Below are 144179 nucleotides of genomic sequence, written 5' to 3' on the forward strand. Positions count from 1 at the left end.
CAACAGACCTCCATCCTATGCTAGCTTGCTACCGATGCCCTGGCTAGCTGTCTAAATCACCAACCAACCTCTCCACTCACCGGACCCTTTTGATCACTCGACTAAGCATGCCTCTCCTTAATGTCAATATGTCTTGTCCATTTCTGTTCTGGTTAGTGTTTATTGGCTTATTTCACTGTAGAGCCTCTAGTCCTGCTCACTATACCTTATCCAACCTATTAGTTCCACCACCCACACATGCAATGACATCTCCTGGTTTCAACGATGTTTCTAGAGACAATATCTCTCTCTTCATCACTCAATACCTAGGTTTACCTCCACTGTATTCACATCCTACCATACATTTGTCTGTACATTATACCTTGATGCTATTTTATCGCCCACAGAAACCTCCTTTTACTCTATGTTCCAGACGTTCTAGACGACCAATTCTCATAGCTTTTAGCCGTACCCTTATTCTACTCCTCCTATGTTCCTCTGGCGATGTAGAGGTGAATCCAGGCCCTGCAGTGCCTAGCTCCACTCCTATTCCCCAGGCGCTCTCTTTTGACGACTTCTGTAACCGTAATAGCCTTGGTTTCATGCATGTTAACATTAGAAGCCTCCTCCCTAAGTTTGTTCTATTCACTGCTTTAGCACACTCTGCCAACCCGGATGTTCTAGCTGTGTCTGAATCCTGGCTTAGGAAGACCACCAAAAACTCAGACATTTTAATTCCAAACTACAACATTTTCAGACAAGATAGAACTGCCAAAGGGGGCGGTGTTGCAATCTACTGCAAAGATAGCCTGCAGAGTTCTGTCCTACTATCCAGGTCTGTACCCAAACAATTTGAACTTCTACTTTTAAAAATCCACCTCTCTAAAAACAAGTCTCTCACCGTTGCCGCCTGCTATAGACCACCCTCTGCCCCCAGCTGTGCTCTGGACACCATATGTGAACTGATTGCCCCCCATCTATCTTCAGAGTTCGTGCTGCTAGGCAACCTAAACTGGAACATGCTTAACACCCCAGCCATCCTACAATCTAAACTTGATGCCCTCAATCTCACACAAATAATCAATGAACCTACCAGGTACCTCCCCAAAACCTTAAACACGGGCACCCTCATAGATATCATCCTAACCAACTTCCCCTCTAAATACACCTCTGCTGTCTTCAACCAAGATCTCAGCGATCACTGCCTCATTGCCTGCATCCGTAATGGGTCAGCGGTCAAACGACCTCCACTCATCACTGTAAAACGCTCCCTGAAACACTTCTGCGAGCAGGCCTTTCTAATCGACCTGGCCGGGGTATCCTGGAAGGATATTGATCTCATCCCGTCAGTAGAGGATGCCTGGATATTTTTTTTAAATGCCTTCCTAACCATCTTAAATAAACATGCCCCATTTAAGAAATTTAGAACCAGGAACAGATATAGCCCTTGGTTCTCCCCAGACCTGACTGCCCTTAACCAACACAAAAACATCCTATGGCGTTCTGCATTAGCATCGAACAGCCCCCGTGATATGCAGCTGTTCAGGGAAGCTAGAAATCATTATACACAGGCAGTTAGAAAAGCCAAGGCTAGCTTTTTCAAGCAGAAATTTGCTTCCTGCAACACTAACTCAAAAAAGTTCTGGGACACTGTAAAGTCCATGGAGAATAAGAACACCTCCTCCCAGCTGCCCACTGCACTGAAGATAGGAAACACTGTCACCACTGATAAATCCACCATAATTGAGAATTTCAATAAGCATTTTTCTACGGCTGGCCATGCTTTCCACCTGGCTACTCCTACCCCGGACAACAGCACTGCACCCCCAACAGCAACTCGCCCAAGCCTTCCCCATTTCTCCTTCTCCCAAATCCATTCAGCTGATGTTCTGAAAGAGCTGCAAAATCTGGACCCCTACAAATCAGCCGGGCTAGACAATCTGGACCCTTTCTTTCTAAAATTATCTGCCGAAATTGTTGCCACCCCTATTACTAGCCTGTTCAACCTCTCTTTCGTGTCGTCTGAGATTTCCAAAGATTGGAAAGCAGCTGCGGTCATCCCCCTCTTCAAAGGGGGGGACACTCTTGACCCAAACTGCTACAGACCTATATCTATCCTACCGTGCCTTTCTAAGGTCTTCGAAAGCCAAGTCAACAAACAGATTACCGACCATTTCGAATCTCACAATACCTTCTCTGCTATGCAATCCGGTTTCAGAGCTGGTCATGGGTGCACCTCAGCCACGCTCAAGGTCCTAAACGATATCTTAACCGCCATCGATAAGAAACATTACTGTGCAGCCGTATTCATTGATCTGGCCAAGGCTTTCGACTCTGTCAATCACCATATCCTCATCGGCAGACTCGACAGCCTTGGTTTCTCAAATGATTGCCTCGCCTGGTTCACCAACTACTTCTCTGATAGAGTTCAGTGTGTCAAATCGGAGGGTCTGCTGTCCGGACCTCTGGCAGTCTCTATGGGGGTGCCACAGGGTTCAATTCTTGGACCGACTCTCTTCTCTGTATACATCAATGAGGTCGCTCTTGCTGCTGGTGAGTCCCTGATCCACCTCTACGCAGACGACACCATTCTGTATACTTCCGGCCCTTCTTTGGACACTGTGTTAACAACCCTCCAGGCAAGCTTCAATGCCATACAACTCTCCTTCCGTGGCCTCCAATTGCTCTTAAATACAAGTAAAACTAAATGCTTGCTCTTCAACCGATCGCTACCTGCACCTACCCGCCTGTCCAACATCACTACTCTGGACGGCTCTGACTTAGAATACGTGGACAACTACAAATACTTAGGTGTCTGGTTAGACTGTAAACTCTCCTTTCAGACCCATATCAAACATCTCCAATCCAAAGTTAAATCTAGAATTGGCTTCCTATTTCGCAACAAAGCATCCTTCACTCATGCTGCCAAACATACCCTTGTAAAACTGACCATCCTACCAATCCTCGACTTTGGCGATGTCATTTACAAAATAGCCTCCAATACCCTACTCAACAAATTGGATGCAGTCTATCACAGTGCAATCCGTTTTATCACCAAAGCCCCATATACTACCCACCATTGCGACCTGTACGCTCTCGTTGGCTGGCCCTCGCTTCATACTCGTCGCCAAACCCACTGGCTCCATGTCATCTACAAGACCCTGCTAGGTAAAGTCCCCCCTTATCTCAGCTCGCTGGTCACCATAGCATCTCCCACCTGTAGCACACGCTCCAGCAGGTATATCTCTCTAGTCACCCCCAAAACCAATTCTTTCTTTGGCCGCCTCTCCTTCCAGTTCTCTGCTGCCAATGACTGGAACGAACTACAAAAAATCTCTGAAACTGGAAACACTTATCTCCCTCACTAGCTTTAAGCACCAACTGTCAGAGCAGCTCACAGATTACTGCACCTGTACATAGCCCACCTATAATTTAGCCCAAACAACTACCTCTTTCCCAACTGTATTTAATTTTTATTTATTTATTTATTTTGCTCCTTTGCACCCCATTATTTTTTTATTTCTACTTTGCACATTCTTCCATTGCAAAACTACCATTCCAGTATTTTACTTGCTATATTGTATTTACTTTGCCATCATGGCCTTTTTTGCCTTTACCTCCCTTCTCACCTCATTTGCTCACATTGTATATAGACTTGTTTATACTGCATTATTGACTGTATGTTTGTTTTTACTCCATGTGTAACTCTGTGTCGTTTTATCTGTCGAACTGCTTTGCTTTATCTTGGCCAGGTCGCAATTGTAAATGAGAACTTGTTCTCAACTTGCCTACCTGGTTAAATAAAGGTAAAATAAAATAAAAATAAAATAAATATTGCTACTGCTGTATCATCCAAATAATTATCTTAGTGAGTCTCAGAAATGGCTGATACAGTTTGTTACATTTTGTTACATTACAGGCTTATTCTGAAATTTCCATCATTCTTAAATGGAAGAAGTTTGGAACCACTAAGACTCTGCCTAGAGCTGGCCGCCCGGCCAAACTGAGCAATCGGGGGAGAAGGGCCTTGGTCAGGGAGGTGACCACTCTCTGACAGTGCTCTAGAGTTCCTCTGTGGGGATGGGAAAAGCTTCCAGAAGGACCACCATCTCTGCAGCACACCGATCAGGCATTTATGGTAGAGTGACCAGACGGAAGCCACTCCTCAGTAAAAGGCACATGACAGCCCACTTGGAGTTTGCCAAAAGGCACCTAAAGGACTCAGACCATGGTAAACAAGATTCTCTGGTCTGATGAAACCAAGATTGAACTATTTGGCCTGAATGCCAAGCGTCATGTCTGGAGGAAACCTGGCACCATCCCTACGATGAAGCATGGTGGTGGCAGTATCATGGTGTGGGGATGTTTTTCAGCGGCAGGGACTGAGGAACTTGTCAGGATTGAGGGAGAGATGAACGGAACAAAGTACAGAAAACCTGCTCCAGAGCGCTCAGGACCTCAGACTGAGGCAGAGGTTCGCCTTCCAACAGGACCCTAAGCACACAGCCAAGACAATGCAGGAGTGGCTTCGAGACAAGTCTATGAATGTCCTTGAGTGGCCTAGCCAGAACCCAGACTTGAACCCGAACAAACATCTCTGGAGACACCTGAAAACAGCTGTGCAGCAATGCTCCCCATCCAACTTGACAGAGCTTGAGAGGAGAAGAATGGGAGAAACTCCCCAAATACAGGTGTGCCAAGCTTGTAGCATCATTCCCATAAAGACTTGAGGCTGTAATCGCTGCCAAAGGTGCTTCAACAAAATACTGAGTAAAGGGTCTGAATGCTTATGTAAATGTGATATTTCAGTTATTTTTTTATTTTTGCAAAAATATCTAAAAACCTGTTTTTGCTTTGTCATTATGGGGTATTGTGTGTAGATTGATGAGAGAGAAAAAAACTCTTGTAATCAATTTTAGAATGAGGCTGTAACTTAACAAAAAGGTGGAAAAAGTCAAGGGGTCTGAATACTTTCCTACGGCATGCTATCTGATGTAAGCAAGTTATTGATTTCATAAACCTTATTTCTAAAGCTACATACAGTATATTAATATAGGCTATTTTCAGCCCTTTCCTGGTAGCTTCTCAGAGAAAGACATAATATGTAAAAGAACAAATAAAGCAAGAGAAAAAGAAAAATAATCAGTTGGTGTGTGTTAGTGTGTGTGTGTGCTGCAGGGTTAAAGCTACAAATCCATGGGCTTGGCTCTCTCATCCCTTCCAGGCTTTTGTGAGGGAGGGTGGACAATGAGCCTGTCAAATCGGATGTAAGCAATGTCCACATGCGCTCTGGCAGCTTTCTTGGCCAGGATAAGTTATTTTCCCTTCTGGCTCACAGATTCAGGATAGTCCTTGTTTAATAAGATGTATGTTCCCCTCAAGTTCTTGGCTCTTTCCAGAACTGCTACCTTGTAGTTGAACCTCAGGAACTATCGGCCTGGGCCTGTCACCGGGGCCGGTGGTGGGCTTTTCAGTCCTGTGGGTCAGCTCCAACTAAATCCTCCTGTGGTCCATCTTCAGTTTCCCTCACTTTGTCCTCAGACTCCATCCAGGTCTCATGTGGAGATTCTGCAATTTCGTCTGCCACAACGTTGTTCCACCTTGATTGTACCGCGACATAATTATATTTCTTTGTCATCATTGATTCACATACAGAACTAATGTCCTCTCAATGACTTTCAGATTGTTGTCATCTTGCCATTGTCCTGTTTAAACTCATCGAGATGACCCTAGGAGAACTGTAAATTGTTCTGCAGATCCTGGACCTCTCTGTTCAGGTTGTCCATTCTTCTATTAGTTGACTCCAACAGTATTTGGACGCAACAGTTGAAGCTATTTTCTTGTTGTCGTAACAACTGCTTGTAGGACCATTTTTGTTTGTTTAAAAGATCCTTCACCTGTGATAGAGAGACACCACTGTTTTTAACTGTACTCCCACCAGCTTTGGCCTTTGTCATGCTAGCAACATAGGCTATACTGTTAATCCCGGCAATTACAGACAGCGCAGGGTGTAGGGAAGATGGAAATAGCAACAAACAGTAGGGATCTAGACAGCCACAAAACCAGGACAATCCGCGGACCCATCCACATGGGCTAACCACGTTGCGGGCTGCGTTCAAGCCGTCAAGGAAATCGCGCTAACAGTGGCAGCTAGGCTAGCTGCTATGCCAAGCAGCTCATCATCAGACCTTTGGTCGGCAGGAACCCTGGACAGATAGCAGCGATTCCAGCAACTGATGCCAACCCCGTTGATCCAAAATCAAAAAGTAGCTAGCTAGTAACCAAACTTTTCCAATAGAACACTCTTTCAGACACTTTCAAAAGCTTTCAAACCAACAAACCGAGCGCTGCCTCATTCCACATTCAGGAAGAAGGGACTGGATCAAAGTCAGGTTCTCGGCCACTGATGAGCATTGCGATTCTACAAGTAGAAAAGGCTGGTTCACCGGTAACCGGTCATTACACAGCAGAGACGTCTTTTGTTCTAGTAAGAGAAGGAATGGCCCCTTCTACTGTGCTAAGTACCTATCGGCAGTCAGATTTCTCGGTGTGTCTGTACCTTTAGAAGGGCTATTATGGGGCTATTCAACTATATTCTCATGTAGGCCAAATTGCGGTTTTTGTGACTCTCCCTTCTAACGTTTCCTACGTGGCCTGTGATCATCATAGAGGGGAACAAACAGCACATTCGTGTTCCAGAGAGTCTTAGCTTTCAGGAATAGCTTATAGCCAAAATGGTTTAAATGCTGGAGCCAAATTCATAGAGAAGAGAAAATATATTCAACATGCCACATTGGCTTCAGAAACTGCCAGAAGCTTCTGTTTTCCACAGAGAGCATTTGATTCTGTTCTCCACTACCTTTCCTGACTGGCAAAGTACCCGGATGTTGTCTCTGGTTTTGAATGCAGCGATTTAGAGCGATGGGACTGTAACTACAAATTGGGGAGAAAAAGGGGTAAAAAATAAAAATAGATCCCAGACATTTTCCATATGCACAAAAACTTTATTTCTCTCAAATGTTGTGCACACATTTGTTTACATCCCTGTTATGAAACAATTCTCGGGATCTCCTACAATTTTGCATACAACAAGATCTCCGACTTAACGGAGTTAAGTTGCCAAATTAAATTGGTAAAGTGTGTTTGTGAGGCAGAGGAACCTGGTTCGAGCTGTTGTACAGACTGTGTACCCTGGGTAGTACACAGAGAGGGAGGAAGCTATGCTGGCACAGTGCGGTCCATCACAGTTGTGCACTCGAGCCGAATATGTAGTTGCGCTCAGCTCAACAGCTGGAGTCGCTGTGGTGTGAGTTTAGAGATGAGTGAAACAGAATTAAGATCTTATCCTAAAGTTCACTCCACAGCTAGAAGTGTCTCCACTCGCATCAGCTAGCTTTTCGGTGAAGTAACTGGCTAATACTTTATCAAGCAGGCGATCACAAGTGTTCGATCTGTTGTACAGACAGTATACCGTGGTCCGTATGCAGAGAGGGAGTGAGCTATTCTGCTAAGCTGGCACACAGTGGTCCGTCAAAGTGTTAGGACTAACCCTAACCTCTCCTGAAGTACTCATCCTATGGAGCATCGTTGAATCCTCTGGTCTCTGTAACTCAATCAATACTATCTGGAGGGATCTGATTGGCAGCTACTAGATGGGAGGTTCTCCAGAGGAGAGCATCAGGGAGCAGATGGCCAGTGATGAGGTTTGTAAGAAAAACATCAAGTGCAGCAGACTCTGACACATTAGATATCGGCCTGTGGTCACACATTATCCGGATGGTCCATCTGTAGATGGTCAGACTATCAACAAACAACCTGTCGATAAGCAACTGACTATCTGTCGATAAGCAACTGCTTGCTAAGGTTACGGTTAGGGTAAGAATTAGAGTAAGGGTTATGGGTTAGCGATAGGGCTAGGGTTACGTTTGGGGTTAGGATAAGTGTTAGGGTTAGGGCTAGTATATAGTTTAGTTGCAATGTTACTGATTGTCTGTAGAGCATCTACAGATGTTTTATCCAAATAAAGTGTTTCCCGGACTGTTTTCATCAAACTCCAGTGGCAGTTGGCCCTCATCCAGGCCGTCGAGGATGGAAAAAAAAAAACATTGGTTATTTTAATCTTGTTTCTGATGAGAAGGATATCTTTAAAAAAGAGCAACAAAAAAGTACAACGGCAAATGTGTTAATTTGGGTGAAATTATGGTCTCTTTTCCACTAGGATAACAAATTAATTTGACTTTCTCCTTGCTCCACTGCGCCTGTTTCTTCCACTCAGAAAGAGATTTTTTACTTTTAGGCCTGTTACTTTAGGTTAGATACACACAGAACGCATAGACCACACGAGAGAGGAAAATACACAACACAAAGAAAAGAGAGAGGGATAGAGACAGTTCATGAAAGTATGCCTTATCTACTTTGTAAAACTAGTCATGCTTAGTCAGCCTAACCGAGCTAAATAGGATGACTAAAGACAGTACAGTATGGGGAGCAGAGAGAACATTGTCTGGCTGTTTGGCTACTACAGCCTGATGAGATGAGGACTTGAAAAAACGTTTTTTATTTATTTTTTATTTTACCCCAATTTCGTGGTATCCAATTGTTTTTTAGTAGCTACTATCTTGTCTCATCGCTACAACTCCCGTACGGGCTCGGGAGAGACGAAGGTTGAAAGTCATGCGTCCTCCGATACACAACCCAACCAAGCCGCTTCTTAACACAGCGCGCATCCAATCCGGAAGCCAGCCGCACCAATGTGTCGGAGGAAACACCGTGCACCTGGCAACCTTGGTTAGCGCGCACTGCACCCGGCCCGCCACAGAAGTCGCTGGTGCGTGGTGAGACAAGGATATCCCTACCGGCCAAGCCCTCCCTAACCCTGGCGACGCTAGGCCAATTGTGCATTGCCCCACGGACCTCCCGGTTACGACAGAGCCTGGACGCGAACCCAGAGTCTCTGATGGCACAGCTGGCGCTGCAGTACAGCCCTTAACCACTGCGCCACCCGGGAGGCCCGATTGTATTAGTTTATATTCATTTCGTATTTTTCTATTGATGTCTAGCCAATGTGGATATTTTCAAGGTTTGCCTGTTCATTATTTTTGGCTTTGGAATTTCCAATAAAAAGCTCTGAAATCATTTGAATGTCATTATTTCATGAAGCATTTAGTAATTAAGAAAATAATCTAAACTGAAATTGAAAACCGTGATTATTAAAAAAAATAATCTAAACAAAATCGTACCGACCTCAAAAAAATAAGAATTGCTCAACACTAGATCCTGACAAACTCCCCAGTCCCTGCCGGTGACAAGCATACCCATAACATGAGGCTGCCACCACAATACTTTAAAATACAGAAGGGCCATACTTGCGAAAGTTCGAAAAAGTTACAGTTTTAGTTTAAGCATCAGGCAATTCAAATCGTTGACGTAGTTGCACGTAGTCAAAGGCTACATATTAGCTGTTCCCATTACATAACTTGGCCCATTTAGCCATTTGGATTCCTGGTAAGATTAACATTCAGTAACAAGGATCAGCCTCAATCCTCCAGCCTGAGGAACCAAGTTGCTACTGACACAACTGGGACCTGAACACACAAAACAATGAATATACACAAATACACACTATGGTACACACAGATATGCACGCACAGACTGTTCTTTTGGACTGTACACACAGATTCCCACACACAGGCAAATACAGACAAACATGGATACACATACTGTACTTACAGACAGATAAACATGCATAATCCCACACAGATATATACATATATCGTACTTGTTAAGGCACACTCCACGCGCACGCAGACACATATGCATGTACACATTTACAGTGCTCTTGATCCAAAGCTGTTTTGATTTTCCCCTTGTTCTCTCAGCCACAGCGACAGCAGCGCATGTTAGTGTACGGTCCCCACTTCACGTCAACTGCAGGTGACTACCTAAGCCCTTTACACCGACAGACAGACCATTTCATAACAGTCTGTGCGTTATGAAAGATTCTTAAGTGATAATGCCTGAGAAGTCGGTGTTTGGAGGATATATTGGCACGGGTGTTGTTAGGCCCGGCCAATATATCCTCCAAACACCGGCTTCGAGGGCTTACCAACATATTTGGGTTACCAACAATACGGGTTACCAACATATTTGGGTTACCAACATATTTGGGTTACCAACATTACGGGTTACCAACATATTTGGGTTACCAACATTACGGGTCACCAACATATTCAAATAATGATTTACATCTTTTCATTAAAAACGTATTCATACTATTTCATCCTCTCTACCCTAGCCGGCTGGTCGTTCGTTCTATCGGTTCGGTTGCCATTTGACCCAGTTGTTCAGTCTTTTTGTTCTGTATCTATGGACTTGACCCAGTCGTTCGTTCTAAATGTTCCATTGCCGTACTGGCTGGCAACGTTCTTATCTCTTGCTTGCTAGCTAGACAACTATGGCTAACTTACACATCCGCGTCAAACGGTGCAGCCAGGGGGCCTCCCGGGTGGTGCAGCGGTCTAAGGCACTGCATTGCAATGCTAGAGGCGTCACTACAGACCTGGATTCGATGTGTCGCAGACGGCCACAACCAGGAGACCCATGAGGTGGCGCACAATTGGCCCAGCGTCATCCGTGTTAGGGGGGGGATTTGGTGAAAGTTCTGCCACTGAGTTCATTACCATGGAACAGCTGGAGATCGAATATGAATATTGAAACCCTGTTGCAAATGTCGTAGAGACAGACAGCAACGTTTATGCAAATCTCTGCTGTTGAAAACTAAATGCTAGTCTAAAATAATGTGAGATAATGTCTAGCTGCTTTTTATAGTGGTGATCAAGTCCATACATTGCATTGCTGGGCTGATGAGACAGTGGATTGTCCAGTCCGATGGAACAGAGTAAATAGGCATTTTAACGTCGTAGATTTAGCCGGTGGAACTTGTGGAATGGACATCAGCTGGAACGCGGTTTTCACCAATCAGCATTCAGGATTAGACCCACCTGTTGTATAAAGTATAACAACAACAACAAAAGACAGCAGTTTATGTATGTTGCAATTGCATATACCAATAGCAGTGGAAATTCACAGAGATTTAAACGCTCAATGTTGTAATAATGGCTTGACAATAATGCAATGTGAAGCTGTACGGTACACTCAAAACAACACACTGCTTACTTGAGGTTGTTGGCCTGGACATGATAATAAAGCACCGACTTCCCATTTATTTTGGTCAGAGACACATTTGCTAAATAGACGATCTACTATAAACCATTAGTATTTACTGTAAACTTCCTGTGACCGAGCTCTTTACGGATTGCCTTCCTGTCACAATCAACCTGTGTATCATCAACACTGTCTGCTGATCCGAGAGCAACCCAGTTGCATCCACCCTGCAGGGAGGAGCGCGAGTAAGGAATGCAGCCTCCAGACGTCACACAGAGACACAGTATTCAGCGACTGCGTGGAGGCCTAAGCCCCGTCTGTCTGTTACATGATGACAGGGAGATAGAGGAGCACATACACACACACACACACACACACGCACACACAACGCCCAACATTTGGGTCGGTTACAGAAGTGACAGCGATGTCAAGAAGAGGAAGAAGTTGTAGCCTAATATATTCTCATTCTTTGACGTCTCTCCTCCCTCCACACACAAAGACACACACATAGATACAGCTTCTATCAGTAGCTTTGGAGTCTCTCAGCTGATTCCTATTCTTTAATAAAAACCCTGTTCTCTCCACTTCCACTCTTTGCCACCGTTTAAATTGAGCACGACTACGTCAGAGTCTTTAGCTCACTGATTGGTTAGGAGGGAGGGAAGGGAGGGAATAGTAAGACATACTGACAATACTGACACACACACACAGCCTTTTAGTTGCACTGCTATATTTGTATACACTGCAGTTACTATCTATAGTCTTTTTCACTTTTTTATCTATCTATCTCTGTTCTCAGTAATAGAAGCCCCTCTGTGGTTCTACAGACAAAGGCTTGTTCACAGCAGCCAGGATTGTGTGTGTGTGTGTGTGTGTGTGTGTGTGTGTGTGTGTGTGTGTGTGTGTGTGTGTGTGTGTGTGTGTGTGTGTGTGTGTGTGTGTGTGAGTGTGTGTGTGTGTGTGTGTGTGTGTGTGTGTGTGTGTGTGTGTGTGTATATCCACGTGGGTTTGTGTCTGTCATAACGAGGAGGGTAGACAGTCTCAACCCATCCACTGAACATAGAGAGAGAGGAAGAGAGGAGGTGAAAGAATAATGGGACATAGATATACTGTACACTGGGAGCCAATTATTGTTTTGCAGTGTGTTGGTTTGGCAACAGTGAATCACTCCTGTCATGCCAATAAACCTAGCCTTAATTTGAAGTTAGCAGAGAGAGGGACTGAGATAAAGAAAGAGAATAATAGAGAGTGAGAGAGGATCAGAAAGAGAAGGAAGAGAGAGCAACCAAGCAGAGAGTCAGCTGGTTGTGACTTCATCTAAGTCAGACTGTGTGTTCGTGTGTATACCCTTGGGCCATGCAGACACAGACAAACCACTCCCAGTCTCCATCCTACTCCTCCCTTCTCTTCCCTTCTCTTCATCCACCGAGAGAGAGAGAGAGAGAGAGAGAGAATTAGCAGGATCGGTCTCTCTTTGTTTGCTTTTTGTTTACAGAACAGTGACACAAAGTACACTACAGACCCTCACACACACACAAATCATCACAACAAACAGTTATTAGAGTTATCATTATAGACAACATCACATTGCCTACTGTAGTAACTGTATGAGTGATTACGGGGTGGACTGTGACTGCACTGCAAGGTCAAGTAAGAACAGTAGTAGTGACACACAGTAGAATACAATTACATCCCTCTCTGCCCCCGGGCTCCTGGTGACCCAAACACACTCTGACTCTGTCCCTGCCACAGCTGTGGGTTGCGTGCCCAGACTCCCTGCCTCCCTCTACCCAGGTCTGCGTGCTTCACACTGGGCTGGGAGTGGGGAGAGGGTGTAGGGGCGCTAGTCTAGCCTCTGGCTGTCAGGGAGAGGGAGAAGGCTGGCTGGCCAACTGACACTGGCAAGGGGGCTACGGGAGGACAGGAGGACGGGAGGGTGGAGTGGGAAGGGAAAGGCGGGGGTGTATGGTTGTGTGAGTGGCAGGGTAGGGGATGGTAACAGCTATAGGTCAAATAAGAACACTAAAATTGCATTTTGACTCCCCTCCCCCATCTCTGACACACACACACACACACACACCAGAGAGCCCCGTCCATCAAAGAGCTATAAGTGAAGCCACATGTAGTAGCTGAACGGAGAGAGGAGACAGACAACATAGCGACAGGAGGGTTAGGATCATCCCCCCCCAGTTCTATGTGTTGTGATAATTGCGTTGTTTGCTCTATAACTTTTTCATTCATATTCCTTGCGACCGTGATATATAGGCCTAAAGGCCGAGACAATAAAAAGACACAGTGGCAGAATAAATTCAACCAAACCTTTGTTTTATCACAAAACCGGATACTAACCTCTGTCCAGTGAAGTCCCAAAAAGCATATTGCCTGTAACAGACAGTAACATGACCTACAGCATGGTCAAGCAAGTTCATGTTTCCCACATTTTCAGCTCCCCTAAACTATTGATATAGAACCCTAGAGAGTTACCGCAAGTCGCAAAGAAAACAGGAGCTGCCTTCATCATTCCAGCACCATTTCAACTTCAACATTTCAACATCATCAAGCTTAGTCTAATACAGTAGATACCAAAAACAATTTAGTCCAATCAACGTAAGCTAAATATGATGTGGCTGTCCATGGTTCTGATGTCTGTGTGCGTGTGTGTGCACATTCGTGCAAGTAGAAAAACATGTTGACTCACCCTACTTGTAGAGAAACGCCAATGCCATCCTCCTCTCTTTCATGTTGACGAAACGGTCTATCACTCTGTCATACCGTACACACTTTTATTTTTTGATTTCCTGGCTACCTGGCTAAAATGCTTGCTCGCTAGCCTAACTTCCATTCATAGGCAACGTTAGCTAGTTAACATTAGCCTTCTATGTCTAGTTACATATTGAACTTCCATCCTCTCAGGCCAGGAGCACAATAATGTATGAATTAATGGTTGGATCAGATTTGCTGTTATAATCATTGGCCAGTATGGAGAATTAAGTAAAACCACAAGTCCAAATCCCTATCTCCATCAATGGATAATTTAGGAAAGGGCCCATTTTAGCTAGCTAGCTAACACAACGAGATGCAACAATTCAAGTTTTTCTGTCAATGACGTATACTCTCAATGGCATTTGATAGGACGCCAAAATCCAAGCTGGCTACCCTTGACACTTTTTTTTGGTGCGCCAGGACCATTCACAGATGAGCTCACTCAGTTTAGCTCAATGCTGGCAAATGTTTTATACTTTTTTTTATCAAGGGAGGCCAAATGCTCGCTGGCTTCCCTTGCCCTCAATGCTACGGGCGGCAACAATGCTATACTTGTTTGGACCAGACAGCATCATATAGATGGCCTACATGTAGGAGAGACAGAGGGGCGCTGTTTAGTTCGCTCAGATGCTTTCTCCTGTGAGACACATTTAGCCTCTTGCGAATTGAAGGAAAATGACGAAACACGAAAGACAAATTATTTCATGTTTATTTTTTTATTTTTTTTAAATCTGTCAATTTTATGGGGAAGCCTGGCTTTCCTTGGCATCCATTAATACATGCCACTGGTAGGATACATCCAGGGGTCTGATCTGATCACCAACAGATACACCAGTCAGTCATACATCCCACTGGGCAATTCTAGCTACACCTTGGGGTTGTTAGCTGTGCCTGTCATCATCGTCTTTGTTACCGCTGTACATTCATCCAGGACAAGTTTTCATTTTCAATGGTGACAACAACACATTGACATATTAGTTCAATATTGCATAATTAACAATAGGATGAGAACAGTTTTTGGGTGATAGTCGAGTCACATGGTGAAAATAGACAGTTTATGTGTTTCGATTTGGGCGTGGACGTCTCTCTCTGCTTTTCTTAAGGGCATCCTGCACCTCGTTTCTATGGAAACACACTAGAAAAAGGGCTAAGAGAGACAGAGCGAGAGAGAGAGAGAGAGAGAGAGAGAGAGAGAGAGAGAGAGAGAGACGGGAAAAGATTGAGGGGGTGCATCTTAGGACAGGGTGAACACTAACCAGCACCCACCCACACCCAGATACACACCCACACACGTGCACACACCCCCACCCCCAGATACACACACACACACACACACACACACACACACAACAATGCTGGAAGAGAGCAGCATCACCGGATCATAGGACCCTGGTCTGCCTATCTCTACACCCCAGAGCCCAGGACACCAGCAGACCTAGAGCCTTTAGAAATGGCTGCAGAGTTGGCTCCGCACAGGGGGCTGATCCTTGCCAATAAGCCATAAGACCTGAGAGACAAGAATAACTCTCACTAACTCATCACAGTACACCAGTAATTTAAGTAAGTAAGGTTATGGTAGAGAGCCCAGGGTTCAGACCAGGGTTTAGACAGTCGATGCAGAGATTGCAGAGGGCTCTGTGACTGTGGTGGCAGGGTGTATTGGCCTGCACAGCACACACACACACACACATACACAGTCACACTCATGAATACACTCACAAGACACACACACACACCTACTCTCTCTCTCCATTATGTGGATGAAAATTGGATTGCTGCTGCTGGATTTGAAATAACTTGATTATAAACAGCCTAACTGTAGTGCTGGGATAAAAAATCACTTAATAAAGCTGAGTGCATTGACATGAGAACAAACAGTATACACACACACAAATACGTAGCTACCATTATACACCGAGTATACAAAACATTAAGAACACCTGCTCTTTCCATGACATAGACTGACCAGGTGAATCCAGGTGAAAGCTATGATCCCTTATTGATGTCACTTGTTAAATCCACTTCTATCAGTGTAGATGAAGGGGAAGAAACTGATTGAAGAAGGATTTTTAAGCCTTGAGACATGGATTGTGTATGTGCCATTCAGAGGGTTAATGGACAAGACAAAAAATGTAAGTGCCTTTTGAATGGGGTACGGTAGTAGCTGCCAGGCACCCCGGTTTGTGTTAAGAACTGTAACGCTGCTGGGTTTTTCACACTCAACAGTTTCCTGTGTGTATCAAGAATGGTCCACCACCCAAAGGACATCCTTGCCAACTTGACACAACTGTAGGAAGCATAGGAGTTAACATGGGCCACCATCCCTGTGGAACACTTGAAACCTTGTAGAGTCCATGCCCCTACGAATTGAGGCTGTTCTGAGGGCAAAAAGGGGGAGTGTTCTTAATGTGTGGTTTGCTCAGTGCAAGGATGCACAATGTCCTGCTGTTTTTTACTATCAATGTATGTCATTGATTAGCCCAGAGAGTGAGCACACCTGCTTTCCCTGGTTGAAAATCAAATGAATCACTGACTATGACGTACATGAATGAATGGAACCCACAAGGCAGCAAATAAAAGATCAGGCAAGAACCACTTGGAAAGAACTTAAGAAAATTGCCCAGAACAGGGTCCACTGGAGATGCACTGTTGAGGCCCACTAGAAGGTACAAGTCAGTCAACACATACAGGAAATACAAGAAAGACAGGACTTTAAGGGGAAGTTCTGCCCACATACACACACCAACCAGGGAAAGCTGAATGGTTGGGTTAACAATCAGCCAAGGTTCTAAAGTAAAACAATCTAAATACTTAAATGGACCCAAGTCAAAGTACCCTTTCGTCCACACAGCTACAGTGTGTCGTGTTTCTCCATAACTATGTTGCCTTAAGATATGGGGGTTAAGATTGAGGGTAATTAAGTTACCAGGGGTCAGGAAGGTCACCATTCATTCATGTTTTCTCTGCTGTGTAGGCCTTCTGTATGCCTTTCCGTTGTTTACGTATACAGAGTCTCTGTACAGATGAACAATTGAAAAGGCACACAGAAGGTCGACGCAGCACAGAAAACACTGCGCGTTTGGATTTTACGACCTGGCTCATAGTTCGTAACAACAAATAGAGCCCACGCATAACTTACACGGAAAAAAAAAAGGAATAGGTTTAATACAAACATGTAAAATAAGCTGTTGATGTCTGCAGGATCAGTAGTGTATGGTGTGTTGTATGGTGAAAACAAACCAAAAAACTAAAGGTGGTGGAAGCCAGCCAGCCTGCCAGTTAGGTGGGAGAGAGAGAGAGTGTGTTGGCTCGTGTGGCCACTCTTTATAGCCTGCAGGCCAAGCCTGCCCAGGTGCGTCAAATCAGCTGACCATCGTCCCAGCAATGCCTCCTGCAACAAGCAGACTACCAAACAGAAGATCCCAGCAGACAGAGCGGGAGGGACGTCACAGTAGGGAAATCATTATAGACTCTCGACAGCAGGGCTGCCCAAGCCTCTTCCTGGAGATCTACTGTCCTGTAGGTTTTCAGTCCAGCCCAATTTAGCGTATCTGATTCAGCTTGTTAAAGTCTTGTTGAGCAGCTAATTAGTAGAATCAGGTGCGTTAAATTAGGGTTGGACTGAAAACCCACAGGACTGTAGATCTCCAGGAAGAGGGTTGGGCAGCCCTTCTCTGCAGTATATAATATAACTGTTGACTTTGTCATGAGAGATGATGTAGGCTAAGCATAATTACGCTAAAAAGTGTAATTATATAAGATAGGCATATTACAGTCCTATTTCCGATCATTTTTTTAAATATAAGTTCAACTCTCAGGGAAAACCTTTCAAATGTGAAACAGTATCCTGTATCAAATAGGTCCACTGAGACTGTTCACTAACTGCAGGTCAGCTTTGTTTGTGACCTCACAATCATGAAGGGGTTATCTGATACACTGAATCTCACAGGGTAAATAGGCTACTTATCCAAAAACACAGGGCCTCCCTTGTCCTTAGTTGCCAAAACACAACTTTCCCCTGAAGGAGAGAAGGACAGTTGCAGACGACAGCTGCTGATGGCTATCATCGTTGATGTTGATCTCTCCTCCTCCTGCTCTCTTTCTCTGAGTGCCTCTTACACTGTCCCTCTCTCTCCCTTTTTTTTTAAATAACCATTTTTGGTGCAATTTTCACAAGTATGTGATCGATTTTCACAACTCTAAGCACAAAAATCGAAACAGATCATGAAAATGACTCATGTTTCAAAACTCGAAGGACATTTTCAATTGACTGAGTACAACAACTTCACAAAGTCAGTTGTTCAATATATCAAATTAGATACAGAGATTTAGTATGTATCTGCTTTTCAAAATGCAATATTAATTTTACTTTGATATGATTTTCTTGTCAATGGTTAACAATACAATTACCTATCACTTAATCAAACTTCTCAAAAATGATAACTAATATGAACAAAAGTATCTAGTGTCTAGTTGACGTATATAGTTTGATAACTGCTGAACACTGTACATTTCTATATTTTTACCTCACAAATGTATCAATTTCATATCAATTTATGTTGGAAGGTAAAAACAAATCATATATGGATGTGGCTGTAAACACTACATAATCATTCTCCATCAACCGGTGTGCTTCAGTAGGACAGAGTCTAAGTAGTCATGTGGTACCATTTGAAATTATATTGTACAATGCACTGATGAAATACCTGGGTTGTATATAACAATATATTCCACTCATTATCTGAATTTCATTGATACACTGTACGCTGAAGAATTTCCAGCAGAGAGTCTCAGGGGAGTAGCTGAGGGGTAGCTTAGGGGCTAAGGGGTAGCTAAGGGGTAGCTTGGTCCTTGCATAGGGGTGCTTGTAATATGCGGTGTACATCTGTGCATATAATAACACATTCTTTCTTGGGGATGTTAGGACTATTCTAGAGGGGGCTTCAGCACTGTGTTGCCCCTCCCTGGAGCCTCCCATGTCTATATCTATGTACTGTATCAGGATAATGAAACTGTAAGACTGACATTTTTCTCAATATGCTCACAACCTGCCATTGGATACAAATTAATGGAAAAAATGGTGCATGTCAAGTTATAGTCAAATACTATATGGAAAATTATATTTACCATCTACTCCTATTTATATACAGTACATTGAAAATAACAGTTTTGACATTTGTATGTTTTGCTATTGGATTAAATGGTCGTTAATGATAGACTCACCATTTAGTCATTTTATCTAATATATTGGTGACTAATCAAAATATTCCCCTGAAAACTTTGATTTGGTTTGAATGACTCAGAGGTGAAAGATGCGTGAAACCCCCATGAGTGCTTAATCAAAGGTTCTGAACATTAGAAGCGTTATCAGTTTAGTTCTGTATTTAAGAGTTTTGAAAATATCTTACATCTGGAAAAAAACGGTACCATGACAGTTGTTATCGTTCCCGTAGCCTTCTAGTAGGTCTATAAATGTATGCTTCATGGAAAGGATTCGTCTGGTTGTTGTGGTAGAAATAGCCGTGTTCCAATAGAGTTATCATCATCACATTTAATAATATCTTCGCATTTATATTAGTCAGCCCATTTCCTTAACATTAAAATGAATTGACATTTAATGTTTGGCTACCTGCTATTCCAAAAAAACAAATATATATATATATATCTCACTAGGTTGAAAATAGCAATGTATCTTCAACCTCCCCCTATCAACGGAAGCAGATGGTCGTTTCCGTTCATCTGGAGATGCGTGTCGGGTGGTCTATTCATGAGACTTGGCTCCGGCGGGATGAACCGCGGAGCAGATGAGCGGGAGCATTTTATTTAATTGATTGATTGATTTACCGGCCCGCCCCTCCCACGAGACCGGCATTGTTCGATTGTCTCGCGCACCGTTAATTTGTTTCAGCACAATAGTCATCAGATTATATCGTGAAATTATGCAACGAGACAGGTGGCAGTTACTATTCTTTACCTATTATCCTTCAATGTCATGATCATTTAGGCGTTGTCTAGTTTTCATGAGAGCATCATCTGGACGTGTCATTCTGAGAGTTGACAGTGATAATGGAAAACCAAAACAATATCCAAATTAGGTTTGTAAATACAATTGACATTGCAATTGGGGTAATTGCATTGGGTAGGCAGGCCTAATAAAACATTGGGGGCAGAAAGATGGATCGCTCCATAAAAAAAAAAATAGTTAAAATAAAATAACAATCCATCTGTTTCTGTTTTTATGATGGTTAACATTTTAAGAAAAAAAGATGGAGGAAAGCTTTGCTATTGTTTACCTTATTACTCACATAGCTGACATCTGTCAACTTCTCGATAAATTGTCAGAAAATTGGGCACAGTGAAGCATTTTAGTGCTGAACCCTTATCCTAGCCTACACATATCAGTGGTAGAATATGCTTTAAAATTACCCAAAGCCTCTGATAAAATTCAGGAATAAATCCTTATTTTAGTCCGACTCTTTTCACTTGTGTCGTGATGACCTTGTAAAAACTAATGCTATTTCAATTCTAACATTATAGTGACACCTACTGGTGAGCCTCTGTAGCCTATGGCCCTGAGCTAAACTTCAAACATCAAATAACATTACAAACATTAGACATTGTCATGCAGTGTACATTTCGTCCGTGTACGTTTCGTTATTTTGTCAAAATGGAGTGTGGCTTGTTTTCCCATTAATTGTGTCAAAATTGGACATGGAATAACGGAAAATAAATAACATGTATCAAATGTATAATTTATTATATTACTTGTTAAGCACATTTTTACTCCTGAACTTATTTAGACTTGCCATAACAAAGGGGTTAAATACTTATTGACTTAAGACGTTTCAGCTTTACATTTTTTATTAATTTGTAAAAACGAAAATGAAAATCATAATTCCACTTTCACATTATGGAGTATTGGGTGTAGGCCAGCGACACAAAATCTAAATGTAATACATTTAAATGCAGGCTCTAACACAACAAAATGTGGAAAAGTCACAGCCTTTTTATTGGTATGGGTATACTTCACCGACATCCTTTCCTGCTCATTGAAAGGCAGACGTAAGCTGTACCGTTTAGTTGTGAACACGCCTATTGCTGTGACAATTGGCCTACTGTGTAGGATCTTAATTTGATCACCCTGTTGTTGCAGGAAATTTCAGGAAATGCAAATGTAGCGTATTCAAGGTTTAAAAATGCTGCTGAAGTTTGTAATTTCCACTTCGAAAAGTCAAACTTGATTTGCCCTACCTAAATATTTATCAAACCTTACAAAAATGTGAAATAATTATAATCCACACAATAATTCATATTTCTTGTTGCTGCATAATTATTTTCCTGCTGTGAGAAAATGATCAAAGGAAGATCCTACATCTGCACATACTCCCTGTGGGGGGGTTGATGATCAATGATACGGAACCTGTCTAATATTACTGATTCACTCCCCACAAACACATTTTCTCTCTCTCACACACACACACACACACACACACACACACACACTGACAGGACCATTCATACAGTTCAGTCACTCAGCCCTATCAAGTGGACATGATGCTCTCAAAGTCTTGCACTACCGTCTCCTACTACACCCTGATGAGAAGCAATAATCCTGGCCCCCGTCGCTGTAAGTCTGGATATCTCGCTAACCCTGCTGTACCCTACTGTGCTGAGACAACATGACTCTAGAACAGTTTTACACTATTTTAAATGGAATGTACAACAGTGATTATCTCTCTCTCTCACACAATTCAAATACAATTCTAAGGGGCTTTATTGACATGGGAAACATATGTTAACATTACCAAAGCAAGTGGATTAACTCAACCTCTCTCGCGCTCCCTCGACAATCGGTTTAATTCAATGTTTAAATTCACTTCGTGTTGTTTTTACTGAAAGTTGACATATGGCATTTGTATGGAGGGATGTGGGTGTGTGGGGAGAGAGTGGATAGATTGGTGTGCATGGGTTTGGTTGAAGAAACTTCTTCACCCTTACCTCCCCTCCTCTTCTTGATATGTAAAAAGTGAATGTAATTGCTGTCTTTAAACATCTATTCACTACTCGCCAAATGCCTGTTTTTAGGTAAAAGGTAAAGCACTTTGGATGAAGTCGATATTATTATGCTTTTATATGTTGGTACTATATGTACAATAAGGTATCCAATATTCTTAAATCTGACATGGGTTGAAGTTAGTATCATTAATTCTGAATTGTAGTGTATTTACAGAATAACCTGTTGTAAAAGGTAACATCCACTAGATGGCAGTAATGTGCTACCACCTTCAGGGGTCTGATGTGAACATTTTTCTATTCACCCTTCAGGTACTGAGCACATGTCCAAATTAATGAATTTCCCTGAATTTTCAATGCACATGTTGCTTTGATGGTATGACTTGTTGTGAACCAGACACGTGACACATGACATGCAAGGTTCAAGTGTCGTAAAGTGGGTAACATGGAGCCCCCAAATCCTGTCTGTCAATTCAATTCAATTCAAGGGGCTTTATTGGCATGGGAAACATGTGTTAACATTGCCAAAGCAAGTGAGGTAGATAATGTACTGTCACTCACTCCATTAAATATCTCAAACCACCCTTTGCCTTGATGACAGCTCTGCATACTCTTGGCATTCTCTCAACCAGCTTCACCTAGAATGCTTTTCCATCAGTCTTGGAGTTCCCACGTAGATGGGGGATTTATCAATAAATGGGTGGGAAACAGAAGTTTACACGTTAAATAAAAATCCCTGGAAATGAGGGTCTAAACTGGTAACCAAATTTACAATCTGATGCCGAGTTCAAAACAACTGGGAACTCGGAAATCTCTCACTTCCGACTTCAGTGCGTTCAAGACAACTGGGATTTTTTTTTTTGCTCTGACAGGGAAAAAAATTATTTTGACCGGTCATCCAACTCGGGAACACAGCCCCTTTCTAGAGCTCAGACTTCCCGACCTGAATATCACTGACATCCTGATTTGACCTAGTATTTTTCAGAGATAGATATCGCTTTCCTACCCCCTCCTACAGGTTTGTGTTCGAGATTCTGTGCAGATTATTACAGAAATGGTGAAGATTTCCACATAGCGTGCATATGTCGTCACAGGTATCTTGAACACGCACACTTTATATGATTCCACCTGCGGCTTTGAATATTGACCTGTTTAAAGTTCTTACATCGGCTACGGAGAGCATGATCACACAGTCGTCAAGAACAGCTGATGCTCTCATGCATGCTTCAAAGTTGCTTGCCTCGAAGCGAGCATAGAAGTAATTTAGCTCATCTGTTAGGCTCGTGTCACTGGGCAGCTCGCGGCTGTGCTTCCCTTTGTAGTCTGTAATAGTTTGCAAGCCCTGCCACATCCGACGAGCGTCGGAGCCGGTGTAGTACAATTCGATCTTAGTCCTGTATTGATGCTTTGCTTGTTTGATGGTTCGTCTGAGGGTATAGCGGGATTTCTTATAAGCTTCCGGGTAAGAGTCCTGCTCCTTGAAAGCGGCAGCTCTACCCTTTAGCTGAGTGCGAATGTTGCCTGTAATCCATGGCTTCTGGTTGGGGTATGTACATACAGTCACTGTGAGAAGACATCATCAATGCACTTATTGATGAAACCAGTGATTGATGTGGTGTACTCCTCAATGCCATCGGAAGAATCCCGGAACATATTCCAGGCTGTGCTAGCAAAAAGATTCTGTAGCTTAGCATCTGTGTCATCTGACCACTTCTTTATTGACCGAGTGCTGGTGCTGGTGCTTCCTGCTTTAGTTTTTGCTTGCAAGCAGGAATCAGGAGGATAGAATTATGGTCAGATTTGCCAAATGGAGGGCGAGGGAGAGCTTTGTACATGGAGTAAAGGTGGTCAAGAGTTGTTTTTCCCCCCTCAGTTTGCACATTTAACATGTGCAACCATGTTAAATGTGTAAATCCTTAACGTCCGATCTTGTTAAAGAAAAAATCTTTGTCCAGTACGAGGTGAGTAAATCGCTGTCTGATATCTAGAAGCTCTATTCGGTCATAACAGATGGCAGAAACACGACATACAAAATAATTTACAAATGACGCAAAAAAAAACACAAAATAGCACAATTGGTTAGGAGATTGGTTAGGATCTCCTCCGATGTCATTATCATGAAAAGACTCCTCTGGAGCCATTACCCTGTTAGACTACATTAGTTTGTAAAATAGAGATTTATCTTCTGCTTGCATAGTATAAATTATTAATTTATTGACAAACTGGAATTAAAGCCAGACTAAGTCAGTGGCACAGATGGAACTAAGCAGAAGATATCTGTCCTTCAAATGTTGATAGTGGATATAACATTGGAGATCTGACTTTCTTTTAAATGTTCAAAATATTTTATATAAGGTTTGTCTTTGTTGAAATTTGGTTATCATGGTGACATAATCCTGTGGTTGATATTTTCCACATCACAACACATTGACCATTTTGTGCCCACTGACGAAGTGTTGAAAACTCTGCTGCGACACCACTGTTTTCAGATGCCTGAGTAGGGCTGTGTAGCCTATAGCCTACGTTGGCTTTTCTCTGTAGACAACAAAAGGCTCAGTGTCTTCCTCACCAAATTACTCTCACTATCCACGTAAGAGCCCGTTTATCCGTCCATCAATAAATTAAAATTGTCTAGAACTTTCCTCGTTCTTCCAAGGATCTGTTTCCCACCATCAATGAATCATTCATTGGAATCCTGAGAAACCCAGGGAATTTCCCACTAGGCCTACCCTGCACTGCATGCCTCATTTATGAACCAACTGCTTCAACAGGTGGTATTCTGACAGTTGTGCAGGGCACCCAGTCCACTCATCGGTCTGTTCCGTGTGGTGTCCGTGTTGGTTGTTACATTCAGTGTGTGAGAGATACTGTATGTCAGTAAGTGACGCCTTCAGCACCGGGAGCTGTCCATGGTTTTGAATTTCCGAGCAGCAGTGTTCATCAGGACAGACGAGGCAGAGTGGATACATACCTCTATACCTACGGACGTCTGAGTGAGTGAGTGTAGAAAGAAGGAACTAAACGGGTTTTTTATAAATATTCCCCCCCCCCTCTCTCGACTTGGAAACCATAAAAAAAAGTAATAATCTAGAAATAGTTTCTTCAACCGTCACCATGCTCCCTGCGCAGGAAGCGGCTAAGATCTACCATACCAACTACGTGCGTAACGCGCGCGCCGTGGGTGTCTTGTGGACCATCTTTACCATCTGCTTCGCCATCTTGGTGATGGTGGTGTTCATACAGGTCAGTAGACAGTTATTTCTTCTCAGAAACTATTTCTAGATTAACATTGCTGTGTGTTATATCCTGAGGACCACATTGGAAATAAGTTTGGCCCCACTTTATTTGGATATAACCATCTGTATGTGTCTGCTATCAACAAAATCTGTTAAACAACTGCTTGCTAAGATTAGGGGTAGGTTTGAATAAGGGTTAAGGTTAGGTTTTCGTGATATCCAAATTGGTAGTTACAGTCGTCCCATCGCTGCAACTCCCGGACTCGGGTGTGAGCCATGCGTCCTCCGAAACACGACCCTGACAAGCCGCACTGCTTCTTGACACACTGCTTGCTTAACCCAGAAGCCAGCAGCACCAATGTGTCGGAGGAAACGTCCAACTGGCGATCTTGTCAGCGTGCATGCGGTCGGTTCCGCCACAGGAGTCGCTAGAGTGCGATGGGACAAGAACATCCCGGCCAAACTCTCCCCTAACCCGGACGACGCTGGTCCAATTGTGCACCGTCTCATTGGTATCAAATGCGCTCGGTCTCAAACCCGGATCTTTAGTGATGCCTCTAGCACTGCGATGCAGTGCCTTAGACCGCTGCACCACTTGGGAGGCCACCATAAGTGTTAACATTTTCCTGTGTCATCCTCTGGTGTTCTTTTGTTAATTTGTACCCCCCGATGATGCTGTAAGTAACCAAAACCCTTGTGTGCATATTTCTTGTTCTTGATGTCCCTCTTGTCCAGCCCTACTGGATCGGTGACAGCGTCAACACCCCGCAGGCGGGCTACTTTGGCCTGTTCCACTACTGTATCGGGAACGCGCTCACCGGAGAGCTCATCTGCAAAGGGAGCGCGCTGGACTTCGGCTCCATCCCATCCGGGGCCTTCAAGACAGCCATGTTCTTCGTTGGCATATCCATGCTGCTGGTGGTGGGCAGCATTGTTTGCTTCAGCCTCTTCTTCTTCTGTAATGCCGGCAGCGTCTACAAGATATGCGCATGGATGCAGCTGGCCTCCTGTGAGTAGAAGAAGAAGCTATACACTGAAACATTTCCTTTAATTTGTACAGTACATTACCAGCAGCACAGTAGTCAGTAGGTTACTGTACATTTACAATAAATTCCTGGCAGCACAAAAGCCAGTAAATTACTGTAGATTTATAGGACCTTTATTGAAACACAAATGTTCAGCATATTACTGGAACACCTGACTATAGCAACATGCTGTATTTCTAGAATGTATAGGGCATTACTGGAAGCACAAGGGTTAATAAACAGTTTGCTTTATAGTGCAGGCACCTAGTGCCAATGATGGACAGTGTATTTGATCGAGGTATTTCAATACCTTTTCTGTATTTCACTAGCCTACAATTGAAGACGTTTGAGGGTGGAGATCATTATAATACCCAGCAGTGTGCTTTGCATTTTTAAATTTTGGTAATTTAGCAGACTCTTGCTACTGTAATTGTAATATTTTACTGTAATTACATGGGATTGGTGTAAATTTATGGGAAAATGTTTTTAGAATAATCAGATATGGTATGGTACTGTATTCTGTGGGGTACAGCATTTGTATTAATGGTTGCAACAAATATAGCCTCTCACAAGGCATGCCTCAATGTTAATGAGCCAGAGATTATTTTGCCATCCACAAAGTTTTCCCACAACACACCATTATTCACAGTATACCGCTGTAAATATACAGCAAAACAGCTTATACAGTACTTTACTGTAATATTGTATTGTAAAAATACAGCAATGTAGAAGAATATTGATCCCCCTTGTTGCTCTTTACAGTACGGTAATATAGAAACAAAAAATTATCTGTAAATTTCCAGCAATTTGTTACTGTGTATGATTAGGATAGTGTGTGTTCAGTGCTGTTTACTTGTTTGTAGGCTAAGTATTGTGTCTGATTAGTGGTATTGTTCCACTTAAAGTAGCAGTTCTCTTCTTCCTCCTCCACCAATCCCCCACCTGTGAGTAATGCGACACTGAGGCTTTTCCCCATGGCAACACAGTCAGTCTATTTGTGCTTGTGGTGAAAACGGCCTTTAATCTACTTCTGAAAAGTAGGCTGCAACATCACTGAGTGAACACCTCAACGGGAAATGAACAAAATTAGTTAAACTGAGTATTTCAGCTCCAAGGACAGCTACCTTGAGGGAAGAGGAAATCCAGAGTGGTCACCAACTTTGGTCCTGGAAAGCTGTGGTGCAGCCTTTTGTACTGGCCCAACACTGGCACATTGATTCAACTAATTAAATAAGTTCATGCTGGGCTAGAACAAAACATACCCATAAACTCTCCAGGACCATGAGCGAGTTTTAAGAGAACAAGGCAAACTGTTGCCAAATGTAACTCAGGAAGCTGAGTCTGAATTCAAAAGGGAGAGAGTATATGCTCAGAGAATAGAAAGTGAATTTGTATGTGCCAGGTTAGAAAGTGAGTGTGTAATGTTTCAGGACAGGTAATGTGATATCACACGTAGCGTAGCGTGTCGAGGTGAGATGGCTGAGCTTAGGGGTGAATTATGGATGAAGTCTATTTTACTCATCAGACTGGAGTTGCCAAGCAACTACTGCTGTAGCTTTCATTGCTGTGTGGGTCTTGTCCATCTACCTAACTGATTGTTGGTCCGTCCATCTGTCTTGCTCCCGCCCCCTCCAGAGTCACCTGTACTACAATTAGCTTTTTAACAGGTCCATCACTTTCTCTCTGTCCCACCCCCCTTCCTAGCCACTTGCATGGTGATAGGCTGTATGATCTACCCTGATGGCTGGGACAGTGAGGAGGTGAAGAGGATGTGTGGACAGAGAACAGATAAGTACACCCTGGGTAACTGCACGGTGCGCTGGGCCTACATCCTGGCTATCATCAGCATCATGGACTCCCTCATCCTCTCCTTCCTAGCTTTCTCCCTGGGGAACAGACAGGACCAGCTACTGCCTGACAACTTTCAGGTGGACGGGAAAGAAAAAGACAAAGGTATGGAGGGAGGAGGGGGAAGAAGAGGAAAGGGGTGAGAGGTAGGGGAGTGGGATGGACGTACATGGAAAAGTTGAATTATAGAATTATTAAATGTTACCTCAACTCTTCGATTTCCAGACGTCCTATTAAAAAAAAACTGGAACTCAAAACAGTGGTGGAGAGAGAGACAAAAGAGAGAGGGAAAAGATGAAGTCTATAACATCATTTCTAGCACTGATGTTGATGTGTGTGAGCAGATTCTTCCTCCGAAACAAGGCATTCCTCCAAAGAATGTTCCTCTCTGACTGTTGTCCTTGTCCTCACATAAGTCATTAGTGCTGGAATCAGATCACCCAGAGAGTTTATATCATATCACAGACGGCCTAATGAGAAACCGAGACGACTTCAAACGCACCATTATTAAAAATACATTTAGGCAAAGCAACCTCTCGAAACACTATGGGCAGTTAGTGAGAGGAATTCATTGGGAGAGCAGAGAACTTGTGTAGATCTTCAATAAGTGGTGCTGTGACACCACTTTGCAGGTCTTGTATGTGCCGTTTAGAAACACAGAGGAAGACTAGTGTAACCAACAGTGTTTAGCCACAATGTAATACAGCAATTACTGTTAAGGTTCATCGCTGCCCTTTAAAATCTCCTTAGGAAGTTTCAAACATCCCAACCCACTTTACCACAACTTTCCTCCTCAGTCTCTAAGGAATATTATGAAACTCTTAGTCACGTCCTTTCTTCAGCGCAATATAATAAGTACATTAAAATGTCACCATTTTGTAATACTTTACTTCAAAATATCTGGGTATCTTTTATAGGAATAGGTAATACCTTTCATTAAATAACGAATTATTCAGTCGACATCCATACCAGTTAAAGACGATGGCGATATTGTCGATATGAGCGAAGCAGTCAGTGTTTTGAAGCCATTGGGCGCTGTTTATCATAGCGCACTACACTTTATTATGGGCGACAGGTTCAGTACGCATCACTGCATTCTGTATCAGAAAGTAGGCTGGCCTTCTTTAAAGGCTCATAGATTTATGCATTGCACTTTGAAAAAAAATGTTTTAAAGCCCTCCTGCATAAACTTCAGCCATACCTTACTTCGTTGTTAACTTAGACTTCCGAGATAACAGACATGGTCTAAGGGATGGCTAACTCTGGCTAATGGCTAATTCCTTCCATCTCTACTGATTTAGGTATATCTGATTTTAGTTTATTTGCACCGTACTTTTGGAATCTCCAAAACTGTCAAAAAAAATTGGATGAATTGGTGCCTCTAAGGAAATTCAAAAGGATGATTGAGGACCTTTGTGTTTTGCTTTTTGTGTATTGATGTGAATATTGATGTGAATATTGGGCTCATCTGTGAATTGGTCTCAGTGTGACTTAAATAACCCCTTATACCAGTATGTATTAACAACTGTATACCCCTAACTAGTGTGTAATAACCACATGTACCACTCCTAGGGATGTGCATTTTTTGCCTTTCAAGACGATTCGATACGTATCTAGTACATGGGCTCCGATACGATACAGGGCGATACGTTTTAGTTTGAAATGAGTTGGTGCGATTCGGTTCGATGCACTAACATTTATTTTCCATTCTAAATGAAAATCTGGGGCTGATGGATATCATGAGCTGGATCTGTCTGAGCTGACTGTGTGTGTGTGTGTGTGTGTATAAATTATGTACTGTAAGGTGTGTGTGTGTAAATGATGTAATGTAGGGTGTGTGCGCAAATTATGTACTTTAAGGTGTGTGTGTGCAAATGATGTATGTCTACTATGTAGGCACCTGATCTGAGCCATAAGGGAGTCTAGGCATCTACCACCCCACTACCAGATTAAGGGGGAGGTAGTGTAGTTTTGGAGGTGGTGTACACTTTGGTTCTCACCCACTAATTAACTTATCATTTTTGCAGATTAACTGTTTGCGTTAGAAATGTATGAATATTTATAATTTACAAATGAGCTATGACATAGCCAATGAATATATAGCCCACCCTTGGATTTCACCCATCTCAAAATCAAATGGTTTTGACCGATTAGAAGTTTAGTGAGCTTAATTTTACCCCCCTCTTTGGCGATGCAGTAATCCTCGCAAAATTTGGAAACGATTCTGTTGGATTACGATTCAATGCACTAACATTAGCTGAATAAACATACATTTTCCATTCTAAATTCAAAGATGCTGCCGATGGCTCTGAGCTGGATCTGTCGGAGCTGACTTCTCTGTGTGTGTATAAATTATGTCTATGGTCTATTTGAGAAGGACCGGTCACACACACTTCCTAGGTGGCAAAAGGTTGCAACGCATGCAACTTCAAACTGTTCACAACCCTGTTGTTTACAGGTAAAATCGCACAATTCAGTGTGCCACCTAGGAAATGTGTGTGACTGGACTACAAAAGGAAAACCAGCCACATCGCGTCCTCAGAACATACGCAGGACCAGCTGGCATATTCAATCTCTCCATATCCCACATGTTCCTGTACCCAAGAAAGCAAAGGTAGTAACTGAATGAAATTACTATTGCCCCGAAGTATGGGAGTGTGGTGCCAGGAAAATAACCTCCCACTCAACGTCAACAAAACAGAGGATCGTGGACTTCAGGAAACAGCGTGGAGTGGGAGCACCCCCCACTCCACGGGACCGCAGTGGAGAAGGTGGAAAGCGTCAAGTTCCTCGACGTACACATCACTGACAAACTGAAATGGTCTATCTACCAACACAGACACTGTGGTGAAGAAAGTGCAACAGCGCCTCTTCAACCTCAGGAGGCTGAAGAAATTTGGCTTGACACTAAAACCCTCACAAACTTTTACAGATGCACAATTGAGAGCATCCTGTCGGGCTGTATCACCACCTGGCACGGCAACTGCACTGCCCAGGGCTCTCCAGAGGGTAGCGAGGTCTGCACAACGCATCATCGGAGGCAAACTACATACCCTCCAGGACACCTACAGCACCCAATGTCACCCGAAGGCCAAAAAGATCATCAAGGACAACAACCACCCAAGCCACTGCCTGTTCATCCCACTTTACCATCAAGAAGGCGAAGTCAGTACAGGTGCATCAAAGCTGGGACAGAGAGACTGAAAAACAGCTTCTATCTCAAGGTCATCAGACTGCTAAACAGCCATAACTAGCACAGAGAGACTGCTGCCTACATACATAGACTTCAAATCACTGGCTACTTGAATAAATGGCACACTAGTCACTTTAATCATGTTTACATATCTTGCATTACTCATCTCATATGTGTATACTGTATTATATTCTACTGTATCTTAGTCAATGCTGCTGTGACATTGCTCATCCATATATTTACATATTCTTAATTCCATTCCTTTACTTAGATGTGTGTATTGGGTACATGTTGTGAAATTGTTAGATATTGTCGGAGATAAAAACACAAGTATTTTGCTACACCTGCAATATCTGCAAACACGTGTATGTGACCAATAAAATTTGATTTGGGAATTCTACACATTTTGCATAGTAACTAACTACCCAACCCTGATAAACAGCGACGACGCAATTTTCAAAGCGCAATATCGGTTACAGAAATAAACTGTTTTACACCTGCATTTGGAGATGAAAGTCATTCATGTTAGAAGCCAGTACAAACTAGGGATATACACTCACCGGCCAGTTTATTAGGTATACCACCTGGTTCACGAAAATGGATTGCTCCTACAGCCAGTGAGTCACGTAGCCGTGAATTGCTATATAAAAGCAGGCAAACGGGCATCAAGGCATTCAATTACTGTTCGATTGAATGGGCAAAATGAGTGACCTATGCGACATTGAGCACTGTATGATCGTTGGCGCCAGGCGTGCCGGATCCAGTATCTCAGAGATGGCCGCCCTCCCAGATTTTCACGCAAGACAGTGTCTTGGTGCGACAAACAAAAAAACACCCAGTCGGCAGCAGTCCTGTGGGTGAAAACAGCTCGTTGATGGGAGAGGACGAATGAGACTGGAAAGAATCGTACAAGCTAACAGCAAGTTGCTTGCAGAGGGTGCTGAGATGTTGGCCGGGATACGGGTAGCCAGGTGGAAAGCATGGCCAGCAGTGGAAAAATGCTTATTGAAATTTTATTTTACCTTTATTTAACTAGGCAAATCAGTTAAGAACAAATTCTTATTTTCAATGACGGCCTAGGAACACTGGGTTAACTGCCTGTTCAGGAGCAGAACGACAGATTTGTACCTTGTCAGCTCTGGGATTTGAACTTGCAACCTTTCGGTTACTAGTCCAACACTCTAACCACTAGGCTACCCTGCCGCCCCAAATGATCGATTATCGTAGATTTATCGGTGGTGACAGCGTTTCCTATCCTCAGCTGGGAGGAGGTGCTCTTATTTTCCATGGACTTTACAGTGTCCCAAAAAGTTTTGGAATTAGTGCTACAGGAAGCAAATTTCTGTTAGGAAAGCTAAGGCTAGCTTTTTCAAACTTACTGAGTATATTGGTTCCTGACTTCCCTGAAAAGTTGCATGTCGCAGGGGCTATTCAATGCTAATGCAGAACGCCACAGGATGTTTTTGTGCTGGTCAAGGGCAGTCAAGTCTGGGGTGAACCAAGGGCTATATCTGTTCTTAGTTGTACATTTTTTGAATGGGGCATGCTTATTTAAGATTGAGAGGAAAGCACTTTTGTAGAGCAACCAGGCATCCTCTACTGATGGGATGAGGTCAACATCCTTCCAGGATACCCAGGCCAGGTCGATTAGTTATATAGGGAGTGTTTGACAGTGATGAGGGGTGGTCGTTTGACCGTGGACCCATTACGCTCGCAGACAATGAGGCAGTGATCGCTGAGATCCTGATTGAAGACAGCAGAGGTGTATTTAGAGGGCAAGTTGGTCAGGATGATATCTATGAGGCTGCCCATGGTTACGGATTTAGGGTTGTACCTGTTAGGTTCCTTGATAATTTTTTAAAGATTGAGGGCATCTAGCTTAGATTGTAGGATGGCCGGGGTGTTAAGCATGTCCCCGTTTAGGTCACCTAACAGAACTCTGAAGATAGATGGGGGGCGATCAATTCACATATGGTGTCCAGGGCACAGCTGGGGGCAAGAGGGGGGGCTATAACAAGCGGCAACGGTGAGAGACTTGTTTCTGGAAAGGTAGGTTTTTAGAAGTTGAAGCTCAAATAGTTTGGGCACGGACCTGGATAGTATGACAGAACTCTGCAGGCTGCAGTAGATTGCAACTCCGCCTACTTTGGCAGTAATATCTTGTCGGAAAATGTTATGGTTAGGGATGGACATTTCAGGATTTTTGGTGACCTTCCTCAGCCAGGATTCAACATCCTTGTGGAACGTTTCCGAGAACTTGTAGAATGTCCCAAATAATCCAGGCTGTTCTGGAGGCAATGGTACGAGATGGGTGTACCTAATCAACTGTATCATGTCACTTCACTGGAGTCCAGATAAAGCAAAATAATACGGCCTACTTGTAGAGGCAGTTGCCAGATCGGATGGAAAGCATGCTCTGTCTGCAGTGTACCATCACTTTGGAGGTCAGCCTGCCTGCAGTGTGCTCATTGCCAGCCGGGTAGCCCTGTTCTTCCTCACAAATATCGTAATAAATTGGCCAGAATGTTACATCTTCATCCCATAATATTGACGGCAGTGCGATGTTACAGCTGACATAGCGAGTTGCCGCCGAAACTAGGCCAATTTGAAATATGAAAATGATCAATCAAATCGCCAGGTAGCCTATTATGGTTCGGGCAAAGATGAGCCGGTAGTAGATTGCTAAACTGTATTTAATATGGATGATAAATGTAGGCCTACGTTGTTTTTGCCAGGCAAAACTGGATGAAATTAAAGTTCTTTCTGGTCACTAATCTGGATATGTGTGGCCGCCTTTGCATGCCATTGACTGGTCATTGATTAACAATCAAGACTTGCAACTTTATGGTTCTGAAGCATAGAGGAGGATTTAATGACTTGCGGGGGCAGTGGGTTCAGAACTACAAAACATTTATAAAAAATATGTTTTTAGGGGGGAAATTGCCACCACCGAAAAGGAGACTGGAAGGGTAAAGGGGCATGTGCTCTGCACAGGTAGAGCCCTCTCTGCGCATGTGCCTGGTACTGAGCAATATGTTTGATGTTAATTGTGGTTCGATTATAAAATGTAAAAAAAATATCACCACGGTTTTTGATTCTTTTCTTAAACATTAAACCTGCAGTATGTAACTTTTTTGGCGAACCAAATTCACAAAGAAAAAAGTTATAGATCTGTCATTCTCATTGAAAGAAAGTCTAAAAAGCGGTATATCTGTTCTATGTGCACTATTCCTAGAATTCCCGTTCTTAAGTTAAATGTTTTCGTATTTTACTTTCAGTTTTGTACACCAACTTCAAACAGCTGAAAATACAATATTTTTGGTGATGGAAAATACATTTTACAGCGGTTTATAGTACAATGATTCTCTACACTATACTTGCTGGTTTTGTAGCAAACTGAAATATTTGAATTTTAGCAACCAGTAAAATATTTCATTGTGCATATTACATTTTGTTTGATTATCATTTTGCTATCATTTCATTCCATGTCATCCTCTCATCTCTAGAGCTGCTGCCTAAATAACAATTTCAGTAGTTCTTCAAAGTAAATAAGTAATACTGGTAGAGATACACTTCATGACCAAAAGTATGTGGATACCTGCTCGTCAAATACATCATTCCGAAATCATGGGCATTAATATGTAGTTGGTCCCCTCTTTGCTTATAACAGCTTCCACTATTCTGGGAAGGCTTTCAACTAGATGAAACATTGCTGCGGGAACTTGCTTCCATTCAGCCTCGAGCATTAGTGAGGTCGGGCACTGATTTTGGGCGATTATGCCTGGCTCGCAGTCGGCATTCCCAATCATCCCAAAGGTGTTCAATGGGGTTGAGGTCAGGGCTCTGTGCAGGCCAGTCAAGTTCTTCCACACCAATCTCGACAAACCATTTCTTTATGGATCTCATTTTGTGCATGCTGGGCATTGTCATGCTGAAAAAGTAAAGGGCCTTCCCCAGACTTTTGCCTTAGTTGGAAGCACAGAATCTCATTTCATAACGCTCCCAACAAACAGTTCCTGTGCTGACAGTTGCTTCCAGAGGCAGTTTGGAACTAGTTAGTGAGTGTCACAACCGAAGACACATTTTTTTACGCGCAACTCGCTCCAGCGTTCCCATTCTGTGAGCTTGTGTGGCCTACCACTTCACGGCTGAGCCGTTGTTGCTCCTAGATGTTTCTACTTCACAATAACAGCACTTACAGTTGACCGGGGCAGCTCCAGCAGGACAGACATTTTACAAACTGACTTTTTGTAAAGGTGGCATCCTAGGATAGTGCCACGTTGAAAGTCACTGAGCTCTTCAGTAAGGCCATTCTACTGCCAATGTTTGTCTATGGAGATTGCATGTCTGTATACGCCTGTCAGTAATGGGTGTGGCTGAAATGTCCGAATCCACTAATTTGAAAGGGAGTCCACAAACTTTTGTATATACAGTGCATTCAGAAAGTATTCAGACCCCTTGACTTTTTCCACATTTTACGTTACAGCGTTATTCTAAAATTGATTAAATCGTTTCCCCCCCTCAATCTACACACAATACCCTATAATGACAGAGCAAAAACTGGTCTTTAGAAATGTTTGCAAATTTATACAAAAACAAAAAACACAATGAAATATCACATTTACATAAGTATTCATACCCTTTACTCAGTACGCTGTTGAAGCACCATCGGCAGCGATTTCAGCCTAGAGTCTTCTTGGGTATAACGCTACAAGCTTGGCATACCTGTATTTGGGGAGTTTCTCCCATTCTTCTCTGCAGATCCTCTCAAGCTGTCAGGTTGGATGGGTAGTCTCTGCACAGCTATCCCCACACCATGCTGCCATCACCATGCTTCACCGTAGGGATGGTGCCAGGTTTCTTCCAGATGTGACGCTTGGCATTCAGGCCAAAGAGTTCAATCTTCGTTTCATCATGGACAGTTATGTAGGTGCCATTTGGCAAACTCCAAGCGGGCTGTCATGTGCCTTTTACTGAGGAGTGGCTTCCGTCTGGCAACTCTACCATAAAAGGCCTTATTTGTGGAGTGCTGCAGAGATGGTTGTCCTTCTGGAAGGTTCTCCCATTTTCAAATAGTTACTCTGGAGCTGTCAGTGACCATTGGGTTCTTGGTCACCTTCCTGAACAAGGCCCTTCTCCAAGATCATTACAGGGTATTGTGTGTAGATTGAGGGGAGAAAAAAAACTTTATCCATTGTTGAAAAAGGCTGTAATGTAAAAATAAATGTGGAAAAGGTCAAGTTGTCTGAATGCACTCTATAGTGTACATTACCTTGCGAAGCAACTGCCCTCTATACCTCTTGATCCTGCATTCTTCAGTCTCTCTCCCTCTCCAATTCTGCCCCATAGTAACCTAATTTACCAGGTGTAAAAGAATAACTGCAATGTGCTCCCAGAATAAACCCAAATGAAATGAATAATCCAAAGTCCTCAATTAGCCGTTTAAAAACCTAACGTTGGTTAATCGCTCAGCACTACATTTTATAGATAAGGATAAGTAGCATATCATTTCAAATGTTTTCATGCTTTTGTCCTTCAAGAAAACAATAGCTGATTCAATGGGGGTATGGCAGATTTAAAAACTCTTCCACGAAGGACTCAGATAGGAATCACTAGTGCTTCCTTGCCAAAAGGAGGCTAGAGTGTAGGACCATCTTCCATTTACCTACTAATGACTCAACACACTCCTTAACCACTTATCGGTTTCCGGGTCATGGAGGAGAGGGCGGAGGACAGACTTTTGCCCAAATGAGGAAAAGGCATTGATAGTGTGAAGATTACATTAGATAGTGTGAAGATTCCGCATGCACCTTCTGTCAGTTGAGGGATTTTTATTTGACCTTTATTTAACCAGGTAGGCCAGTTGAGAACAAGTTCTCATTTACAACTGCGACCTGGCCAAGATAAAGCAAAGCAGTGCGACAAACATACGGTCAATAACCCAATAGAAAAATCTATGTACATTGTGTGCAAATGTAGTAAGATTAGAGAGGTAAGGCAATAAATAAGCCATAGTGGCGAAATAATTACAATTGAGCTATTAAACACTGGAGTGATGTGTAGAAGATGAATGTGCAAGTAGAGCTACTGGGGTATAAAGGAGCAAAAAATAACAATGTGGGGATGAGGTTGTTGGGTGGGCTATTTACAGATGGGCTGCGTACAGGTGCAATGATCGGTAAGCTGCTCTGACAGCTGATGCTTAAAAAGTTAGTGAGGGAGATATAAGGCTTCAGTGATTTTGCAATTAGTTCCAGTCATCAAACTCAGAGAACTGGAAGGAAAGGCGGCCAAAGGAGGTGTTGGCTTTGGCGATGACCAGTGAAATATACCTGCTGGAGCATGTGCTATGGGTGGGTGTTGCTATGGTGAACTGTGAGCTGAGATAAGTCTTTGCTAGGCAAAGCCCTGTCTTATAGATGACCTGGAGCCAGTGGGTTTGGCAACAAATGAAACAAGGGCCAGCCAATGAGAGCATACAGGTTGCAGTGGTGAGTAGTATATGGTACTGTGATAGACTATCTCCAATTTGCTGAGTAGAATGTTGGAGGCTATTTTGTAAATGACATTGCCGAAGTCAAGGATCGGTAGGATAGTCAATTTTACGAGGGTATGTTTGGCGGCATGAGTGAATGAGCCTTTGTTGCGAAATAGGAAGCCGATTCTAGATTTCATTTTAGAATGGAGATGCTTAATGCGAGTCTGGAGAGTTTACAGTCTAACCAGACACCTAGGTATTTGTAGTTGTCCACATAACCGTAACCGTCCAGAGTAGTGATGCTAGACGGTAGGGCAGGTGCGGGCAGCGATCAATTGAAGAGCATGCATTTACTTTGGATAAGTAGGAGTGACGCCATCTGTCGGAAAGGAATGCTCCCATAGTACAAGAGTCTTACCTCTTTCTCTCTGTTTCAGAGGAAGCCTGAGCTCATTATCAACCACAGAAGACAGACGTACTACATACAACACGAAAGATGGACCTGTGAGGTGGTGGTGTTGTGGAAATAAACCCCAGCTAGTTAAAAGGCAATATCAACTCCACTTTAGTGCATCACTTTACAATAATACATGTACCTGGTAGAACGCTGATAAGTGATAATAAAATGTTCCATATTAATATACCCTGACCTTGCTTTACTTGAATATAGAATATACTGCATTGCCTCCTAACAAGTACAAGTCAGCCATTTTCAAAATCTAAATGTTTATTCAACTACAGAAAATGCTTAGTTTAGCAGTGAACAATCAAATGCAGAGAGGGAGGTCAGGAGAGGGGGAGGCAGATGAGGAAGAAAGGCAAGGAGAGGTCAGGGAAAGAGCGCATTGAGAACAAGGACGGGAGGAGAGGGGCTTGTAGAAAAAGAGCAACCCATGGGATCGGGGGGAGGGCACCCTTCAAAGCATTATAACAGCGTCATCATTCTTTATTACAATCCACGATGATATATTTCTCTCTCTTTGATGCATTTAAAACAGTCCTACTCTGCAAGGGGGGCAACGTCAGTATGAAAATAAGCTTTAAAAATGCAGCAAAAAAACCTAGCAAATGCGTCTCAAGGCATCAATCGACCTCATAACGACTCATTCAAACATTTGCACCTTAGCAGAGTGTGTATTTCAAAAGGCACCCTATTCCCTATATAGTGCATTACTTTTGACCAGAGCCTAAATGGGCTCTAGTCATAAATAGGGCACAAAATACGTAATAGGGTGCCATTTGGGACACAGGCAGAGCTTCCGCTCCTTCATAATATACACAGTTCAAACAGAAGCTCCAAACACGAGTTCAGAGAGACAAGGCCAACTCTTTGGTACAGATATGTACAAGATAGGGGTTCAGATATGGGTTGTGCCTAAAATGGCACCCTGTTCCAACTATATAAGGAGTCATTTATTTTGGTAAATCTGTCCTGGAATCAAATACAGAATTCTGATAATTTTTCTGATACGGGAAAATTCTCACACTCTTGTATCACACCATCTAGCAAAAAACAACAACATTATTTTCTCAGAGGCAAACCTTATCTAGAACCTTAAACACCACAGGAGAGGTATGAAACTAGCCAGCAGATTCTGACCCTATGTTACGCTTGTTTACACTGAGCTGCACTGGGGTCAGAACACAATCGTGGTTAGATTAAGACACCACAGAGCCGCAGCGAGATATGGGCTGGAAAACTTCTCAATGCAGGGATGGGATGTGCCCAATGATTTATATACACACACACACTAGATGACTTACAGGGTCACTGTTTTGAAGCCACCGCGCAGTCATTTGGCACTCCATTGGTAAAAAAAAAAAAATTGGGAAGCTATACAAATGCATTTATTAATGTCTACATTGACGTCTGTTTTTACCAAGTTTATTCTGTTAGACACCTTAATGCATACTTTTAAATTGTTACTGTCCCCACTACAAAAATATTTAAATACAGATCATTTTGTCCTTTAATTTAATTGAAATACTGTGGAATTCCATTAAGTCCTATGAAGGACTGCCTCTTCTAGGGAGTGCCAATATGGTCGACCGGTTGCTTCAAAGCCACTCATTGGCCAATACATAGCATCAGCAATCCAGGTTTTATATACATCCTTGGATATAACACTGTACTGAAAAGTTGACCTATATCCAAACTGATACATCAAGAAGCTTGAAATACTGCTAGTTTTACTAGAAAAATGCCCTTTCATCCTCATGCTAGCGAGCAGTAGCCACCGCCACCATTTTGGAATGGCAGTGTCAGCCAATCAGCCTCTGTTGTTCAACGCGACGTGCCATTCCATAATGGCTGCTGTGCCTACTGCTAGCTCGGATGAGGAGGAAAAGGGCAGTTTGAATTGAAGTACAATTTGGGGTACAGTGGCACATCCCATCGCTGCATTGGGGAACGTTTTTGACAGTGCGCCGGCTCCGCGGTGTCTAAATCTAACCATGATTGCGTTCCGACCCCAGTGCAGCTTAGTGTAAACAAGCGTAACGGTAAGGTCAGAATCTGCTGGCTAGTTTGAAACATGGTTATTCAGTAGCATTGGTCTAGTCATGGTCTGTGGATCAATGCAGGTAACAGAAGGTAGTAAATGAAACGCGGGACAGAGTATGATGGTACCATCTCCACACTGTGGTAAGTGCCATTCCAAAACGGCTGCTTGGAATGAGACAAGGAAGGATAGGACAGGGATGATGTCATAGAAGAGAAACAGAACAGGTTCCATTGCATTCAGTCAATTCCAGTTCAGGAATACTCAATTCTTTTGATTACTTTCTAGGTAGCTACTCTTCCCCACAACCCTACACACATTGTAAATATGCTTTGTTATTGAAGGAAAATACTCAAAATAACCTCTATCAATACTGTATATAAAATAACAACCATTCGGATGTGCTAGTATAGTGGTACAGTGGGTGTTCTGTAGATATGATTGGATTGGTCTTGCAATTGTCCAGTGGAGGTCTGTGAGGTTTGATCTTAACTCTGAACATGCACATCTGTTAAACAAAGGAACAAAAACAAAAGAGAAACTCTGAATGAAACTTGTTAGAGGTGTCATCATTGGCACAGAGAAAAACAAGAGTAAATAAAGAAAAAGAGATCACATACTCAAGTCATTTCCAGTCAGTACCAAAAAGAAACAAAGTAAAAGAGAGAGACATAAATAGATATAGTGCTGCTGGATCGGGCTTCCTTGTGTTTATTTATCTGGAACCAGTGTTTTCTATGAAGGCCACCAGTAGGGCTTCAGTAGCCAGTCTAGCGTGGTTTGTGCGTGTGTTGAGCCATTAGGGAGGCAATGCAGGCATGGTGCTGGCAACGGCTTCCTCTTAATGTGTATCTATATGTGTGTGAATGCTTGTGAGTACGTATGTATGTATGTTTGTGTGTATGTACATATGTTAATGTATGTATGCATGTGTGTACTGTATGAGCTGCTTGTTGGCTGTAGTAGCGCTGTGGCTCCTCTAGGGGGTGATCCATGCGTGTCGGAGGCACTCTGCAGCCGTAGCTCTCTTCTCTGGTACCAGGTCCAACATTGGGAAAAGGAAGCTAGCGAAGGTAGCTGCCTCCTCTTTAGACCACTCATACTTCTCCACCAACACCTCCAACAGACCCCATGGCTTCAGCTTGGTAATGTGCCTCAGGTCACCTAGGGGGGGGGGGAGAGAAAGTTAACTACACACACATTCCCAAGACAGTTTAGTTTACATGTGAAAAAAAACTAAACACACCAGCACTTTTAGACAAGGCTCACGTTTCACAAGTGAGTAACACATATCTCTAACGGTCGCCCCCAGCGTGAGTTATTTTATGCAGACAATGTCAGAATGCACTCACTGTTCCAAAATGTGATTATTATGCAACAATTAACAGTTAAACAAGACTTGTCAATTTCAAATGATTTTCTAACAGTCTAAATGTAGGTGTGTTCCGCCTCCTCATTTATTCACATAGAAGTAGCCCATTTCAGCATTGCGGACAATTTATGTTTGAGGCTTTACTAAGCCGGACAAACTGCTCTCTTCGAGGAGAGCCCAAGCACTTCACCAATGTTTCCGCAGATCAGGTATGCAGACATTTGCGCAGTCTTGCACGAATTGGCACATTCAGACTTTGGACATGTGTGCGTTTCTATCAAAGTAATTGCCTTATTTTCTATATATCGTGTTGGCGTTTCAACTGTAGCATATGTATGAAACAATGTATTTACAGTTTTATTTGCGTTTTCAAGTACTGGTGAAAGATAATGCATTCCGATTATTGCATATTGCATAATGGACACCTATGATGTGTGTAAAATACTTTTTGGAAGGTTGTACTGATTTTAATGAGACATTATACAATGCATTCTGGGTGTCACGTTAACGTCTGTCAGACCAAAGATGTTATAATGAGGTGAAGGGTAAAATTCCGGAAGTGAATGATCGGACACGACACACCCCCTTCAACATGCCTACTGCAAACGGACCAAACTCATCTTGTCTCCTCTTATCATCTTTGGTTGACGTGAAGAAAGAAAAAAACATGGCGGCGCGCACAAACTACCAGTCTTCAGATTACATTCGATTTCTAGAAAGTGTTTTACTCAAATATTTAGATCAATGATCAGCTCCCCCGTGATGAAATATATATAGCCATTAGCTAATTCATAGTGCTTTCTGACAGCCGAGAGTTATCGAAATATGACCGTATAATGTCAGTTAGCGCTAGGACTAATGTAGCCCACATTTCCCGATTTGGATGATTGTGTATGATGTCTCTACTCTTGTGAATGCCTGAACATTGCATCCAAAAAGAAAACTTCACATTCAGGACATAATTTTGTAAGGACTTTGTGAGAAAACAGTGTGGCTAGCTTAAAATGCTGACTGTTGCGTCAATAGCAACTGGACGTTCTAAATAAGCGTTCTAATCACACCGGTTTGAGCGTACGCTGCAGGGAACACTGTAGAATGATCACACCCGTTTGTTGGTACGTGTGAAAAGGTTAAACCTGCTATGACACGCACACAAATGTGCAACACACACTATGAAAACACACACACAGCAGAGGGATAAACTACAAAGCAGAATCAATGCGTTAGCCAGCTAACTTTGATAAACAACTAGAAATAACTATTGATTTTGTCTTTCATTAACAAAGCTAAACTCCGATATGTTTTTGTTTGTTGAGTTAATTTGACCATTTCCATTTCAAGCATACCCTTCTAAAATCCTGGTTTGTCGTACAACACTCTAGTGTGGCGTTTCCTTACCTTTCTTGGTGAAGAACTCCTTGGAGTATTTTCCAGCCAGGATCAGCTTCTTAGGAACTTTACCCAACAACTCAATGATCAAAGCTATGTGATCTACACAAGAGAAGACGACAAACAAATTAGACGGTGCCAATCATCATTTGCGATGAAGGTCTGCAGAATCCTCACAGACACGGCGGCAGGATCTACACAACAGGATGTGAGTGAGTGTGTCTTCAGGTCTAAAATATTGTAGATACTATAAAAAAGGTACAATCTTGTGCCTTACAGGGAGGGGAACACACCTTCATCTCTAGAGTAGTCCTCCCCAGAGTGAGGCTCAAACAGGTAGTCTCCTGTAGCCAGCTCAAAAGCCTAGAAGGGACGGTCACATACACAGCACCAGATAAACATTTGGACAACTACTCATTCAATGGTTTTTCTTTATTTAAAAAAAAACTCTTTCCTACATTGTAGAATAATAGCGAAGACATCGAAACTGTGAAACAACACACATGGAATCATGTAGTAACCCAAAAAAAAAAAAAAGTGTTAAATCAAAATATATTTTATATTTGAGATTCTTGAATGTAGCCACCCTTTGCCTTGATGACAGCTTTGCACACTCTTGGCATTCTTTAAACCAGCTTCATGAGGTAGTCACCTGGATTTATTTTCCAACAGCCTTGAAGGAGTTCCCACATATGCTGAGCACTTGTTGGCTGCCTTTCCTTCACGCTGCGGTCCAACTCATCCCAAACCAACTCAATTTGCTTTCACAGAACACAGTAAGGACTCTGCATTTGAACCTTTTCACAACTACCAACAAACGGGTGTGATCATTCTACAGTGGTCCCTTACAGAACACAGTAAGGACAGCGTGGCCAGCTCAAACGCTGACTGTTGCATCAATCTAAACTGGACGTTCCAAATAAGCGTTCTAATCCCACCGGTTTGAGCGTACGCTCCAGAGTCCACTGTAGAATGAGCACACCTGTTTGTTGGTGTGTGTGAAAAGGGTCAAATGCAAAGTTGTACCAGACAGGGGATAGACTGATGGCTAGTAAGCCCCGCAGCTTAATACAAATTCATATCAGAGCACTGTCTGCTGGGCTAGTTATCTCAAGATTTTCTGAGGCTAATTATACATTGACTAAGTTGTTTCACATTCTTGCAGGACCTCCTTGGGAAACTAAACTATTTATTAAATGTGGTTGTACTTGTGAGATGTAACCCACATTTTTCTTTACATGACCAAGTCAACATACAGCCAGACGTGACCTGTGGTAGTTGGTAAGGGCAGAGACGTTCCTTGCGTGTTCCTACTGACAGGAACACGGAGGCAGACAGGCAAGGCCATGTTTTGGGTTGATCTGACAAGCGTGAGGAGTGTGTGTCGGGGTGTGTGCGTGTGTGTGTGAGTGTCCTCTATCCTATCGCTACCCACCATTGCGGCAGTGCTCCAGATATCAGCAGGCGTCCCGTAGCCGGCTCCCATCAGCACCTCCAGAGAACGGTACTGACGAGTTTGGATGTCGTCTGTAAAGTGCTTGTGCTGAGGAGGAGAGGATGGAGAGAGAGAGAGGGATAGAGGAGGGGGTAGAGAAAGAAATAGAGGGAGAAAGAGTGGGATAGATGGAGAGAGAAAGAGAAGGCATCACTGATCTGACATGACTCGTATTGGTGTAAGCCTTTTAAGTAAAATCCAATTTTATTGGTCACATCACATGGTTAGCAGAGGTTATTGCGAGTGTAGCGAAATGCTTGTGCTTCTAGTTCCGACAGCGCAGCAGTATCTAAAATAGACTGTAGTAAAACCCTTGCTGTCTGTGGCATCTGGTCATATTTATTTAATAATCTGGTAATTTCGAGTCGACGGGATGAGAAGTGAGTCTTCCACAACATCCGGCCCTGATTAACGATCAAGCTAGCGAGCAAGGAAGGATGATTTGGGCCCCATTTCCCCCCCCAAAAATTCAAAAATGGCTGTACTATACTCACCACCCAGCAGGCATTCCCCAGGTCAGCTATTTTGATCTGGATCTTGTCTGCATTGAGAGGTTCCAGAGGGTTGACCAACAGACTGCCTGTTGCTATTTTATCTAAAAAGAGAGAAGAGGGTAGAAAGTGGAGAGAGAAAAAGGAGAGGAACAAAACAATATTTATCTACAATGTAAGCGTTGTGTGATGCCGCACCATCCGGAAAAAGTCGCTTCTGCTGAGTCAACTGGAAAATACGATGGAAAAGATTGAAAGAGAAGTACTGTGGTGATATTATAAGGAGCCCTCAGAAAGATGACAGAGAGTAGAGAAAGAGAGACCTTACAGCTACTGACACTTACAAATAACACTTAAGCCATCAACGCGAGTGTCTTCAGTGAGGTGAACCGTTCAGAACATTGCAACCAGAAATGTGAGGAATAGAGCTGAAATGATACATGAATCTACATTTCAAAGAGACATGTCTGAACTGCGTGATCTTTATTCTATCCAAATATTCTTTTAGGTTTCCCCTCCTGATGAAGTGTGCGGCAAAGTGCCACCTCTCCCCCTCCACTAACCGTTCCTCTCGCCCTCCTCTTCATCCTCTCTTCCAGGCACCACATCAGTCTCCATCTCCTCGTCTTTTCTCTCCTCCTCATCCTTCTCTGGTCGTTTACACTCCTCCGTCTTGCCCTCCTTTCCTCTCCCTTCTTTATCGTGTGTTCCGGAGTCGCTGGGCACTCTGCCGTTGCATTCTGGGTAAACTGCGTTGGCCGGCGAGTCCCGTCCCTGTGTACTGGCGTTGTTGGGGGCTACGGCGTCAAGTTTGTTGGCTTTCTGTTGGTCCTCTTCTTCTTTTTCGCTGGTCCTCTGTACCTCATGGCTCTCCGAGAGGGCGTGGCCATTGCAGTTCACCTCCATCCTGCTCTCCTCCTCCGTTTTATCTGGAGCTGGGTCTAGGGGACAGAGGTTAAGTGATAGGACAGTCAGTCACATAACCATATGTGAACACACCACTGATCAGCAACCCTGGTCCAATGACATTTGGTCCAAATATTGTTTGAAATCCACTACATGGCAGCCGGTCTGCCAAAATCACTGTTCTACAAATCACCTTGCATGCCATAACACTACTTCCTATGTAATTCCTATGTACTTCCTATGTAATCAATTGAACTCCCCAGAACAGAATCTAATGGTGGTCCATAATTTAACACAGGATCATTTTAAATTAAATGTGTTCTGTAAAACCATGGTGTTTACCTGCTGTGACACCATTAGCAATGTCCTGTAGCGTGTCGGAGGTTGGCGGGGGGGAGTCTGTGGTTATCCCTTCAGTCTCCTCTTCCCCCTCCTCCTCTCCTCCCTCCGGCGCTCCCTCCATCTCCTGAATCCTCTTCTCTAACATCTCTGCCTGCTTCCGCTGTTTCTTCTTCATCTTCTTCTTCTTGTTCTTTGACATCTTCGCCGTCTGAGGGGAGGGGTAAGGAGAGGGGGATGAAGGGAGGAGTGAAGGGAAGAGAGTTCAAGGCTTAGACTACCATACAATTTGTAGAACTGCTTTTCCATTGATAGGTGTGAACAGAGAGACACCCACTCCCATGCATTACCTGGTAGCAGCAACCACACTCAATAAAAACATCATGCTTTTATAAATAACACATAAAAACAGAGACTTACTGGTTTGGGCGCAGGGGCTGTGCTCACTAGGCAGAAAGAAGAGAAAGAGAACATTCGACTGTCATATCCTCAGCTAGATAATAACTAAACCAGCATAGGATTATGTCAAATCTGCCTCAGTAATTAGCATACAGTACCAGTAGCATGGTGTCTGTCTGTATTGTATTGTCCCTAGAATTTCTAAGCAAACAGCCGGAGGCAGGGCTTTCTCCAATAGATCTACATTTTTATGGAATGGTCGGCAGACCATTGTATCCATGTGAGAGACGCAGACTCTGGCTCAACCTTTCAGTCTTTACTGAAGACTCGTCTTTTCAGTAGGTCCTACAATTGCGTGTTGTCTGGCACAAATCAAATCAAATGTTATTTGTCAAATGTTATGCGCCGAATACAACAGGTAGACCTTACAGTGAAATGCTTACTCACAAGCCCTTAACCAACAGTGCAGTTAAAATAATAATAATCTACCGAAATAAAAGTAACAAATAATTAAAGAGCAGCAGTAAAATAACAATTGCGAGGCTATATACAGGGGGTTACCGGTACAGAGTCAAAGTGCGGGGGCACCGTTTAGTCGGGGTAAGATGTACATGTAGGTAGAATTATTAAGGTGACTATACATAGATAACAGAACAGCAGCAGCATCAAAGAGGGGGGGGGGGCAATAAAAATAGACTGGGTAGCCATTTGATTAGAGGTTCAGGAATCTTGTGGCTTGGGGGTAGAAGCTGTTTAGAAGCCTTATGGACCTAGACTTGGCTCTCCGGTACCACTTGCTGTGCGGTAGCAGAGAGAACAGTCTATGACAAGGGTGGCTGGAGTCCTTGACAATTTTTAGGGCCTTCCTCTGACACTGCCTGGGTATAGAGATCCTGGATGACAGGAAGCTTGGCCCCAGTGACGTACTGGTCCGTACACACTACCCTCTGTGGTGCCTTGCGGTTAGAGGCCAAGCAGTTGCCATACCAAGCAGTGATGCAACCAGATGCTCTCGATGGTGCAGCTGTAGAAATCTGAGGATCTGAGGACCATGCCAAATCCTTTCAGCCTCCTGAGGGGGAATAGGTTTTGTCGTGCCCTCTTCCTGACTGTCTTGGTGTGCTTTGACCATGTTAGTTTTTTGGGGGATGTGGACTCCAAGGAACTTGGAAGCTCTCAACCTGCTCCACCACAGCCCTGTCGATGAGAACGGGGGAGTGCTCGGTCCTGCTTTTCCTGTAGTCCACAATCATCTCCTTTGTCTTGATCACATTGAGGCAGAGGTTGTTGTCCTGGCACCACACGGTCAGGTCTCTGACCTCCCTATAGGCTGTCTGATCGTTGTCGGTGAACAGGCCTAACACTGTTGTGTCTTCGGCATGCGTAATGTTGTTGGGGTCATGCCTGGCCATGCAGTCATGACTGAACAGGGAGTACAGGAGGGGATTGAGCACGCACCCCTGAGGGGCCCCCGTGTTGGATGTGTTGTTACCTACCCTTACCACCTGGGGGTGGCCTGTCAGGAAGTCCAGGATCCAGTTGCAGAGGGAGGTGTTTAGTCCTTCCTTCCCAGGGTCCTTAGCTTAGTGATGAACGTTGAGCAGTAGTCAATGAACACATTCTCACATAGGTGTTCCTTTTATCCAGGTGGGAAAGGGCAATGTGGGGTGCAATAGTGATGGCACCATCTGTGGATCTGTTGGGGTGGTATGCAAATTGGAGTGAGTCTAGGGTTTCTGGGATAATGGTGTTGATGTGCCATGACCAACCTTTCAAAGCACTTCATGGCTATAGATGTGAGTGCTACGGGTCGGTAGTCATTTAGGCAAGTTACCTTAGTGTTCTTGGGCACAGGGACTATGGTGGTCTGCTTGAAACATGTTTGTAATACAGACTCAGACAGGGAAAGGTTGAAAATGTCAGTGAAGTTCGTCAGTGTATGCTCGGAGTACACGTCCTGGTAAACCGTCTGGCTCAGAGGCCTTCTGATTGTTGACTTGCTTAAAGGTCTTACTCACATCGGCTGCGGAGAGCGTGATCACACAGTCATCCGGAACAGCTTAAGCTCTCATGCATGCTTCAGTGTTGCTAGCCTCGAAGTGAGCATAGAAGTAATTTAGCTTGTCTGGTATGCTCGAGTCACTGAGCAGCTCTCGGCTGTACTTCCCTTTGTAGTCTGTAATGGTTTGCAAGTTCTGCCACATCTGATGAGCATCGGAGCCGGTGTATTACGATTCGATCTTAGTCCTGTATTGATGCTTTGCCTGTTTGATGGTTCGTTGGAGGGCATAGCAGGATTTATTATAAGCTTCCGAAAGTCGCGCTCCTTGAAAGCGGCAGCTCTTCCCTTTAGCTCAGTGCAGATGTTGCATGTAATCCATGGCTTCTGGTTGGGGTATGTACTTACAGTCACTGTGGGGACGACGTCATCGATGCACTTATTGATGTACTCCTCAATGACATCGGAAGAATCTCGGAACATAGTCCAGTCTGTGCAGGCAAAACAGTCCTGTAGCTTAGCATCTGCTTCATCTGACCACATCACTGGTGCTTCCGGCTTTAGTTTTTGTTTGTAATCAGGAATCAGGATAGAATTGTCATCAGATTTGCCAAATGGAGGGCGAGGGAGAGCTTTGTACACGTCTCTGTGTGTGGAGTACAGGTGGTCTAGAGTTTGTTTCCCTCTGGTCACACATTTAACATGCAGGTAGAAATGAGGTAAAACAGATTTAAGCTTGCCTGCATTAAAGTCCCCGGCCACTAGGAGCGCTGCCTCTGGATGAGCGTTATCCTGTTTGCTTATGACCGTATACAGCTTAGAGTGTGGAGTTCGTGCCAGCATCGGGGTTGTGGTGGTAAATAGACAGCTACGAAGAATATAAACTCTTGGTAGATAGTGTGGTCTACAGCTTGTCATGAGATATTCTACCTCAGGCGAGCAAAACCTTGAGACATCCTTAGATATCGTGCACCAGTTGTTTACAGATACACATAGACCGACACCCCTTGTCTTACCAGAGGGCCAGCTGTATGTTATTCATGTCGTCGTTCAGCTACGACTCGGTGAAACATAAGATATTACAGCATTTATTGTCCCATTGGTAGGATATACGTGCTTGTAGTTTGTCCACTTTATTATCCAGTGATTGCCATCGGTACTATTGGCCAACGTACAAAGGCAGAATAGCCACTCATCGACGGATCCTTACAAGGCACCTTGATCTCCTTCGCGATATCTCCGTCTTTCTCCTGCGAATGAAGGGGATGAGGGACTCGTCGGGTGTCTGGAGTAAATCCCTCTCGTCCGACTCATTACAGAAAAAGTCTTCATCCAGTTCAAGGTGAGTAATCGCTGTTCTGATGTCCAGAAGCTGTTTTCGGGTCTTAAGAGACAGTAGCAGCAACATTATGTACAAAATAAGTTACAAAAGATGCAACAAAAAAAACTAAACAAAATAGCACGGTTGGTTAAGAGCCCATAAAAGGGCAGCCATCCCCTCTAGCACCATTACTATCGCCCAGGGGTGCGAAGGTGAACAGCAAGGCACTGGAGTGAAGAACCACCAATGCTGTCGCTGCCTGGCCAGCTCCCCTCTCCACTAGGATTCTCTGCCTCTGACCCTATTATGTGGGCTGAGTCACTGTCTTATTAGTCCTCTCCCATGGGCATTAATATTGACTTGGTGCCACCTTTGCTGCTATAACAGCCTCCAATCTTCTGGGAAACCTTCCACTAGATATTGGAATATTCCTGCGGGGGCTTCCTTCCATTCAGCCACAAGAGCATTATTGAGGTCGGGTACTGATGTTGGGCAATTAGGCCTGGCTCGCAGTCCGTGTTCCAATTGATCCCAGTGGTGTTCGATGTATTGAGCCCAGGTTGAAAGTCACTGAGCTCTTCAGTTAGGCCATTCTAATGCCAATGTTTGTCTATGGAGATCGCATGGCTGTGTGCTTGATATTATACACCTGTCAACAGTGGGTGTGACTGAAATAGCCGAATCCACTCATTTGAAGGGGTATCCACATACTTTTGTATATAGTGTTAATGTTTGTTTTTGACTTTGTTATACATTTGTTATAGTATTTGTTATACTTTGTTATACATTTGAGGATCCACATGTCAGCAACTCCATTGTAAATCCAGCGCATATTGAATGTTGAGATTGCCGAAAGGCCAGTCTTTTGCAGTGGAATGTTAGCTAAAGAGACTGGTACTCAGACTAGAAGGCAGTCGGGAGGAGTCAAGATCTCGTGGGACCATTCTAGCCAAGGAGAGGACAGACTCGTGTGTGTGTGTGAACAGGTACAACTCCCGATATACAGTGCAGTCGGAAAGTATTCAGACCCCTTGACTTTTTCCACATTGTGTTACATTTCAGCCTTATTCTAAAATGGATTAAATATTGTTTTTTTCCCCACAGCAATCTACACACAATACACCATAATGACAAAGCGAAAACAGGTTTTTAGAATTTTTACAAATGTATTTTAGATTAAAAAAACATAACTTATTTACATAAGTACTCAGACCCTTTGCTATGAGACCCGAAATAGAGCTCAGGTGCATCCAACTTCAATTGGTAATCCTTTTAGATGTTTCTACAACTTGGAGTCCACCTGTGGTAAATTCAATTGATTGTTTTCTACTCCGCTAGCCAGCACCTCGCCTAAATAGCTGTGCGTTTCTTTTTCTTCTAAATTCAATTGATTGGACATGATTTGGTAAGGCACACACCTGTCTATATAAGGTCACACAGTTGACAGTGCACGTCAGAGCAAAAACCAAGCCATGAGGTCGAAGGAATTTTCCGTAGAGCTCCGAGACAGGATTGTGTCGAGGCACAGATCTGGGGAAGGGTACCAAAGAATTTCTGCAGCATTGAAGGTACTCAAGAACACCGTGGCCTCCATCATTCCTAAATGGAAGAAGTTTGGAACCACCAAGACTCTTCCTAGAGCTGGGCACCCAAACTGAGCAATCGGGGGAGAAGGGCCTTGGTCAGAGAGGTGACCAAGAACCCAATGGTCACTCTGACAGAGCTCCAAAGTTCCACTGTGGAGATGGGAGGACCTTCCGGATGGACAACCATCGTTTCAGTACTCCACCAATCAGGCTTTTATGGTAGATTGTGGCCAGATGGAAGCCACTCCTTAGTTAAAGGCACATGACAGCCCGCTTGGAGTTTGCCAAAAGGAAACAAGATTCTCTGGTCTGATAAAACCAAGATCAAACTCTTTGGCCTGAATGCCAAGCGACACATCTGGAGGAAACCTGGTACCATCCCTACAGTGAAGCATGGTGTTGGCAGCATCATACTGTGGGGATGTTTTTCAGCTGCAGATTGCTTATGTAAATAAGGTGTCTGCTTATTTTTAATACATACAAATAAATCCAAAACCTGTTTTTGCTTTGTCATTATGGGGTATCATGTGTAGATTGATGAGGAAATAAACAATACATTTTATTTTAGAATAAGGCTGTAATGGAAGGGGTCTGAATACATTCCGAATGAACCGTATACACACTGATTCTTAAAGAATATAACTTATAACTTATGAGCCCTGATGGTAACGTTATGTTCTTCTTGATAAAACCTTCCTAAACTGTTCACTATGTTAATTCAGTGTGCCAATTGGTTGAGAGAAGTGTCAGTCATCTGTGGATACGGAAGAGGCTGGCACTGCTGTCCTCTGTCACTCTGTAACCTCATCAGCCATCTTCCTATCGTAGGATGTATACATGTGTCTACTTCTTTGTGGTGTGTCTGTACCTGCAGATCCAGAGGGGGGTGGAGCTCCTGTCCTCTGCCACTCCGTAGCTTCAGCAGCCATATTCCTAATGTAGGGCTCGTTAACAGTCAACAAGATGTTCTCTGGCTTGATGTCTGTGTGGATGATCTTACACTTTGAGTGGAGGTAGTCCAGCCCCTGGAGAACCTATAGGAGGGTAGAGCATCAGTAAGACCACTGCTGCATAGGGTTTCAACATTAAGGAGAATTCCAGTTGGAGGATTCCAAGAATCAGGGAAACTTTTGGGATAGTGTTTGGAATTTTCAACCCTCTCCATTTTTTAAATAAAAAAATAAATACAATTACTGTTTCGACGTGAAAGTTATGTAGAATGTTTGTTTTTGCTAAAGATAATGCACCCAACCTGGAACACATCCAATGTTGTGTGAGGAATAAGGTGTTGTTTTACCTGTCGAATGATGCTCTTGACACAGGGCAGAGGAAGGCCCTGGTAGTTAGACTTGATGATCCACTTCAGCAGGTGATGACCCAAAACCTCAAACACCATACAGACATCTGATGGGGAACTGGGTCAAGGACTCAAAAACACACACACGTCATTCACGCCTATGCATTTGGCATACACCGACCCAATAAAAAAAAATGTGAACACCTAAGGTTCTGCCAAGAACCATGATGAAAGTGGGCCAACGAACCCAGAAATCATTACGACCTCTTCCAGAAGCCGGGCATGCTGGGACGGAGGAAGTCTGGACACGTTGCCCAGACACCCAGCTGTGACCAGGATGTAAGCATTGCTGGGACAGACAGACAAACTGTCACTATATCTGTGGCTCTGTGCGTGTCATCTAGCTGGAGTGTATTGTGCTGCCAACAGCTGTACAACACCGGCCAAACATCAATGCAACATCTCTGAACCACTGATAGATAGTACCAGGACTAGGGCAATAAAGATTTTAAGGCTCATAATATTGACTATTACTAACACACTGATCTTAGGGAGTACTGAGTAGATGGAATATGCCTGTTTCAGGGTTATTATAGTAAACTACAACTGAAACTAAAAAATATCTATATTATTATGTAATCAAATGGGACTTAAGCTTTTTTTCATTTTTTTCTTCTTCAAGCTTCCGTATCTGGCAGGTAAATGCTGAGAGGAGATAGTGATGTTTCAAATTGGCCTAGCTTGTGCATCATTATCACTAACGATCAACGTTGAATTGCTGTGGGAGCATCGAGCACTCTTTAAAAAGACCAGTGCAGTCACACACACACATATACACAAAGGTATGTGGACACCAATTCAAATGAGTGGATTCGGCTATTTCAGCAGGATTCCACATATTTTTGGTCGTGTAGTATATTTCCACATTATTTATACACTGCTGCTACTCGCTGTTAATTATCTATGCATAGTCACTTTACCCATACTTGCATGTACAAATTACCTCAACTAACCTGTACCCCGGCACCGGTACCCCCTGTATACAGCCTTTTCCCCCTGTTTATTTAGCAAATATTTGTTATTTCTTGAACTGCATTGTTGGTTAAAGGGCAAGTAAGGTCCACACCTGTTGTAATCGGCGTATGTGACAAATAAAATTTGATTTGAGGTTGGAATAATACTGTGAAATTGTGAAAACTATGATAATGCCATTTTAATGTAAGAGCTGTTTGAAAGACCACTTGAAATTTCTGCCTGTTTTGGTGGGATGGAATTTTGGTCTTCCATGGTGACATCACCATGTGGTAAATTAGTTAATTGACCAATAACAGAGTTCCAAACATCTCTGCCAATAACAGCACATGTTCATTGTTCCCCTTCCCACTCAGATCACTTCCATACACTCAGACAAAAATTATTGCTTGAGAAAATGCACTTTGCAAGAAGCAATTGTTGTTAATTTTTGACCATTCTAATTGAAAACCACAGTAACACTTGCTATATGCATCACGTTGCGTCAATGTGACATTTGAACTGCTACAGAGCGTGTAGTTTTGACAGCATGAGAGAGCAGAGGGGAAGGGGGTCTTTATTCTATTTTCCTCTACTGTACCATATTCATCCACTACGCACAAGTACAATAGTGTTGGCCCTGTTTTTTGTAAGTACTCATTAAAATTGTTGCTAGTGGTTGTACTAAACGATCCTCTGATTAAACAAAAGCAACGCGTGTGCATTGTAAACATAGTCAATGTAGCTAGCTAGAGTTTCTGCTAGCTAGTAGCTTCTTGACTTAATAAATCTTAGTAAAATAACCAGTGGTGTATAGTCGAGGCCATATGCAACCAGAAAAACTCTCATTATTTCAATTCACAAGACAGAATCAATATGCACGTCAGCCATCGACAAATGAACCACAGCGATTCTTGAGCTTGTATGCTGCCAGTGGAGGTGACGCAACGCGAGTGCAACATGGGCAGTATAGTAGCTTGCATTCATTTCAAAGGAAGCATTCCCTCGATGGCTGATAGCAATGCAAGACACTCGATTGCCGTAGTGTAGCAGGGCAGTTAGGTACTTAATTGTTATCCACAAACGAATTGACAAAAATCAGCTTAATGTTTTTTCCACAGGTGCATGTTCATTAATTGTTTATGGTTCATTGAATAAGCATAGGAAAAAGTGTTAAAACCATTACAATGAAGATCTGTGAAGTTATTTACATTTTAACGAGTTATCTTTGAAAGACAGGTCCTGAAAAAGGGACGTTTACACACACACACACACACACACACACACACACACACACACACACACACACACACACACGACATGCCACCAGGGATCTCTTCACAGTCATAGTCCAGAACAAATTGAGAAACGTGCAGTACTACATAGACCCATGACTACATGGAACTCTTCCACATCAAGTAACTCAAGCGAGCAGTGAAATCAGATTTTAAAAACAGAAAAACACCCTACGGCACAACACGGACTGTGAAGAGACGCATACGCACACACATGCTGGCTTCATACAGCAACTGCAAGGCACAAGACTGCAAGGCGCTATAGAGTGGTGAGTACGACCCAGTACATCCATACCATGTTTACAAAGGACGTGACCAAACATTTAATTCTAACAGAAATACAACCTACAACACATAAATGGCCTCTCCCATAGGCTACTTAGAAATGTTTTCATCAAACTGGATAAAAACTAGTAAATCAAGGCCACAAAACTTAAACTAAACTGAAATTCAAATAAAATCCGAAAAACTCGTAAAAACACAAAACTATAATAACCTTGGTCTGTTTTCATACTTTGTTGAACACGCATGTGGTGTATAAAAGTTGATAAAGCACCGTTGTCATTGTGTTACTGAGGATACGACTTCCGTTCATGCCAGAGATCTTGAAGTCGTCTAGTAGCTGAACCACCTTCTCTCTGCTGGGGTCGTTCTGGTCCGTGTTCCTCACCGATCTCAGCAGCTTGATCTCATCCAGGGCCGTCTCAGTGTAGTGCTCTGCACTCTTCACCACCTTCATGGCCACAAAACGCTTCCCCCTGGAAATACAGGACAACTTACACAGTGTACCAACATTAGGAAAACCATACTAATTATCAGACCTGACAACCCTGTCCAACTTTTTAGAGTACCACACGCATGCAGCAAATTGGAGATTCACGTGCTTTGACAAACATTATGGCTCGCACCTGGTTCAGTTCAGTCCTCTGAAAAGGTATTTACAAAACCTAAATAAAAGATTCATACTGATAAGTACGGAACATATATCAAAACAGGGCCAATCACGAGGGCCGGCTCACAAGTATTGGCTTTTTAGAAACGGTTCCTAAATCAACACTAAAAGCAAATCATTTAAAACATAAAAACAAAAATGATCGAGTCGACAGACCACAAACTGGCTACACAAAGCTTAAGTAGGCTACCACAAAAAGGCATCTGAACACTGTTCGCTAGAATAGTCTGGTGTTTCAGCCTATGTAAAAGTGCCCCTTGGATTTCTTTGCAGTCCATACATCATTTCAGAGTTTCCAATTTGATAAAATCTCAAATCTAGTGCAAAGGCTTTTTTGAAGCATTGCCTCTATTGCTAATACCAGACACACTCATTCATTATTCATTGCGCAGTCGTCTAAACTTCCGACTCCATTTAATGCCAATATGTTCATATTTATTTTGGATTATACATTTGTAACGCTTTTGTGACGTGGATCATAATTACAGTTACAGTCTATCGGGTTGAGCGTTCCTCGTAATGTTACGTGGAAAATACAACTAATGGGACGCAGAATTAAATGTCTCTCGCACAAATGCAACCAGTCATTTTTCGTATTTGCATGTAATTTCTTTCACTAACTTTAGAGCCCACTGAATGTCCAACTTATGTTCGCTAACGTTAGCTTGAAACAATTAGTGTTTACCTTTCCACAACACGCTGAGTCGGAACCCAGAGTCTCTGGTGGCACAGCTAGCGCTGCGATGCAGTGCCCTAGACCACTGCGCCACCCGGGAGGCCCATTTCTGCATACTTTTTTAAATGTTCTTCTGCAAAACATGTGCATGTTGGCAGGTCTGTAATATTGAGTTGCACCCCTTTTGTCGAAAGCGTTCCACAGGGATGCTGGCCCATGTTGACTCCAATGCTTCCCACAGTTGTGTCAAGTTGGCCGGATGTCCTTTGGGTGGTGGACCATTTTTGATACATATGGGAAACTGTTGAGCGTGAAAAACCCAGCAGCTTTGCAGTTCTTGACACACACAAACTGGTGCGCATGGCACCTACTACCATACCACGTTCAAAGGCACTTAAGTATATTTTTAGTATTTAATTTTTTCATTTACAGCAAAAGTACCACAAAAAAGGTAATTCAACCCTCCCCACCGGCCAAAATAATACAGCACAAAAATATAAAACATAGAACCATTTCTACGATTTTACTGAGTTACAGTTCATAAAAGACATCAGTCAATTGAAATGAATTCATTAGACACTAATCTATGGATTTCATATGACTGGGCATAGGCCCATCCACTGGAGAGCCAAGCAATCAGAAGTTTTTACCCACAAAAGGGCTTTATTACAGACAGAAATACTCCTCCGTTTCATCAGCTGTCGTGGTGGCTTGTCTCACACGATCGCGAAGATGAAGAAGCCGGATGTGGAGGTCCTGATCTGGAGTGGTTATCCACATGGTCTGCGGTAGAGGTCGACCGATTAATCGGAATGGCCGATTAATTAGGGCCGATTTCAAGTTTTCATAACAATCTGTAATTTTTGGACACCGATCATGGCCAATTACATTGCGCTCCACGAAGAGACTGTGTGGTAGGCTGACTACCTGTTATGCGAGTGCAGCAAGGAGCCAAGGTAAGGTGCTAGCTAGCATTAAACGTGTCTTATAAAAAACAATCAATCTTAACATAATCACTAGTTAACTACACATGGTTGATGATATTACTAGTTTATCTGGCTTGTCCTGCGTTGCATATAATCGATGCGGTGCCTGTTAATTCATCATTGAATCATAGCCTACTTCGCCAAACGGGTGATTTAACAAGCGCATTTGTGAAAAAAGCACTGTCGTTGCACCAATGTGTACCTAACCATAACATCAACGCCTTTCTTAAAATCAATACACAAGTATATATTTTTAAACCTGCACATTTAGTTAATATTGCCTGCTAACATGAATTTCTTTTAACTAGGGAAATTGTGTCACTTCTCTTGCGTTCTGTGCAACAGAGTCAGGGTATACACAGCAGTTTGGGCAGCCTGGCTCGTTGCGAACTGTGAAGACTATTTCTTCCTAACAAAGACAGCCAACTTCGCCAAAAGGGGGATGATTAAAAAAGTGCATTTGCAAAAAAGTATAACCGTTGCACGAATGTACCTAACCATAAACATCAATGCCTTTCTTAAAATCAATACACAGAAGTATATATTTTTAAACCTGCATATTTAGTTAAAAGAAATTCATGTTAGCAGGCAATATTAAACTACGGAAATTGTGTCACTTCTCTCGCGTTCATTACACGCAGAGTCAGGGTATATGCAACAGTTTGTGCCACCTGGCTCATTGCAAACTAATTTGCCAGAATGTTACGTAATTATGACATAACATTGAAGGTTGTGCAATGTAACAGGAATATTTAGACTTATGGATGCCATCCATTAGATAAAATACAGAACGGTTCCGTATTTCACTGAAAGAATAAACGTTTTATTTTCGAAATGATAGTTTCCGGATTTGACCATATTAATGACCCAAGGCTCCTATTTCTGTGTGTTATTATGTTATAATTAAGTCTATGATTTGATATTTGATAGAGCAGTCTGACTGAGCAGTGGTAGGCAGCAGCAGGCTGCCTTCATTCAAACAGCACTTTCGTGCGTTTGCCAGCAGCTCTTCGCAATGCATTGCGCTGTTTATGACTTCAAGCCTATCAACTCCCGAGATTAGGCTGGTGTAACAAATGTGAAATGGCTAGCTAGTTAGAGGGGTGCGCACTAATATCGTTTCAAGTCACTCACTCTGAGACTTGGAGTAGTTGTTCCCCTTGCTCTGCAAGGGCCGCGGCTTTTGTGGAGAGATGGGTAACGATGCTTCGAGGGTGGCTGTTGTCGATGTGTTCCTGGTTTGAGCCCAGGTAGGGGCGAGGAGAGGGACGGAAGCTATACTGTTACACTGGCAATACTAAAGTGCCTATAAGAACATCCAATAGTCAAATGTTTATGAAATACAAATGGTAGAGAGAGAAATAGCCCTATAATTCCAATAATAACCTCAACTTAAAACTTCTTACCTGGGAATATTGAAGACTCATGTTAAAAAAGGAACAACCAGCCTTCATATGTTCTCATGTTCTGAGCAAGAAACTTAAAAGTTAGCTTTTTTACATGGCACATATTGCACTTTTACTTTCTTCTCCAACACTTTGATTTTGCATTATTTAAACCAAATTTAACATGTTTCATTATATATTTGAGGCTAAATTGATTTGATTGATGTATTATATTAAGTTAAAATAAGCGTTCATTCAGTATTGTTGTAATTGTCATTATTATAAATACATAAAAAAATATATATATAAAAAAATACATCAATCAAATCTATATATAAATAAATAAATATATATTTTTTAATTAACCGGTATCGGCTTTTTTGGTCCTCCAATAATCGGTATCGGCGTTGAAAAAAATCATAAATCGGTCGACCTCTAGTCTGCAGTTGTGAGACCAGTTGGATCTAATGGCAAATTCTCTAAAACGATGTTGAAGATGACTTATGGAAGGTGACTCCATGTGTCTTTCAAATTTAAGTCTGTCACAAATGATAAAGTACATTTGGCCAACTCAGTCGATGAGGTTAATTTAGTTGAGGATCCAGCATCGGATCCAGACAATTTAAGTCGACCCTAACTAAAAGTGTTCCCTGAAATTATGAATAAAAATTGAATTAGGTGCATATACATTTAGCACGGTTCAAGACGCAGTACACATTCTTCCATGGACCACTACATAATGTCCCAGTGGATCAATAACTGTTTTCGTTACATAGAAGGGTAAATTATTTTTGATCAACATAGCTACTGCCAGTGTCGTTGTGTTAAATGAAGAGGCAAAGACCTGTCCCACCCATTCGCGCTCAAGTCTTATGGTCTGCTTGTTCGATGTTTTTCCTTGTATAAAAACGCAACATGGGTCTTTATCTTTTTCAAGTACATAAGCACTCATTTTCGTTGAACAGGTCCATTCAGTCCATTAACTTTCGATGATGTACGATTTACCATCTTAGCCATATTGTTCACTCAGGACATTAATGAAAATGTCAGGAATATGTCCCTGCTCTGGTGACAACATAAGCTCGTTTACATGGATAGTGGGAGCTTACATCACTGGTGTCTCCTCCATGGACGATTCTCATCATTGCAGGTTGAAGCAGTGCAAAGGGGATATTCTTGGAGGTACGTTCTTTATTCACCTGATATAATTCCTTCCTACATTTGACCATCCTGGGAATCACTTCTGGAAAGAATCCGTTGTGTAGGATCACTCCCATCTCCTTGAAATGTTGGGCCGCGGTGCTGAAAACTCTCTCGTCGGAAGTTTAAAATCACTTAGGTTGGAGTCATTAAAACTAGTTTTTCAACCACTCCACAAATTTCTTGTTAAACTATTGTTTTGGCAAGTCGGTTAGGACATCTACTTTGTGCATGACACACGTAATTTTTCCAACAATTGTTTACAGACAGATTATTTCACTGTATCACAATTCCAGTGGGTGAGAAGTTTACATACACTAAGTTGACTGTGCCTTTAAACAGCTTGGAAAATTCCAGAAAATGATCTCATGGCTTTAGAAGCTTCTGATTGACTCAAATGATGTCAATAAGCCTATTGGAGGTGTACCTGTGGATGTATTTCAAGGACGACCTTCAAACTCAGTGCCTCTTTGCTTGACATCATGGGAAAAAGCTAAAGAAATCAGCCAAGACCTCAGAAAACAAATTGTAGACCTCCACAAGTCTGGTTCATTCTTGGGAGCAATTTCCAAACGCCTGAAGGTTCCACATTCATCGGTACAAACAATAGTACGCAAGTATAAACACCATGGGACCACGCAGCCGTCATAACACTCAGGAAGGAGAAGCATTGTGTCTCCTAGAGATAAACGTACTTTGGTGCGAAAGGTGCAAATCAATCCCGGAACAGCAGCAAAGGACCTAGTGAAGATGCTGGAGGAAACGGGTACAAAATCATCTATATCTACCGTAAAACGAGTCCCATATCGACATAACCTGAAAGGCCGCTCAGCAAGGAAGAAGCCACTGCTCCAAAACCACCATAAAAAAGCCAGACTACGGTTTGCAACTGCACATGGGGACAAAGATCGTGCTTTTTGGAGAAAAGTCCTCTGGTCGGATGAGAAAAAAAAATAGAACTGTTTGGCCATAATGACCATTTGGAGGAAAAAGGGGGAGGATTGCAAGCCGAAGAACACCATCCCAACCGTGAAGCACGGGGGTGGCAGCATCATGTTGTGGGGGTGCTTTGCTGCAGGAGGGACTGGTGCACTTCACAAAATAGATGGCATCATGCGGGAGGAAAATTGTGTGGATATAGTGAAGCAACATCTCAAGACATCAAGTTAAAGTTTGGTCACAAATGAGTCTTCCAAATGGACAATGACCCCAAGCATACTTCCAAAGTTATGGCAAAAGAGCTTAAGGACAACAAAGTCAAAGTACCTCCAAAGCGCTGACCTCAATCCTATAGAAAAGTTGTGGACAGAACTGAAAAAGCGTGTGCGAGCAAGGAGGCCTATAAACCTGACTCAGTTACACCAGCTCTGTCAGGAGGAATGGGCCAAAATTCCCTCAACTTACTGTGGGAAGCTTGTGGAAGGCTACCCGAAACATTTGACCGAAGTTAAACAATTTTAATGCAATGCTACCAAATACTAATTGTATGCATGTAAACTTCTGACCCACTAGGAATCTGATGAAAGAAATAAAGGCTGAAATAAATCACTCTACTATTATTCTGACATTTCACTATCTTAAAATAAAGTGGTGATCCTAAAAGACCTAAGACAGGGAATTTTTACGAGGATTAAATGTCAGGAATTGTGAAAAGCAGAGTAAATGTATTTGGCTAAAGTGTACGTAAACTTCCGACTTCAACTATATATACACAAAAGTATGTGGACACCACTTCAAATTACTAGATTCTGCTATTTCAGCCACACCCGTTGCTGACACGTATATAAAATCGCACTTACTGTATGTCCCAGGCCAGCCATACAGTGGAGAAATGTCCCCAGCCCAGCTTCCTGATCACATGGTATCTTCCATTGAACAGGTCTCCTATCTTCACATGGTGGTAACCTCCTGCAATAGTAACATATGGTAGTTGGTGTGTGTGACTGTGTATGGACGTATTTAACTTTAACCAGTCCCCACAAGAATAGTAAGCAAAAATTTCACCAACTCGGAACACTGACTTGTTCACCGGACGTGCTACCTTGTCCCAGACCTGCTCTTTTCGACTCTCTCGCTTTCGCACCTGCTGTCTCTAACTGAATGATTGGCTATGAAAAGCCAACTGTCTTTTACTCCGGAGGCGCTGACCTGTTGCACCCTCTACAACCACTGTGATTATTCTTATTTGACCCTGCTGGTCACCTACAAATGTTTGAACATCTTGTCCATGTACTGTTATAATCTCCAGCTGGCACAGCCAGAAGAGGACTGGCCACCCCTCAGAGCCTGGTTCCTCTCTAGGTTTCTTCCTCGGTTCCTGCCTTTGTAGGGAGTTTTTCCTCACCACCATGCTGCTACATCTGCATTGCTTGCTGTTTGGGGTTTTAGGCTGGGTTTTTGTAAAGTAATTTGTGACATTGGCTGATGTAAAAGGGGCTTCATAAATCAATTTGATTGATAGATTATTAGTCGCCACGGGGTCAAATGCTACTTTTAGGGGGTTAAGGTTAGAATTAGGTTAGGTTATGGTTCGGTTTTTGGGTTAAGGTTAGGTTAAGAGTACACGTTCGGGAAAAAATTTGATTTTGAATGGGACTGAATTGTGTTTCCCCCCCAAGCACTGTACAAGAGTGTGTGTGTGTACACAGTGTATCATACCTCTACAGTAGTCGTTGGGATCCTCCTGCTCCTCGTCATCAGAGCCCAGTATCTCCTCATCCTGGTCTGGGATAGGAGAGTCATTCTGCTTGGACGCACCTCCCCGCGGTACAGGGTCTGGTCTGGAGAGAGAGAGAGAGAGGGTAGGGTTATTGTAAATTTGCCTTTTCCGTTAACTTGGGATTGAGGCGTATAGCCGCTGGATCTACACAACTGATGTCATGGGACGTGGTTTCATCTTGACATTCTACTTTTAAGGTCGGAAAACGTGACATACTTTAATATATATGTCCCTTTGGTGCTCCCTGAAGCTGGGAGGTCAGGCCTCTAAATAGTACCCCATCGACAGCTGTGATGCCTTTGTACATTCAATCAAATCGGCCTAAATGGCAATAGGCCAAAGTGATAGAGGAATCTGTGTCTGCATCCCAAATGGCACCCATGGCACCCATTTATAGTAAACATCTTTTGGCCAGGGCTCATATACAGTAACAGTCTAAAGTTTGGACACACCTACACATTCAAGGGTTTTTCTTAAATGTTTTGCTATTTTCTACATGGATTCACACATGGATTCATGAAGTAACCAAAAAAGTGATAAACAAATCAAAATATTTTATATTTGAGATTCTTCGATGACAGCTTTGCACAATTTATTTTCTTCTTAATGCGTTTGAGCCAATCAGTTGTGTTGTGACAAGGTAGGGGTGGTATACAGAGGACAGCCCTATTTGGTAAAATACCAAGTCCATATTATGGCAAGAACCGCTCAAATAAGCAAAGAGAAACAACAGTCCATCATTACTTTAAGACATGAAGGTCAGTCAATTTCAAGAACTTTGAAAGTTTCTTCAAGTGCAGTCGCAAAAACCATCAAGCGCTATGATGAAACTGGCTCTCATGAGGACCGCCACAGGAAAGGAAGACCCAGAGTTACCTCTGCTGCAGAAGATAAGTTCATTAGTTACCAGCCTCAGAAATTGCAGCCCAAATAAATGTCTCACAGTTCAAGTAACAGACATCTCAACATCAACTGTTCAGAGGAGACTGAGTGAATCAGGCCTTTGTGGTCGAATTGCTGCAAAGAAACCACTGCTAAAGGACACCAATAATAAGAAGAGACTTGCTTTGGCCAAGAAACACGAGCAATGGACATTAGACAGGTGAAAATCTGTCCTTTGGTCTGATGAGTCCAAATTTGAGATTTTTGGTTCCAGACGCTGTGTCTTTGTGAGACGCAGAGTAGATGAACGGATGATCTCCACATGTGTGGTTCCCACCATGAAGCATGGAGGTGGTGGTGTGCTAGTGCTTCGCTGGTGACACTGTCTGTAATTGCTACATCAGATGACCTGGCCTCCACAATCACCCAACCTCAACCCAATTGAAACGGTTTGGGATGAGTTGGACTGCAGAGGAAAGGAAAAGCATCCAACAAGTGCTCAGCATATGTAGGAACTCCTTCAAGACCGTTGGAAAAGCCTTCCAGGTGAATATGGTTGAGAGAATGCAAGAGTGTGCAAAGCTGTCATCAAGGCAAAGAGTCGCTAGTTTGAAGAATCTAAAATATATTTCATTGTTTAACACTTTTTTGGTTACAACACTATTACTACACTACTAGAAAATTGTTTTAAAAAAAACTTTAATGAGTAGGTGTGTCCAAACTCTTGACTGGTTTTCTATGTTTGGTGTTGTCGATGTTTGATGCTGTAAACTTGGGGAATTGCTCTCAGATGATCACGTCCTGTCATGATAACTTGGTTGGTACAGGCGAGCACTTCAGCAGTGGAGCTCAAATGTTTGCTCTCGGTCTCATGGAAATAGTTGGTTTTTAGCTGTATATAGTCAACTAACTAGTTGTTTTGTCTCGTTACTACCGAGTTAATTCATATGTTAACGACCCAAGCAAAAACAGTTGTGTGTAGCGGTAAATTTGGGCTGCGCTCAAGAAGCGTCAACTTCAGCTGTCACTTTCACTAAGCTAGCCGTACAGACAAGACAAGTTTTAATGTCACATGCACAAGTACAGTGAAATGCCTTTCTTGCAAACTCAAAACCCAACAATGAAATAATCAATAACAATATATTACAAAAAACGAAGAAGAGAGAAATAAGAATAAGGAAAATTAAATGCATAATAAAGTAAGTAAGCATACTCTATACAGGAACTGCGGTGGTCATAGCGGGCATTCTTGTACTTATTCCTGTCTTCGGCCGCAGCACGAGGGTTGTCTACGATAGCTCTGTGTGTGGGAGCCCTGCTCTTCAGTTTAGCGCCAACCTCTGTGTTAATCCAGAGCTTTTGATTGGAGAAACAGTGAACCCACACCGTGGGTACCACATCGCCGATGCATTTTCTAATGAAGCCGGTGACGGAGGTGGTTAGCTCGTCAATGTTATCGGCGGAGTCTCTAAACATATTCTAATCAGCGCTAGCAAAGCAGTCCTGTAATTTCTCAACATAGAAAATTGCGGGTACTTCCTGTTTCAAATTCTGCTTGTAAACAGGAAGCATGAGTACATAGTCTTGATCTGATTTGCCAAATGGCAGACGAGGGAAGGTCTTGTATGCATGCTTGAGGGTAGAATAGCAGTGGTCTAGGACTTTGTCGCACTTAGTGGCGTTGGAGACGTGTTGATTGAAGTTGGGCATCATGTGTCTATAATCGCGTGCAGCCTCCGTGTGTAGGGTTTCCTGCTTGTTTATAGCCTTGTACAATTTGTTAACTTCTTCGATATAGGGGGCGCTCTTAATTTTTGGATGAAAAACGTTCCCGGTTTAAACAAGATATTTTGTCACGAAAAGATGCTCGACTATGCATATAATTGACAGCTTTGGAAAGAAGACACTCTGACGTTTCCAAAACTGCAAAGATATTGTCTGTGAGTGACACAGAACTGATGTTACAGAAAAAACCCAGATAAAAATACAATCAGGAAGTGCCGCATTTTTTGAAACCGCCTCATGGCAATGACTCCTTATATGGCTGTGGAGGAGCTAGGAGTCAGCTTACCTTTTCCACGTTTTCCCCAAGGTGTCTGCAGCATTGTGATGTATTTGTAGGCATATCATTGGAAGATTGACCCTAAGAGATTTACCAGGTGGTCGCTTGGTGTCCTCCGTTGCAATTATTGCGTAATCTCCAGCTGCAGTACTTTCCTGTTTGCTACTGAGGACCCAACTGCCACGAAGGATTTATCATCGAATAGATATGTGAAAAACACCTTGAGGATGATTCTAAACAACGTTTGCCATGGTTCTGTCGATATTATGGAGTTAATTTTGAAAAAAGTTTGGCGTTGTAGTGAATGAATTTTCGTTTTTTTTTCTTAGCCAAAAGTGATGAACAAAACGGAGCGATTTCTCCTACACAAATAATATTTTTGGAAAAAATGAACATTTGCTATCTAACTGAGAGTCTCCTCATTGAAAACATCTGAAGTTCTTCAAAGGTAAATGATTTAATTTGGTTGCTTTTCTTATTTTTGTGAAAATGTTGCCTGCTGCCAGCACAGCCTAGCATAGCATTATGCCATGCTAAACTTACACAAATGCTTGTCTAGCGTTGGCTGTAACGCATATTTTGAAAATCTGAGATGACAGTGTTGTTAACAAAAGGCTAAGCTTGTGTTTGAATATATTTATTTCATTTCATTTGCGATTTTCATGAATAGGAAACGTTGCATTATGGTAATGCGCTTGAGGCTATGATTACGCTCCCGGATACGGGATTGCTCGTCGCTAGAGGTTAAGCGCCAGCTTGCTATTTCTATTGTCCTGAGGTGAAAAGTATACAGCTGTCACAATTACAGTTGAAAACTCCCTCGGGAGATAGAAGGGTAGGCATTTGACCATCAGGTATTGCATGACAGAATAATAGAATTAGCACACCAGCTGGTGTAGATGAAGAGGCAACCCCCACCCCCCCCCCCTAATTTCCCTGACTCCATTGTACTCTCCACCCATCTAGTTGGATAGCCGTGGGGGGTATCTTGTCCGAGAGCCATGTTTCTGAAAAGCAAAGAATATTGCAGTCGGTAGCAAATCCTGGATCGGAGGTCATTCATCGTATTATCAAGTGACTGTACATTAGCCAGTAGAATGGAGGGAAGAGGTGGCCAGTTTTCCCTTCGCATTAATCTCATTATCCCCATCGCTTGCCTCTGTAACGCCGGCATTTCCACTTGGGCAGCCCAAAAATTGTCCGAATTAGAGCCCAGGGGAGATGAGTCAAAGTAGAAGCCGGAATTGGGGTAAGTAACTGCCGATCTGATGTTCAAAAGTAACAATAACGAATATATTGTGAAAATATTGTTAAAATAAACAAAATAGCAATGTTGGGTTGGAGCTTGCAAAACTGTGGCCATCCAGTATGGCGTCATCTTGGACTTCTAATCACTGAAATCAAGGCTAGAGTAATTCGTGTTTATCTGTTTGGCATAAATTAGGGTTTGTCATGTTTGCTATGTGCAGAAATTCATAGGCTATACATTGCCTCGTTTTCACATTATTTTACAGCTTAGCTGTGTAAGGTAGATGCCCGTGCAGTGGAGCTCATAGCCACCATGGTTCTACACCTGCATTGCTTGCTGTTTGGGGTTTTAGGCTGGGTGTCTGTACAGCACTTTGAGATATCAGCTAATGTAAGAAGGGCTTTATAAATACATTTGATCAGTTGGATATTTGTTTACATAGCCAGCTAACAAGTTGCTTGTTTTGTCATGTTTCGACCGATGCAATTCATGTGGAAACTGTCCCAGCTTCGTAACTAATCAGCTAACATTGGCAAACTCTGTAGTTCTTTTGTCAGGCAAGAAAGCAAGAATTCATTGGCGAGGGAGCGGGGTTTTGGAGTTGTTTTTAAAAGTGCTAGGAACTTATATTGTAATGGAATATCTTGTAATGGAATACAACAAAATAGACGGGGTTGATCATCTTGAACAACCGAGGTGCTATTACAATTTTGGATGCAATGGGCACCTCTTGAAGGCAAAAAAAGTTGTGGCTTGTTTTAAAATCGCATTGCCTATAGTAGGACGGAAAGACAGCGCACGCAGTTTAGACAGATTATTGTTGAGTTATGATTGTCAGTGAAAAGGAACTTTTTCCACATTTTATAACTTTACAGCCTTAATCTAAAATTGATCAATCCATACACAATATCACAATGACAAAGCAAAAACAGGTTATCATCCATTTTGGTCAAATGTTGAAAAAAATATACAACTGAAATATCATTAACATAAGTCTTCAGACCCTTTACTCAGTTCTTTGTTGAAGCACTTTACTCGGTCCTTTGTTTGGCAGCGACTAAAGCCTAGACTCTTCTTAGGTATGACGCTATAAGCTTGGCACACCTGTATTTGGGGAGATTCTCCCATTCTTCTCTGCAGATTCTCTCTAGCTCTGTCAGGTTGGATAGGGAGCAACGCTGCACAGCAGACGTGACGCTTGGCATTCAGGCCAAAGAGTTCAATCTTGCAGAGAATCTTGTTTCTCATGGTCTGAGTCCTTTAAGTGCCTTTTAGCAAACTCCAAGCGGGCTGTCATGTGCCTTTTACTGGGGAGTGGCTTCTGTCTGGCCACTCTAGCATAAAGGTCTGATTGGTGGAGTGCTACAGAGATGGGAGAACCTTCCGGAAGGACAACCATCTCCACAGAAGAACTCTGGAGCTCTGTCAGAGTGACCATCGAGTTCTTGGTCACCTCCCTGACCAATGCCCTTCCCCCTTGATTGCGCAGTTTGGCTGGGCCACCAGCTCTAGGAAGAGTCTTGGTGGTTCCAAACTTATTCCATTTAAGAATGATGGAGGCCACTGTGTTCTTGGGGACCTTCAATGCTGCAGACATGTTTTGGTACACTTCCCCAGATCTGTGCCTTGAATCCTTTCTTGGAGCTCTATGGACAATTCCTTCAAGCTCATGGCTTGGTTTTTGCTCTGATGTGGACCTTACATAGACAGCTGTGTGCTTTTCCAAATCATGTCCAAATCAATTGAATTTACCACAGGTGGACTCAAAGTTGTACAAAACATCAAGGATGATCAATGGGAACAAGATACACCTTAACTCAATTCTCATAGCACAGGGTCTGAATACTTAAAACCTGTTGAGTGTAGGGGGCAGTATTTTGATGTTTGGATGAAAAACGTACCCAAATGAAACTGCTTATTTCTCAGGCCCAGAAACTAGAATATGCATATAATTGTCAGATTAGGATAGAAAACACTCTAAAGTTTCTGAAACTGTCAAAATATTGTCTGTGAGTATAACAGAACTGATATTGCAGGCGAAAACCTGTTCCTTTGCCTGCCTTTGCTCCATTTAAAGGGATATCAACCAGATTCCGTTTCCTATGGCTTCCCCATGGTGTGAACAGTCTTTAGACATATTTTTCAAAATAAAAGCCTGAAACTGAGAAAGAAAGATCACATCGCGTCATTGTATGGCTGGGTGCCAGCAGCGTTTTGCATGCGCAACAGTTTGGAGCAGACATTTTCTCTCTCCCTCCTATTGAAGAAGCTCCGGTTGAAATATTATCGATTATATATTGTAAAAACAACCTGAGGATTGATTATAAAAAACGTTTGACATGTTTCTACGAACTTTACGGATACTATTTGGAATTTGTCTGCCTGGTCGTGACCGCTCGATCCTGTGGAATTCTGAACATTCTGAGCGTCAACCAAATGGAGGTATTTTGGATATAAAAATCATCTTTATGGAACAAAATGAACATTTATTGTGTAACTGGGAGTCTCGTGAGTGCAAACATCCAAAGATCATCAAAGGTAAGCAATTCATTTTATTGCTTTTCTGTCTTTCGTGACCAAATCTACTTGCCTGCTAGCTGTTTGTAATGTTGTCTACTGAGAGAGATGTCCTTACATAAACACTTGGTATGCTTTTGCCGAAAAGCTTTTTTGAAATCTGACTAGCCAGGTGGATTAACAACAAGCTGATTTCATGAAAATTAAATATTTTTTGTAATTTAATTTGAATTTGTTGATGAAAATGATCCCACTAAAGGGATGGGTGCGTCAAGAAGTTAAGGGCTTGTAGCTAGCATTTTGTTGGCGCATGTGACAAATAAAATGTGATTTGATTTATTTTAGTTTAAACCCATTTTCTCTGTCATTATAGAGTATTGTGTGTAGATTGATGTGGGGAAAAATGTATTGAATCCCATTTTAGAATAAGGCTGTAATGTAACAAATGATGAAAAAGTCAATTGGTCTGAATACTTTCCGAATGCACTGTACCTAGACGTATCGAATCGTCTTGGAAGGGAACGAACCCTAATGATTTCTCCACTACACGTGCAAACCTGCCCAGAAGAATATAGCATGACTCTGACCTGATTGTGCCACCAGCTGAATTTACTATATATGGTTACAAGTTCAATACGATTTGACTTGACTGAATAGTTAAATGTGAGAGGTTCTCTGGTTAGAGTCTGCAGACTGGGCAAAAATCGTGTAGTGTACTTCCGCCTTCAGACGCATGGGACCTCAGCCCATAGAACTATAATTCATTCTATATCTAAGCCACAGCGGGTGTGCAAGTTCTCCAGTCAACTTGAGAGGCTGATGTTCGCCATGGGGTAATCAGTGGGTGAAAACAGAGCAGCACATCCCATTTTTTTGTGTGACTAAGACACTGTCTGGTGTTTTTCTGTTCAACACTGGAAGTCTATTGAGGAAAACTTAGTGAGGAAAATGAGTATTGACTTGCTCTCTCCCCATTTCCTTCTTCGAGCGCACGCACACACACACACACACACACACACACACACACACACACACACACACACACACACACACACACACACACACAGAGAGAGAGAGAGACTTCAAACCCACCTCTACCACCAACTAACCAACTCCTGTCAGCTGACAAACTCAATGTCAGCTGACTGGGATCAAATATAGCAACACTATTCTGAACCTCAGGGACAACTACAAATTCACCCGTCCTTGATAACCATCTCATAGCGTTTTGAAAAGGTGGTGAAGATGATACAAGGAATCAAGGAAAGATTAATAGCGAAAGAGCCAAGTTCCTCATCCACGACAGCTGTAGGCTACAGGGATCCATCATCCTACACAACAAAACACACCAGGAATAAAAACAAGCAACATTCTCACATAGTCACTGTCAATTAAAATCCACCTTACAAGGTTTGCATTTATTTAGCCACCACCTAATTTAAACCAAATGTCGCCGCAGTCACTTCCATGTCTCACCGTCTGACATTCTCCCAATGGAGAGCTTTATATCCACGGCAAATCATTTCAAAGATGCACATCTCCTCCTACTAACGTTATAGCATTGTTGCGTTAGGCATTTTGAAAATGAAAATGTTCAGATGATGATGATCCGTTCCTTTTAGTGGTAGTTGTGTGATAACTACACAGATTTGAATTTTGTAAAAAAATATATATATATAAAAAATAAAAAAAAATTGGTTCGGGATCGTCTCAACGTTAACGATCCCCATGTCGTTTAAAAGTTCACAACCCTAGTTGGGAGAGAGGGGTGGAGAATGAGATGGAGCGAGAGAGGGTGCCAGACAATTATGAAAGGGAAGGACGTGTAGACGATGTCACCAACATTATCCCGTCTCCATTGATGAGCAACCGTCACAGCTGCTGTTGCATTCATTCCTGACACACATGCACCACACTCAACACACTCGCGAAAACACACACGGCTCGACATTAATGTTTGTCCTCTTGTCCGAGACAAGTTTTTTAGTTTTATATATAGATATATATCAGACAAGAATATAGATTTAAGCTGTCTGAATGGACAAGAAATATATATATAAAATGTAATCACAATATCAATGACTTCGATCAGAAGAGGCCAACATGAGCACAATATTTTTCATGTACATAAATAAAAATGTCAAATTATAGGTGATATGCATATTGGCTACAGCTTCATGTCCAAACCGATGCTGACATGAGGCAGGAACCAGAAAATGTAGCCAGACTTTAACCCATTACAGTCAAAGCCCTGTCAAAGCCGGGGGAGGGGTTTCTACTAAGCTATATGGAATTGTTTTAAGAAGGTCATACCAAGGATCCTTTAGCTATTTGATTTGGAATTTTAAAGTCCCCTTGAAGTATCAAAGATTTTTTTTTAAATATATATATCTCTTATTTGATGAAAAATTGTATTTGGCCTTACAGCTTTTAGCCCATACAAACACATTGAATAACAGATTCACTACATGGTACAACAGATAGTTGTCACCCCCCCCCCCCCAAAAGGAACTTTGTTCTGAAGTGTCTGTCCTATATCTGAGAGATAAGAAAGATACAGGAAACTTACCCTATCTGATCAAAAGTATGTGGACACCTGCTCATCAAACATTCCAAAATCATGGGCATTAATACGGAGTAGGTCCCCCCCTTTGCTGCTATAACAGCCTCCACTCTTCTGGGAAGGCCTTCCACTAGATGTTGGAACATTGGAAGCAAGTCCCTACAGCATTCAACCACAAGAGCATTAGTGAAGTCGGGCAATGGTGTTGGGCGATTAGGCCTGGCTCGCCGTCAGCGTTTCAATGAATCCCAAAGGTGTTCGATGGGGTTGAGGTCAGGGCTCTGTGCAGGCCAGTCAAGTTCTACCACACCGATCTCAACAAACCATTTCTGTAAGGACCTCGCTTTGTGCACAGGGGCATTGTCATGCTGAAACAGGAAAGGGCCTTCCCCAAACAGTTGCAAAGTTAAAAACACATGATAATCTAGAACATCATTGTATGCTTTAGCATTAAGATTTCCCTTCACAGGAGTTAAGGGGCCTACCCCAAAACAGTAGTGTTTACCTGGAATCCACCAAACCCGGATTTGTCCATCTGACCGCCATATGGTGAAGCGTAATTCATCACCCCAGAGAAGGTGTTTCCACTGCTCCAGAGATCAAGGGCAGCGAGCTTTACACCACTCCGGCCGATGCTTGTCATAGTGCATGGTGATCTTAGGCTTGTGTGGGCCGGCTTGGTCAAGGAAACCCATTTCATGAAGTTCCAGATGAACAGTTCTTGTGCTGACGTTGCGTCCAGAGGCAGTGTGAGTGTTGCAGAGGACAGATGATTTTTACGCCCTACACGCTTCAGCGGTCCCCTTTCTGCGAGCTCTTCTGTATGGCCATTCTACTGCCAATGTTTTCCTATGGAGATTGCATGGCGGTGTGTTCGACTTTATACACCGGTCAGCAACGGTGTTGTTGAAATAGCCAAATCCACTAATTTGAAGGGTTGTAGACACACACAAAAGTATTTAACCCCTTATTTGTGTCACTAAACAGTCTCCATATATACTTCCTAGAGCAAAACAACAGACATAAATGTGTTAGTGAGAATCGCTTTTCCAGAGGGGTCAAAAATGTGGGTCTTATGGTCTGACAAACACTGCTCTAACTCCTTACCTTTCGCCACAGATGCGGAAGTGCAATATTTTTATGGGGATTGCTTTATTTTGCCAATTCTATTAATTTGTCTTTATAAAAGTACTTGGTTGTATGCAAAGAAGCTAATAGGCAGAGTGTAGCCTACATTTTCTCAGATTTTCTATAGTAAAAAAAAATTGTAATGCATTATATTTTGTAAAGTGGTTCCTTGCGTCATACAATGGTGTAAAATGGTGTTCGACCATTTTAGATTTCTTTGACAAGTAAATCAAATCTGTCCTACCTGTCCAAAGGACACGTGGCTAAAAAAGTTAATGTCACGCCCTGACACACACGCAAACACACACTTCCTTTCTCTATTAACCCTCTTCTCCTTCGGTCACTACTTCGCTAAATCTAACCCTAATCTGACCAGGGTCAAACATCAGAAAAGACTCACAGACCTCCCTGACCACTGTTGAATTCTCAGTTAGGCTATAGCACCAGACAGACAGGCAGAAAGACCAGTGTTTTCAGTCAGCCTTCTCCCTAAAATCACTCAAGTGTCTTTTCTGCTTCCTCAATCCTCAAGACCACTGCAGAGGACAAAGTCCAGCTGTTACAGCTCTCTCTCACACACACACACACGCAGGCGCACATATCAGGGGTACTTCAAGGACATGCAAGTGCAGAGATCCTGACACACACACGCACCTCCTCTCCCCCTGCTCTTACCTGCAGGATGCTCGGATGCCCATGGAGGGAGGTGTAGAGAGGATGGGTGCTGGCGGGACCGGAGATCCTCACTCCATACACCACAATACGACAGGATGAGGAGATGAGTGAAGAGGGGATGGGATCAGCGTGGAGATGAACAGAGTCCAGAAAACAGAGGGGAAAAGTACAAGGCGAGGAAGAGAGCGGGAGAGGAAGAGAGCAGTGCAGAGAAGGAGAGGAGGATAAGAATGAAGAGGAGAAATCTGTGAGCCCCAGTCTCGCTGCAGGCTCAGGCAAAGGAGCTAGACACTGCTGTTACTGCCCCCCCCCTCTTCCCCGCTCATTCCCTCTCGCCCTCTCGCTGACCGAGAACTCTCCTTGGTTGTCGTCAGCGCCTGGCCCAACCTCCTCCCCTCTCTGCTCAGCTATGATTGGCTGACTCAGCCCAGCACTGCATTGCAGGTGATGAATGCTTACACCTCCTCCACCTCAGACCAAAACAACCTCCCCCTCTCATTTAGTCTTTCTTCTCGTTCTCTCCCGATGCTTCCTTCTCTCATTATCATTACAACGCACCACAATCTGCATCTGTACCATCTCTCACCCTATTCACTCTCTTTGTGTTCACTACTGTTAGCAATGCTGCACAACGTGGTCGTCTGTCTCTGTGTCCATGTGCCTGTGCATCTCCCTCTCTTTATGTAAAGTGGCAGAGAGTTTATTCATAAATTACTCAGCCCATTAATCTACATTACCGTGTTCCTCTCAATGTTTCCCCACTTATTACTGTTACTATGGAGCCAGGGGTACATCTGCACAGACTGAACACTGTCCTGTCACCTCAAAACATGTACAGCATAGTCTCCAAGAATCTAGGCTAAACAAAGATGATATTTGACCGTAATACATTTGCTTTTATTTTACTCAGATGGCTGTTAGCAATGACTTGAGCAACAGACAGAGTAATGTAAATCCATATTCAACTGGCCACGGTCTTTACACCCCAGAGTATTTTTGAAGTATTGTGGTGGCAGCATAATGTTATGTGTACGCCTGTCACCGGAAGGGACTTGGGAGTTTGTCACGCCGTAGTCTTTGGAAAAGCTAACCCTGGGATTCAGCGGAACAATAACACAAATTAGTAACGCCAAAGACACATCAGAATGACTGTCCAAGAGGTGTTGTGTTCCTGAATGGTCCAGTCTCAGTACTACCTTCAATCTGCTTGAAAATCAGACATGGTTTGAAAACTGCTGTCCATCCATGATTCCCAACCAAATCTACTGAGCTTGAGCAATTTTGCTAAAAACAAGGGATATGTTGCCCTAAGAGTTGTGCAAGGTTGGTAGAATCTTAAAATTATTCACAGCTGTAATGGCTGTCCTTTAGAGAAACTTAAATAGGCGAGGCCTATGTGTTGCAGTATGCCTTTGTAGAATAACCCAAAACAAATCCTTGCCTATCTAGGCCTTTTTTAATATAATGTTTCATGGAAATATTTTCATGAATATTTCCCTATGCAATATTTTCACCAATATTTCTTTGTGTAATGCATCTTTTACAAATGTTTATGCACAGTTTATCAAATGTTGGTGCTTGCCTTTACTGCAGATTTTTACTAATCAAATCTACAAATAAAATTGATCAAATGTAATATGCTTTTTTTGTAAGAGAAATGAAATACAAAATATATCCTTTTTACATTTTTACGAATATTTATTTGTGGGCGGTCTAATTATTTTATTATGAAAAGGCTGGAAATGGTATATAATCTCCCCTCAGAGTCAAATCAGACACAGTTTACAATGTGTGTAGTTCGCAATGGAAAGCCGAACCAAACTAATGGATGGATGAGCTGGATTCTGATTGCATTTTTAGCTTGATATCGACGTTGCTGATGAAGGGTCTTCATGTGATTGACATTGACTTAGTCTTCAAGCCCAACACTCAATACCTTTCCATATGTGGTGAAAGAATAAACCAGGCCAGCGGATGAGTGACTCGGACTGGTTTTGAGACTCGTGGAGTTTTACATGGCCAAAGGCAGTAATGTGACCATGGACAACTTCTTCACATAAATGTCACCGTTCCCTGCTCTGGAACGGTGATCAAACAGAGATGGAAGCTGCAGCATTCTGCACAAAAGATACAAGCGGAGCTACACTCCACATTAGTGATGGAGAGCGCTAAAGCAACACTCATGGTGGACAGATGTCAAATAAGTGTTTGCATCCTCAGCACTTCATGCATCCCAAAGTTGCCATCGGCTGTGACCAAAAAAAGAAACCGGAGACGGTGACAGACCACAATCGCACAAAGGTATGAAGCTGTGTGCGGACTGTGGACCCGAAGCATAAAGAATCGATTGATTCATGCGTAAAGGAATGGCTATAAGGGCACAACACACTGTCAAATACAATCAACAAATTACTCTTTCCATATATTGTCATGGATATAAAGTGCCTTCCGAAAGCATTCACACCCTTTAACTTTTTCCACATTTGTTTTTTTGTGTGTGTGAATTTTACACCTTTTTCTCCCCAATTTCATGGTATCAATTGTTTTAGTAGCTACTATCTTGTCTCATCGCTACAACTCCCGTACGGGCTCGGGATAGACGAAGGTTGAAAGTTATGCATCCTCCGATACACAACCCAAACGGCCAAGCCCTCACTAACCCGGGCGACGCTAGGCCAATTGTGCTTCGCCCCACGGACCTCCCGGTCGCGGAGAGAGCCTGGGCGCGAACCCAGAGTCTCTGATGGCACAGCTGGCGCTGCAGTACAGTGCCCTTAACCACTGCGCCACCCGGGAGGCCCCCCCCCTTCCACATTTTGTTGTGCTACAGCCTGAATTTAAAATGGATTAAATTGAGATTGTGTCACTGACCTACACACATTACCCCTTAACGTCAAAGTGGAATTGTTTTTAGAAATGTATACAAATTAATAAAAAATGCTAAAATAAGTCAACCTTTTTCTTATGGCAAGCCTAAATAAGTTCTGAAGTTAATAAAGTCTGCTTAACATTCATAATAAATTGCATGGACTCACCGTATGCAAGTGTTTAGCACCATTTTTGAATAACTACCCCATCTCTGTACCCCACACATACAATGATCTGTAAGGTCCCTCAGTCGACCAGTGAATTTCAAGCAGACAGTTCTTCCAAAGGTTCGCAAAGAAGGGCACCTATTGGTAGATGTTTTTCTTTTCTTTTCTTAAGTAACCGTTGACTGTCCCTTTGAGCATGGTGCAGTTATTAATTACACTTTGGATGGTGTATCACAAAGCCCAGTCACTACAAAGATACAGGCGCCCTTCCTAACTCAGTTGCCGGAGAGGAAGGAAACCGCTCAGGGATTTAAAACAGTTAAGGAGTTGAATGGCTATGATAGGAGATGACTGATGATGGATCAACATTGTACTTACTCCACAATACTAACATAAATGAAAGAAAGCCTGTACAGAATAAACATATTCCAAAACGTGCATCCTGTTTGCAACAAGGCACTAAAGTATACTGCAAACTTTTGTCATGAATACAAAGTGTTATGTTTGGAGCAAATCCAACACATCACAGAGTACCACTCTTCATATTTTGAAGCATGGTGGTGGCTGCATCATGTTATGGGTATTCTTGTCATCGGCAAGGACTAGGTTTTTTATATATTTAAAAAATATCTATTTTTAAATAAACACAACAGAGCTAAGCACAGGCAAAATCCTAGAGCAAAACTTGGTTCAGTCTGCTTTCCAACAGATACTGGGTGGATGTGTTAGCTTAGCTACCCGACTGCCATTCCAAGTTAAACCACCAGAAATATGCTAACATTCCACCAACCTTGAACACAATGCAACAATTTGTCAAGTCAACAAACGTGACGTCTAGATCTCCCCGTGCGGTGTACACTGCGTAAAATGGCCTGTTTTTGTGTGTCTACATGTAATTCAGAATGTCTTTAGTCTTTAATGATCAGTAAAAACTCTGTATTGAGAAGTCATGATAAAAACCACACATACACACACTGCCCCTGGAAGCAATGTCACCACAATAGCTGTTCATCGGGAGCTTCATGAAATGGTTTACATGGCTGAGTAGCTGCACACAAGCCTAAGATCACCATGGGCAATGCCAAGTGTCAGCTGGAGTGGTGTGAATCACACTTCATTTTTACAATTAAAAATGATGTTCGACGAGCAGGTGTCCACATACACTACAAGACAAAAAGTATCTCTACCAGTATGCCTTATTTACATTGAGGAACCACTAAATTAGTTATTTAGGCAGCAGCTCTAGATGAGAGGATAACATGGAATGAAATGATAGTAATCAAACAAAATGTAATATGCACAACTGAAATATTTTACTTAAGTTAAGTAATGTGAATAAATTATTGTTAAGTGATAAGCAGTAATGGGCAGTCACTACCATCATGGGACTTGTATTAATTGTTTTATTCTGTGTTACAGCATTCAACCCATATAATAATGCATAGTGCATTTAAAGATGCACTATGCAGAAATAGCTCTGCCATTTGCTGATTGCTAAAATTCAAATATTTCAGTTTGCTACAAAACCAGCAAGTATAGTGTAAAGAATCATTGTACTAGCTAAACCACTGTGAAATATATTTCTGATCTACATGACCAAAAGTATTTCCACACTATGAAGTTGGTGTGTGAAATTAGTGTGAAATTATGAAAATGATAATGCCCTTTTAGTGTAAGAGTTCTTTGAAAAGACAGCTTGAAATAACAGCCTGCTTTGATGGGATGGAGTTGTAGCCTGCCTGGTGACATCACCAGGCGGTAAATTAGTTAATACACCAATAAGAGAGTTCCAAACCTTTCTGCCAACAACTGCACGTTTTCAGATTTCCCATCCCCACTCAAACAACTCCCACAGTCCCAGCAAACTTCTTGCTTGAGAAATGACTTTATGCTAAGAAGCCATGTGTTTATTTTCGACAACTTAAATTGAAAACAATCACAGTATGGTACTTAATTGTAAAAACAGCTACATTGGACCTTTAACTTCAGGCAGGAAAAACATCAGAACGTGACTTGCCAGCTAGACTAAAAGGTGACCTTTTCTTTATTTCCTACGTCTGCCTAGTCCACTCACAATCAGCTAGTTAGTCAGTGAGAGACAATCAGTCAGTGTGTCAATCAGTGAGGCAGTCGGTACAAAACAGTTAATTTACAACAGTAGTTCTGTAACCTATCTGCACACACACACACATACAGTCTGCAGTGCTCCTTCCCCACCCCCTACCGCCCCTTCTCCTCATGTCCTAACTAACTCAGTCTCACTGCTGGGGGGCTCTCTGCAGTCCAACACAAACATACTCACTGCAGGAAGAAATGGGTTACATAAAGAGCAGGAGCAAGGCTATGCAGGCAGAGCGAGATCGAGGATGAAAATGTAGCAGAGAATTATTGTGCCTTAGAAAAACACTACAGTAACATACAGTCCAATGCCCTGGATAATACAACTGGAAGTGACTGGCCTTCCCTTTCTAAATCTGTGGAACAATGGTTAGGATTGGCAGGAAAGGAATAAACTAGATCAGGGGTTCCCAACCTAGGGGTCGCGGCCCCCATAGTGGGTGCCAACATTTTGAGAACCTTGACTTGAGAGGTTAAAAACAAATATATCACACACACACACACACACACACACGATGCACCAATATTACATTTTTGGCCAATACCGATATCCATTATTTTCCTTGCAACAAAAAAACCCCGATACAGATATGAAAACATTTTTTGCCGCCTTTTAAGCATTCCAGTACAGTTAAATAGTTAACACACACACATGGACGCAGTGGTCCAAGGCACTGCATATCACTACAGTCCCTGGTTCGAATCCAGGCTGTATCACATCCGGCCGTGATTGGGAGTCCTATAGGGCGGCACACAATTGGACCAGCGTAGTCCAGGTTTGGCCGTCATTGTAAATAAGAATTTGTTCTGAACCGACTTGCCAGGTTAAATAAAAGGTTACACACACCAAAAGGTAATTTTGTTGGCATTTACGTGTCCCCATTACCAGTAAAACATAATCCAAACCTATTTCTTTCACTTACTTGCTGTGCCGTTTCGTTGTTAATTTGTTCAGTTGTTTCATTCTCAACCAGGATTTCTTTGGAACGTCGTTTGCGACTTTGCGTGTCAAAAAAGATACACGTCAAATCAAATCACACTATTTGACGTGTCAAATAAGCTTGTTGACCAATCAGGACCCGAAATGACTGCACGTCACATAATAATGTAACGCGAGCATGAATATTTTACGTAGTTATTACACATTGATTACACTATCACTCCTATTTCATATACGATACATCGATGTGTATGCTACGATGCTGGTAAAGTTGTCTCGCGCAACTACAGTGCTTGTCATTTAAAAAAGCTAGCTAGCTCATGGATGCAATGTTCTTCCCCAAAAGCATAGCAAAACGACAATCTGTTTCAGTAGCTATAGCTAGCTCGCTAACCAAATAGCTAGGTAGCTAACTATACAGCTAGGTGTCATCTAAAATAACCCTAGTTTATAAGACAGTTCTTATTTGATTAATGGTGGTCAGACCCATCTACAGTGGGGCAAAACAGTATTTAGTCAGCCAACAATTGTGCAAGAAAATCACATTGTAGGAAATTCTAAATTCTAATTTATTTATTTGCAAATTTATGATGGAAAATAAGTATTTGGTCAATAACAAAAGTTTATTTCAATACTTTGTTATATACCCTTTGTTGGCAGTGACAGAGGTCAAACGTTTTCTGTAAGTCTTCACAAGGTTTTCACACACTGTTGTTGGTATAAACACTAGGGTTGGGTTCATTAAAGTCTTATGATTACCTTTGGGCAAATTAAGGAATTCCTAAGTTCAGTACATTTAGTTGATTTCCTACTGTTCAATACATTTTTGAATATTGTTAAATTCCGTTTATAATGTCTGGATTCCGTGATTCGGTCCGGGTTCTCCACAACACAGATTTTATAGGGCCTTAGGATATGCCAATAAAGGCTTAAATGAGAACAGAGCAGCAGGATACAGTTACCAGAGGCATAGCCAGGGACGCTGAGACATCAATCTGACACATACACTAGGGTTGGGCGATATTACAATAGTATCAGATATCGAAGACGATTGACCTCCATTGTCGATGGTGACGACACTGTGATGTGACAATGTAGAACCAATTCCAACTCGACACCACGCAGTAGAGCGGACCGGGCAGCCCACGGCAAGTGGACCATTTCTTCGCTATAGTCTGCATAACCTATTTCAATTGATATGTTATAAACAATTTACAGAATGCAAGAGAACAATGTAGACAGAGCTAATATTTTCACCAAAGCAGTGCAAAATGTCAAGTCAAAAAATATGCATCTCTCCCACCGTGCTGCTTCATGGTAAAAACAATGAATTTATACAGAAACAAATTCTAAAATTAAAGTTTTGAACATTCACACCTGTAGAGCTAAAGGACAATGGCCAGAGCTTACCCATGATGCTGCACAACGATTTAAGTCAATAAGTCATTGTTATATTCAAAGTATGATATATTTGGGCTTGTAGTGACAAATCCAACCTGCCCACGTAAATGCTTTGTCTTTTCCTATGAGATGACGTGGAAATTATTTTTTGCCTGTTTAGTTTCTTGTCTAGGTTTTATTTCAACCTACCACCCACCAGCATGGCATTGTTTATTAAATTAAACTCCTTCGAAGTTGTTCCTCTTCGAGTCATGACTGAGCCAAACTGCTTTTTGCCATAACCATGGAGCAAATTAAAAAAGGGGCGCAAATTTATGCTTTATCCCCCCCCCCTTTTCTTTGCAGAAAATTAACAATCTGTTGTAGTTTATACATTTTCTATATCAATTTTATAACTGGTATAATTGTATCGTATGACTGTAACAGTATAGCTTCTGTCCCTCTACTCGCCCCTACCTGGGCTCGAACCAGAGACTCTCTGCACACATCGACAACAGCCACCCTCGAAGCATCGTTACCCATCGCTCCACAAAAGCCGCGGGGGGGGGGGGGGGACAACTACGTCAAGGTCTCAGAGTGAGCGATGTCACCGATTTAACCGCTATTAGCGCGCACCCCGCTAACTAGCTAGCCATTTCACATCGGTTACACGAGCCTACCCTGCTCCCCCCGTCAACCCAAGATGAATGGTTTTGACCACTTCACTACACGCTTTACTGCTTTGATTGGTGCAGCCCCTATGAGAACCATGAGCAAGGGCTGACTTGGCTTTGCTGTACCGCAGCCTGCCAGTAGCCTACCTACCCAAGATTGCACCATGTCCATTACAATGTAGAAAAAGCACATGTCTCTGGTGGAAGATGCCAAAAACTTTGTGGATAACGAAGTCAAAGAATCCGTTTTACATCTGTGGAAAGGTTTTCCTTATTATGTGAATGACAAACCCAACTCCAGAACTATTAGCCAGCTGGCTACTCTTTTGAGAATGGTGTAGTTCAAAAAAAATCTGCAACAGATAACATTAGCTAGCAAGATAAGGTTAGCAAGATACACTAACAGCTGTCATTTCACTATTTGTTGGCATTCATGTTAAGCCCGAGGCCAGGCCGCAACGTTCAGGCCCTACATTACCCAGGTCTGATTGAGTCTGCCAAAATGAAGGCCCGGCCCAAAATAACTTACTCCATTAGTAAATCCATTAGCCGGTCCTCTCTGTCTGTCACTTGCTCCCTGCATGAAGCGCACGCGGCATGAGCTCTGATCTTGGCAGCTTAGTCCGAGTATCCATAGCAACGGCTCTGCTTGGGATGCTCTGCTCAATTGAAGACACATGAGAACAGTTTGCCGTTAGCTACTTTTTGTCACACTAGACTCTGACAAAACTCAAGCAACATTATTTTCTGTGAAATAATCTTGTGTCTTAAAACAGGCCCTACCCGACCCTAACCCATATGATGTCGGGGCCCGTCGGACTCGGGTAGCAGGGCTCTAACGTGGATATCACCAGGAGATTCTTTCCCACCCCAAATTCGTGAATATACTAGCCTGTGTCAGTAGCTTGCGTCATCCTTCGGAGGTGGAACCTAAACAAGCATTTCCCCTGGGCAGGGATTGCACACCCTCCAACCAGGTTTTCTGGAAATCCAGGAACCTTCCATACATTTTGCAACCCTACTCGCACGTCTCCATACGCGCCACACACAATTCTGCACACACCTCAGGTACACATGTAATACACCATGCACACACACCACTTCCTCCTAAACTCGTCATTCTCATCTAATCTGGTGCCCAGTGGAGTGATGTCAGTCAACATCTGCTGCGTAGTAAAAAATCATAATTGATCAAGCCACCAATAAGTCAGGTGTGTCAGGTGTGCTGACAGATCAGGGATTGACATTAACTTTTTTGGCCAGACAGATTTTTTTACTTGTCCAAAAGCTTAAGCCACTTGTGGTCCAACACTTTCGGCCAAAAGGGCGCTTGCTCATTGACAATGTTATCGCCCCCTAGCGGCCATCCCCAAACTTGTTTTTAAAAGTTAAAGAAGAAGAAGACTGCTACGCATTTGGCTTGAGAGGGAGAGAGATAGAGAGAGAGACACACAAGAGGAATTATGACATTGACAAAATATATTGAGCGGAGCCAAATCTTTTCAAATAGCCCATTCCACTCCAGTGGAGCTGTTGCTCCTAAGAGATGTGTTGTAGCCTAACCCTATCTGGCTATCTGTGTGTGCCGAAGCGCACAGATGGAGTGAGTGACAGTCAACAAGCCTTGCTGGCTGTGTGTCTGTGATGGGTTGTAAATCATCATGGGCTGCAGAGCAAATCTGCTGTCCTCAGAACTGGATAAATATAAACTGATTTGCTTTTTTTTGTGCCTCATCCTAGTCTCTTATTAGGCCTAGGCTACAATATGTGTTGTAGGTAGGTTGCACATTGCTAGAATAATATGGCAATAGGCCTAGGCCAACTATGCATCATTTCATTCATAAGTTTTCCTCAGCTGTAGCACAAGTTCTTTTGACTCATTAGATTTGACCATCTGAGGATCGTTTGCGCCATTTCACTCACTGTGGCCTAAAATATGTCATTAAAAATACATCTGTGAATGAGAATAGCATAGACTCCTACTTTCATATTTAATTCCAATTTAAAAGCTGCAACTTTAGGACAATAAACACTATTGGAATAGTTTGGAAAATACTCTTCATAACTTGAACTTGTCTTCATGCTTTAATGACATTTCAGGTCTGTTGAAATGTATCATTGGATTTGTACATGCTGCAATTGTTTCTTCAAATTGCTCTCATTATTACCTTAGGCCTCCCATGTTTTTGGGTTATTCAAAAACAACTTAAAACGTTGAGGTAGCCGAGAACGCCGTTCGATTCATTCATTGTTTGATCATGAAATAGCGCAGAAGAAATCTAGCATGCATGAAACTGAAGGAGTGGCTTAATAGGGACATCACATTCATATCAAGTGGAGAGAACATTGAACATTTGGCCTTTAACAATAAGACACAAATGTCTATTGGCCTAGATCATCTGACATTTGAGAGAGAAAAATATTTATTTTGCACTGCTTTGGTGAAACTCTTAGCTCGGTCTACATTGTTCTCTTGCTTTGTGTAAATATAACATTAATTGAAGTAGGATTTAGGAATATAGACAATTTACTCAATGTCAACTATGCACTGCCTGATCCAAATCTGATCGGAGTAATAGATAGATTTTTTTTTTACATGTTCATAAGGACAACTGAAATCTATATTCTGGTTGTCTGACCAATATATATTTTTTCTACTTGACCGGACAAGCAGACGAGCCTTAATGTAGAGCCCTACACACACACACAGCATCCGACCTGCCACTCACTTGCACCTCAAGCCGGTGGCCAGCTTGACAACGGCGGTGTTGAGAGAGACAATCCAGTCGAGAAGCCACATGGCCCAGAGGCAGGCTCGGCCAGGCTAACCCAGGAACGGTGCTCTGATCTGGGGCTCGCTCGCAACACCGCTCCCCAGCTCTCCTCTGTACCACACCAGAACTGAACACACTGCGCAACTAATACTTGTGAGCTACTGAGGCGAGAGAGAAAGAGGAAGTGAGAGAGGAAGAAAGGGAGGGTGTGGAGGGATGAAGACTGGAAAGAGAAGAGGGAGGGCAGGAGAGATGAGATCAAGACTGTGAGACAGGAGAATGGAAGGAAAGTGTGCGAGAGCGCTGCAACGGAATTCAAAAACTGGAAAACTCTTCACCAGTGTTGTGTAGATTGAGACTAGCACTGTTAGGCCATTTTGGGCCAACCTGAGACAGAGCCGGAGGACTGGCGGTGTGTGTGTGTCTGGGTTTCCTTTAGCCGGTCATTTAAACGCCAATAAAACAAAATTGCAGCCGAGCCAATTTTCCAGGAGAAGAAATTAAATCCCCTTGTGAAATAATGCTTCTGTGCCTATTCATTGACGGAAATACCAGTCTAATCAAATGTTATTGGTCACATACAGATGTTAATGCGAGTGTAGCGAAAAGTTTGTGCTTCTAGTTCCGACAGTAATAGTAACAGTAATATCTAACAAGTAATCTAATAATTTCACAACAACTACCTTATACACACACAAGTGTAAAGGAATGAATAAGAAAATGTACATATAACTATATGGATGAGCGATGGCTGAACGGCATAGGCAAGATGCAGTAGATGGTATAGAGTACAGTATATACATATGAGATGAGTAATGTAGGGTATGTAAACATTATATAAAGTGGCATTGTCTAAAGTGACTAGTGATACATTTATTACATCCAATTATTAATTATTAAAGTGGCTTGACATTTGATTCAGTATGTTGGCAGCAGCCACTTAATGTTAGTGATGGCTGTTTAACGGTCTGATGGACTTGAGAGAGAAGCTGTTTTTCAGTCTCTCGGTCCCAGCTTTGATGCACCTGTACTGACCTCACCTTCTGGATGATAACGGGGTGAACAGGAAGTGGCTCAAGTGGTTGTTCTCCTTGATGATCTTTTTGGCCTTCCTGTGACATTGGGTGGTGTAGGTGTCCTGGAGGGCAGGTAGTTTGCCCAGGGTGATGCGTTGTGCAGACCACACTACCCTCTGGAGAGCCTTGCGGTTGTGGGCGGAGCAGTTGCCATACCAGGCAGTGATACATCCAGACAGGATGCTCTCGATTGTGCATCTGTAAAAGTTTGTGAGTGTTTCTGGTGACAAGCCAAATTTCTTCAGCCTCCTGAGGTTGAAGAGGCGCTGCTGCGCCTTCTTCACCACGCTGTCTGTGTGGGTGGACCATTTCAGATGTGTACGCCGAGGAACTTAAAACATTCCACCTTCTCCACTACTGTCCCATCGATGTGGATAGGGGGGTGCTCCCTCTGCTGTTTCCTGAAGTCCACGATCATCTCCATTGTTTTCTTGACGTTGAGTGTGAGGTTATTTTCCTGACACCACACTCCGAGGGCCCTCACCTCCTCCCTGTAGACCATCTCATCGTTGTTGGTAATCAAGCCTACCACTGCAGTCAATGTAATTCATTTGACCGGTCATGCTTATCGGTCTATTCGGTTAATTTGCATAATTTTGTGGAATTAAATTGACACGTGTATATTCGTTCTGTATCTTACACAGCATTTCCTGCCTTTGAGCAGAAAATCTGTCAGCCAGCACGAGAGCTGATGCTACAGCTCCTCAAACAGCTCTTTCGTTGCTGCTGGAGTGAAACCTACTTTTATTTGCCTAATCATTGCGCAACAATTCTAAATTGAATTGTGTGTTAAAAACAGTTTTGATGACCACGATTAAAAATAGCAACTATTTTTATTTCTCAACTGGTAATTGAAGTGCGCTTCCCATTCACCATTCAAATGCATAGGCAACAGAAGGCAGGCTTTACTTTGCAATGAGCTGAAGGCTTTATGCATTTTGAAAACATATACTTAATTTGAAACCTTAATGTTTTACTACGTATTATGAGGCATGTCTTAGCTTGCTTCAAAGTAGCCTAGCCTAAATCCAACCACGTCCGGATGTCATTTTTTAATAAAGACTTCCATATTGGTTTTCAAATCAACTTTCTTTCATTGTCCAGTATATTGATGAGGGAAAACATTTGATTAATTTCAGAATAAGGCTGTAATGTAACAAAATGTGGAAAAAGTTAAAGGGTCTGAATACTTTCCGAATGCACTGTATATTATCAGCATTTTTTTAAATTACAATGCAAAAAATCATGTGTAGCACCTTCAAACTATTTTTATAAAATTATTAGTGGGACTTATGGCTGTGCAAGGCTTATATTTAGCCTAGGTATCATTTTGCATGCCCTGAATTCATTATGATTTTGTAAAACAAAATCGGGTATTTAAATAACCTTGCCCGTCCACATCTAGGACCACTAAATTCCCTTCCAAGGTGTGATACTCCATGCTCTATATCTAATGATTCCTGCAGGGCAGACACAATCCATCTCCGTCAGTCAGTATACATGCAACAACCCTACAGGTCTTCGGCCCTACGAGCACTGCTATGCTATCACACTTACAGCCCAAAGCATGAGAGCAGCATATGAGTGTGTGTGTGTGTGTCAGTGTTTGTGTGCTCAGAGGAGAGAATGCTAATTGAGCACATCAATAATTGGCAGAGCTTTGGCTGGAGCATCCTCTCCCCGAATCTCCACCACACATAGGTACTCCGTGAAAGCATAAAATGGACCATACTGTCATAGGAGCACCACTGTCAACAGGAATAATGTTAACTGTCCTTTCATTTATTTGTTCATTCATTCATGAGTAGTAACAGCACGGGTTCCTTCTCCATTAAACCCTGAGGTAGTGAAAGGAGAGGAGGGAACCCCATTGACACGATTGAGATGCAGCCCTGGACAAACAATGGCATCAGGGCAACTTTCACTTCTCATGTCAGTTCAGTGAATGAGTCAACCACACAAACCAGGATAAGAAACGCACCGAATGGACGACAGCAAAATTAGGATTATGTGGCATAATGAAAACCTAAATACCAATAGAAAGATTCCAATCAGACTTATCTAGCCGATAACCAGGATCTAAGACCATAAAGTCAATTCGGCCATGCAGAGGAGCGCTCTCTCGACAATCCAAATGACTAACTAATAAAAAAAAGTGACTGGGCACTCACTTTTTGCCGGGTTTTTTCGCCTTTGTCCTTTTCTTCCTCGCCTGGAGTGCAAGAACTGTCACGGGGGTAGACGACAAAAAATAACGTTACCATCGTTTCATTTGGCAGACCTTTCACTTTCACAACAGTACGTATTAACGTTCGTTTGATACCAAACCTGGTAGCTAACGTTAGCTAGTTAATTATAACATTGGTAGCTGGTTATAACGTGAACACCACAGTGTTCCATAGTGATACGGAGGGCGAAAGTATGTGCGCACAAAGTTGCAATATGGAACTAACGTTACCTAGCCAGATAACGTTAGCCGCTAAGATAGCTAGCGGGCAGGTGTTAGATGCTGAAATGGCCAGACTTAGTTAAGTTAGTTAGCTAGCTACAAAAATACAGGTGTTCCCCACACGTGTTTTTATTTTATTCAATTGCACAAACGAGTTTTAATCATTTTTATCAAATCATATCAGGATTGTGCAACTGTGAAAACCTCCACCGCTAACTAGCTTTACAGCTCACGATAGCTAGCATTTCGTGCCTAGCTAGCTACAACGCGTGGTTGGCTATTGTCTAGTTCAACACAACAAACATCAACAAAAATCCACGGCCTTGACAATTCCTTCAATAACAGTCACATGTCCAACATCAACGGCCTCAGCTTGTTGGATCATGGATGTGCGCATTCACTGATACTGTTCATTTATCGTCCTTCTTCTTTAAGCAGATTTACCTTTCCTTTCCATGCTGTAAACGGGCCCGGGGGATGGGGTTCAAGCTGGAGTTGAGCGATATGTTTTCAGTGTAGTGGTCAGAGCGCAGGCGTCCCTTGGTCATTGCAATCTGGAATTCTTGGGACGTCCATAACCCTAACCTGTACCAGAGTATGTTAACGGAGTTGAGCGCTCATCCGTCCATGCCATTTCCTATCGCTTCACGCTCACAGGAAGGGGAAAAAACGGTCGCTCCATTCATTAAAATCACAATTTAACCAACACACCCAACTATTTTTGTGACTACTAGGCCCTCCTTGGGTGGGGGGACGTCCCAACGATCCCAGATAGCACGGACCGGCGTCCCATTACAGGCAAAACTTCACAAACGTTCCCTCTTGACCACGGCCACTTAACGTTACTGTCTGTGTCCCTTTTCTAGGCCTACATGAAACAAAATTCTACTTTTTGCTACATGTGCTCTTAGAAAACAAATATGTTTACGGATCATATTGATATATGATTATATCGAATCGTTTTAACTGAATAAACAGTTGTCCTGGTTCACTTGCCCCAAAAATCTATCATCATGCAGATGTGGCCCAGGCCAAATCTAGGCCCACTTTATTGATAATAGGAGTTTGCCATGCATTTAATCGATTACTACCTTTTCCAGAACTTCATGCAGGTTGGATGGATGCTGCACTGTCAAGAGCCAACGTGTTCAACCCAACACCAGTGTAGTGGTGCCACCTAGTGGTGTGCAGTGTGCACAACACCATACCTGGGTCGTATTCATTATGCCCATTCTGTTGCAAACGTTTCTTAAACGGAAGCAAACGAAACGGGGAGTGACCTACCCGAATTTGTCAAATATAAACTCGTTTTAGTTGGAAAACGAAACGTTTTGCAACTGTTTTGACTAATGATTATACCCTGATCATGGGTACAGTAAAATCAAATAAAAGTGTATTGGTTGTGTACACAGTTTTTCAGATTTTATCACAGGTGCAGCAAAATTCTTGTGTTTGTATTTCTAACAATGCAGCAATATTTATCAATACAATAACAATACACACATAATAACGAGAAATGAATGTGCAATATGCAGAAATCGCTCCGCCACCTGGCGAATAGTTCACTGAATAGTGAACTATTGAATAGTTCACCTAATTTCAGTTTATGTGACAACACAAGGAAGTGTAGGGAATAATTTTACACAATCATTTAGCAGACACTCTTATCCAGAGCGATTTACAGGAGTAATTAGGGTTAAGTGCCTTGCTCAAGGGCACATAGACAGATTTTTCACCCAGTTGGCTCAGGGTTTCGAAACCAGCGACCTTTCAGTACTAAGCTATAGGACTGTTTCGCTAGCACAGACTGGAATATGTTCCAGGATCAATCTGATGGGATTGAGTACGTACGTACATATCCCAAATAGAAGCCGTGGATTACAGGCAACATCTCCATTGAGCAAAAGACTAGAGCTGCTACTTTCAATGAGCAGGACACTAATCCGGAAGATTATAAGAAATCCCCGCTACGCCCTCTGACGAACCATCAAACAGGCAAAGAGTCAATACTGGATCAAGATTGAATCCTACTACACCGTCTATGATGCTCGTCGGATGTGGCAGGGCTTGCAAACTATCACAGATTACAAATGTAAACCTAGCCGTGAGCTGTCCAGTGACGCGAGCCTACCAGACGAGCTAAATACGTTCTATGCACGCTGCGATACTAGCAGCACTGAACTATGCATGAGAGCACCAGCTGTTCCGGACGACTGTGTGATCATGCTCTCCGTAGCCGATGTGAGTAAAACCATTAAACCGGTTAACATTTACAAGGCCGCAGGGTCAGACTGATTACCAGGACACCTACTCAGCGCATGCAGTGACCAGCTGGCAAGTGTCTCCACTTTTCAACCAATTCCTGTACCACCCCAACAGATCCAGAGATGATGAAATCTCTATTGCACTCCACACTGCCCTTCGAACCTGGACAAAAGGAACACCTATGTGAGAATGCTGTTAATTGACTACAGCTCAGCGTTCAACACCAATGTGCCCGCAAAGCTCATCACTAAGCTGAGGACCCTTGAATTAAACACCTCCCTCTGCAACCGGATCCTGGACTTCCTGACGTGCCGTAGAGAGGGTAGGCAACAACACATCCGCCTCGCTGATCCTCAACACGGGGGCCCCTCGGGGGTGCATGCTTAGTCCCCTCCTATACTCCCTGTTCACCCACGACTGCGTGGCCACACACGACTCCAACAACATCATGAAGTTTGCAGACAACACGATGGTGGTAGACCAAATCACCAACAACGATATGACAGCCTACAGGGATGATGCCAGAGTCCTGGCAGTGAGGTCCCAGGACAACAACCTCTCCATCAACATCAGCAAGTTGAAGGAGCTGATCATGTATTACAGGAAATGTAGGTCCGAGCACGCCCCCATCCACATCGACGGGGCTGTTGTGGAACAGGACGGGAGCTTCAAGTTTTTCGGTGTCCACATCACTATGGAACTATCATGGTCCACACACATCAACACAGTCGTGAAGAGGGCACGACAATGCCTCTTCCCTCTCAGGAGGCTGTGTAGATTCGGGCATGGGCCCTCAGATCCTCAAAAAGTTCTGCAGCTGCACTATTGAGAGCATATTGACTGACTGCATCACCGCTTGGCATGGCAACTGTTTGGCATCCGACTGCAAGGTGCTACAGATGGTAGTGCGTATGGCCCAGTATATCACTTGGGCTGAGCTACCTGTCATCCAGGACCTCAATACCAGGCGGTGTCAGAGGAAGTTGTCCAAAACTCTATCTCCAGACATAGACTGTCCTCTCTGCTGCCGCATGGCAAGTTTGGAACGAACAGGACCCTGAACAGCTTCTACCCCCAAGATATAAGACTGCTAAATGATTAGTTAAATAGTTAACCAATAGCTACCCTGAATATCCGCATTGACCCTTTTTTGCACTAATCTCTTTTGACTCATCACATACTGTATGCTGCTGTTACTGTTTATTATTTATCCTGTTGCCTAGTCACTTTATCCCTACCTAAATGTACATACCTATCTCAACTACCTTGTAACCCTGCACATCAACTCAGTACTGGTACAGTGCCTTGCGAAAGTATTCGGCCCCCTTGAACTTTGCGACCTTTTGCCACATTTCAGGCTTCAAACATAAAGATATAAAACTGTATTTTTTTTGTGAAGAATCAACAACAAGTGGGACACAATCATGAAGTGGAACGACATTTATTGGATATTTCAATTGTTTTTAACAAATCAAAAACTGAGAACTTGGGCGTGCAAAATTATTCAGCCCCCTTAAGTTAATACTTTGTAGTGCCACCTTTTGCTGCGATTACAGCTGTAAGTCGCTTGGGGTATGTCTCTATTAGTTTTGCACATCAAGAGACTGACATTCTTTCCCATTCCTCCTTGCAAAACAGCTCGAGCTCAGTGAGGTTGGATGGAGAGCATTTGTGAACAGCAGTTTTCAGTTCTTTCCACAGATTCTCGATTGGATTCAGGTCTGGACTTTGACTTGGCCATTCTAACACCTGGATATGTTTATTTTTGAACCATTCCATTGTAGATTTTGCTTTATGTTTTGGATCATTGTCTTGTTGGAAGACAAATCTCCGTCCCAGTCTCAGGTCTTTTGCAGACTCCATCAGGTTTTCTTCCAGAATGGTCCTGTATTTGGCTCCATCCATCTTCCCATCAATTTTAACCATCTTCCCTGTCCCTGCTGAAGAAAAGCAGGCCCAAACCATGATGCTGCCACCACCATGTTTGACAGTGGGGACGATGTGTTCAGGGTGATGAGCTGTGTTGCTTTTACGCCAAACATAACGTTTTGCATTGTTGCCAAAAAGTTCCATTTTGGTTTCATCTGACCAGAGCACCTTCTTCCACATGTTTGGTGTGTCTCCCAGGTGGCTTGTGGCAAACTTTAAACGACACTTTTTATGAATATCTTTAAGAAATGGGTTTCTTCTTGCCACTCTTCCATAAAGGCCAGATTTGTGCAATATACGACTGATTGTTGTCCTATGGACAGAGTCTCCCACCTCAGCTGTAGATCTCTGCAGTTCATCCAGAGTGATCATGGGCCTCTTGGCTGCATCTCTGATCAGTCTTCTCCTTGTATGAGCTGAAAGTTTAGAGGGACGGCCAGGTCTTGGTAGATTTGCAGTGGTCTGATACTCCTTCCATTTCAATATTATCGCTTGCACAGTGCTCCTTGGGATGTTTAAAACTTGGGAAATCTTTTTGTATCCAAATCCGGCTTTAAACTTCTTCACAACAGTATCTCGGACCTGCCTGGTGTGTTCCTTGTTCTTCATGATGCTCTCTGCGCTTTTAACGGACCTCTGAGACTATCACAGTGCAGGTGCATTTATACGGAGACTTGATTACACACAGGCGGATTGTATTTATCATCATTAGTCATTTAGGTCAACATTGGATCATTCAGAGATCCTCACTGAACTTCTGGAGAGAGTTTGCTGCACTGAAAGTAAAGGGGCTGAATAATTTTGCACGCCCAATTTTTCAGTTTTTGATTTGTTAAAAAAGTTTGAAATATCCAATAAATGTCGTTCCACTTCATGATTGTGTCCCACTTGTTGTTGATTCTTCACAAAAAAATACAGTTTTATATCTTTATGTTTGAAGCCTGAAATGTGGCAAAAGGTCGCAAAGTTCAAGGGGCCCGAATACTTTCGCAAGGCACTGTACCTGGTGTATATAGCCAAGTTATCATTATTCATTGTGTATTTATTCCTTGTGTTATTATTTTTCTGTTTGTTCCTCGTGTTATTATTTTTCTCAGTTTTAGATTATTTTTCTACTATTTCTAAGAAAAATTATCTTTGCATTTTTGGGAAGGGCCCGTAAGTAAGTATTTCCCTGTTAGTCTACACCTGGTGTTTGCGAAGAATGTGACAAATAAAATGTGATTTGATTGTAGGAGTGTAGGCCTAATATCATTGCAATTCACAGTGCGTAGATGTCTTGATTGCTTTAGTACATTCAATTAAAGTGTGTTTAGTGCACTGTGAATGCATTGTATTGATAGGCCAGTAGGCCTACCACATGCAAGATCTTCTTTGGTAAGCATGTACTGTTACACCAATCCAGTTCAGTAGATGGCAGTGCCTTTAGCTTTTACTTTCGTACTACAAACCAAGGGGACTTAAACAAATTCTATGACTGATATAGCTAATTGTCACGTTCTGACCATAGTTCTTTTGTGTTTTCCTTGTTTTAGTGTTGGTCAGGACGTGAGCTGGGTGGGCATTCTATGTTGTGTGTCTAGAGGCAGGTGTTAGTCATTGTCTCTGATTGGGAACCATATTTAGGTAGCCTGTTTAGTGTTGGGTTTTGTGGGTGGTTGTTTCCTGTGTAATAACATATTAACACATGTAATAACGCATTCACTGACTGCTGTCTGCCTGTGGCCTAATCATGCAAACTATGGCTTGCACTCTGTGTCATAACCTCCCCCCGCACAGCTGGCTGACTAAGATAACATACAAACTGAAACTCCCAAACATAAACACACTCAAACCCCTTCTGGATGGGCTCCAAAGACAAAGAACTCTGTCGAGAACCAATGGGATACTGACACCAGGCTGGAGGGGACTGTCTATCACCTACAAGCAACCTACCAGAAGCCAGGACTACCAGAATCTACCTACGTCATTTCAATGTATAAAATGAACTGTACGACATGTTTCCGCTCTCTTTTTCCGATAGTTCCCTAAGAGCTTGACGAAACGGGGCCGTGCAGCACGCTTTGCCAGATATCATTACTCTTGAATAAACGGCCTTTACTATACCGTATCCGCCTTGTCCAGAGTCTCAACTTGGTCTCGTTTCTCATGTATCTATTCATCAACACCTGTCTTTGTGTTTTCTGCACCAGTTAGGACTGTTTTGGTTTTGCCACGTTTATTGTTTTGTATTATGTTCATGTTTAGTTTTCTTATTAAAAAACATGAACTATAACCACGCTGCGTTTTGGTCCGCCTCTCCTTCGCAGGAAGATAGCCTTCCCGCGTGGAAACTTCGCATTTATCAATACAAGAAATCCACCTGGATGAGACTTGTATTTACACTATTTCCCAATGTTAAAACACTGCTAACACCATTTTACAATGTTTGCTGATTAAACCATTTGGTGTGATGAACCAACAACAAAGGGAGAAATGCAGAGAACAAGGTAAAGACATTTTACCAGTTGTATTTCATTGGTCACATACACATGGTTAGCAGATGTTAATGCGAGTATAGCGACATGCTTGTGCTTCTAGTTCCGACAGTGCAGTAATATCTAACAACTTCACAACAACTACCTTATACACCCAAGTGTAAAGGGATGAATATGTACATATAAATATATGGATGAGCGATGGCCGAACAGCATAGGCAAGATGCAGTAGATGGTATAGAGTACAGTATATACATATGAGATGAGTAATGTAGGGTATGTAAACATTATATAAAGTGGTACATTTATTACATAAAATTATTAATGTGGCAAGAGATTTGAGTCTGTATGTGACTTTGGACCACACACCCTCTCCACTGAACAGCACCACTGATTCCTTCCAAACCACTCATTGCTTAAATTTCCAATTTGTGTGTAATCTTAATGTCCAAATGCTGATGAGCACCGATACGTTTTTATCTCGAATTTGTCATCATATGACAAGGATTGAAAAGGATTTGCCAGTAGACTGTCGACTTCATTCATGATGACGATAGCTTGTCTAGCTTGTCTAGCTTGCTAGCTAAGATTTTGAAAGTACTGTATGATGTTGACATGATACGCCCAATCAATGCTACGGTAGACATACCATGATTTGACATCATTTTATCTGTGTCCAATGATCTTGAGCTTTCTTGGATGGGCACTTATCAGGAAAATCTGTGGCAGCACCCAAGGGTCTTGAATTTTCAAGCTCTCTCTGTAGATTTTGCAGTGATATAGTGTCCCCATGAGTGACAGAACACTGAGACAATCACGGTGCAACTAGAGAACATTACCAACCCCTACGCTCTGTATGCACCAGGAATTTGGAGCTGCCTTACTCAGGAAAGCAAAAAAAAAGACTGTGTTTATATGCTGTTTTATTAACTCAAAGATTTTGTTATACATTGTTTGCAAACTGATATATGACACATATTAATGCGGAAATAACATGCAAAAACAGGCAACAAAATTTGTTGACATTTTTTTTAAAGCTAAACAGGTGTTGCCCCACCTGCCCTGAATTACGGGTCGCCACTGATGTTTAGAGAGTTTGACAGGTTTTTTGCGGTTTGACAGGTTTTTGCGGTTTGCGCAAAAAAAACAATAACTGATTCGATAAATTGAACCAAGTGCTGTGCATAGCCTATATATGAAGGGCCTACATGTAGCCATTTTCACAGTGAATGCTTTCATTTATACGTTTTGTGCGAATGAGTTGAACATCGCCATATACGTCATAAAAAAATATTGTGCCTATTTAATTCAACCCTTGCTGTTAATTGATCCCAAAGCAGCATTCAACTGAGCTAAACGTTTGGAAATGACAAGTTCACTTTCTGATCCATAGCCTAAAAACGCATATCAAGCGCAAGTGCGCTGTTTGGCTCACATCATCTGAAGGCTGTGGACCATTTAGGACATCTGCTGCGGATCTCTAAAATATCCTAATGATTATGATCGCACTTCCTCAATTTAAATATTATGGCGACACTATACAAAATAGGGCTTGGTATGGTTTAGAAACTTGGGAACCAAGCTCGAGTTATCAGTGTAGCCTGTTATTGCCTGGACTTGTTGAAATACTGTATTTGTTTCATCAGAACACAACATCTTTTGCCTTATGTTCTCAGTCTTTCACGTCTTTCACTTTTTGCAAACTCCAGGAGTGCTGTCATATTCCTTTTCTCATGAGTGGCTTCCATCTGGCCACTCTCCCATAAAGCCCTGATTGGTGAAATGATGTAGGGACTAATGTCCTTCTGGCAGGTTTTCCCATCTCAGCCAAGGAACTCTGTAGTTCTGTCAGAGTGGTCATTGGGTTCTTGGTCACCTCCCTGACAAAGGTCCTTCTTGCCTGGTTGCTCGGTTTGGTTGGACGGCCAGCTCTAGCCAGAGTCTGGGTAGTTCCATATTTTTTACATTTGGAGAACACTGTGCTCTTGGAAACTTTCAACACTCAAAAAATAGTAGTATACCGTTCCCCAGATATATGCCTCATCACAATTCTATCACAGAGATCTATGGACAGTTTCTTGAACTTCATGGTATAGTTTCTGACATGCACTGTCAACTGTGGGACATTATATAGACAAGTGTGTTTCTTTCTAAATCATGCCCTGTCACGGATACCCCGTACTGTTGCTCATTCCTTGCATCAGTACCGGAGGTCTACGTCACCGGCCACTAGGCGTTGCTGAACTGCCTCATTACGCACACCTGGTTCCCATTCCCCCCTGATTAGTAATTGTATATATGTGCTCTCTTTTCACCATTGTCTTGGTCAGTTATTGTTCCCATGTCCGTTGGTCTTGTGAGTAACTGTGCTTTGTTTCAGCGTTCCTGTATTGTGTAGATGTTATTACGAGTCTTGTCCATGTGTATTTATTAGAGGTTTAACCTCTGTTTGGGTTTCATCCCTATGTTTTTGTATACTTTGTTTTGGGCTTTGTTCCCATGGCATGTTGTATTTTTAGGTAGAGTATTAAAAACCCCGTTTCCGTATTCCTGTGCCTGTCTCCAATCATTTACACAATGTGACATGTGGACATGTGTCCAAACAATTGAATTGGCCACAGGTGGACTCCAAGTTGTAGACATCTCAAGGGTGATCAAAGGAAATTGGATGCACCTGAGGTCAATTTGGAGTATTAAAACAAAGGGCTGTGAATAATTATGTAAATTAGATATTTCTTTAATTTTCAATACATTTGCAAAATATTCTACAAACCTGTTTCCACTTCATCATTATGGGGTATTGTGTGTAGATGGGTCAGGATTTTTTTTGTTTATTCCATTTTGAATTTGGGCTGTAACACAACCAAATGTGGAATAAATCAATTGTTATGAATGCTTTCTGAAGGCACTGTAAATTGTCTTCAGTAAATGTATTGACGCTGAAGAGTAGCCTCGACGTGGGCATAATTTGGCTAAGTAATTGTCTGCAAATAAATATGTTATCTAAATAGACAGGCTACATTTCCAGTCAAATTATAAATGGTGGTGTAGTTCCAACTTTCAGCTTGACACTAACAGCGTCAGATCAGCTGATCTGCAATTTAGCCTTTTTCACTGCAAGAGGTGTTATTTTAGCCAGGAGCGCTGCAACTTGCAGGCAACCTGTGGCTTGTCTTCATGGATGCCAAGGGAAGCCAGGCTTCCCAAAATATGACTTTTTATTACTATTAAATAGATCTTTCGCCTCTGTTTTCATACTTTTCCTCTGTGGCTGAATCTCACCGGAGAAATCATCAGAGCGAGGGTAACAACCCCTCTTTCACAATATGTGTAGCCCGTGTATCTGATGCTCCCTTATATTTTTTTAAATAAAATAATTTGCCAATCAGTCTTTCGCTGAACTCAGCTGTGGGTTGTCCTGGTGCAGCAAAATGCCTCCCAATGGAGAGTTTGGATTTGGCTTCACACCAATTAAATCCCATCCTAAACACATTTTCATTTCTTGTCCACTTGTGTTGATGTCCTGCAGTAGCTAGTTTGCTAAATCAGCCCATTCCTACTCCATAGATGGAGATGTGGATTTGTCTTATGGTGTTGACAGGCCATTGATTATGACGCAGATTTGAATTTATCAATAAATTAGTATGTTGTGCCACTGGCCGGAGAAGATTGAAGTTCAATATGTAGCCTAGCCCTTTAAGACTCACTTTAACAAGCTATTAATAAGAAATTAGTCACTCAAAACAATTTATAAAGTATAAATAGATGAGGCACCACAAAAATACTTAACTAATAAGTAAATAGTTAAACATCTAATGAAATGGAGTAGCTTAATAAATTATGAATAAACAATTTACTAATCCATTAAGTGCTAGCTAAAGTTAATGTGTAACTTTGTTTTCTATTATATGTTTGTGCCTAGTTGTGTGTAATTGTCTTTATGGTCTATTTTTTTTTTAATAGATGCATTGTGAAACAGCTGGACTGTCTGTGTTTTGGTGTGTTAATGACTACCGATATTTGTAATCTCAGTCTTCTGTATTTGGTTCAGTCTGTACGACTCAAACGGCTTGTTCAATTCCATGAACGACATTTCAATCAGTGAGTTCAAGCAACTGATGTCAAACAACATTCCTTTACAGCTTCGTCTTTTGCCAGATGTAGGCCGGACAGCTTGGCACTCAACCTGGCTGGTACGAGTCTACCAAACGTGATCTCGTCCCCCTAGTCAGATGGGTTGCCTCCTACATTATCACATGAGCTCAACGTGATCTGGTTGCTTCTCATCGGAGAGAGGTGGTGATGTAGTTCTAACTTCTGACCACTAGAGAACAGCATCTTACTTATTTTCACTAGAAAGTACTCCCTCCTAATGATGTCATTACACACCATTTGATGACAATAGGATCACAGAAGGATTGACCATACTAAGCAATATGTTTTATATTAGGATGTGTATTGGTGACCAGGCATCACGCTGTTGTCTTGTTGCAAATTTATATTTGTCATGTTTTGTGGCAGTGAGAGAAGCATGCATCCCCACACAAACACACCTTCACAAAATGTACCTACATGTCAGAAGACATATCGGATTGTACACTGAGTAGGGTGTTTGTAGCAACTACTGTTTAAAAAAAATACATCCTTAGTTCTATACACAACAAAAAGCCAAGAATATCACGTTGGCAACTAAATATTTTCACATACTTCGGCCGACGCAAAAATCTGCTTGAACGGTTCCTGTCCTAAACCAGAGGTGAGTTGGCTGTTTAGTGGCAGGGGTGACCACAGTTCACACCAAGATGAGGCTTGAGTCTATACTCCTTGTACTGTGAAAAAATACTGTAGAGAAGTTATATACATCGCATCTTATCACAGGTGCAAGGCAAACACTTTCCTCAGCATGTAGTCCCACAGATTAACAAAAAAAACTCAACTGGGGTAAAAAATTAAAAAAATGCTGTCAAGTGCCTGGACACCTGAGGAGCTGCAGGGACCTTTGACCTAAATATATTCATAGGGTAGATGGTGTGTGTGTGAGGGAGTGTTGAAAGAAGGGGGTCCAGAAGAGAGGCGTCAGCTTTTCTATGCTGCTGCCAGTCAGTGGGAAATAACTGGATTGAAATAACACTGCAGTCAAATATAATAGTTCAAAACACATTTGCTGATGGAAAGCGCTAATGGTAATATTTTTAGTGTTCAGAGATTACCCTACTACAGTGCCTTCGGAATGTATTCCTACCCCTTGACTTATTCCACGTTTTGTTGTGTTACAGCCTGAAATCAAAATGCATAGATGTAAAAAGTAAAAAATAATAATAATAATCTCACCCATCTACACACAATGCCCCATAATGACAAAGTGAAAACATGTTTTTAGAAATATTTGCACATTTAACATGAAATACAGATATCTCATTTGTATAAGTATTCAAGCCCTTACAGTTGACCGGGGCAGCTGGGAAAGTCTCTAAGAGCTATGCACATCTGGATTGTACAATATTTGCACATTATTTTTACAATTCTCAGCTTTTTTGTGTGCATTGTTTGCTTTTTCTATCAATTCCCCATTACATACAGTATATAACTAGCTGTAGCCTACATTTACCGTTAATTCCCATAATTTCTCATCTGCAATGTTTGTTTGGTTGCAGTCAACATATTTTATTACAGTCATTTAGCCTTCTCATTGTCAGAGTGAACATGTGTTTTGAAAAACTCACAACCTATGCTACACTTGTAAGAAACAAGTTCTTGTTTATTTCAATCCATTTGCGAGTTTTGTCAATGTATTCATCGTCTTTTGTTTGAAATGCTTCTGTCCGTGTTTGGTAAGGATGCGCACCTGATTTTGCATATAGAAGTAGCACTAGACTAACTGGCCTGCGCACAAATGTAGGCCTATACAGTGCATTCGGAAATAATTCAGACCGCTTGACTTTTTGTTACATTACAGCCGTATTCAAAAAAAAAAATTTTGGCCTCATCAATCTACACCCAATACCCCATAATGACAAAGCAAAAACAGGTTTTTAGGCATTTTTGCACATAAAAACAAAACTGAAATATCACATTTACATAAGTATTCAGACACTTCACTCAGTACTTTGTTGAAGCACCTTTGTCAGTGATTACAGCCTCGAGTCTTGAGTATGAGGCTACAAGCTTGGCACACCTGTATTTGCGATGTGAAGTAAGGTTTTCATCGAGCATCTCTCTGTACTTTTGCTCTTTTCATCTTTCCCTTGATCCTGACTAGTCTCCCAGTCCCTGCCGCTGAAAAACATCCCCACAGCATGATGCTGCCATCATTAGTATAGCTTACGCACTCCTGTAGGCTATTTTATTTTGCCGCTTTGCCTGGGCAGAGAGCTACCCTGAAGGAGCAGAGCCTATCTCGAAGACTTGCATTATTCATTGCTTAAAATAAATGGTTAAACATACTTCTACGTGCCATTTTCTTTCTGGTTTTAGTCCACCTTCTAGAATTCAACAATGCTGTGGTATAACTATATTTATAGCTGAACACTAACAGTAATGCATATTGTAGTCAATAGAGATGAGAAGACAGAGGGTGGTCTCTCATCCAGAACAGCCTAATGGAATGCCCTTTAAGACATATACCCAGATGGGCGGGAGCGTATTAGGAGATTCCGGCTCATTAATTTAGTCATTTATTCACTTGTTGAGAAACTCAGCACGATAAATGTACATTTCAGACTGAATTACAATAGTTAATGTTGGTCTTGTTATATAGATGTTTGATTTTGTGGGGGAGGATGATGATGCCTCGAGCGAGGTTTTTACCCTCCAGGTGGCAGCGGGCTTTGCAACCCTGAAGAGCACGATTAACGGGTCATTGGAGGAGAATGAAATTCAGGAGTCCACAACACTGTTGTGGTTGTCTGTGAAGGATGTGTAGGTCATTAGCATGATACTACTTAATAATAATTGTAATAATAATACATTTAATGTTTATCTGACCACAGTTGAACTAATTGATAGTTATAAACATTGTGTGGTTGTTTCTGTCAGTGGTGGAAAAAGTGTCCAATTGTCATACTTGAGTAAAAGTAAAGATGCCTTAATTCAAAATGACTCGCGTAAAAGTGAAAGTCGCCCAGTAAAATCCTACTTGAGGTAAAGTCTAAACGTATTTGGTTTTAAATATACTCAAGTATCAACAGTAAAAGTTTAATCATTTCACATTCCTTATATTAAGCAAACCAGAATGCACCATTATTTTTTTTATTTTTAATTACGGCTAGCACGGGACACACTCCAATACTCACTAAACACAAACAAAGCATGTGTTTAGTGAGTCCGGCAGATCAGAGCCAGTAGGGATGACCAGGAATGTTGTCTTGATAAGTGTGTGAATTAGACCATTTTCCTGTCCTGCTAAGCATTCAAAATGTAACAAATACTTTTGGGTGTCAGGGAAAATGTATGGAGTAAAAAGTAAATTTGTTTCTTTAGGAATGTAGTGAAGTAAAAGTTTTCAAAAATATAAATAGTAAAGTACAGAACTCCCAAAACTACTTATGTAGTAATTTAAAGTACATTTACTTAAGTACTTTACACCATTGGTTTCTGTCCAATGGATCAATCGTTATTGGATTTGTCATACATTTTGAATAATGTATGACACCACCCTCTGTAGCGCCATGCGATCGAGGGCGGTGCTATTGCCATGCCAGGCAGTGAGGCAGCTAGTCAAAATGCTCTCAATGGGACAGCTGTCAAATTTTTTGAGGATTTGAGGTCCCATGCCAAACTTTTTCAACCTCCTGTTGCACCTTCTTCATGACTGCGTGTTTGAACCATTTCAAGTTTTAAGTGATTTGCAGGCTCTGGTCCCCCCCAAAAAGTTGTGCACTATATAGGGTGTCATTTCAGACACAGCCATAGTGTGCTACTAATAGTTCAACAGGTTCCTATCGGTACATGCCGGATACCCCCTTCACCCATTACACATCATCGTTCCCTAAGCCGATGGGAGATGGTTGAAGTCATTGTTAGTAGTTCTGCCTTCCTTCTAATTCGGAATCCTAAATCACCATTCTGACCTAACCTCTCCATTGGTCTGTTCTGTTCTGTTGGCTTGCATCAGGTCAGACAGTACGACCTGTCTTGTCAGTCGATGGACTTTAGTGATGTATTAGGAGTGACGCCATTCTGCTGCATTCTAGAATGTAGAGAGATTAAATCACCCACGGTTACGGTATGGGAACCCAGCCACCTGTGGATAGTTAGTTCAGCCTGTGTGAGGTAACATTTCAACCCTCATTTAGGAACATTTCTTGACAGAACTTCCTCACTGTGTGGGGTCAAACTGAGGTTAGGGTCCCCCTCGATTCTGTCAAGGGTTAGGGATAGGGTCCCTTCTCCATACCCTCCTTCAGTTCAATCACTGCAGGGTTAGGATCCCTCCCACCAGCTCCACCTCTTTATCCAATCATAATTCTCTAACCAGCAGGCGAATCAACAGAGAAACCATTGTCATGTTCATCCTTCTGCTCTTATAATCCAGTATTCCAGACATCTTCACTTACTTACTTATTTACTTTATTGTCCCCATGGGGAAATGTTGCTGCAGTATCATGTACATGTTTAACGTGGTGTCTAAACATATACATGACAATACCACTAATTGACAGCATAATATCCATAACAGTTACATCCAAATAAAAAAAGACTAGCCTGCTGGCCTTACTGGGTCGATAGGAACATCAGCCTGAACTGTTTAGGAGGGATATCACACCTGGCACAAATTATTGTCTAGTTTCGTTTTCATGCCAGGGGGTGCCCTAGACCTGCACCCAGAGGGGAGTAGTTCAAAGTCTGGGTACAGGGGGTGGCTTGGGTCTAAAATAATGTTATGAGCCTTGCTGAGGGCCTGTCTGTTTGACTCTAAGTACCTTGCTTGCTGTGGTGATAATCCTTCTCAGGATCTTTCTCTGGCTGACACGGGCATTGCCAAACTAACAAACAATACAAAAAGTTGAAATACTCAACATTAAAAGATCCCAGCTTTTTTAGAAAGTACAGTCTCTGTTGACTCTTTTAGTAGATCAGGTCTGTACATTTACTCCACTGAAGCTTATTGTCCAAGAGGACACCCAGGTATTTGTATTCCTCGATCTCTATGTTCTGACCTCTGACAGATGATGCAGAGGTAGGTGTTGTACGCTTCTTGAAGTCTATGCACATCTCACAGCTAATTTAACTAGGTGTCTGTCAGGATGGGAACTAGTACAACTATTGGTGTACAAAATGTACAGGAGTGGGGACAAAACACATCCCTGTGGGGAGCCTGTGTTGGTGGTGCATATGTCCGACACCCAACTTGACCCGCTGTGACATCTGGCTCAGGAAGTCCAACAGCCACAAAACCAGTCCCCCATCTCAGGAGAAGTCCCTTATGAGTCTCTGTGCCAGAATATAAGGCTGGATTGTGTTGAAGGCAGAAGAAAAGTCAACAAACAGAACACTGACATGGGATTTGGCGCCCTCTTGATGTCTGTAGATCATGTTGAGGAGAGTGAGAATGGCATCATCAACTCCTCTGCTGGGCTGATAGGCAAACTGAAACGGGTGGTGCTGCGAATATGACCTTTCACAATTTTCTCAAAGCATTTCCTTCCTAAGGATGTCAAGGCGACAGGGTCATGCAGCAAAGAGGGCTAAGATGCTTTAGGAATGGGTATAATTATTGAGTTTTTCCACAATACTGGCATGTGTTGTGTTGGAGCAAAACCCATGACTATCGATTACATTTCCATTATTAGCAGCATCTAAGCTGTTCATGTTGGAGCGCTAAGACAGAATGGACATATAAGGAAATGGAACATATAGGACCAGTATAGGACCAGGGCCCTGCACCATTATAACCTATACAGCTGTCAGATGTGGGTGTTAACAAGCAAGAACTGAGATGGGAAAATGATGATAAAGAAAGGTCAAGGGAAGCTATTTTCATACAGAGGGGGGGGACTTTATACGTTATGCAAAGACAGAATCCTATAAAGGCAGGACTCTGTAATATGAGAATTTAGTATTTTCCATGGAGGGGCTCGGCTCTGTTACGTTTGTAAAATAGTCTTTACGTGGAAGGGCTCGGCTTTGCTACCTTGTATTAAAGTCTCATTTGAATTCACAAGTTCTAGAAAATGTGTTATATTTCTGAGTCAATATTCCACCACAGTTGCCGGTCGAGCGAGGATTGGAAAATGTCTGTAAAAACACCAACTATTTGTTATTTTGTCCAGGCCTGGGCTTGTTTGTGCATTACATCCACTGAACAACTTCAAAACATCAGCCTGTTTAACAACAACCCTCTCAAACACTTGTAATGATGCTTCCATTTGTTTGTTTGCTTCCTAAGTCGTCTGATTATTGAGAAGAAAACATTCAGTTCATTAGCCTTGTTCTGGCCCTCATGTCTCCCAAGGTCAGCATTGGTTTTTCCCCTGCCTATGTGGGTGGCACTAGCCATGTATTTAATCTTTTGCCAGGCCACCCTTGAGTTTCCTGAGGAGAGTCCTCTCCACCCTTTGCTTGTATGCCTCCTTGTCCACTAGTATCTGTCTTTTTATCTCACATTGTCTCACTTAAAGCCTGTCTATCACCCTCAGCATAAACTGCCTTCTTCCTATCAAGTAGTGATTTTAGATGTTTTGATACCCAAGGCTTATTGTTAGGGAATATTTTACTGGTTTTTATAGGCACAACTGACTCAACACAGAAGTTGACACGGTCTGAAACAACATCTGTGAGTTTGTTAAGATCAGAGCTGCTGTCTTCAAATACCTCCCACATAGTACAGTCAAAACACCCTTGGAGAGGAGTGATACTGTTGTCGTTCCAGATCTGGACAGTTTTAACTGTAGGTTTCTCCCTCTCCAAGAGCTAACAGTAGGTTGGCCGGTGGTAGACAACATTGTGGTCAGATGTCCCCAGGGGAGGTCTGGTGGTGGCAGAGAAAGCATTTGGTATTGTCCCATAGCACAGGTCAAGAGTCTTGTTTTTCCTAGTGTGACATTTCACATACTTGTGGTACGTGTGCAGGACCTTGTGCAAAGTGCTGTTGTTAAAATCCATTAAAATAAATGTGGGTGCGTCGGGGGAGATGGAACCCAGTTTCTGTGACCGATTATAAATAATCTCTGATGCCTTTCCTTTCGGTTGAATGTACACAACGGTAACAAACAATTGGGGGAACTCACGGGGCAGATAGTAGGGTCGCAGTGACACAGAAAGCAGTTCAACATCGCGGGTACAGAGTCTCTCTCTCTTACCGGGATCCATTTACACCACTAGTCCCTGTGACGGTCAGATCACGATCTGGCCAGTGTGAAGCCAGCTGGCTCCACTTCCCTGTCTGGGACCCATCCAGCCAAGTCTCAGTAAACGCCAGCAAACAGGCCTCCCAGTATTCATGTTGGAGGCGCAGATTCGCTCACAGCTCATCCGCTTTCCCCCTCAGTGACTGGGCGTTGATCAGCAAGGTGGTAGGTAAGGGATTTTTATTTTTATACTGTCTACTATCCTGTCATACTTCTCTGTCTGATTCCCCTGCGTTTTCCACATTTACATTTGGGTTTGTAATCCACTCGCAGACAATCAGAGATTGGCCCTTGGGATATCCATTACGTTCTTGTTTGAGTTGCAATTGTAGTAGAAACACTCTGCTGTATTGGATTCCGCTGCCGGCAGCGTTTCCTTAACAGTCAATTTAGTACGGAGTATGTTCATGATCAACACGATCAGTCCAACACCCCACCACTGAAAAGCCATCATTGACAGATGGCTAACAAACAAAGTGTACAAGTTTAAAAAGTATAAAACGCCACACAAAAAAACATACACATTGCAGGATGCGACAGACCCGTGCCCCCCTATGACCTTCATCACCAGATCAGACATAATTGTTATCATCGTTCGCCCTCAACATCCTCTCCAATCTGCTCTGGCACCTCTGACTCCCTCTTTGGGGCAGCTTGCCTACCGGGTCCCTACACAGCACATATTGCTTCCAGATCTTCCGGAACGCATTCTGGAACTTCTTGATCTGGAATGCGTAGACAATGGGGTTCACAGCGGAGTTGCCGTGTGTGAGCAGGATGGCGATGTAGATGAGAAGCGTGGGCTTGTCACCGTTTGGGCTAAACAGCGTGATGCAGTTGAGGATGTTTAGAGGAAGCCAGCTGATGGCAAACAGGAAGAGGACCAGAGCCAATGACTTGGCTAGTTTCAGCTCCTTACTGTAGTAATGGCTGCGGTCTATGTGGCTCTCCGTCACCTGGGGTAGGAGGGAGGAAAAGAGGATTTAGACTTTAGATTCAGAGGCTGTACATTTCTGTAATGCATACTTACAAGTTAACTGATGTTTTAACTGACGTTACATTTTTTGGTTATTCTGTTCCAAGTGTGTTTGATTTGCACAGCATTGTGTCCTGGGTGGAGTGAGTTGACACCTGATTTAGAAACAAATCAACATCTCTGCGCATTATGCCTGTCTAAGCTTTCATCCCTGAGGGGAATAACCTGTTATGCCAAAGTACAGCGAATTTCAACACCCCTTTATCTCCTTCCACCTCCCTGCTGTGCTTATCAAATGTACCCGCTTCATTCACCTGACTCTACTCTAGTCAGTGGTCTTCATGTAACCTGGTCCCAGAACTGTTTGTGCGGTCTTGACAACTCCTAGGATCATTGTCAGGCCATGTGAGAATGACCATAGGAGTTGGCAAGATCAAGCTAACTTTGGCAAGACTAGCTCAAGCTAACCTTGATAAGACATTGGAAAGACTAGCTCAAGCTAACCTTGACAAGACATTGGAAAGACTAGCTCAAGCTAACCTTGACAAGACATTGGAAAGACTAGCTCAAGCCAACCTTGGCAAGACATTGGAAAGACTAGCTCAAGCCAACCTTGGCAAGACATTGGGAAGACTAGCTCAAGCTAACCTTAGCAAGACATTGGTAAGACTAAATCAGGCTAATGTTCTTACCGAGCTGGCGTTGGATCATATAATACCTCAGCATAGATAATTATTGCACATATAATAGAGACAATGCACATAGCTCATGGTAAAGAAGGTAGGGTTACCCTGTTCTAGTCATCTGATTCTCAAGACAGGTACTTCTCTACAGACAGTGAGCTACCTTCTTGTTGAGCTGGTGGTGTATCTTGTAGAATATCTCAGCATAGATTAGCAGCATGAGGACGAGGGGCGGCAGCACCCAGCCGAAGAAGTTGAAGTAGACCATGTAGTCCATGCTGATGACTTTCTCAAACTTACACATCACCTGGGAGACGTTGTCATGGAGACACTGCCGGTTGTTCCAGCCCAGCATGGGCGTCAGGCCAACCACTATGGCAACCATCCAACACATCACCACCGCCGTGCCTGCACGCCGCCGTGTCACCACATGTTTGTAGCTATGGAGATGGGGGATAAGACAAGAATGAGGAGTTAGAGTATACTGGGTTGGTGTGTGTGCGTGTGAGTATTGAGCAACAATTGCTGGAGTTTTAGTGCATACTTTTCAGTTTTTCCTGTTGATATGCTTCCAAGTGCTTTCTTTGTGTCACGCCCTGATCTATTTCACCTGTCCTTGTGCTTGTCTCCACCCCACTCCAGGTGTCGCCCATCTTCCCCACTTATTCCCCTGGGTATATATACCTGTGTTTTCTGTCTGTCTGTGCCAGTTCGTCTTGTTTGTTCAAGTCTACCAGCGTTTTGTGTCTCAGCTCCTGCTTTTTCCAGTCTCTCTTTTCTCACCCTCCTGGTTTTGACGCCTGCCAGTCCTGACTCCGAGCTAGCCTGCCTGACTACTCTGCCTGCCCCTGAGCCTGCCTGCCGTCCTGTACCTTGGCCCCACCACTCTGGATTATCGACCCCTGCCTGCCTTGAGCTGTTGTTTGCCTGCCCCTGTTACCATAAACATTGTTACTTCTACACAGTCTGCACTTGGGTATAACCTGAAACCTGATACTTTCTTGACTTTGAATCAATAGAAGAAATGTGTGTCCTGCACTACAAATCGTTTTCAAGGCAAAGGGTTTTGATTTGTTTATCACTTTTATGGTTAGTACCTTTTTGGTTACTACATGATTTCATATGTGTTATTTCATAGTTTTGATGTCTTCACTATTATTCTACAATGTAGAAAATAGTAAAAATAAAGAAAAACCCTTGAATGAGTAGGTGTGTCCAAACTTTTGACTGGTACTGTATTTGTGGCCGGAGGCAAGGTACATACAGGGCCTGTGTTAAAGACAGAATGTTTGCATAAGGGTGTTAGTTGCAGAGTTTGGCAGGACCGACATCAGTGTATTCTATGGAGTCCCAAAAACCAAGGCTTTAATGTTACAGGCAATTGGGAAAGCAGAATGGAATGTGACTGGGGCGGAGATCTGTGTGGCTCATAAATTAAGGAAGTAGGTAATAGAGTCTCAAGGGAATGATACCCCTCCTCTGTGTATAGTGATACAGGAGATTTCTCATAGTAGAGGAAGGACAGCTAATTGTGCACGATATGTATGCATGCATGTTAACATTAGAAGCCTCCTCCCTAAGTTTGTTTTATTCACTGCTTTAGCACACTCTGCCAACCCAGATGTCCTAGCCGTGTCTGAATCCTGGCTTAGGATTTCCATCCCTAACTACAACATCTTCCGACAAGATAGAACAGCCAAAGGGGGCGGTGTTGCAATCTACTGCAGAGAGAGCCTGCAGAGTTCTGTCTTACTATCCAGGTCTGTGCCCAAACAATTCCAGCTTCTACTTCTAAAAACACCATATGTGAATTGATTGCCCCCCATTTATCTACAGAGTTTGTGCTGCTAGGTAACCAAAACTGGGATATGCTTAACACAATCTAAGCTTGATGCCCTCAATCTCATACAATTATCAATGAACCCACCAGGTACAACCCCACATCTGTAAACATGGGCACCCTCATAAATAACATCCTAACCAACTTGCCCTCCAAATAATCCTCTGCTCTTTTCAACCAAGATCTCAGCAATCACTGCCTCATTGCCTGCATCTGTAATGGGTCTGCGGTCAAACAACCACCCCTCATCACTGTCAAACGCTCCCTAAAACACTTCAGAGAGCAGGCCTTTCTAATCGACCTGGCCCGGGTATCCTGGAAGGATATTGAACTCGTCCCATCAGTAGAGGATGCCTAGTTATTCTTTAAAAGTAACTTCCTCACCATCTTAGATAAGCATTCAGCTGAAAAGGTGACGCAGGGAATTCAAAAATATTATTTAGAAATATTTAACTTTCACATATTAACAAGTCCAATACCTCAAATGAAAGATAAACATCTTGTTCATCTACCCATCATGTCTGATTTTTTAAATGTTTTACAGCGAAAACACAACATATATTTATGTTAGACCACCACCAAATCAAAGGAAAAACGCAGCCATTTTTTCCAGCCAAAGATAGAGTCACAAAAGCAGGATTAGAGATAAAATGAATCACTAACCTTTTGAAAATCTTCATCAGATGACACTCATATGACATGTTACACAATACATTTATGTTTTGTTCGATAATATGCATATTTCTATCCACAAATCTCGGTTTACATTGACGCCATTTTCAGAAATGCCTCCAAAATATCCGGAGGAATTATAGAAAGCTACACCGGATAACAGAAATACTCATCATAAACTTTGACTAAAGATACATGTTCTACATATAATTAAAGATACACTGGTTCTTAATGCAACCGCTGTGTCAGATTTTTTTTCAACGTTACGGAAAAAGCCTACCATGCAATAATCTGAGACAGCGCTCAGACGTAAAAGTATTTCTCCGCCATGTTGGAGTCAACAGAAATACAAAATTACATCATAAATATTCCCTTACCTTTGATGATCTTTCATCAGAATGTAGTGCAAGGAGTCCTAGTTCCACAATAAATCGTTGTTTTGTTCTATAATGTCCAATACTAGTGTCCAATTAGCTGCATTTGCTACCACTTTCAGCTCACGTACCCAAAAACTGACGCTGGTCCAGGACAACTCGCACGAAAACTTAAAAAATATATATTCCAGGTTGAATAAACTGGTCAAACTAAGTAGAGAATCAATCTTCAGGATGTTATTTTCATATATATCCAATAACGTTCCAACCGGAACATGTGTTTTCAGCTGCAGCCAAATGGAACGACGGTGGCACCCACAGAGAAATGCGCCACAGGAAAATGGCATTCTGTCGGGACAGTGACTATTTCCCCTCCCATTCAGTCAAAGTTCACACCAAAAGCTCCATTCCACTTTCTACTGAATGAGGACATCTAGTGGAAGGCGTAGGAAGTGCTACCATATCCATATCTTGTTGGGAAAGGAAGGGGCGATGAGGTCAAAGTTGATCCACATTCAGAATTTCACTTCTTGTTTGGAAGATTGCCTGCCCTATGAGTTCTGTTATACTCACAGACATAATTCAAACAGTTTTAGAAACTTCAGAGTGTTTTCTATCCAATAGTAATAATAATATGACTACATTAGCAATCTAGGACAGAGTAGAATGCAGTTCACTATGGGCACGCAATTCATCCAAAGTGAAAATACTGCCCCCTATCCTCAACAAGTTTTAAATAAGCCCGCCCCATTCAAAAAAATGTAGAACCAGGAACAGATAAAGCCCTTGGTTCTCTCCAGACCTGACTGCCCTTGACCAGCACAAAACATCCTATGGCATTCTGCATTAGCATCGAATAGCCCCCGTGATATGCAACTTTTCAGGGAAGTTAGGAACCAATATACACAGGCAGTTAAGAAAGCTAAGACCAGCTTTTTCAAGCATAATTATTTTTCATCCTGTAGCATAAACTCAAAAAATTCTGGGACACTGTAAAGTCCATGGAGAATAAGAGCACCTCCTCCCAGCTGCCCACTGCACTGAGGCTAGGAAATACTGTCACCACTATAATTGAGAATTTCAATAAGCATTTTTCTACAGCTGGCCATGCTTTCCACCTGGCTACCCCTACCCCGATCAACAGCCCTGCACCCCCCACAGCAACTCGCCCAAGCCTCCCCCATTTCTCCTTCACCCAAATCCAGATAGCTGATGTTCTGAAAGAGTTGCAAAATCTGGACCCCTACAAATCAGATGGGCTAGACAATCCGGACCCTCTCTTTGTAAAATGATCTGCCGAAATTGTTGCAACCCCTATTACCAGCCTGTTCAACCTCTCTTTCATATCGTCTGAGATCCCCAAGGATTGGAAAGCTGTCGCAGTCATCCCCCTCTTCAAAGGGGGAGACACTCTGGACCCAAACTGTTACAGACCTATATCCATCCTGCCCTGCCTATCTAAGGTCTTCGAAAGCCAAGTCAACAAACAGATCACTGACCATCTCGAATCCCACCATACCTTCTCCACTGTGCAATCTGGTTTCCGAGCCGGTCACGGGTGCATCTCTGCCTCGCTCAAGGTACTAAACGATATCATATCCGCCATCGATAAACGACAGTACTGTGCAGCCGTCTTCATCGACCTGGCCAAGGCTTTCGACCCAGTCAATCACCATATTCTTATCGGCAGACTCAGTAGCCTCAGTTTTTCTAATGACTGCCTTGCCTGGTTCACCAACTACTTTGCAGACAGAGTTCAGTGTGTCAAATCGGAGGGCATGTTGTCCGGTCCTCTGGCAGTCTCTATCGGGGTGCCACAGGGTTCAATTCTCGGGCCGACTCTTTTCTCTGTATATATCAATGATGTTGCTCTTGCCGCGGGTGATTCCCTGATCCACCTCTACGCAGACGACACCATTCTGTATACTTCCGGCCCGTCCTTGGACACTGTGCTATCTAACCTCCAAACAAGCTTCAATGCCGTACAACACTCCTTCTGTTGGCTCCAACTGTTCTTAAACGCTAGTAAAACCAAATGCATGCTTTTCAACCGTTCGCTGCCTGCACCCGCACGCCTGACCAGCATCACCACCCTGGATGGTTCCGACCTAGAATATGTGGACGTCTCTAAATACCTCGGTGTCTGGCTAGACTGTAAACTCTCCTTCCAGACTCATATCAAACATCTCCAGTCTAAAATCAAATCTAGAGTCAGCTTTCTATTCCACAACAAAGCCTCCTTCACTCACGCCGCCAAACTTACTCTAGTAAAACTGACTATCCTACCGATCCTCGACTTCGGCGATGTCATCTACAAAATAGCTTCCAATACTCTACTCAGCAAACTGGATGCAGTTTATCACAGTGCCATCCGTTTTGTTACTAAAGCACCTTATACCACCCACCACTGCGACCTGTATGCTCTAGTCGGCTGGCCCTCGCTACATATTCGTCGCCAGACCCACTGGCTCCAGGTCATCTACAAGTCCATGCTAGGTAAAGCTCTGCCTTATCTCAGTTCACTGGTCACGATGGCAACACCCACCCGTAGCACGCGCTCCAGAAGGCGTATCTCACTGATCATCCCTAAAGCCAAAACCTCATTTGGCCGCCTTTCCTTCCAGTTCTCTGCTGCCTGTGACTGGAACTAATTGCAAAAATCGCTGAAGTTGGAGACTTTTATCTCCCTCACCAACTTCAAACATCTGCTATCTGAGCAGCTAACCGATCGCTGCAGCTGTACATAGTCCATCGGTAAATAGCCCACCCAATTTACCTACCTCATCCCCATACTGTTTATATTTATTTATTTTTCTGCTCTTTTGCACATCAGTATCTCTACCTGCACATGACCATCTGATCATTTATCACTCCAGTGTTAATCTGCAAAATTGTAATTATTTGCCTACCTCCTCATGCCTTTTGCACACAATGTATATAGACTATTTTTTTCTTTCTACTGTGTTATTGACTTGTTTATTGTTTACTCCATGTGTAACTCTGTGTTGTTGTCTGTTCACACTGCTATGCTTTATCTTGGCCAGGTCGCAGTTGTAAATGATAACTTGTTCTCAACTAGCCCACCTTGTTAAATAAAGGTTAAATAAATCAAATAAATAAATATAGAGACTACTATGAAGATAAGTTGAATGTCACACATACTCAGATCATGGTGGAGCAGAGATAGTGTTAACATTTCAGACACTGTTGGCAACTTTTAGTGAGAAGGTACAGTGAGAAGGTACAGCTCCTGGAAGACAAGCTACAGGAGGCCACCTCACTGGAAGGGAAGTTCGCTGTAATAATAGCATCAAAGTGTGATTAAGAAACATGTGACTGAGTTTTGTAAGGTTGCATTTCAGGTGGCCATGGAGGAAGAAGGAGATGGGGAGGATAGTGATTATCTGGGTTGGGAACACCTTTTGTAACCTCTGTCTAACGGGGGTAGACTGGATGAAAGCATGAGGTGGTTTTTTAAGGCAAGAAAAGTATCCCAAAGGTATAGAGTGAGAATCGTTGTTATCCAACTTAGTTTTTTCTTTGCATATATAATTTTGCGTAGCTTAACGCATTATTAATACTTGTTGTGTTTTGCGTTTCCCGAAGCAAGAAATGGAAATGGAGAAAGTCAAAAGCTCCAGCTGAAATGTCATTATCAGTTGTCTGACAAGAGATGGAAATAAGAGTGTGCATAGTGTAACTATAGATCAAAGGACGTAAAGTCTCGGAGGTGTAAATATACAAATCAACTGTGAATGTTATTGTTTTATTTTTGTGTTCATTTATAAGTACTTTCCAAGTGTATATGTATGGAGTTACTGTTAAATATGGGGGACTGTTCAAATCAATCTTTATTTGTCACATTTGTCACGGTAAGGTCAACAAGTGTAGACCTTACCGTGAAATGCTCTTAACCAACAGTGCAGTTCAAGAAGAGTTAAGAAAATATTTAACAATAAACAAATATTTAACAAAAATAAAGTAAAGAGTAACACAAAATAATAATAACAAGGCTATATACAGCGGGTACCAGTACCGAGTCAGTGTGCGGGGGTACAGGTTAGTTGAGGTAATTTGTACATGTAGGTAGGGGTAAAGTGACTATGCATAGATAATAAACAGTGAATAGCAGCAGTGTACAAATGGAGGGGGGGGGGGGGGGGTCAATATAAATAGTCCGATGGCCATTTGATTAATTGCTCAGCAGTCTTATGGCTTGCTGTTAAGGAGCCTTTTGGCCCTAGACTTGGCGCTCCGGTACCGCTTGCCGTGTGGTAGCAGAAAAAACAGTCTATGAGTTGGGTGACTGGAGTCTCTGACAACTTTATGGGCTTTCATCTGACACCACCAATTATATAGGTCCTGGATGGCAGGAAGCTTGGCCCCAGTGATGGTCACGGTCAGAAGCCGAGCAGATGCCATACCAGATGGTGATGCAACCGGTCAGGATGCTCTCGATGGCGCAGCTGGAGAACTTTTGCAAGTTCTGGGGACCCATGACAAATCCTTTCAGTCTCCTGAGGGGGGGAAGGATTTGCCGCGTCCTCTTCACGATTGTCTTGGTGTGTTCGGACCATGACAGTTTGTTGGTGATGTGGACACCAAGGAACTTGAAACTCTCGACCCGTTCCACTACAGCCCTGCCGATGTTAATGGGGGCCTGTTCGGCCCGCCTTTTCCTGTAGTCCACGATCAGCTCCTTTGTCTTGCTCACATTGAGGGAGAGATTGTTGTCATGACACCACATGGCCAGGTCTCTGACCTCCTCCCTATAGGCTGTCTCATTGTTGTTGGTGATCAGGCCTACCACTGTTGTGTCGTCAGCAAACGTAATGATGGTGTTGGGAGTCGTGTTTGGCCACGCAGTCGTGGGTGAACAGGAAGTACAGGAGGGGACTAAGTACACACCCCAGAGGGGCCCCCGTGTTGAGGATCAGCGTGGCAAACGTGTTGTTGCCTACCCTTACCACCTGAGGACGGCCCATCAGGAAGTCCAGATGCAGAGGGAGGTGTTTAGTCTCAGGGTCCTTAGCTTCGTGATGAGCTTCGTGGGCACTATGGTGCTGAATGCTGAGCTGTAGTCAATGAATAGCATTCTCACACAGATGTTCCTTTTGTCCAGGTAGCAAAGGGCAGTGTGGAATGCGATTGAGATTGCGTCATCTGTGGATCTGTTGGGGCAGTACGTGAATTGGAGTGGGTCTTGGGTATCCGTGTGGATGCTGTTGATGTGAGCCAAGACCAGCCTTTCAAAGCACTTCATGGCTACCGATGTGAGTACTATGGGCGGCAGTCATTTAGGCAGGTTACCTTCGCTTCCTTGGGAACAGGGACTATGGTGGTCTGCTTGAAACATGTTGGTATTACAGACTCGATCTAGAAGAAAAAGTAACGCACGCCTATTTAGGCGAGGAGCTGGCTAGCGGAGTAGAAAACTTGAAAATAAAAGAGAGCCGCACACTCTAGGAGCTCAGAATGTAATTACCAACGTTTCGACAGCCAAGCTGTCTTCATCAGGGTATAATCACAAACACTGTGGGATGACTCGTTTATGTAGTGTCAAAAGACACAGGTGTCTGTAATCATGGCCAAGAGTGGCCTAATATCATTGGTTAATTATCAAATATTAAAATGTCATACAAAGAACAGCATACAAACAAATGGATAGCATACGATCATAGACAAATATGATTACACAAGCTTACAAACAATTACAATGGCAAAGTCACAATAATCACAAGAATGGCTTCAGATCAAAGTCTACGTTGAGACCGAAGGGAGCAAGGGTCTTTAAGTTAAAGATCCAGGCAGCCTCTCGATTTAACAATAAATTATCAAGGTCACCCCCTCTTTTAGGGAGGGTGACATGTTCGATGCAAATATAACGCAGAGACGAAATCGAGTGGCTTGCCTCCAAGAAGTGGGCCGCAACTGGATAAGTAAAGTTTTTACACCTAATGGTGCTAAGATGCTCTGAGATACGTACTTTTAATTCGCACTTTGTTTTACCTACAGAATTCTTACCACAAGGACAAGTTCTAAGATAAATAACTGCCTTAGTGGAGCACGTAATAACACCTTTGATTGGGATCGATTTCCCTGTTTGTGTAACGGTTTTCTTCTGGGGAAAGAGAGGCGGACCAAAATGCAGCGTGGTGGTTATTCATGTTCTTTAATTTATAAAGACACTACACATGAGATAACTAACAAAAACAACAAACGTGAGAAAACCTAAAACAGTCCCATCTGGTGCAAAGACAGGAACAATCACCCACAAACACACAGTGAAACCCAGGCTACCTAAATATGGTTCCCAATCAGAGACAATGACTAACAACTGCCTCTGATTGAGAACCATATCAGGCCAGACATAGAAATAGACAAACAAGACATCCAACATAGAATGCCCACTCAGATCACACCCTGACCAACCAAAACATAGAAACATAAAAAGCAAACTATGGTCAGGGTGTGACAGTTTGTGGGTGTTTGAAGGATGTACATTTATAAGTGCCATTGCATTGAGCACAGCCATTACATTTGTAATTTCCATCCAGTAGGGGCGCAAATAGACGCTGTTCAGAAATATCTTGGGGTGGTAAATCAGAGTGTACCAATTGGTCTCTGAGATTTGCTCTATTGACTTAATGACATTAATTGTTGACCAGTTGAAGAAGGATTTTATTGAAATGGATAACACGATTAAAGACAAACGCACAACTCTACAAACAGCTGTTAATGATGATGGCATTTTCAATGAACTGATGAAAACTAACCAAGCGCTCCAGGACAAGTTGTCTACAGAAATAAAGGAGCTTAAAATCAAGAAATTCAACCAAGACAAAAAAGACAAGGCCGATGGTAAAGTCTACTTCTGGAGAAACCCTGACAAAAGAGGTCCTGCTCCCCCTCTCCATGACAGACGCAGGAGGGATGCCGCTTACTTCGATCCACCCTTGTCTGATCAACGCTCTACAGCCAGCGCCTCATCGGCTTCCAGTGGTAGTTTTTTATTTAACGAGAGACTGGACGGACGGAAGGGCGGAGGAGGCCGCAGGCACGCGCATCGACGAGATGCCGCACCCGACGGGGTAAGAAGAAACGACTATCAGAGGCAGAGGAGACCGTTCACACGGTACCAGAACCCACGGGACTGAGTGTCTTTCATTTATCAAGCAAGATATTGAGCCCTGCCCATATCTCTTTGCTTAATAAAGGGTTATCTTTTGTGCCTACAACCCAGTGCAACGATTTTGATGTTAAGGTAGACATGTTTAAGTTTTTTAGAAATATCCGTTTAAGGGAATACTTTAGCTCCCCTAATTTTGACACTTCTATTGAACCAGTAGGTTGCTCTCCTGTACATACTCTGACTCCTTTTAGAAGCAAGAGTTGTTTTATACCTCCAGCCAATCGCAATCACTCTATTGAGACATATTGCAGACTTGTGGAAAATGATGTTGGAAATCTCCTGAAGAATAAACAGGGGTCCAAATCTTTCCATAATTTACCTAAGGATGAAAAACAAGCTTTGCTTGATTTACAATCCGACACGTCAGTCCTTATTCGTCCTGCTGATAAGGGTGGGTCAGTTGTACTCATGGATAGGACAGTTTATGTACATGAGTGCCATAGACAGCTGCTTGACAACACCTTTTACAAGAAACTCAGAAGTGACCCCGCTTCCCAATTTCAGAACACTATCTTTACTGTCCTAGATGGGTATTTAAGTTCTGGTCAGATAACCAAAAAATAACATGATTTTTTGTCTATTCAACACCCTAAAATTGCCACTTTCTACACTGCCGAAATTACACAAGAATGTTACACAACCTCCAGGGCGCCCTATTGTAGCGGGCATTGATGCAGTAACGGCCCCTCTTATCTACTTTTGTTGATTTTTTTATTAGACCATTCGCAGAACAGCTCCCCTTCTTTGTAAAGGACACCAGCAGTATGATCTCTATCATTGAATCTCTTGATCCTCTCCCTGAGAATACATTGTTAGTTACTTTTGATGTTGAGTTGTTATACACAAATATTCCACACGGGGGCGGTATTGAAGCTATGGAACATTTTCTTCTGCAACGTGACCCTAATGAACTACCTTCCAGTGCCTGCATTATAACATTGGCTGAAATAGTACTCACACGTAACTATTTCATGTTCCTAAATGATTTCTTTATTCAGACGAAAGGTACTGCTATGGGATCCCCCATGGCTCCTAACTATGCTAATTTGTATGTGGGTTACATGGATAAACAGTCTATTTTCAATCCTCTCAAAAATGTTTTCTTGCATCATTATTTGGAAACGGTATATTGATGGTATTTTTGTTCTATGGAGGGGTGATGCAAAACAGCTCCAGGCATTCCATGCTTTTCTTAACTCTTGTTCTGAGCATCTGAGATTTACTATGCAATCTGACACACGTCAAATCAGTTTTCTTGATCTTCTGATCTTGTGTGAAGATAATGTTCTATACACTGATCTTTACAGGAAACCTACTGATCGTAACAGTTTGTTGAGGGCTGATAGTTGTCACCCACTTCCCTTGAAAAATAGTTTGCCCAAAAACAATCAGATTTCGACAGAAATATGGCTGAGACGCAAAGAAAGTTCAAGGAGAGGGGCTACAAGAATGATCAAATTAATATTGCCATTGAGAAAATATTAATTAAAATCACTGTCTGTTTCTAAGAATTTGTAAGTTTCTTATTTGTATAAAATAGACAGGGACCAGTCTAATCAAAATTAGATAATAGTATTTATTCTCGGAGCGCGCTGCCATAGAACCACGAACAACAGTTTATGTACAAAATATGACATCATTGGTTATAGAATGAATCTCCTCCTCTCGACCAAGACATAGCAGGTTCAAAAGTTTATTCCATCCCACTAGCGCACACTCCTGACTCACACTATATCAGGATTAACTTCTGAAGTCTCACCATTATCTATCACTATTTAGCAGACAGTTCCAGATAACGGAAAACCTAGGAGAGGCTCTCGCTGTCTTATTTAATCGCCACAGAGTTATAGCTGAGTGGGTTCAAACATAGGTTAATGACCCTCTTTGCTTACTTCAAACACACAACACATTCCTCCCCAACCTAGTTGGAATGGTGTTTATTATGTTTAATTACTCCTTGTTCATGCTACATAATCTCTTCCATATGAACTAACTTTATATCTATAATAAAACAGGGTAGAGTTTAATTAGTTATAGTTCTATTTAAATGTAGATATTGTTTAGTCATTATTCATAAAATTCCTATCAGTAGCGCAGCATACACATCAGTTACAGGGTGTCCACATCACCAACAAACTAACATGGTTCAAGCACACCAAGTCGTGAAGACAGTCGTGAAGAGGGCACGACAAAACCTATTTCCCCTCAGGAGACTGAAAATATTTGGCATGGGTCCTCATGTCTTCAAAAGGCTCTCGAGCTGCACCATCGAGAGCATCCTGACCGGTTGCATCACTGCATGGTATGGCAACTGCCCAGTCTCAGACCGCAAGGCACTACAGAGGGTAGTGTGTACAGCCCAGTACATCACTGGGGCCAAGCTTCTTGCCATCCAGGACCTCTATACCAGGCAGTGTCAGCGGAAGGCCCTAAAAATTGTCAAAGACTCCATCCACCCTTGTCATAGACTGTTCTCTCTGCTACCACACGGTAAGCGATACCAGTGCACCAAGTCTAGGTCCAAGAGGCTTCTAAATAGCTTCTACCCCCAATCCATAAAACTCCTGATCATCTAATCAATGGCCACCCAGACTACTTGCATTGTTGTCATCTATGCATTGTCACTTTAATAACTCTACCTACATGTACATATTACCTCAACTAACTGGTGCCCATTCACATTGACTCTGTACCGGTACCCCCATGTATATAGTCTCGCTATTGTTATTTTACTGCTGCTCTTTAATTACTTATTACTTTTATTTCTTATTCATATTTTTTTTTAACTGCATTGTTGGTTAGGGGCTTGTAAGTAAGCATTTCACTGTAAGGTCTACACCTGTTGTTTTGAGGCGCATGTGATGAAATGTGATTTGATCTTACCACTTCCGTATTGAGTGAGTCACTGGTACTTCCTGCTTTAGTTTTTGCTTGTAAGCAGGAATCAGGAGGATAGAATTATGGTCAGATTTTCTAAATGGAGGGCGGGGGAGAGCTTTGTATGCATCTATGTGTGTGGAGTAAAGGTGGTCTACAGTTTTTTTCCCCTATGGTTGCACATGTGACATGCTGGTAAAAAAATGTGGTAAAACTGATTTAAGTTTGCCTGCATTAAAGTCCCACGCCTCTAGGAGCGCCACTTCTGGATGAGCATTTTTTTTGTTTGCTTGTGGCCTTGGTTTTATTTGGTTTTATTAAGGTTTTAGTGCCAGCATTGGTCTGTGGTGGTAAATAGACGACTACGAATAATATAGATGAGAACTCTCTTGGTAGCAATACCTTGAGACTTTTTAAATATTAGACATCGCGCACATTATGTACAGAATAAGTTAAAAAAATAATACAAACAACGCAAAAAATGAACAAAATGGCACAGTAGGTTAGGAGCATGTAAAACGTCAGCCATCCTCTTCGGTGCCATCTTAACATGGGCTCTAACTTGAAATATTGAAATGTCCTTATTCATGTTAACATATTAGAACTGGGTGTGGAGTGCAGAAAGCACATCTACCTAAGTCCATATGTAGCAGCTCATTGTAAGTGAAATATATAATGATTTTCTCTACACATCCCTACCCAGTCGGTCAACAGATGGAGAGGGTTACAGTCTCACTAGGAGAGCATTCCTCACAGCTGGTGTGGAATTCAAACAGAGCAGGTACACACATCTCATCTTGACTATAGACTAGACAGCAAGTGATACTGGCTATGTATACACAGTCTGTCTGCAGTCTGTTGTGGTTGGGGACTATCCGTTGTAGATGAATTCATTCTACATTTTATATACAATGTGATATAAAATACAGTTAATGCTTCTCCAGCTGGAAGCAACATCATGTTGACATGTAGCTCTGTCTAAGAGCCTATTGTGGGAGATTCTCATTTGGGAAAATGACTGTCATCCATCCTCTCTCCTCCGCAACCCGGAACTGAGTGGTCCAGGAGTGTCAAGAGTGTAAAAATGTACTTAACGTTTTACTACTTTAATACTACTACTTTAATACACATGTAAGTATTAGCACGCAATGACTACATCAAGCTTGTGACTCTACAAATTTGTTGGGTGCATTTGCTGTTTGTTTTGGTTGTGTATCAGATTATTTTGTAACCAATAGAAATTAATGGTAAATAATGTATTGTGTATTTTGTTTTTGTCACATTCAGGATTATACATAATCATAGAAGTGTCCACATTATTGTAGAAGTGTTTAGAAACATATTATATTCTTATTTACAATTAAAGTGACTCCAAAATGATGCAATATATTATTTACAATTTATTTCTATATACCCTAAAATGAAAGCTGACAGTCTGCACTTTAACCTAATAGTCATTGTACCATTTCAAATACATAGTTCTGGAGTACAGAGCAAAAAAATAAGAAAGAAAAAAAGTTACTGTCCAAATAGATTTGGAGCTTACTGTAAAATAGGCTGAGTAGCCTATTCAGGCAATCTGCAACAAAATAGCCTGTACTGCACAATATCTCAAATCCCACTGCCAACACACAAACGAGACAAATGTTTGACCTACTGACCTTGGCAAAGAAAGCATGCAAACAGAGACCAAAGAAAACTCAGCAAAGCACAATTTTTCCCCCTTCTCTCTCTCTCTTATTATTACCTCATGGGTATTTTCACCCTCAGGTAACGGTCGATAGCGATGGCCAGCAACGCGAGGATGGAACTCTGCGTGAGCACCAGCACGATGCACGTGACCAGCAGGCAACTGTAGAAGTGCATCTTGAAACCGATGTTGATGGTAATGGCCAGCGGGATGACCAGAGCCCCCACCGCAATGTCCGCCAGAGCCAGAGACACAATGAAACAGAAGGTGGTGTCTCGCATCGAACGGTTGATCCGCACCGCCCAGATAACCATCACGTTTCCTATCACCGAAGTCACTGCGATGATCACCTCCATCACGATGTAGATGGCTTCGACGGGCATCGTGCCGTTAGCCTGGTCGGTCCTGTTGTCTGGTGCTGCTAGTATCTCAGAAAGACAGAGTGGAGAAGTCCTCATATTCCCTTGTGGAATTCGGAGAGGCATTGGAACTCTTCTTTAAGCCTGCGCATGGTGTTCTGTTGTTCGATCCATAGGAAGTTATGCATCTAGATATATTGGTTGAAAAGTCCTTTTTGAGCCTGCATTACTGGGCAGAATGTGGACCCTGGTTTGGACACATCATGCGTATTGTGGTTTTAGTAAAAGTCTGGTGTCCCACTCTCCAAAAAATGAGGAGGAACAATTTCCCCAGAGAATGTGTAATTGAGTCACACTGGCCACATAGTGCCTCAATTCAGTTCGCACCACCACTAGTCGTCATCATTAATAAGAATAGAAAATTGAAAAAAAAAAAAGTTCGTTCGTTATATTCCAGTTCTTTTTACAAAGGTGTTCCGCGTAGAATCCAGTCTTCTTTGCCAAAACCAAAGTTTGCTCACAAACGCAGAGCAGAGTGTTTTTTAAAGGCTACAGCGGCAACTGTCCCGAACTCAGACACAGGATGCTGACTGACGGTACGATCAGCTCCAATACAATCTCTAGTAATTGCGGCGAGGGAATAGTCTTTTCCCCGTTCTCTGTACTTTCTGGTAAGTCACATGCGCCGGCGGACATCTATGCAGAGAGAGAGAGAAAGAGAGAGAGTGCACCCTGTCCACAAAATTAGGTGGAAACTGAGTTGCACTTCCTGACCGCCTGCCAAATGTATGACCATATTAGCGGCACACATTTCCCTCAGATTACACAGATCCAAAAAAGAACTTGAAAACAACCCCAATTTTTAAATCTATCTCCCATATCTATTGAGTGAAATACCACAGTGTGACATAACAGCAGCAAGACGTGTGACCTGTTTCCACAAGAAAAGGACAACCAGTGAAGAACAAAAAACATTGTAAATACAACCCATTTTTATGTTTATTTCTTTTCCCTTTTGTATTTTAACTACCTTCTGTAGTGCCTTTTGTACTACTTGCACATAGTATGACATTTGACATGTCTTTATTCTTTTGGAACTTTTGTGAGTGTAATGTTAATTTGTATTGTTTATTTCACTTTTGTTTATTATCTACTTCACTTGCTTTGGCAAGGTTAACATATGTTTCCCATGCCAATAAAGCCCTTAAATTGAAAATGAAATGAGAGAGAGAGCGAGCGAGAGAGAGCGAGGACACATGGTACAGCCAATCTATCCCAGCTTTGGCCAGTGAGCATGAATGTGACATGCACATTCTCATGAAAAACAGAAAAAAGCTGTTATTTGTTTATGAAATAGATATTGTGTAGCCCTTACCTGCAGTCAATGACCAAACGCTCCCTCATTGGCGTCATAAGTGGAAAGTTATTCATATTTTTCATAACTTCATAGGCTAAATAATCATGGGTTTTTGATGAATGACAAAAATCCGGTGTTTCTATGTCAAACAGTTTAATTATATTTCAATCTGTGATGTGTGTAATGTGTAATATTGGGATGCAAACTCAAAATTAAACAAATGTCAACTCTATATCTGACATGGTACAGGTGTCTTCTTTATTTTTAAGCCCATAACCATGTGTGTGAGGTGTTTCAAAGTAGATTTGTTTAACTACCAAGAATCACTCTGTCTGACCCTGATTTAGCACACTGCAGAAAAGGTTTATGTGAGCAGGTGAGAGACGGAGAAATGTTGAACGCAATCAAGGCCTAGCCTATGCTTTATTTACTGGATGCCATTGTCAAGGTCATTGAAGTGTAAAAGGCCATTTGGTGTGATTGTGAAATCCACCTTTTTTTAAATGCAAGAAGGGGTGCAATATAATGACACAAAGCGCAAAGAATACACAATAACGTCATTGTCCTGTAAATGTAGCCTGTGACATAAGCATGCCCATGTATGTAAATCAAATATCTGCTTCTCATGTAAATGTGTGCATTCATTTTCAAACCTTTTGGTGGTTTCCATGGCTTTGTCCACCCCCATTGAGGTGTGTATGTGTTTGTGCGCGCCTGGGAAAGGTTAGAAGAAATTATTCTGATGGAATCAGAATTGGGGAGATTTTAAACTGAAAATGTGACTGTCTCAGTCAGTGACCCATATGCAAGTACGCGCACATACAGTCGAGGCCAAAAGTTTTGAGAATGATACAAATATGAATTCTTTCAAAGTCTGCTGCCTCAGTGTCTTCAGGTATTTTTTGTCAGATGTTACTATGGAATACAGAAGTATAATTACAAGCATTTCATAAGTATCAAAGGCTTTTATTGACAATTTACATGAAGTTGACGCGAAGAGTCAATCTTTGCAGTGTTGACTCTTCTTTTTCAAGACCTCTGCAATCCGCCCTGGCATGCTGTCAATTAACTTCTGGGCCACATCCTGACTGATGGCAACCAATTCTTGCATAATCAATGCTTGGAGTTTGTCAGAATTTGTGGGGTTGTGTTTGTCCACCTGCCTCTTGAGGATTGACCACAAGTTCTCAATGGGATTAAGGTCTGGGGAGTTTCCTGGCCATGGACCCAAAATATCGATGTTTTGTTCCCCAAGCCACTTAGTTATCACTTTTGCCTTATGGCAAGGTACTCCATCATGCTGGAAAAGGCATTGTTCGTCACCAAACTGTTCCTGGATGGTTGGGAGAAGTTGCTCTCGGAGGATGTGTTGGTACCATTCTTTATTCATGGTTGTGTTCTTAGGCAAAATTGTGAGTGAGCCCACTCTCTTGGCTGAGAAGCAATCCCACACATGAATGGTCTCAGGATGCTTTACTGTTGGCATGACACAAGACTGATGGTAGAGCTCACCTTCTCCGGACAAGCTTTTTTCCGGATGCGCCAAGCAATCGGAAAGGGGATTCATCAGAGAAAATGACTTTACTCCAGTCCTCAGCAGTCCAATCCCTGTACCTTTTGCAGAATATCAGTCTGTCCCTGCTGTTTTCCTGGAGAGAAGTGGCTTCTTTGGTGCCCTTCTTGACACCAGGCCATCCTCCAAAAGTCTTCACCTCACTGTGCGTGCTGATGCACTCACACCTGCCTGCTGCCATTCCTGAGCAAGCTCTGTACTGGTGGTGCCCAGATCCCGCAGCTGAATCAACTTTAGGAGACGGTCCTGGTGCTTGCTGGATTTTCTTGGGCGCCCTGAAGCCTTCTTCACAACAATTGAACCGCTCTCGTTGAAGTTCTTGATGATCCGATAAATGGTTGATTTAGGTGCAAAGCAAGGATGACAGCATGTGTTTCCTTGCAGGTAACCATGATTGACAGAGGAAGAACAATGATTCCAAGCACCACCCTCCTTTTGAAGCTTCCAGTCTGGTTTTCGAACTCAATCAGCATGACAGAGTGATCGCCAGCCTTGTCCTCGTCAACACTCACACCTGTGTTAACGAGAGAATCACTGACATGATGTCAGCTGGTCCTTTTGTGGCAGGGCTGAAATGCAGTGGAAATGTTTTGGGGGGATTCAGTTCATTTGCATGGCAAAGAGGGACTTTGCAACTCATCTGATCACTCTTCATAACATTCTGGAGTATATGCAAATTGCCATCATACAAACTGAGGCAGTAGACTTTGAAACGGAATATTTTGGCCACGACTGTACACGCACACACACAAGCAGGCACACACACACGCACACACACTCTGTTGACGCTTGTGTATGTCAGTGGAGGCTCCTCAGAGGAGGAAGGGAAGGACACTCCTCCGCAGTGAATTTAATTTAAAAAACAATTGTGAAGCATTAAAAAAGTTATCCTTTTTAGATAAAAACACACTATTTTGTAATGAAGGTTTACAGTAGCTTCAACAGCACTCTGTAGGGTAGCACCATGCTGTAGACGGAGGACAGTTAGTTTCCGTCCTCCTCTAGCTACATTGACTTCAATACAAAACTTAGGAGGCTCGTTGTTCTCATCCCTTTCCAGAGACTCAAATCAAACCAAATCAAATCATATTGGTCACATACGCATGGTTAGCAGAAAGTAAAGCGAGTGTAGCGAAATGCTTGTGCTTCGAGTTCCAGCAGTGCTGTAACATCTAACAAGTAATCGAAACAAATCCCCAACAACTACCTAATACACACAAATCTAAAGGGGTGAACGAGAATATGTACATATAAGTACATGGATGAGCGATGGCCGAGCGGCATAGGTAAGGTGCAGTAGATGGTATAAAATACAGTATACACATGTGATATGAGTAATGTAAGATATGTAAACATTATTAAAGTGACATTGTTTAAAGTGACTAGTGATCCATTTATTAAAGTGTCCAGTGATTGGGTCTCAATGTAGGCAGCAGCCTCTCTGAGTAAGTGATTGCTGTTTAGTAGTCTGATGGCCTTGAGATAGAAGCTGTTTTTCAGTCTCTTGGTCCCAGCTTTGATGCACCTGTACTGACCTCGCCTTCTGGATGATAGCGGTGTGAACAGGCAGTGGCTCGGGTGGTTGTTGTACTTGATAATCTTTTTGGCCTTCCTGTGACATCAGGTGATGTAGGTGTCATGGAGGGCAGGTAGTTTGCCCCGGTGATGCTTTGTGCAGACCGCACCACCAGATGGTGATACAGCCTGACAGCATGCTCTTGATTGTGTATCTGAAAAAGTTTGTCAGGGTTTTAGGTGACAAGACAAATTTCTTCAGCCTCCTGTGTTTGAAGAGGTGCTGTTGCACCTTCTTCACCACACTGTGTGGGTGGACCATTTCAGTTTGTCTGTGATGTGTTCGCCGAGGAACTTAAAACATTCCACATTCTCCACTACTGTCCCTTCGATGTGGATAGTGGGGTGCTCCCTCTGCTGTTTCTTGAAATCCACAATCATTACCTTTGTTTTGTTGATGTTGAGTGAGAGGTTGTTTTCCTGACACCACACTAGAGAGGAGTCACAAAAAGCAGAAATAGAGATAAAATTAATCACTAACCTTTGATGATCTTCATCAGATGGCACTCATAGGACTTCATGTTACACAATACATGTGTGTTTTGTTCAATAAAGTTCATATTTATATCCAAAAATCTCAGTTTACATTGGCGCGTTATGTTCAGTAATGTTTTGCTTCCAAAACATCCAGTGATTTTGCAGAGAGCCACATCAATTTACAGAAATACTCATCATAAATGTTGATGAAAGATACAAATGTTATGCATAGAATGTCACACCCTGGCCATAGATAGGCTTTTATTCTCTATTTCGGTTAGACCAAGGTGTGACTAGGGTGGGCATTCTAGTTTCTTTATTTCTATGTTTTCTATTTCTTAGTTTTTTGCCGAGTGTGGTTCCCAATCAGAGGCAGCTGTTTATCGTTGTCTCTTATTGGGGATCACAAATAAGTTGTCATTCTCCTTCTGGTGTTTGTGGGATCTTGTTTTTTGTTAGCTCTGTGAAGCCTGCAGAACGTGACGTTCGATATTCTTTTGTTGTTTTTGTTTGGTGTTCTGAGTAATTAAAGTATCATGAACACTTACCACGCTGCAACTTGATCTCCTTCCGACGACCATCGTTACATAGAATTCAAGTTATACTTCTCCTTAATGCAACCACTGTGTCAGATTTCAATAAAGCTTTACAGCGACAGCACACCATGCAATAATCTGAGTACAGCGCTCAGGCACCAAAACAAGCCATACAGATACCCGCCATGTTGTGGAGTCAACAGAAGTCAGAAATAGCATTATAAATATTCACTTACCTTTGATGATCTTCATCAGAATGCACTCCCAGGAATCCCAGTTCCACAGTAAATGTTTGTTTTGTTCGATAAAGTCCATCATTTATGTCCAAATACCTCCTTTTTGTTCACGCGTTTAGTACACTAATCCAAATGCACAATGTGTTAAAATCCCCAGCTACAATAAATGCAGCCTCCGGACCTATAGTTTCCAGTTTACATAGAGTCCATTGATGTTCCTTGAGGGCCGTCTTGGTGTTCACTTGAGGGGGAATGTACATAGCTGTGACTATAACTGACATTAGTAGGTAAAATGGCTGACATTTGATTGTAAGGAATTCTAGGTTGGGTGAGCAGAAGGACATGAGTTCCTATATGTTGTTATGATTACACCATGAGTCGTTAATCACAGGGCGGCAGGTAGCCTAATGGTTAGAATGTTGGACTAGTAACCGAAAGGTTGCAAGATCGAATCCCTGAGCTGACAAGGTAAAAATATGTTGTTCTGCCCCTGAACAACACTGTTCCTAGGCAGTCATTGAAAATATGAATTTGTTCTTAACTGACTTGCTTAGTTAAATGAAGGTAAAATATAGCAATTGTACACTGTTCCCAGAGAGGTGTTTATCTCTGTTGGTGCAATGCATGGAGAACCTGTTGGTTGAACCAATTCTGACAACATAACCTGAGAGAGCCATGTTTCTGTGAAACAGAGCATGTTACAGTCTCTCTGGAAGGCAACCCTTGCTCAAATCTCATCTACCTTGTTGTGAAGAGAGCAATGTGCACATCTACGGAGCCTGACCAGAAGGTCGCTCCTTCTGTGGCGCTGTTGTTTTGGATTGGCTGCTGGGATCAGATCCATTGTCCTGGGTGGTGGTCCGAACAGAGGATCCGCTTCGGGAAAGTCGTATTCCTGGTTGTAATGTTGGGAAATTGCCGTTGCTCTTATATCCAATAGTTCTTCCCAGCTGTATGTAATAAGACTTAAGATTTCCTGTGGTAACAATGTAAGAAATAATACATTTAAAAAAACAAAATACTGAACAGTTTCCTAAGAACACGAAGCGAGGTGACCATCTCTGTCGGCGCCATCATACACAGTAATTATGACAACTTCCGGAGGAAGTCCTCCAACCTATCAGAGCTCTTGCAGCATGAACTGACATGTTGTCCACCCAATCAAAGAATCAGAGAATTAATCTATTACTGAAAGCATAAATTACAGCTAGCTAGCACTGCAGTGCATAAAATGTGGGGAATAGTTGACACAAAGAGAGAGAGAGACAATAGTTATTAAATGAATTTCTGAAAAATTGAAGGAGACTCAAGAAAGAGAAATCACTAGCTATATTTTATATTTTTTTAATGTTCACTTGCTTAGCTAGCAAACTCAGCTAGCTAGTTTAGCCTACTCAGACACCAGACTCAAACAGAGAGGGGCGCTATGTCACCTAGCTGGCTATGGCTATCCAACACTGGAACTCTTCCAAGTCAAGCTAAGCTTTTGGTTTTATACATTTACTGTCACGGGGCCCGGCAGTGTAACTGCTAAACTGCACTGCATGATTGTAGGGGGTTTACTAACACATTAGATGTAGTAGCTATGTTGATTATGACTTTAGCTTATATGGTGGCAACAATGTAGGCTGTGTGTAGAGGTTAGCGGTTATGATATGAAGGTTTGGTTTGGAAAGATTATTTTTGCCTGGTCACAGACAGCTGATGTGTTGTGCACTGAAGTCCACAAGCTGAGAGAAAAGGTGAGAGGAGGAGAGTGCGTAGATGCTTGAAGGAATTATGCAACAATCAAAGTGTCACGCCCTGACCTTAGAGATCCTTTTTATGTCTCTATTTTGGTTTGGTCAGGGCGTGAGTTGGGGTGGGCATTCTATGTTTTTGTGTTCTATGTTTTCTATTTCTGTGTGTTTGGCCGGGTGTGGTTCTCAATCAGAGGCAGCTGTCTATCGTTGTCTCTGATTGAGAACCATACTTAGGAAGCCTTTTCCCACCTGTGTCTTGTGGGTAGATGTTTTCTGTTTTGTGTCTTTCTGCACCTGACAGGACTGTTTCGGTTATCATTCATTCTCTTTGTTATTTTTGTTATTTCAGTGTTCAGTTCAAATCAAGTATGAACACGTACCACGCTGAGCTTTGGTCCTCTCCTTCCAACAGCCGTTACACAAAGGGATCATGCTGTTTGTATGTGGCTGCTATAAAAGTGCTCTGTTTGCATGTGATCGGGTGTATTCATTCCTTCAATTCTGTTGAAAACATTTCTTAAACAGAAGCAAACAGAATGAAATGGGGATAAACATACCTGAATTTGTCCAATAGAAACTCTTGTTTGGAACAGTTTGACTAATGATTACACCCTAGATCAGCTAAATGCAGGCAAGAGTGTGCAAGGCGGTATTGAATATGTTAATGTCTGTCCCCTTGAATACTAAAATTTCTCTCGACGTTGTAAACGTTCATTCATAGGCTAGGTTGATAGGTAAAAGGAAAATTGAGGATCATGTGGTTGCCTAAACCTATCAATGTTACATTGAGCTGGGTGAATGGAATATGAATGACAGTCATCCAAAATGCTGCAATAGAAAAAAGGCCATGCTCATAAAAAAAAGAATCGTTCTCGCTCTTAAACGGCACCGACAACCACTGTTGTGTGCGTGTGTGTGGCCAGCACCTTTTATAATACTTACCAGCTATTTTTCATCTAAGTCATCCTCTCCCACAGCCTCCCAAGGCCGTATACAATCTTACAGAACATATTGATATTTACTGAGCTTGTCCTTGACTTCACCTTATTCACACTGTTTGTTGGCACACTTTACGCTCTTACTCACACAGGAAAACACATTCCAAAAACATATAACATGGTCATATAACATGGCATTACTCAGGCTATGACCAGTGGTGTAGTGGAGTTTACCCATCTATTTGCATTGAAAGTATAGGGAGTGTTTCTGTTTTCACTGCAACCGTCAGTTGGAGTTTACCCACCTATTTTCTTATCACTACATCACTGGCTATGACCCATCTGGCCAGACAAGGAATAGCGGAAGTACGGCGCTTCCTAACCACAACTTCACTATTTACAGTTTAAGAAAGAGCAAGTGGTATGTGTTGGGGTCAGAGAGACTCAAGCTAAATATGGCAATGTTGGTTGGAATGTAGAGCAAGATGGCGAAAGTGTTGTTTTGTCTTTGTATTGGGTTCAGGAGGCTAAATGCAGTCTTAGGTCTACTGTTCACCAACTACAATGAGTCATGACTCAAGGTATATGTTGGAGTGCTTGTTCAGTCTCAGAGCCAATACAAACACAGTGCCAAAATAAGCTCTGAATCCACTTTTTGGAAAGAGTATTTATTAATGAGGTGACAGGTGGTTAGAGCGTTGGGGCAGCAACCGAAAGGTTGCCGGATCACGTCCCCATTCTGAACAAGGCAGTTAACCCACTGTTCCCCGGTAGCATGTCATTGTAAATAAGAATTTGTTCTTAACTGACTTGCCTAGTTAAGAAATTGCACTGATTGCAGGCAGTGTTTTGAAAAGAGAGAGCTTAAAGTAACTGTCCAGTGAAATTCTCGCTTTAAAAAGTTCATATTCTGTAAACTCATTATCAAATAATTCTTTGTGAATTGTAGAAAAAAAAACACTTCAAAACAAAACCTTGGCAGATAAACTGGCCAATCAGCGGTTTACTCGCATTAGTATTTTGTTATGACCGGTATACGCCCACACCATTCCGTTGTTGGGTTACGCTCATGCCATTCCGTTGTTGGGTTACGCCCATGCCATTCCGTTGTTGGGTTACGCCCACGCCATTCCGTTGTTGGGTTACGCCCACACCATTCCGTTGTTGGGTTACGCCCATGCCATTCAGTTGTTGGGTTATGCCCATGCCATTCCGTTGTTGGGTTATGCCCACACCATTCCGTTGTTGGGTTACGCCCATGCCATTCCGTTGTTGGGTTACGCCCATGCCATTCCGTTGTTGGGTTATGCCCATGCCATTCCGTTGTTGGGTTACGCCCACACCATTCCGTTGTTGGGTTACGCCCACACCATTCCGTTGTTGGGTTACGCCCACACCATTCCGTTGTTGGGTTACGCCCACGCCATTCCGTTGTTGGGTTATGCCCACGCCATTCCAACACAGAAAAGCTGCTTTTTAACATACTTCTTTTAAAAAAAATGCATTTGGAAGGGAAACTAATTCACTCATATTGTAATGAATTATAGTTCATATTTCATAGAAATTTGCAAACACTGGAAAGTTACTTTAAGAGAGAGCCTATATCATTTTAAGGAGAGAGCAAGTATGGACATCATTTTTCTATTCAGACAAAGTTTAACATGCCCATAATTATGTGTTTTCATGTGTTTTCCGGATGTGTTTCATTTTCAAACCCATTGTGTACATGCTGTGTATAAACCTTTATAGATCTGCAAACTGAAATGTCGGTGTTGGAAGGCTGATTATGAGATTACGAGTCCCCAATAAGTGGATGTTCCAGGTTTTCAAGGGAAATAGAAAGAGAGCTTCCGCTTTTGGACGTTAACAAGACGACACTCCATCTTAACATTTACTGGATCGGATGAACAGTGCAGAAGAGAACCTCACTGACAGTTATTTTTCTTCTCATCAAGACCAGAATGTAAGGGGATCTAGTTTCGGGCATTTATTTTTAAGCCTGCTACGTTAGGTTTGGCCAGAGAGAGAGAACGTTAAGTGAGAGAGACCCCATTGCCCTTCTCTGGCTTGTGGTGAATAGTAAGGTTTGTTTGACCCCGCGGTGAACGGACGGTGGGAGCGTCTCCTCACATGCACACCCTGTTGGTGATGTGTTACATGGAAAGGTCTGGGCTAAAAGCTTCTGTAGACTCACTGTATGTAAATGTAACAAGTCACAGACAGAGATAAATAATATACTTTTCAAATGTTATTTAACCTTTATTTAACTAGGCAAGCCAGTTTAAGAACAAATTCTTATTTACATTGACGGCCTACCCTGGCCAAACCCTAACCCGGACGACGCTGGGACAATTTTGTGCCACCCTATGGGACTCCCAATCACGGCCGGATGTGATACAGCCTGGATTCAAACCAGGGACTGCAGTGCTTTAGACCGCTGCGCCACTCGGGAGCCCAATATCTGTAAACTAATAGAATTTAAAATGTTTTAGAGGGGGTAGATCAGCTTGAATATTGAAGATAAATTGTGGCTTCTATCAATGTAGTTGTCTGCATCATTTCCAATCCCCCATATATATTTTTGGGTAAATATATTTTATCTAAAAAATATATTTTCCTTCTTTATTATTCGGAGCTAGTACTTGGTTGCAGAGCCTTAGGCCAAGATGACTGTCAACAAATTATTATTGCAGCCATCAATGAGTATGTTTACATGGACACTAATAATTTGATATTAAACTGATTATGGCAGAAGGCTGAGTATGGCATTATTCAGGTAAACACCTTGCTCTGCTTATCTTAGTCGGCGTAAGGTCATAATTAATGTAAGCCTATGACGATTTCTGAGCAATCTTTTGAATACTAAATGAATGTAAACAGCTTTGGCGTTGCAGCGGTGTGTATTTGATCTGCGCATGTGCCAGCAACATAGTGCAATCCTCCCTCTTATGCATAAGAGTGTTTGGTGAGTTCGGAAAAACTGAACGTCTGCAGCTTAGAAATAGTTTTCACATACAAAAGTTATATTTCCGAACTCAGAACTAAATAGTCTTTGCAAAATTAACATGGCCATTGTGGTAGAATGTTTATTTTGATTAGCGATTTTCTGCATTAAATGTCACATCAGGTAGCCTGATTTTCAATGAAACACTCTTCCTGTAATCAAAGACGGGGGAGCTTTGATAAGGCTGTGGGGTTACTTTGCTGCCTCTGGTACTGGGGGCCTTGAACGATCATCAGGTGTTTTTTTAAGTCCAATGTTCAACACAGTGTCTAAAAACTGGGTCTCCATTGAAGTTTGTGGGTCTTCGAGTAGGACAACGATCAAAAAGCCAAACACAAATCAAAAAGCAGCCAGGAATAGTGTTTTTGATCATGAGATGCTGTACGGTTCTGGAGTGACCAGTGAAGATTCCAGATCTAAATCACATCCAAAACCTATGGCGAGATCTCAAAACATCAGTTGGTGGAGGGCACCACTCAAATATTAAAGAAAAGGGGGCCAAATTGTCAGTTGAAAGGTGCAGCAAGCTACAGGAAGTGTTTGTCTGCAGTTATCTTTGCAAAGGCTGTGAAACCAAGTCCTAGCTCCGGGGTGCCAATAATTTTGTCCATGTCATTTGTCTTTATTTTCTAAATTCAAATTGTAAACTCATGTTTACAAAAATAAATTGGTTCTGCAATGTGTGGTGATCAAAAGTATATTTTCAATTTCAAGTTATTTTAAAGGCTGTTATTTATGAAAAGTGCAAGGGTGCCAATATATTTGGCGGCCTCTGAATCGTATCTTAGGCATCATCTAGGTCTCTTCAACTCATTTTCTGTCTGTTCTCGATCACTACACTATTGCTACAATTATAATTTTAGCAGGACTGAAGCCTCTGTGGTTCCCACAATTGACTGTCATGTTTTGTCATCTTCACTCTTAATCTCACATTTCTGGTATCGCTGTAAACGACTTCCTGACTGACAGTATATGTATGTGCATGTGTGGGAAGCTGGTATCGCTGTAAACAACTTCCTGACTGACAGTATATGTATGTGCATGTGTGGGAAGCTGGTATCGCTGTAAACAACTTCCTGACTGACAGTATATGTATGTGCATGTGTGGGAAGCTGGTATCGCTGTAAACAACTTCCTGACTGACAGTATATGTATGTGCATGTGTGGGAAGCTGGTATCGCTGTAAACAACTTCCTGACTGACAGTATATGTATGTGCATGTGTGGGAAGCTGGTATCGCTGTAAACGACTTCCTGACTGACAGTATATGTATGAGACATGTTTGTGCATTAGTAGCACAATTTCTAACTTATTTACATTTGTTTTTACTTACACTTGTATGTTGACTCCATATTGACGTTGAGGTTTTAAGTTTTGGCTGACTTTTCTTAGAAATAGACCAAAAACCCCCAATACATTTTTTTCCAATTTGCTATAAAACCGTGAACATGGCAACACTGTCTATAATTCAATTTGCGATGATTAAAAATCCACTAAGTTACACCGCGGCCGCCATGGCATTCATAAAAATATATATTTCACTATGACCTGCTGCTGACTGTCAGGCAGTGAGGCAGGCTGTTGCTGAGTGAGTGATGGGGAGAGCCGAAGGGGTGGGTGTGTGTGTGTGTTGAGCAGTGGTGGAAAAAGTACCCAATTGTCATACTTGAGTAAAAGTATAGATACCTTAATAGAAAATTACTCAAGTAACTACTGGGAAGTCACCCAGTAAAATACAAAGGGGATTTTTTTTTACAATTATAAAGCTGGTTTGAACCCTGAATGTGGTTTTGGCTGAAAGCTGTGGTATATCAGATCATGTACCACAGGCATGACAATACTTTCTACTGTTCTAATTATTCTGGTAACCAATTTATAATAGCAATAAGGCACCCCGGGGGATTTTGGTTCTCCCACATAGCTGGAAGAACCTATTCAAGTAAGTAAATACATTTAGAAGATGTAAAACATTTTTTTTTAAAGTATTATTAACTAACTATAGTGGCTACAGTGCAGGCTAACTCAAATGAGCTGCTAAATGAGCTAGCTAGCTATCTAGCCAACCTTACATACTGTATAGATAGCTAGCTAAGTGAATTAAATATCACCAGCTACCTAACATCATATTAGCTAGCTATCGTGATGCATTTATCACTGTAAAAAACAAACACCAAATGCATTTGTAGGTACCTAGATAACAGACATGGAGGAGGGTGAAAGGATAGCAGCCCCAACTGTCAAAGTGAGAGAGTAGGCTATTCTGGATAAGGCAGTTCCTGTCCCTAAAAGTGAGGACGGAGATAATAGTAACATAATATTCAGTGCAGTGTAATTTGACTATAATGAAGTCTGTTTCTTGTGAGGTTTTCTGTCCTCGGATAAAGAGAGCTATGAAAGCCTGTCTACAGATGAAGAGGTCCCAATGAAGAGCAGTGGTTCTCAGTCCTGGTCCTGGGAACTAAAAGGGGTGCACATTTTTGTTTTGGCATTAGCACTGCACAGCTGATTCAAATGACCAACTCATCATCAAGCTTCAAGTGGTATTTATGTATTCATTTGTGACGCTTCCTTGATATGATCCTGTTACTGTCACATGCATTTATCAATCCAATGTTATCATGATTTGTTATAAGGGATATTATACTTCAATAATCCACAATGACCTGGTGATGTAAAAGTCTAATAATGACATTATCTTCCATATCCCTACAGATACCTTGTATCTGGAGATTCCTTCAAAACAATTGCCTACAGTTAACGTGTAGGGCACTGCAAGGTTGGGTGACCAGGGCCATCTGGGACTGCCTCCTGGTGGAATTCAGGCGTGTGAAGGCTACCTGTGTCCTGCATAAGTTCATGAGGATGGACACTAGGACAGACACGAGGACCAGGAGGGGATCTGCAGCTTGCCGACGTGTGCCAGAGGAAAAGTCTGCTGCTCTGCAGGATGTTTCAAGGATGGGGTCCAACAACGCAGCAAGAGAGGCTATCCGTGTGCGGGAGATCTTCACCTCCCACTTGTTCGAAGAGGGTGCTGTTCCCTGGCAACACCATAGACTACACTATGCACAACCAAAGGCTCTTTTAAGAGCCATTCACATTGCAATAAGAGTATTCTTCCATTTACTTAGCTATGTCAACTGCAGTTATTCAATTCCCCATTTCTCTCCCTTTGATTTCTACTTCTCAGGTGAGGGTGCTGTTTAGGTAAGGATGTGATGTCGGAACAAAAACAAAAACAGGCTATATTAAATCACCCATATTGAAAGACTGACACCCTATAACCCACACCTACACACTCATGTATCAATCTGATTGATGGATTGTGTTGTGTAGTAAGCAGGCTCACCTTCAAAGAATAGGCAAGAGGGCCAACCATGGAGAATAGTAAGACACTTCTTTATTTCTATAACTACGCAATATTGTTTGTCCTCGTGTGTCCATTCGTGGTTTTCAGCATAACGTACTCTGCAGCCACTTAGTGTGGACACCAGGTGAGGCCATACACAGTATTCAACAGGAATCTATAACTACCTTATGTTCTCAATAACAGTCCCTCTCCTTCACTTCATCCCTCTCTCCTCTTCTCCCTAAATCCTCTAGGTTATATCAGCTGTGTCGGTGAACCCCTCCCGCATCTGAACTGGCTACATAGAGGACACAGCATGATCAGAGGTGAGAGGTCAGGCCATCAGCAAGTATTATTAAAGAGATGCTTTACATTGAAATACAGATAGAGATGTAGTAGTCCCAGAGTTAATGATCCAAGGTCAGTTTTGCATTTCATGCCTGATTATATGACTGACAGTGTTAGAATATTTAAAAAACACAAGGCTTAAACATGCTCTCTCTGATCTGCAGGGATGTGTTGATGTGAGAGAGGATGCCAACCCCTAGTCCAGTCATCGCCACCTCACCCGCTCTTAAGATAACCTGAATAATAGTGTCTCTAGGCCGGCTAGAGACACTATTATGTAATTGTGATGAACTGAGAGAATATTAGGGTAGCACTGATTCATTAATCATATGCTGCCTTCCCTTATCCTATGTTCTTTTCCTTTTACATCTCTCTCACCACCTCTTTCTTCCTCTGTTTTTAAATAAAGCGTTTCACATTCTCTACTGGTTGAAATTAAGTCTCTCATTTGATGAAATACTACACCTATCCTGTGTTTATCAGATCAAGGAAATTAGATATTGAGATTAACCAGTTTTAGAGTATTTTTTATTTATTTCACCTTTATATAACCAGGTAGGCCAGTTGAGAACAAGTTCTTATTTACAACTGCGACCTGGCCAAGATAAAGCAAAGCAGTGCGACAAAAACAACACAGAGTTACACATGGGATAAACAAACAAACAGTCAATAACACAATAGAAAAATCTGTATACAGGCAATAAATAGGCCAATAGTGGCAAAGGAATTACAATTTAGAAATGTACACTGAAGTGATATGTACAGATGAGGATGTGCAAGTAGAAATACTGGTGTGCAAAAGAGCAGAAAAACAAATATGGGGATGAGGTAGGTAATTGGTTGGATGGGCTATTTTCAGATGGGCTGTGTACAGCTGCAGCGATCAGTAAGCTGCTCTGACAGCTGACGCTTAAAGTTAGTGAGGGAGACATAAGTCTCCAACTTCAGCTATTTTTGCAATTCGTTCCAGTCATTGGCAGCAGAGAACTGGAAGGAAAGGCGGCCAAAGCAGGTGTTGGCTTTTGGGATGACCAGTGAAATATACCTGCTGGAGCGCGTCCTACGTGTGGGTGTTGCTACGGTGACCAGTGAGTTAAGATGAGGTGGAGCTTTACCTAGCAAAGACTTATTATAGATGACCTGGAGCCAGTGGGTTTGGCGATGAATATGTAGCGAGGACCAGCCAACGAGAGCATACAGGTCTTGGTGGTGGGTAGTATATGGGGTTTTGGTGACAAAACAGTGGCACTGTGATAGACTACATCCAATTTGCTGAGTAGAGTGTTGGAGGCTGTTTTGTAAATGACGTCACCGAAGTCAAGGATTGGTAGGATGGTCAGTTTTACAAGGGTATGTTGGGCAGCATGAGTGAAGGAGGCTTTGCTGCAAAATAGGAAGCCGATTCTAGATTTAACTTTGGATTGTAGATGCTTAATGTGAGTCTGGAAGGAGAGGTTACAGTCTAGCCAGACACCTAGGTATTTGTAGTTGTCCACATTTTCTAAGTCAGAACAGTCCAGAGTAGTGATTCTAGTTGGGTGGGCGGGTGCGGGCAGCATTTCGTTTTACTAGCATTTAAGTGCAGTTGGAGTCCACGGAAGGAGTGTTGTATGGCATTGAAACTCATTCGGAGGTTTGTTAGCACAGTGTCCAAAGAAGGGCCAGATGTATACCGAATGGTGTCATCTGCGTAGAGGTGGAACAAAGAATCACCCGCAGCAAGAGCGACATCGAAATATACAGAGAAGAGTCGGCCCGAGAATTGAACCCTGTAGCACCCCATAGAGACTGCCAGAGGTCCGGACAACAGGCCCTCTGATGTGAACTCAGTCTGAGAAGTAGTTAGTGAACCAGGCAAGGCAATCAGAGAAACCATGGCTGTGGAGACTGCCCTCATTAAATAAATGTTAGCTAACTGGCTAACATTTATCATAAATTAGCTTTATGATAAAAAAATATGCATAATTGTTTGTCTCTACACTAACATATTCCTATCAACTGTACATTTGTTTCCATCCTAGGATTTTTGTCAGCCATATTTGCTGAAGAAAGTCTCCAGCATTGGGTCACATAGCGTAAAATTCATCATGGGAAACATTCGATATGATTGGTCATCGCCCAGCGGTCGCCGCTGGTGATTTGCATAACGTTGGGAAAAGTTTATTTTTCACCACCTCACGCGCCACGTTCGCACTGCCCAAAAGGCCCCCGCCCAACGGTCCTCGCACTCTTTGCTTCTCATGGGAAGCTGTGTTTTACCGCACGGAATCTTGTGCTAGTGTACACGGGCCATTAGCCATAGTTATTGGCCATATACCATAACTCCTTGTGCTATATTGCTTAATCATAGCAGTCAAACGAGTTAAATCGGCATCCGTTGATGGAAAATGAATTTAATAAGGGTGAATTATATTTTTTTCTTGCGACATACTCAAATTCCTTTTGTCATGTCATTGCTCGCAATAATTATTATTTTGAAGAAAACTGAATTTTGCTTCTAACGTCGTTATTTCAAGTTACTACGATATACCTTAATTGGCTCGATAGAATTATGGAAAAAGGGTTTAAGGTATAAATATGGCAACACTTCTCTTTCTGTGATTTTTTTTAAATAGTTTTCACGACTTGTGGGCGGGTTTTGAGTGGACATTGAACTACAGAAAGGGGAAATAAAAACAGTCACTATTGGACTTAGACTTAATGTAATTCATAGAACGGTATAGTAGCAGTGTGAACGGACAGTGAGAAGTTGGCAACACTAACAATTAGCCACAATAGCAGACAGTGTAGTTTACGCAAATACAGCTATTCTGGAAACTCATGAGCACTGCTAGCTGTGACTATAGAAGCAGATTACTAACACATTCTAGCTGAATGTCATTCGTTTGGTAACTGATATGCGAGAAGCAAACTTGTGATTTCACAGTGACTCTAAAAGAAAGAACATTATTAGCTCATGGGAGAAAGGAGTTCCGTGATATTGATGTAGTTCTTTCCTTGGGCTGTTCTTGTCTGTTAATGTTCTGTATTATGTTCTGTTCCATGCTTTGTGTGGACCCCAGGAAGAGTAACTGCTGCTTTTGCAACAGCTAATGGGGATGCTAATAATATACCAAAATACCAAACATATTTGGCTGGACAGCAAAAAAAACTTTAAAGCCATTCTTCTCAGTTTCACTGTTTGCATAGTTACTGCTCTTTGCCTTTGTAGGGCAGAGCCGGTAACTGCAGTCAAAACATGCTGAAACAAAGAGCACTGCGGTAACTTAATTTACTGCCGTTTGCCTTGGATTTTGAAGTTACTGTAAATTTCATACTCCATTTTCTCATTAAAGCTAACATAACCCGACCAAATTCTCATAGAAATATGATTTATAGATCTTTCATTGTCATTGAAAGTAAGTCTAAGAAGTGGTAGATCTGTTCTAATTTATGTGCACTCTTTCATCGCTTCCATTCAAAAGTTTCATCCTAAACTTTCGGTTTTGTACACCAGCTTCAAACAGCTGAAAATAAAATATTTTTGGTTATGGAAAATACATTGCACAGTGATTTAGATGGTACAATGATTCTCTACACAATGTCTACTTGTCTTGTCACTTAAACTGAAATTAGGCGAACTATTAGAATTGTAATAGTTGGCCTGGAGAAATGGCGGATCGATTTCTGCATTCGTTAAAACTTTAAACAGAACATAAACCAGGGCACGAGATAAAGCAATTACTAAAATAGTATATTATCAGCGTAGTAACAAACCTCCAACCATGCGACCCCAAACTGTTCACAACCCTCTTGTTGGCAAAGAAAGAAATGGTGCCGTTTTAAAGCTAATTCCCCGCAATTCTACAGATTTTGCATGGTGAAGATATATTTCTGTCTGAAAGCTCATTTCCTACAATTCTACACATTTTTCCAGGTCTTGTGAGTTTATATGATACCAGGGGTAGAAGCACGACCGAATTCAAATAATATATTTATAGACCATCTCAAAGTGTTGGAGTATGGATAAATAGAGTAAAGACAGGATATGACAGTTAGTCTGATGTCTTCACTCTGATTGGAGAAGAGAGAGCGAGAAAGAGGGGATGGATGAAGAGAGTACAGGACGGCGAGAATATAAGCGTCTACTGTTGACTGTAAGACTGCCGTAGTTACTCGCACTGGCACTGCCAACCACAACATCATGCCATTTCCAAAGTAGAACAGTTAAACGTGTCTGTACTGGCACATATTTACTGAGGTATTTTCTCATGGTGGGAAGCCAACACCAACTTCCCACATTAGTGACAGCTAGTCAGTTGTGACACATTACCAGGATTACACAACCTTTTAAAGAATCAGTTCATGAGCATGGCCTTATTTCTATTTACACCCTATTGGATGACTCATTCATATTCCAGTCACCTAGCTCAATGTAACATCGATAGCTTTAGGCTATTACATGATACTCAGATTTTCCCTATAGGACTACCCATCATGAAGTTGCTACAACCTAGTCTATGAACGCAAGTTTACAATGTAAACTCAAATTGAGGGAGCATGGAATTGATATGCTAGCTGCAGGAATGTCCACAAGAGTTGTTGCGGAGAATTTAAAGTACATTTCTCTACCATGACGTCGTTTCAGAGAATGTGGCAGTATGTCCAACTGGCCTCACAACATCTATCCACTCCAGCCCAGGACCTATTTTTAACTCTGTATCATTGGGAAGGCTCCTAAGCAATCATTTCACAGTAAAGTCTACATTTGTTGTATTCGGCACATGTGACAAATAAAATGTGATTTGATTTGACATTTTGATGCCTTCAAAATAAACCAAACAAATTATTAAACGTTATATTTTGTTCTACTGATGTACAACCTAATACACATTTCCAAAGTTAAAGAAAAATATAGAAAATGATCCTAATGAATAAAAAAACAAAGATGTCTTGATTGTTTATGTCTTAGCCCAGAGTTAACATTTAGTGCAAGTACCTTTGGCATCCATTACAGCTGGGAATCATATTGAATAAGATTCTACCAACTTTGTACAACTCTTCAGGGCAACATACACACTACATGACCAAACGAGTCGGCCGTCGGACTACCAAATGGTGAAGCATGATTTATCACTCCAGAGATTTATCACTCCAGAGAACGGATTTTACGGATTTTACGTGCTATGCGCTTCCATTCTGTGAGCTTACCACTTCACGGCTGAGCCATTGTTCCTCCTAGACATTTCCACTTCACAATAACAGCACTTGCAAACAGGCCAGCTCTAGGAGGGCAGACATTTGATTAATTTACTTGTTGGAAAGGTGGCATCCTATGACAGTGGTACGTTGAAAGTCACTAAGCTCTTCAGTAAGACCATTCTACTGCCAATGTTTGTCTATGGTGATTCCTTGGCTGTGTGCTCGATTTTATACACCGGTCAGCAACAGGTGTGACTGAACTAGCCGAATCCACTAGTTTGAAGGGGTGTCCACATACTTTTGTAGATATAGTGTATGACAAAGTGAAAAGAATGAAGCCTGTGTTAAAAGAAAATCCACTCCAAATCATCCATTCTGTTTGCAACAAGGCCATGTACCAATACTGCAAGGCAAAACAGCAAAGAAAATGAACTTTTTGGCCTACATTTCTTTTAAACGAAAGGCTTGAGTCAAATCAAACAAACCCACTCTGTATTTACGTATTGTAGTGGCAGCAACAAGTGATTGGTATGCTTGTGTTGGAATCGACTAAACTTTGAACATTGAGATATTAAATTAATGACAGAGAGAAAGCCTTGAAAAGAAAGAGTTTATAAAAAGCCAGAAGGCTTTGGAATGTGT

The 144179-nt window shown here is 42.3% G+C and overlaps 3 protein-coding genes across 5 annotated transcripts; 1 reads left to right on the forward strand and 2 right to left on the reverse strand.

The window, feature by feature from the left end:
* The first annotated feature begins 24957 nt into the window (after positions 1-24957).
* On the forward strand, positions 24958-38341 carry lhfpl5a (LHFPL tetraspan subfamily member 5a). The gene is made up of 4 exons (XM_020482849.2): positions 24958-25161; positions 25890-26163; positions 27884-28132; positions 38136-38341. Exons 1-4 carry the CDS (start codon positions 25033-25035, stop codon positions 38144-38146), a joined length of 663 nt encoding a protein of 220 aa, XP_020338438.1. The 5' UTR covers positions 24958-25032; the 3' UTR covers positions 38147-38341.
* Positions 38342-38407: 66 nt separating this feature from the next.
* On the reverse strand, positions 38408-89311 carry LOC109890809 (SRSF protein kinase 1). Of its 3 annotated transcripts, XM_031824739.1 has the most exons (15): positions 88984-89308; positions 88262-88316; positions 62957-63078; positions 62098-62206; positions 55682-55857; positions 52794-52900; positions 52365-52530; positions 46612-46637; positions 46195-46402; positions 45510-45887; positions 44950-45050; positions 44396-44503; positions 43254-43323; positions 42970-43062; positions 38408-41363 (listed from the first exon to the last, which is right to left on the reverse strand). In XM_031824739.1, exons 1-15 carry the CDS (start codon positions 88994-88996, stop codon positions 41179-41181), a joined length of 1917 nt encoding a protein of 638 aa, XP_031680599.1. In that variant the 5' UTR covers positions 88997-89308; the 3' UTR covers positions 38408-41178. The 3 variants fall into 3 exon arrangements, with proteins under 3 accessions (XP_031680599.1, XP_020338437.2, XP_031680600.1); XM_020482848.2 differs by lacking the exon at positions 88262-88316 and having other exon boundaries at positions 88984-89311; XM_031824740.1 differs by lacking the exons at positions 88262-88316; positions 88984-89308 and adding an exon at positions 74094-74412.
* Positions 89312-106721: 17410 nt separating this feature from the next.
* Positions 106722-123945, reverse strand: LOC109890141 (adenosine receptor A1-like). The gene is made up of 3 exons (XM_020482099.2): positions 122920-123945; positions 108381-108657; positions 106722-107514 (listed from the first exon to the last, which is right to left on the reverse strand). The coding sequence occupies exons 1-3, from the start codon at positions 123345-123347 to the stop codon at positions 107131-107133; spliced, it is 1089 nt and encodes a 362-aa protein (XP_020337688.1). The 5' UTR covers positions 123348-123945; the 3' UTR covers positions 106722-107130.
* Positions 123946-144179: the final 20234 nt, after the last annotated feature.

Source organism: Oncorhynchus kisutch, linkage group LG5 (genome assembly GCF_002021735.2).
Source record: "Oncorhynchus kisutch isolate 150728-3 linkage group LG5, Okis_V2, whole genome shotgun sequence".
NCBI lineage: Eukaryota > Metazoa > Chordata > Actinopteri > Salmoniformes > Salmonidae > Oncorhynchus > Oncorhynchus kisutch.

Bases quoted from the DNA above. Each gene is read 5' to 3' on its own strand.
- LOC109890809 (XM_020482848.2), bottom strand. From the start codon at position 89,087: ATGACCAAGGGACGCCTGCGCTCTGACCACTACACTGAAAACATATCG. The intron at 55,858-62,097 runs GTAAGTGCGATT...CTGTATTTCCAG, and splicing joins TGGCTGGCCTGGGACATACA to GGGGAAGCGTTTTGTGGCCA. The intron at 52,901-55,681 runs GTATCCTCAGTA...GTTCCCCATCAG, and splicing joins CTCTGGCATGAACGGAAGTC to ATGTCTGTATGGTGTTTGAG.
- LOC109890141 (XM_020482099.2), bottom strand. From the start codon at position 123,347: ATGCCTCTCCGAATTCCACAAGGGAATATGAGGACTTCTCCACTCTGT. The intron at 108,658-122,919 runs GTAATAATAAGA...CCATCTCCATAG, and splicing joins AGGGTGAAAATACCCATGAG to CTACAAACATGTGGTGACAC. The intron at 107,515-108,380 runs GTAGCTCACTGT...CTCCTACCCCAG, and splicing joins ACCACCAGCTCAACAAGAAG to GTGACGGAGAGCCACATAGA.
- lhfpl5a (XM_020482849.2), top strand. From the start codon at position 25,033: ATGCTCCCTGCGCAGGAAGCGGCTAAGATCTACCATACCAACTACGTG. The intron at 25,162-25,889 runs GTCAGTAGACAG...CCTCTTGTCCAG, and splicing joins TGATGGTGGTGTTCATACAG to CCCTACTGGATCGGTGACAG. The intron at 26,164-27,883 runs GTGAGTAGAAGA...CCCCCTTCCTAG, and splicing joins ATGGATGCAGCTGGCCTCCT to CCACTTGCATGGTGATAGGC.